The sequence below is a fragment of the Cynocephalus volans genome, chromosome 14 (genome assembly GCF_027409185.1).
Source record: "Cynocephalus volans isolate mCynVol1 chromosome 14, mCynVol1.pri, whole genome shotgun sequence".
NCBI lineage: Eukaryota > Metazoa > Chordata > Mammalia > Dermoptera > Cynocephalidae > Cynocephalus > Cynocephalus volans.
Window position 1 is genome coordinate 60,365,560 of NC_084473.1, and position 144,179 is coordinate 60,509,738.

Genomic DNA, 144,179 nt, shown 5'->3' on the forward strand with positions numbered 1-144,179 from the left:
CTGAAGGGCACAGCTGTGGTTTTTGCCAGCTCCTGTTCCGTACACTCAGCAGCTCCAGCATGGATGCAGCTGGGCTGGAACTGGTCAGAGTGGTTTTTCTTTCTCTCATCGTGGCTTCTCCCACCTTCATGAACTCCATAGGTCTCTCTTCCTCTTCCCCTGAGCTCTAGCAGCCTCAGCTGGGCTGTCATTGCTTTTTTATAGTTGTAAATTGGTTAATTTGTGGGAGAGAGTGATGCTGGGGACAGTCAATTCTGCCATCTTGACTGGAAGCCTCCTGTCTGTATCTTTGACCTCTTCTCTTGTCACTCCCCTCCTTTTACTCTCCACTTAGTCACATTCAATTTCAGTTTCTCAAATATGCACTATTCTCTATTGGTGCTGCGCCTCTGCACAAGCTAAGCTGCTCCCTCAGCTGGAAATCCTCTCTCACTGCCCCCACCTGTCCCCCGACCCCCACCCTTGGCCACCTCCCTCTTCTTTTAGGTCTCCGATTCACATCGCTCCCACCATGTGTGTCTTCTCGGACCTCCTACGTGCTCTCAAAGGATCTTTCCTTCTGTCATAGCACTTACCACACCATATTGTAATTGCTTATTTACCTGCTTCTAGATTTTCAGCATTGTGAGGGCAGGGACCATACCTATTTTATTCATCTTTATATCTCCAGTGCCTCTTACCTTGCTTAATATATTTTTATTGAATAAATGAATCCAATGTAGGTATTCAGTCTTAAATACACGCTTTGCTTTCCTAGTGGATAAACATGTTTGACTAGTCAGAAAATTAAGAGACATTTAGTATAACCACCACTTTCACAGTGAAAAGAAAGAATTCCTCTCTCTAGATGTCTTTATTTAGTGTTTTTTAGAAAAATCACCAATTTTAACAACACTGTAAATTGTGATACTCATGCAGAGAAAAAGATCAAATTAAAATCAGCTCTTGTCACCAGGCTTCCTTGTTTGAGGTTTCCCCAGGAGTCCCATAGGACAAGGAGAGAGAGAAAGGTTTATCACAAGTGTCAGCCAAGACTCTTACTACTTTCCTGCTCCACTCAAATGTGAAGTTCTTCTCTCTTATCCTGTAATCTCAAGGTTGTTAGAAAAGGAAAAATAGCTCTTCAACATGTGAAGGATGAAGAGTCCAGTTCTAATCTGATGAAATAGTCTCTGAATATTTAACTGCAGGCTGACAGTATGTAAGACATTCTCTTATTTTCCACAACCTCCTCAGGTTTTATGAAGGGTTAAACCTTTGTCAGCTGTAAGTATTTTATTCTCTTGCACAGATTTCCTTTCAAGTGAAGAGAATCCTTACTCTATTGCCAAAGTCCCCCTAGCTTTTAAGTGGCAGAATAAAACCAGATAAATAATTTCAGTCCCAGTTATACAGGCCCAAATCACATTACTAATTTAAGACACCAAAAAGAGAATTTCGGTGTCTTAAATTATCAGAGAATTTTGCTCTGAGCTGGTTTTCTAATCACGTTGATCATAACTCATTGCATTATCTGTACCCTGTTATCCATTCATTCTAGCATATATTAGCTACAGTACAGGTTGCAAGACTGCTGGTAATAGAATTGTTTTGTTTTGTTTTTTTCCATGGGAAAACAATCGGTCAAGAAAAAGGATCAAATTTTAGATTTATTTATTTATTTTTGGCAGCTGGCCAGTGCGGGGATCTGAATCCATAACCTTGGCGTTGTAAGACTGTGGTCTAACCAACTGACCTAACCAGCCAGCCCACATTTTAGATTTATTAACAAACTAATTACACTACCTCCAACTTCACTTCAAAGAGAACTGATGATCTGGAATTCCGTGAAAACACGGCATTATCTTGTTGGCACCCACGTAAGTTTAGTTTGCTTAGATACAACACCAGGAAACAAAAAGTAAATGCCAGCATTCCAGAACTGCTGTGTAAGCTGCAAATGAACCATGCAAACAGAAGCACAGGAGAGAGGACCTGAAGAGTCAATGTGTTCTTTTCAGCCTGGAAGATGTTGTTGTCACTGCATAAGGTTCCATTTTGTTTAATAATACCTTCTATCTAAATAAAGCCTTTTATCACCTTTCCATGTAAAGAGAAACTTATTTAAAGAAACAAAGTGACAAAATAGACTTTCTGGAAATGTTTTCACTCATTGAGGTGTGAACATTTTGTTTGTGTGCAAACCTTTAGTAAACGCTGGGTCCTGTGATTATGGATGCACTTAAAAATGAGACCAAGCCTATTTGGAAATCTAGAAGATTAATTGGGGTAATGAGCAACAATAATGACAAAGGTCAAATTAATGTAATGTTCTCAGAGTAAAAATGAACATTTCTGCATGTATGTCAATTCCTTTGCTCATGTCTTTCCTATTTTATAGTATGTTTCATTGGTAAGCAGGCTTAATTGATCATAATGAAGAAATGCATGGGGCCGGCCCGTGGCTCACTCGGTAGAGTGCGGTGCTGATAACACCAAGGCCACGGGTTCGGATCCTATAGATCCTATATAGGGATGGCCGGTTGGCTCACTGGCTGAGCGTGGTGCTGACAACACCAAGTCAAGGGTTAAGATCCCCTTACCGGTCATCTTTTTAAAAAAAAAAAAAAAAAAAAGAAATGCATGAAAAGATTAAGATCAACTTTCCATCTGAATTCCCATTTTTTTTTCACTTTGGTTTATTTAAAAAACAGAACCCAAAAATATATATATATACCCAAAAACCAAAAACAAAACAACTTTATACACAAAGTCAAACTGAAACCACAGATTATGGGAAGAGGTGAGAATTATGGGTAACAGAGAAAAGTCTGGGCCAGAGCCATACCACATTCTGAACACAGGAGCTGGGGGAAAGGTGCTGGCTTCTTTTGGCAAGTCTGGGGTGTCTGCAACACAGTGTTCTATTGGCAAATGCAGCCCAACACCGAGGACTTTCTAGCATGGATTCCATTCCTGTAATGGCCAAGGGAGTCCCGTCCCCCAGGTGTCTGCACCTGAGACCGAACAGGATTTGTGTCATCCCAGGGAAGGAGTTCTTAGCCCCAGCCAGACTCCACATCTGTTTCTTCAATTTATTGGCATTACAACAAAACATTTATCTAGATCAAAAAGATGTTCAAACTGGTGCCACATGTCAACATATAATTAAATTCCAATCCAAGCTAACAAGAACAGGTCCTTGGAGTTTGTTAGGGAATTTGATATGTTGGGTTATTGCTCTGTCCCCTGTCCCCCAACTATACTTTCAGAAGTGTTTCAGCTATGAATAATTTGGATTATATTTTCCATTAGCCATTGAGTGATTTAAAAGTTCCTTAGCCTGCAGATAACTTTACAATTCATTTAAGATGCTCTGACTTTGTTGTATTTCAAAGAGGCTACTGAGCTCCCCAAATGAACCAGGCTATAAATTTATGGGACCATCTGCTGTTACAAGTTCCATACATAAGACTAGTACCAAAAACCTAAGGAACTAAAATGAGGTAGAATAAGTAGTAATTCATTGATGTCAAAGGGTTGGATTATTTTGATCCCATAGAATAGCAGGTAATGAGATTCATGAGCACAGATAGAGCCAAGGAGTTCAACATAAAAGTAATAAAAGTACGTTACAATGGGCCGAGTCCGTCGCGCACTCGGGAGAGTACAGCGCTGGGAGCGCAGTGACGCTGCCACCACGGTTCGGATCCTATATAGGAATGGCCGGTGCGCTCACTGGCTGAGTGCCGGTCACGAAAAAGACAAAAAAAAAAAAAAAGTATGTTACAAAATTACAGGAAATGCTGGCTTCAATACAACTGGACTGTCTCTGAAGGGCTGATTGATATTTTCTAAGTATCCTCACTGACTTAGTCTCTAGTTTATCTACAATGAATGACTGACCATTGTTACCTACTCTCATAAAAAAACATCTAAGGACTGGTATCTGAAGCCAGACTGGATTAAAGCTGGGACTTGTGCCTTGTCTGAAGAATTCCTTGTATTTGTGAAATTCCACCCAGAAAACATTTTCAAAGGTCCTTTTGTATTTAAAGAGGAATTAAAACACTTTGGTAAATAAATATGGCCATATTTGAAGTCAGTAGCAATAATGAAACCATAAAAGCACCTCGAAACAAACACTTGATTGTTAACTCTCAAACTTTTAAAAGTCCTATAGCATATACTAAAGCAGTAAAACATTCTTTTAATGTTTCTCGGCCACATCCCAAGAGTAATACGTTTGACTTTCATTTCACCACATGACAAGTATCACTTCATAGTTACATTACATTACCTCTGCAACAAGATACCAACTTTGCATAGTACACTTGATTCAGGGATTCCTGCTATGGTTGAATTCTTTGAATAAAATCAATGAAAAATAGAATCAACATTTGCATTCATGCAGTATGACTAATATAGAAATGACACTAACAAACTCATTAGAATTTACACACTCAATTGAACACTTTCAAACTAGTCATCTTGAGAAGCTAGCTATACCTATTCCAAAATTGCAAGCAGCTGTCTGGTGCACATGGCTTGTGTGTGGTATATGCACACGTGTGTGTGGAGGAGGGGAAGAGAGAGAGAGAAAGAGAGAGAGGGAGAGAGGGCTCACTTGGGAGAGTGTGGTGCTGATAACATCAGGGTCAAAGTGTCGGATCCCTTTACCTGCCAGCCACTGGGGAAAAAAAGAGAGAGAGCACTCTTCAAGGAGTTGGTCCAATTCAAGTCCTGCCTCTCCGCCCATGGACTGCCCTTCATGATTCAAGATTTAGACAACTTAATGGGCATTTGGGGTTCAGATGACTATTAGTTCAACTCTGTAGTGAATTGAGAAAGATTTTTTGAATTCTGGACAATATAGTAATTTTAACATGCTAAGGAGACATTACCATCTCCATTTCAAATAACTGATTTTTCAAAGGTCGTTTGACAAAGAAGCCAATTGAAAGTGAAGAATATCCGAATACATTGCATTCCTGCAGAAGTGTGGTATGCAAAAAATTGTCCAAACTTCACAACAAATAGAAAAGTAAAATGAGAGCCTTGTCACTGAGTGAGCACTCATGTTTTCTGAATGATTTATGATTTATGTAATGATTACAGCCAACGGGCTGTAAGTAAAACTACTGGACAACTCTTGATTCTCTCTCCTTACTCTTGTCTTTCATTTACAAACTAGGCAGCTTGTAAGTTAAATAAAATCCAAAGTAGACCATCTCCTGTATTTGGGACCCACTATTCACATAAGTTAATATTTTTACTCTGCCGACACTTGTTATTCAAAAATAAAAACTATTAAAATGCAGTGTACTTACCTGTGCTTCAATAAACAAAACACGGGACTCTAACTGTGTCTTGGTGACTCAAGTTTACGATAATCAAAAGTATTGGGATAGACACAGGGGACCGAGGTTCTAATACCAGATCCGTCAATCAGTAATCAGTTCATCTGACTAGGCCTTGGTTTCCTCGCCTGTAACTTGATTGCCAAGATCCCCTCTAGTCTATATTCTATTATTTTTATTAATAGTTATACAGTAACATCACATAATACAACTTCAGGAACATCTAAGGTGGGTACTCTTAATTTCTCTTTTAATATTGGTTGCCTTCTGTGCCTTTCCCGTAAATAATAGGTTCTCAAAAACTTGACTTGTTACTTTTGGCTATAATTGATACTTCTTCACTTTAGGATAATCCTTTTTGTTTTCTTCTGGCACCATCCATGGATTTTCTTTTCTTGTCCTATTAACCCTCCAGTTAGTGCCAATATTTGTAGTATCTCCACCTTTTCCCTTTTTTTTTCAGGCAATGAGAACACATTTTCTGATCAATTAAGTAGCTTCTGTAACAGTCATTTTTTAGCCTATTTTTGTTAATGCTCCTATTCAGAGAGTGTCTTGGTAGCTTAAAAGGTTCAGAGTTTTCAGTTCTCTCCAATCATCCAAGAAGTAGTTTTTGAGCATCTACCATGTGCCAGGCCCAATGATACTTATTATCAACTTGCAAAAGAATTCCTTCAATGTATTCCGTCATTCAAATGGGGAAGCAGCAAAGCATGGTGGCTGTGTACACACAGATGGAGTGAAGCTTCCAAAATTCAAATTCTTAGTCCTCCAGTTACAAGCCATATGAACCTTGGGCAAGTTACATTGCTGTGGTTGGTTTCCATTATAAAACATAGGTTCCTACCTCATAGTGTTGTTTTGAGTTTTAAGTATTATCAGTATTATCCTTGGTATGGTGCGTTTGGAACAGTGTTTGACACACAGTGAGCACTCAAATGTAGCTGTGCGGAATGTATTGTAGGCTGTGACATAACTTTGACATACGTAGTTGGGTTTACAATCTAACGTCAATTTAAAGAACACAGCATTCTCCTCACATCCTCTAACACAATGTCTGGCCATGATACTTTATGACAATTACTAGGAAAACTCTTTTGATCTTATTTACTTCATTTTCAGTTGACAATTATCAAATACAAGCATATTTACTTCAGGGAAACTAGATATTAAAATCCGGACTTATAAAATAGGTTCAAGAATTCTGTTTTCCATAAGCATTTGAACATTTAAAAAAATTAAAAACGAAACACCACTTGTGCTCTGTCACTGCCAAAAAGGAGCTGAATCAAGAAAATATTAAGATGCAAAAAAAGTTAAGATTCAAGAAAACTGAGGACAATTTTTTTTTTTTTTTAAAGGCAGAAGCAAAGTAAAAAGGTGTATAGGGGTGAGGAGGAAGGAAAACTTGTCAGAATACTTTGGCTAAAGGAAGTTACTGCAGTTGAAAACAGAACTTCATTTCCTTAGAGGGGAGCCAAAGCAAAGAGAAAAATACGAGAGGTGTCCCAACTCTCTATTTTAAAGAAAGGAAGTTCACTGTTAATCAGGAGAAATATTTTTTGTTCCTAAGCTAGCATGGGATATACAGAGAATACTGATCATAATGCTTGAGAACTTTAATAGTAGTATCAAAAAAAAAAAAAAAAAAAAAAAAAAAGTGAAGACATCCTACCTTTGGTAAATATTTTGTCTAGTAGGAGCCTGAATCTAATCTCCAAGAATAAGCTCTTGATTCCACATCTCGCCCTTTCCCTAAACGGTTCTTCCCACAACCTTCATTTCAATAACCGGTGATTCCATCCTTCCAGTTGCTGAGACTGATGGAGCAGTCATCCTCGACTCTTGTTCCCCCTTTCACATCCCATAGCTCATCTGCCACAAATGCGGTCAGCTCTGCCTTAAAACATATCCAGAATCTGATGACTAATTTTCAGACTACCTCCACTGCCACCACCTTGACCCAAGCCAACAACTTTTCTCTCCAGGATTACTGCAGTAGTCTCCCTGCTCCCCTCTTCAGTCTATTTGAATCCTATTAAAATATGTCAGATCATGCCACTCCCCTGCTCAGTAGAAGCCAAGTCTCAGGAGGCCCTTCATAACCTAGTTTCGTCCCCGTTCCCCAACTTAACCTCTGCCATTTTACTTTTTGACCTTACCTACTAGTCTTCTCCTTTTCATACCACTTAGTCACTCAGCCTCTTTGTTATTATATAAATATTCCAGGCATGCTTCTATTTCTGGGCCCTTTCAAAGGCTGTTCCCTCTGCCTAAATACTCTTCTTCTAAGTAGCCACACCCTTTGGCTCCTTCAGATCTTTACTTAAATGCTACCTTCTCAGTGGGGCTTTCCCTGGCCCTATTTGATATTGCAAACCCTACCCCACCCAAGCACATGACATTTAAAAATATCTCCCTTTTCTGCTTTATTTGTCCCTTTAGCACTGTTCACTATCGACCATGCTGTATTTTTTTTACTTTTTCTTGCTCATTTCTATTGTCCCCTTTAGAATACAAACACCACAAAAGCAGGAATCTTTTTTTTTTTCTTTTTCCTGCTATATCATCCAATGTTTAGAATAGGGTTTGTTTGGTGCACAGTGGGTATTCAAATATCTGTGGTAAGAATGAGTAAATAGGTCTTGGAGAATCAAGTTGGCCAAATAGATGGTTCCCAGCGTCACACTCTCTAACAATTGACCAATTTACAACTATTAAAAAAGCAACAACTGCCAAGCCGGGGCCGCTAGAGCTCAGGGGAAGAGGAGAGACCTATGGACTTCTTGAAGGTGGGAGAAGCTGTGATGAGAAAGAAGGGACCACTCTGACTGTTTCGAGTCCTGGCCATCTTAAGGGTGGCCCTAGTGAGCACATGGAGCAAGAGCTGGCAAAAACCACAGCTGTGCTCTTTGTGTGAACTTGCTCAGAGACTGCAGGGGAGAAGAGGGCCTTAGTGGTCCACAGGCCAGCAAGACCACTGACAGTGTTCCCATGGACCCACACAGGAGGCAAGGGGCCACAGACTGAAAAAAGGAGCCACTCAGAGGCCAGTGAGTCATCGCAAGGGACTGGTGCATGGCCTGCCCCATGGGAATTGACTGGAGTACGGAGGTGGGGGGAGACAGGCCCACCAGGGGAACGTTGGGGCACAGCATAGACAGCTGATCTGCCCTCCAATCAGCATAGGCCCAATCAGTGGAGACTGGTCAGGAGTATAAATCTGCAGGGGGTGCAGTTTGCTGTAAAGACTCAGGCCCAGACCCGAGTTTCCACACAACCCAGGTGTACCGGACTTTACAAAACCTAGAAATGCTTAAAAGGTCAACAATTAAGACCTGAGTTGCACAAAAAGCCTTCCCCAGGGAATCAGCAGCAAAGCAGCAATTTAGCTCAACCACAGGGCTCAAGTGCTGGTTCCCACAGGAAGATCCTCCATTTTAGAAGTAAGCAAAGGACAGCAAATTAGTTCCAATGCAGAGTTTATGTGGTGAGGGTAGCTAATAATCCAACACAGAACTTAAAACACAAAACACCCAGATATCAGAGACAATTTTCTGATATTAACCAGCAAAGGTCTAACACCATCAAAGAACACCTATAAAACCTAAAAGAGCTGGAAGCCCCCTGGGCTCTCAAGCCATGGTGAGGGGAGCCCAAGGGCCTCAGCCATGTCCCCCCAATGTCTGCATCCAGCCCAGTAATGACCAGGCCACTGCCAGAAGCCCCCAGACTCTCAAGCCAGGGTGGCGGTGGTACATAGACCTCAGCCATGTCCCCCCCAACATCCACATCCAGCCCAGTGACAACTGAGCTGCCAGAAACCCCCCAGGATCCAGAGGGGGGAAACCTGTGGGCCTCAGCCACACCACCCACCCTCTGCAACCAGCAGCTAAGGAGCTGGCCTTGGGGCAGTGCTGTCTCCCTGTACCTGTTTCCCTACCCCCCACCCACCTGCCCCTCCCACTGCTCTGCAACATTTTTGAATGTAAAAAAATAAACTAAAAAAAAAAAAAAATTTAGCTCATCTTGTTCTGAAAAAAAAAATAAAATAATGTTTCTTCCTAAAAAAAAAAAGAATGAGAAGATAAAATTTGAGGGCAAGGCAGTAAAGTACACTTATGTAAGAGTAATTCTGAAAGTGGGGGTGTGAGATAGAATACTGCTTAGTTAATATTGTTCAGCTAATCTGATTTGCTACAGGGTTAATGCTTAGAGCATAAAGAGAAAGGAATGGATCACAAAACTATCAACCAGTAGGCTCTAAAATGGGATAGTGTAAGATGATCCATTGGAATGAGGGGCCAATGCGTTAGAATTATGTTTATCTTATAAATTTAAAGGAATAATGGATGTTCACTGGTGCCCTCACTCAGTCTGTGTCAGAAAGACACCACTCATTGTTGTTCTTTTTTAAATGCAACACATTTTATTAGAATAGTCAGTACTAACATCCAGCACAAAAATTTTGGAGGATAGAAAGTGCATTAATAAAAGCCAGACTTTATTAAAACAGAAAATATATTATTGATTCAAAATATTTTATACTCAAATGATAACCTGCAGTAACTTATGCTGGGCACCTACTGATAAGAGAAAAGAAGAGAGGAAAAGAATGCTTTCAGAAGAGCTCAACCTCCAGCTGATATCAGAGAAGTCAACAGAGGTAACTAAGACTGGCAGTCTTTCTTGCCTTTTGCATTAGTGCCTTCAGCTGGAACCACTTACAGGACAGAAGACATACATGCTTCAGCAAGATGTCCAGGTCAATTACTCTCCATCTCAGTTTCTCCCAGGTAAAAGATAATGTCTTCAATAGCATTTTCCTCTGCATATAGATTTAAGATCAGTTTGCACAGTGAGGCTGTGGGAATGATAACTTTGACAATATTGTTTTCAGATTGATTTTCCATTTTCTCCAGAGCAGAACTGAGTTTGTCCTTCTATTTCAAAAGTTCTGTTTTTATCAACCTCAGCTGCTTCTTGATCTAATCAGGTAACCATTTCTTCCAGTTTCTGGTGACCTTTTTCCAGGTCTTCCTCTATTCATTTCAAGGCATTGATTACTGCCTGAGCATGATCCATTTCTTCCTTCATCTGCCATCTCAGTTTGTCACTGACTGCTGAGATGAGAGAGGCCTGGTTGGTGTCCTTGCTGATTGTGCCACATCCACTGGGATTGACAGTGGTTACAGGGGGCTGGGAAGGACACTGGGAACTTGTTGTGGCAGGATATGGAACACCAAGTAGGTAAGGACAGCCTGGGTAACCACTGGGATTGGGAAGGTATCCAGCTGGGTATGCAGAGATTCCATTTGGCATGCCTGGCATGTAGGAAGGTGTTTCCATTCATGTAGATAAGGAAGATATATCTTCCCATTTGCATCAACATGCTTTCCTATTTTAACAGTCATTGAACTAGTAGGCTTAACAAAACAGATAGGGGGATTATATGGTTACATGTCCAGCAGCCACAAGCATATTGGAATATTATAAGTATTACCTCTATAAGGCAGAGGAATTGTTCCAGTGAGGTTCGTTAGTTCCCTGAACTGCCATCATTAAAAACTTGGACACCATTTTCTTGAGCTGGCTCTCCGCCATGATAGCTGACTGGTGATTCCTGTCCCCACAGGTGGCAGAGACCAATCCCGGGCTGCCCCAGGCCACCCTACACAATCGCATGAATGGCCTGCACCCAACTCATGCTTCTTGACGTATCCTTAGGGAAGAGTGGAGTGGAAGTATTCAAATGTTAGATGTAATTATATATTTACGTAATTATGAGTTATTCCTACCTTGCTTTACCTATACTAGAAGACTTTTATATTATACAATTACAACTTCAAGAGGACAACCTGGTCAAAGATTCCTCTGAATGTCCACCCTTCATGTTTTGCTTCATGACTTTGTTTTTTGCAGCTGGCTGGTACAGGGATGGAACCCTGGACCTTGGTGTTATCAGCACCACGCTCTAACCAACTAAGCTAACCCGCCAGCCCTGACTCTAATATTTTAGATGAAGGAAAATTTAAATCTCTATACAAATTAAGTAACATTTAAATATGAAGACTGCTTTGATAAAAGAGTTAAGCTATAAAGATTATATTTCTTAAGAGTAAATTTAAGAGACTTAAATAAAACTTTTCCTTCTTCTTGGCCATAATACCGACATTCCCTTAAATACAACTGAAAAAGTAAGAGTTTTCCATTAGGCACTGGCAAAATGACAAAACTAATACTCAAAATGCTTGAACTGAAAAACATCTAATGATTTAAATTGCCTGAGTTTTCAAAACTTGAGTTTGATAAACGAATTACGTTTTCCCAGCTGCTAGGAGGAAATTCAGGCACTTTGGGAAGAACATGAAACTTTTATGGTCATCAAGGCACTACTGAAATAGTCTATTATGCAACTTGCAAAGAGCCAACTCTCTAGGAGGACTTAACTTAGAGAAGGCCTCAATTATTTAACCACTAACAAAGTTCCTTTACTGATAAATAAAGGATGCTTTCTAAAGAGAACCAGAGACTTTAAAGTGTTACATTAAATACAAACTCCTCATCTATTTCAAATAATTATTTTTGGAGTGTTGGATAGATTTGTCCACAGTTTTTACTTCCAGTTTCCCATTCTCAATTACACAAAAACAAACTCACAGAGACAAATTCAAATATCTATTTTGAAAAGTATTTACTTAGTTTGAATAAATTAATTGCAAATAAAAATTAAGCTACAATATATAGCCTGAATAGAAATGACTAGAACAAATACAACACAGAACTTGATTTCCTTGCATTAGTCACAAAACTTGTGACAATCTAGAAAACTTCAAAATCAATTCTATTTCTTTGAAAAAGGGGTAACAGCAGTTACTGATACATCACAACTAAACTTATAATACACGTTTCCTGACATGCACTTCCTGAGTGAACCCAAATGATCATTTTTAAAAACAATGAAATTTTGACAGTTGAAGTAAAATAAAAATAGTTCATGGCTTTTAAGCAACTAGTTTTGTTTTTTTAAAACCAAAAGAAATTCAGAACAGTGTTGTAAAAGGATAAATTAAAGCTATGCTACCACATACAAAAATTTGCTACAGTCAATTATTTATTATACAACTTTTCAAATTAAAGAAAAACTAATCAAAACATTAAAAAATGATCTGTCTAATCTAAAAGTGTATTGAATTCTACAAGTATCAAAACAGGATTTGATGTAGTGCAACTGTCTATAGTTTTCTCGTGGTGCATTTTTTAAAAAAAGGGTCAGGTGGGGGAAGAGGAGAAAAAATTTTTTCTTGCTTTTCAAAGCAAAGCACTTACTGGAATTAGAGAATAAACAGACCATGCAAGTGTGTCCCTCCACTCTGCTGTCATTAGTGCTCATCTACCAATCAAACATTTACTTGAGTCTCACTGTGGCAACTCTCCTTACGAGTCAAGCCCACAGCTGAGGCTGGTCTGCTAGATTAAAAAAAGGGGGGCACTATTGTCATTAAACTCTTTATATCTCTAGATTTCCTAATGTCTAGATAAGGCCAAATATAGAATAATTAAGTAAGCACTTCTTTTTCTAAAAGCAAATCAAGTCACTCTCCTTTTTTGTTAATTTATGCTTTTTCTCATGGGAATGATTTTTTTCTAGAAACAGTGAACAGATGAGCCACAGTTTATATCCAAAAAATAAACTTGCCAAATGCTACTGATACTAAAAACAGATTAGTTACCATGGGAGAAAAATAGATAATCTAGATTAAATTGCATATTCAAAAGAGCATATAAAATGTTTTTTAGCATTAAGTATTTGTTATAGTACTACACTCAAGAGAAACATTAAGGAAAAAAATCTTTCCTGATTATCTTCAGTGTGGTTAAAAACAAACACCTGTTACACAATGGTAATTAATATGAATTTGGTTTTACAAAGTATTCTAATTTACCAAATTCCACATTTAGATGGGGGAGGGGAGGGACTCTCCTGTCTTTCTTCCTAACTTTCCAAATCCTTGAGCCATGTGCCCACTAAGCTACCATTCACACCAAGGGTGTGACACCATCGTTACCATGCTACTCTATCAAGAACATTCTAAGATATTTTCTATAATAAAGATAAATAGAAAAAAGGTTAATATACATGTTGCTGTATTTTACAATGTTTGCAACAAACTGTAAACTAACATAGTTTGAACCAACAGTACCCTCAGTTATACAAAACAATTTTTCAACACTGAGGATGGATGATTCAAAAACACTAAAATGAAGGCATCAAATTAGGCTATGTCTTTTTCTCCTCAAAATATATTTTCAAAACTCAGAATTCAGAAGTCTGGTACTTTCAGAAATTCCTTTGCTTGAGTTTCCCAGATTTTTGCTCAGAAATTGCTACTATTTATTATAAATGTTTTAAAAAATTCTTCATCTTAATGCAAATGATCAGAGCAGAAAACTGTGACGTGGACAACAGGTTGGAAAACCCAACTCACTTAGCTTATAAATTTATAACGCAGTCCTGGAGGACAACTGTCTGTTAGTCTAGAGGTCCTTGGAAAATAAGTCTGATGTAGCCTTGTTCACCAGCCAACTGATGTGCACAAAAGGGACAGGCTGCATGAAAAGTATGAGTACCGTGAGGCAGCGGGATCTGGGACCAATAAGCAGTTGTCTTTTCTGAACACACATGCCCACATGGGCTAAATGCATGGGTTGGAGGGCCGGCGTCCACATAAAATCCAGCTTCGCATCCAAGCCACAGAGGGACATAGGGACCAACAGACCTACACATAGGACATTCACGATCTTTTCCATCACGTTCTTCTTTGTTTCCCCAGTTATGATAGCCATGCACATGGCCACAGTTTAGATACACCCATGGTTGTTTTTCATCTACAACATCTTTCCTCTTCATACTAGGAAATGCTAGTGTGTTGAACCCTACAGGGCACTGAGGTCGTGCTGCATTGATCTCCTGTCTCAAAGCTTCTAAATGCTTCACTGTGGGAGTATGGGAAAGGCCTTCTGCGGTACGCCACAGCAATGTTGCACCACAGAGGTCAATTAACGAGCCATCTTGTAACTGATTGGTTTCAATTTCCACCTAGAGGAGACAAGAATCAAAAAACACATTCACCACTAAGTTTTGGATTTTTACATATAAGTTTTGGTCTTAAGAAATGAGATTTCACAGGATATCACTAAATATTCAAGGAACTCTGATGTCAATAATAAAATTTTTAATTTTAAAAATCAAGGATAAAGTATTGAACAGTAACGTATCTCTTTTTAGCCTCATAGTAAAGACATATTATGATTACAACACCTGGCAAATCAATAAATCTAACATTTTTAATTAGGTAAATATAGTCAAAGATATAAAGATAGAAGTAGAAAGGTCGGAGTGCTGTCTTATTTAGGAAAGCTTAGGTTTTAAAATATATTAACACAATATGACAAAATAAACTTTTATTTATTTATTTTGTTTGTTTTTGACCGGTAAGGGGATCGCAACCCTTGGCATGGTGTGGCCTGTACCACTCTCAGCCAGTGAGCGCACCGACCATTCCTATATAGGATACGAACCCGCAGCCTTGGCACTACCAGCGCCGCACTCTCCCGAGTGAGTGACGGGGCCGGCCCCAGAATAAACTTTTAGAATTTCCTAACTGAAACATTAAAATATTATCCTCTAGTGTAGTATTAGTAGTCAGTGTTTGCTAGTCAGACTTATTACTGTGTCAATGATAGATTTAAGAGTTTTCTGGAATACACATAATACATTCAGTCCAACTCATCCTGTGTGTTTACTGTAGCTAAATAAGAAGCTACAACTCAGTACTTACCATTTTTCCTCTCTGCTGAGCTGACCTGGTTTCACGCAGGCTGAATACATTTCCACACACTGATATTTCTCTCCATATTCCAGGCTTGGAGTCTTCTGTGAACCCATTGCGTGGATGCATCACAAGAACACCATTAGTGGTCAAGCCATCCATCTGCCCATCTGATGTCTTCCATTTGGCAGCCTTTTCCTAGTAGAAATAATAGTAGAGGGCTTCCATTTATTTGTAATTTGGAAATAGAAGCTGGTATAAAAGAATGCACCATTTAGAAAAAAAGCTTTTTACCCCAAGAAATATGTTTTTTGATGAGTCAAATCCTGCAGCATAAATCCGTGCTGTAAAGGGGGGATTCCGTTCACATATGATTCTACAGGCAAATCTTGATATAGTGCTTTGTACTGACTGTGTATCAGAATTACTTTGACTTCCAGGAACTGTGTCAGTTACTACAAAATCAATGGGACTTTCAGTCGACCGACCAATCTAAGGGAAAAAGAAACATCTATAAACCTATTCATCAAAGAACACAGTGGAAAATCCATTTAAGAAAGGCAACAAAAAGGTGAAAACATTAAGCCTCTGAAATTTCTAAAGCTCAGACTTATCATACTTAACTTTGAGGGCATCTATACCCTTGAAAACTGATCTGTCAGACTTTCTCTGATGTAGCAATTACTTAGAGCACAGAATTAAGTGGGAATTTATGACAATATATGAAACCCTCCGGGAATGAAGAGTTCAGGGTGGCTGAGATTTCTATATGGCTGCGGACTTTAATTTTAACCCTTTTAGATGGAAATATGTGTACTATGCACTTTCTATCTTCTTTAACAGAATATAGTGAACATATAAGTAAATCTCTATGACATTACACCATGAATATCCTTTATATTAAACTGAAATGCAGTGATGTCTTCAGGTGCTATAAAAGGTGTACAAGACACTGGTCCTTAGGGTAAGGGCTTTCATAACCTTGCTTTGAGGTCTTACATACACTTCACAGATTTTCCTGTTTGTTTTCTGTCTGGTTGTCAGACATGACTGTATATTAAGATAAACATTAGAATTTTTTCCTCTTTCTAATAGCTCTTACTAGCTTTAAAAATACAGATCTTATCATGTCACTCTCCCCCAACCCCATGAAAAACCTTAATGGTTCCTTACTGCCTATCTAAACTTCTTAGTTTCTTATTTCTGGAAAACAGTTGGAAACTGACTCAGGATTTGCCTCTCATCTACCAGTCCAGCCTAATTTCCTGCTATTTCTTTACACAAATAATGTATACCCAAGCTGCAAGTGGCTTATTCATCAATCTTCTACCACACTGTGTACTTCTTTGTCAACTCTTTTGCCAGAATACCTCTCTACTGGTTGCTGGCCAAACTCCTATTCAACCTGATAAAAAGGTCTAGATAAAAAGGCACTACTGTAAAGTCTTTTCGCTACCTTTCTTCAACCAAATCAGAAGTCTGCACTTCACATTTAGACTGCTAGTGTAGCACCCAGACATGCAATTAACTCCCTTATTTACAGTGCCAAGCAATGCATGGAATTGGAGTCTGAATATCTGATGGACTAAACAATAAATGTTCTTGTTCGGTACAGAAGATAGACAATACTAGAATGTTTATAAAACCAGTTCCTCATAGACTGGCTACTTTATCAGAGTAGTTTCTGATATATCTCAGGCTTTTTGATATAGAAATGTTTGGATTTTCCATAGGTATAATGCCTAAAGAAAGTGCATAATCAGTTTATGATACTGGGAAAAATTCTCTATGAAAAGGAGAAAACCCAAAATGTTGCAGCTTATTTAAGGATCTTCCTTAGATGGTAAAGACACTGTTACATAATTCAGGATGCCTGGTTTAATCCCAATTTTGCCCCCAACTATCTCTGTAATCTTTAATTTATGAGATTTCAGTTAACTTTATATACAAAAGATAAGGGGTAAACAAATATACTCAAGGTACTTTCTGAAGCTAAAATTCTAGCCTGTGATGAAATACTTACGTAGCACCTTGATTTTAAAAAGCTAAGTACCTTCATTTTAAATGCTTGTTGGTAAAATAAAATGTGGAAAATCATCTTAAAGTTTTGTGTTAGGTTTTTGTTAAGATACAAACCTTCACCTTTATTAATGATGTTACTTATTTATTTTTGATAAAAGGAAGACATAAACTAACAAATACCTATATTCTAATATTAATTGTGGAGACACTATTCTAAGAGAATTTCAGCATCTCACTTAAAAGGGTGGGAGGGGGAAACAACTTCAAAGAAGTATTTTGCTATTGATTAAAACTAAATACATTTCCAGGCCTTTTTCACCTTTATTTAACCTTATAAAATAAAGAAAAATGGAAAAGTCATTGCGACAATAATTACAAGAGCAACATTATCAGGCAATCTATGACCTACTTAAGTTTTGTTTTAAAAAAAACTCAAGGCTTTAGAAAGCCCAATGTTAAAGGAGAAGATATCAAGAATTTTGTTTACATCTGGGCTTGACTGTTCTATAATCAGTTTATAAATACATCAGCACTGGATTGGTACAAAGAATGAAAGAGGAAAAAAAAACTTTTAGTGACTAGTAGCTTTGATTAAATATGTACTAAGAAACCTGAGAAACAAGTTTGCCTTCACATATATGATATGAATAGTTAGCAAGTGCCTTACTTTTTGTTGCTTAGAAAGGAAGGTAGGAGGTAGTGATTAAAAAAAAGTCATAAATATGTGCAGAGTATTTCTATGTTTCTTTTTCTGGGTAAAAACAGCCAACATTTACTAAGTATTTACTAGGTACCTGGCACAGCTGAGTGCTTGACATTAACTCATTTAAGCCTCCTAACAAAGATGGAGACTCTATCATCTGCACTTTACAGAGGAGAAAACTTAGGGACAGAGCAGCTAAGTAATGTTTACCAAGAAGTCTGATTCCAGAGTCTATCCCTTAACCATGCTACCCTGGCTTCTATATCTGAGGTTTAGAAATCAATATATATTTTAATGAAATACATTATTAAAAAATCATCATCCTTAATCTGACTATAGCAAAAATCAACAACAACAGATTTTGAACCTTTTTGTTTAAGAAAAGAAAATTCACATGATATTAATACCTGAAACATATCAGTGTTGCTGTCATGAGTATATTCAACCACCACTGTCTGGGCCCGAGATAAAGTGTATGATATGCTATGCTGGTCCTTGTTGCTTATTGCCTAAGAATGAGAACGTTAATAGCAAAAATTAGTAGGCAGGTCAATCAAATCAGATAATCTTTTCATTAAAAAGAGATAAATCTATTTATCACATATATGACATATTTATGCATTTTCCCCCTGAAATTTAGGGTAGAAGTTAATAACTCTTGTATTATCCTCAGCTGTGACAATAGTTTCTCAGGTTGAGTGGAGTATAGAGGAATACTTTGAAGCAGTTAATAGAGTAAGAACATAATTTCATTTTGTCAAAACACTATAAAATCTGGGTCTCCCTGAGTTTAAATTATAAAGTAATAAAAACCAAATCCATGTAGAAACTGAAAACAATACTCAGTACTGCTCAGATAAGCAGAAAATACAAAATCTTGCAAGATAATAGGAATCTTGTTTTTAAAATCTTTCAGAGTTATAGTTTTCCAATAAGCAGAGTTCACTGGTTTTCTAACCATTTTGTGACTACAGATGACAAATGTTTGCCATATGCTGTGCTATATACAAAAAATTCATAGAATAGTTAAACATTAGCAAAGGAAATGGATATAATGCTTATGACTGTACTTCTGACTTATCCCAAACTAAAAACATTGCTAAAAAGAACTTTTCAGTTTTGTTTTCAGATGTTTTCTATGCATATGAGTGGGAGATAATATCAGAGGGGGGAAAAACCTAGTCAATGCTCAAAGGAAGTGGAAACAGGTTGCATAAAATGAAAAAACACACAGAGACATGAGAGTGATTATACACAGCAAAGAAGCTAAATTAAAAAAATGTTTCTTAATTAGAAGTTTGGCATTATAAAATTTTACTTGGTTTCAATTTGTAGCTAATCTGTAACAGATAAAGCCTTAAAACAACAGCTTGAAGATTAATTAAGATTGTCAAATTTTCAAATATACAAAGAGAATAAACAAATACCTGGGGACTGACTACCCAGTTTTATCAAAGCTAAACAATGCCACTTTTGTTTCTGACTTTTTCTGTGAAAGAAATTAAACTGTACAGATACAATCAAGGCTGCCCACATGTCCCCTACGTATTCCCTTTTCTCCACAGAGGTATCCAGCCTCAAGAATGCAGTGTATATTATTTACATGCACGTGTTAGCATTTTTTACTATACATTTATGTATTCGTAAACCTGTTTTACAGGTTTTAAAACTTACAATCTAACTCAGCATAAAGCAACTGACTTTTCAATATATAATTGTTCAGTATTTAGGAAACTAATTTGTAATGGCTAAATAGATTTAAAAATGCTAGTTTTTGTGTGCTTTGAGATTGTAATCTTTGTTTTTTAGCTATTAAAACTACTCTTAGATTGGGAATAAGAATAGATTGGGAATAAGAACCATGTCAAGTTGAGTTTGAGTTTCACTGGACTGGAAGGCAGGGTTTTTTAACCATGTATCCCACATGACTGCCAGACTAAACAATTAGTTTTCTTCATGATCTCACTAATACATTCCTCCAAAATTTAAAGAGGAAAGAGTCAATCTTGATCTCTAAGATTCTTGTTGCCTGGTAAAGATGAAAAGGAGGCAACAGTGAAAACATGAGGTGTATGACAGCAAAAATGGGAAGGAAGGTACAGAATAATGTATTATATGAAGGCAGGGATTAGAAATATCTTCCCTGAGAGTGGTACTCAACCAGAGGTAGTATTAGCTAAAGGGCATCTGAAAATATGTATGTACACTTTCTGGTTGTCACAATGATTTGAGGGCTCAAACGGCATTTAGCGAGTGGGGTACCAAGAATATTAAATGTCCTGAGATATGTGGGACAGTACTGCATAAGGAAAAATTGGCACAACCAAAATGTCAGGAGCACTATTGTGGGGAAATTCTGTAAGAAGCTTCTCAGATTGGATCAATAAGCTGCTCAGTTCCACCACCTGCTCTTAGCACATCCCTTTTCTGCAAAGGAGCAAAAAGAAACACCTAAAGAGAAACTATCCCTTTTCTACACTCACTGGCTCCCAAATAGTAATAGAGGAGTTCTAGTCAAGGCTTGAGGACTCTGTTTTATACATCAAACAAATAAAGCAAAGCCCAAAATCCAATTAACTTCAAGGACTAGAGCTGTGACCTAAAACAGGGCATCCATCATATGCCAATTTTACAGTTTCGTATTTGTTTATTTTAGAAAAATATACATTAGATGGTATAATACTAATGTACATCCTAGGGCTACTTAGCTAAAGATATGGTACTTCCAGAAGTCAAAGAACTCTGTAATTTTTCTTATTTGCTCATGACAGTATCAAATTCTGTCTGTGTTATAAAACTGGAAGTGCAGGAATTCACAGGAAATGTAAAGATCTGAAATTCCCCCTACTTGTCTATCACTCTAGGAAAAGCTCAAGTGTCCTGAAATGGTGGTCCAGCTTCTGGAGATTTTGGTAGGGAAAGGAAAAGGGATTAGACGTATTAAATAAGCTATGGGGCCAAGAAGTTATATTGTAGATGCAGTTGGCTATTTGCTTTCAAAGCTTTGATTCAATTACATAATTATTGAGATCTACTTTGTACAAGGCACTATGCTAAAAGCTATGAGTCATAAAACAAACCGAAAATAAATAAAAACAAGAGTATTCATAGAATCTTAGATAAAGACCCTTAGTTAAAAAATCTCATTATCCAAACATATTTCTAATACCTAAACACATACATATATATATTATACACCACATTCCTCACCCAGTCCAGGCAAGGCCCCTCTGGCAATAGAGTAGAAACTCCTTCTCAGGGCAGACAGCCCCACAATTCTAAACACTAGATAAAGCCCTGGCCCCACCTCCACCTCTTTTAATAAGGAAAGGGAATGTTTCCTTCTAATTTCCACCCACTAATCCTGGTTTGTCACACAAAAAAAGTTCAAATCAATCAGTATGGCAGCCCTTCAAATACCATGTCTCTCAAAGTGTCTTCTCCTATCCAAACAAAAAGAAATTTCTGAAATAGAAATGTGAGAGAAATGCTAGACAATATAAACAATACATAAAAGACTTTCAATTTCTCCAAGTTAACTTAGCTTTATTTTCTTACCTTTGCAGCCTGAGGAGTACAAGCAATATGCACAGTGCTGGGCTTCACCCCATTTGCCTTAGGTCTTTTAAACAGAGCAAACCTACTTTTCCTCCTTCCTCTATCACCATTTGGGAGAGACCCATTATACCTGATGGGGGGAAGAAGATTAGGTGATTTCTTGTAAGAACCACACAATAATAAAACAAATGTTTTACTTTGTCTTGCAGAATCAATCCCCAATTAATTACCTATTAGCACATTATAATGATCTCAAATTTCTTTTAGCAATTACTGATCTGACCAGCTTCCTGGGTGTGAAACAAAATGGCATTTTTTCCCACTACATTCCAAGTCACAGAGCAGTACCTTTTGGATTAAACATAGCTTTGAGTTATCTATATTTTTTCTTCCTTCTTTTATTGAAGATAATCAAGAGCTGACTGCAGATACTGGCATATCTGACTCCTTATGACTCATTCTATCTTTTTAAGGTGAATGTTTCCATGTGCCAATACAACCTTTGAAAGTACACTGTGTATTGTTTAAAACAGAATCTCCTATAATTGTGAACCAAACATTTTAAATAGCTGAACTTTCGAAATAAGGAATTTTTAGACTTGTTTGTTAAGGCTCAGTTACCTAAATGTACACATACACATTCATATTATGTGGGCAGAACCTGTTCAATCGTGATGTCTGCTAAGTAGTAGTTAAACATATTTTTGTTGTTCAGATCTTATGACCATTTCTCCATGGTAACAATATATATATGCCTTGAAGGTAAGCAAGTAAGCAAGGACTGAACCAATAGGAAGAAAGTTAAAAACAAAACAAAACAAAAATATTTGGTTGTTTACTAGGTACCAGGTACTACTGAGGTCTATCCTATACATCAACTCACTTTATCTTCATAAAAACTCTGCAAGATTGGCATCACTGTCTCCATTTTTACAGGTTAGAAAATGGGCTCAGAGGAATTAAGTTATTTTCTGAAGGTCACACAGAGAACACTGGCAACTGCAGAACTGAATCCAGGTGTGTTTGTCATGCCTTTTTTGGTCATTTTTAATTGCTGCATAGAGGCATAAGCAGTAGCTTAATAATCTTTCCTCATTCACTCCTGTATCACTCCCTGCGCCCTCCCCCCACCCTGACAAAATCTTTCGTTTGATCATCTCCTGTATATAGTTGGTCAATCATGGGGAATTGAGTCAGGGAATAGGGACGGTTTTGAGGTTGGAGGAGAATATGATTGTAAAATGTCCTGCAATAGTGGCTGACAAGGAAGAGTCATGTTTTAAAGCTGATAAGAGTTTACTCAATGACTGCCATATATAGAAATTATACTGACCCTTTATAAAAAATAAAACACTTTGTACTGGAGAAAGCCCTTGCTAATCTTGCTAGCTTCGCTATAAGTCCAAAGTAAAGCCCTTCAGCTAATACATTAATTTTGCTATCCTAGGCTGTGTGTTGTCACCAGCCCCACTCTGGGTTCCTTGCCTATTTGTCCTCTGAGTTGCATGATTCAATCCTCTTCTGGATCTATGCTCTCCATTCCCACATTGTGTTCCTGTAGTTCAAAGCTCTTTTCTAAGTAGCAGAAGCAGGACACTGACAACTTTGTCCAGTTTCACTTCTTCTAGAGTTTTGGGGAAAAGCATTATTTGCATTTACAACACCAAGTGCCAGATACTGAGACAATTACTATTGCTAATAATTAGCTAAGAAATATATAGGCTAAGATAGGCAGTTTAAAACCATATACTAAATTTTAACTCTATTCTTCAAATGACTTTCAAATTTCCTGATAGTAGAATTTAACTTAGAATAGTTTTCGGTAGTTAAAAGCTGTTTGTAATTAATACCACTAAAATCTATGTGATTTGAAGTTGTAATGTGGTAGTTACTATATTAAGCTTATGATCTCTTTTAAGTTCTATTTTTTGGGGGAAAAAAAATTAAGTCTCAATGGGCCTTATGTGATCTTATCTAACTGTTATTTTACAGAGGAGGAAACTAGGACCTAGAATAATTAAGTGACTTGCCCAAGGTCAGACAGCTAGCAGTACTGTAATAAGCACTGGAATCTAGGATTCCTGACTGCCAGTCAAGATCAGTAACTCCATATTATCTCCCCAGTTTCTCTTACTTTCTTATCTGAAACAACTAACACATTTTCACTTAAACAAGATCTTATACCAACCTGATTCTCAAACATATTGCAATGTCTAGAACTGCTTCTTAAACTGAAGGAGAGAAACAGCAGGGGGAAAGTAAATTTTGTAATTTCTAGTTTCTGAGATCTGTAGTTAACAGACGCTAACACCGTGTTTCCATTTTGACAATTGTGGCAAGTTTAGATTAAACAAATTGAAATAACAAAAACATCTATTTCTCAATCTTCAGATTGTGTTTCTGGAAGTTACATGGATGAGATTACAGTTGACCTTTGAACAACACTGGGGTTAGGGGCACCGCCCCACTGCACAGTTGAAAATCTGTGTATATCTTTTGACTGTTCAAAAGCTTAACTGCATATAGCATACTGTCAACTGGAAGCCTCACCAGTAACATAAACAGTCAGTTAACACACATTTTGTATATGTATTATCTAGTGTATTCTTACAATAAAGCAAGCTACAGAAAAGGGAATGTTTTTACGAAAATTGTAAAACCTCCAAAAAATTTTCCAACATATTTATTGAAAAAAATCTTCACATAAGTGGACCCGTGCACCTCAAACCTGTGCTGTTCAAGGGTAACCTGTACTTTTGAAGCAAACAAAAAGCTAGGTCCCGGGCTTCAGAGTCATCATTCTGTTACCACATGCCTACACAACTCCTTTCAATCAAGAGGTCCAGCACAGCGGGACCATAAGCACAAAGCAACAACTACCTCAGAGGGGCAAAAGAACAAATAAGTCCTAACCTACATGAAATGACCCAAAAGCAGGAGAAGGGGGTGGTAATTTTTGGTAAAGTCGGCTGAGGCAAATTTTCTAAAAGATGGGACAGGGAAGACAAATGGAATGACTATGTGACGTTAGACAAACACATTTCTCATTTCATCTTTAGGAAACTTTGTCCTTTCTAGGGGTGAGAGTGAGGCAAATTTCATACAGTGTTCGAGCATTTGTAAAAAGATAGCATAAATATGAGAATTAAAAGAGCTTCTTGATTTGGGAACATTACCCTCTAGTGTAGCTTTAAATTCTTTTTAGAAATAGGTAAGATGCAAATTCTAAAAAAAGTTCTTTTAACCTAGATGTCAAAGTTACTATATATTATTCAATTTTATGTCTCATCAGAATGGAGAAACCTTACCCTAAGACAATGAGTTCACCATATTTTACTGGTGCTTTGGATGGATGATTTTCTTGGTCAGGAGAAAACATGAGCTTGGCTGTTTTTCTCAAATCTTTGTTCACTGGTCAGGAGCCTTGGGACACCTTTTGCATTATTTCCTAGAGGAGAAAAGTTTTCATTAATAATGTGAGTAATGAATTTCAGTTTAAATAAAGATGTTATCTTCTAGCAGTTCTTTTGAGCACAATATTACGCAAAGCATCACACAGTATATAAAGTATGTGACATTTTCCCCCATAATGGTTATTTGGTGCAACTATTTAAATGGATTACAAACGAAGAGTTGGCATAAAAAGACTGAAAAGTGGAAAGAAGGCAGACCAGGTAGGGACCTCAGGATCCAAGGAACAATGCAAAAAAGATAATCAATAGATGCCAAAACTAAGATTACAGAGATGTTAGAATTACCTGACAAAGATTTAAAAGAAGCCATGAAAAAAGTGTTTCAATAAGCAATTACAAAACAATTGGGACAAGTGAAAAAAACAGAAAGTCTCAGCAAAGAAACAGAAGATATAAAGAAGAAGCGAATGGAGATTTTAGAATTAAAAAATACATTAACTGAAATAAAAAGCTCACTGGATGGGCTCAACATCAGAATAGAAAGGACAGAGTAAAGAATTAGTGGACTAGAAATTACCCAACCTGAATAACAGAGAGAAAATAGAAAACAAAACCCCCCCAAAACAGAGCCTCATGAACCTGTGAGACCAGCAAAATATCTAATATTTGTGTACTAGAACTCAAAAAGAGAGAAGAGAGTGGAGCTGAAAAAGTACTCAAAGAAACGATTAAAAACTTACCAAAATTGGGAAGAGAAATAAAACTGCAGATTCAAGAAGCTAAACAAACCCTACACAGGATAAACCTAAAGAAATCCATACCAAGACACATCACAATTAAGCTTCTGAAAACTACAGGCAAAGAAAATATCTTGAAAGCAGAGAGAAATAGCACTTTATCAATAGGGAAAAAATAATTAGCATGACAGTGGATTTCTCATCAGAAACCATGAAAGCCAGAAGATAGTGCTATTATATTTTTCAGGTGCTGACAAAAATGGAGGAGAAATCAAGACATTCTCAGAGGAAGGAAAATTAAGAGAATGTGTTGCCAGCAAACCTTCCATAAAAGAATGGCTACAGAAAATTCTCTGAACAGAAAAGAAATGATAAAAGAACCTTGGAATATCAGAAAAGAACAAATATCGTAGCAGAAATATGGTTAAATACAATAAGCTCTCCTTCTCATAAGTTTTCTAAATCAGATCTGATGATCAAAGTGAAAATGTTAACACTGACATGGTTCTAAATGTATTTAAAAGAAATATTTAAGACCATTATATTGTACTCCTAAACATTTATCCCAGAGAAATGAAGACGTATGTTCACATAAAAAACAAGACATAAATGTTTATAGCAGCTTTATTTGTAATAACCCAAAACCAAAAACTGACAGACCTGTTACAAAGGTTTCACAACAAAACTCTTACTAGCTAGCCCGTAAAAGTCTCCTGGTTTTATACCTCCACCAATAGGCTTCATAGGAAACTTATGAATGAAAAACATATACTTGTCTTTTCTATAGTACAGTGAAATATAGCCTGTATGGGGCACTTTTGGAGAGAAGGCAACACAGAATATTTGTAGCCAAAAGAATAAGAACAAAAGGAGAAGGGCTTAGCCATTCTAACCCCCTTCAATGCCTTGGAAATGAAACACATTTAGACCAGGAATTTGGAAAAGCACACTAACTTTTAATGTCAGTAAATTAAAAAATACTAAATTAATTTGTTTTAAAGAAATAAAACATGCTTAAGAACTATTTAAAAAAAAAATTCCTCCAAATACATTTAAAAAAACCCTCTAACCACCCCAGATAAATTTGCTTTTGCTGATGAGATTTTAAATCATCAGATTATTTAAAAGGTTACAGAAACGAACACATGTCACCATACCTGTGATACATTAGAGTTGTGTGGAACTGTTTTATTTAAGTAAAAAAAACTATACTGGCCAAATTCCCTATTCAAAAAGAAACTCATGCTAAACTAACTAAAACCTTCAATGTGAATATTTAAGATTTTAAAAAAATTAGCTCAGATTAACCAAAGAACAATTTTGATTCCATATAACAAGACCTTCTGATACACATGGAATCATACTTTAGTATATGAACATGTATTCATACCCTCTCTTTTCTCTCCTAAGAAGCATCCCATTTTAAAAAGTTATGCAGAAGCTTAACTAGAGGCTTTAACTGTGCTTTCCTTTTTCAGACAATTAACATACTGCCATTAAATATAAAAACATTGCTTCGACACATTTCTAATCAAGAATAGCAAGAATTAAAAGTTTAATGACATTAATTAATTTAAATTAATTTTAAATTAAATTAAATTTTAATACTATTACTTTGTTTTGGTTTGGATTCCTATTTAGAGTTACCTTCTATTTAAAGGACATGACAGTTTTCCATTTATAGTAGCAAAAAATTTCCTTTAAAAAATAAGCTTACTTATTTAAAGAAGTCAATTTAAATAGTATTAAATAGTATTAGTAAGCACATGGCTATGGCAAAAATCTGAAAGTGTTATGTGAATGCTCATATTTGGCTAACACTGGACTATCACATGGCTAGCAAGTATTAGTCTATGTTCTAGTTCTAGCTCTCTTTGAGCAAAACAATCTGTTTCTCCACCTCTCAATATGAAGGGACTAAGGTAAAATTAATAGAATTTTGGAGCTGGAAAAAATATAAGCCACCAACTGGCCCTGACATAAGAATTTATGAGTAACGTACATAGCACTATTGGTTTAGTTCTATTGTCTCTATAGCAAAAGAAACAATTTTTAGCTTAGACAAGGAACTAAAGAAAAGACTAGGGCTGGCATGCACCCTCCATTCTATACTTTCTAGAGCTGTTGGCCAATTAGCTCAGAAAAACAATTTATTTCCAATAATTATTGTTATTGTTACTCTGCTTAGAAGGTCTCTTAGAAGGCCTGATCTTGGGATGTTTTATCAGTGACATCAAAGTTTTGATCACAGGCTCATACTCAAACTTGGCTTCTATTTTATATTTAATAATCTGAAACCTAAAATAATACATTTCAGTATATTTATATGACCCAAGATAAACAGATTAAACTTAATTTAAAATTTAAATTTTAAATGGTCTATAGTCAAGATATAACTGGCATTACTGAACTACAAATAAAAGGTGCCATGACAGCTATTTCTCCTAGAGATTCCATTGCAATTCTAATACATGTTGATAGGTGATTGCTGTAAAGTTGTTGGAATCATTATGTGTGTTCTCAAGAAAGATCCATGATCTTCACGATGGTTTGGAATCCTTAACAAAGCCCAATAGTGCTTTCACACTCACTTTCCTTATATGTTCTCTTTATATTTTAAAATCTGAGTAAGATATAGAATTCTTCAAAATGAATTCCTAAGGCAGGCACTTGAGAACTTGAAATGCATATATATGTACACAAGGAATATCCTAATCCCTCAATTATTGGCCCTGCTCTTGGTCTTCAATTAAGTTAGCTGGTCTGACCTCATGTATTTAGCCCTATCACAATGTGAAATACCTCGAAGGGCAGGAAAAAGCACCATTAATTCCACCCGAGACTGGAAAAAATGTTAGAGAAAGTCTTGCTAAGATAATAAGGTTATTTTCTATAGTATCTATTACTTTGAAGCTCTGCTTGATCCTTGGAAATTAAGCATGTTGCTCTCATTGGCAGGAACTAACCTTCCCAGGTTAAAAACATTTTTAAAGAAATATATTTTGGAATAGTGTTATTTTCTGTGTGGGTTTGGGTAACATGAAAAATTAGCCATAAAATATATATTTCTTAGGAATAGTCTTATTAACTTGACTGATATAACATCTAATCATTTGTTCTTTAAAGGCCAGTGAACTACATAATTTTTTTTATATTGAGTCTTCCCAAAGGAAAGACTTTCTATAATATATAACTGTCAGTTTCACATAAGGAAGAAAAACTGGGAAATTGATCTTTGTCCCTCAACATAACACATTTTCCTTTATTATTTACATTGTTCACAGCCTTTTGCTTACTACCTACTAAACGCAAGTACAAAATTCCTGACCTGAAAAATAAAAGGAGGCAAGACTAATACTAAGCAAGGGACAAAACAAATCTTATGTAGATGTTTACACAATCTTTTGAATACTTCCATTTTGGCAGGCAAGTGGATAGGCATAAAAGGGTGCTGAGAAAAAAGAAAAATGTGTTAAAACATGAAAATGTTATAATGCTTCTTTATGGTGAAAAATATAATGTAGACTGCATATATTATCTCTGATGAAACAGATTTCCATCTACACTAGAGTTCTTCTGTGGCTGATTTCAAAAGGATGACTCAAATAGAAAGAACTGTTTTGGTATATTTGTGATGGAGACATTTTATGAAACCAATTCAGCTGATGATTGAATGGAAGTAAATTTTATAAGCAGTTTGTTAATAAAAGTGAGAATTTAGTCACCTTTTTCCTTTTTTCACCATCAGCAGGAGTAACTAGCAGCACTTCCACATAAAAGGAGAAACAACAGTGTCAGCAGTAGTAGTTAGAGGTTACCAATTTTTGTCAGTGTCTTTTAGCTTCTCAACACAGCTGTGGAGGAAGTGAGGTCCCTGTTCCCCTTCCCAAGATACAGGGCACCACCTGCACAAACTCCCAGCCTCCCCTCTTAGAGTAGCCAAATAACAGGCTGGTAGTCTATCACCTACAGGGATAATTTATTTTCATCTTGATGAGAAGGCAATTAACAACTTTCCCAAGACAAAATTTGTTCCTCTTAACTAGGGTTTCTCAACCTGGGCACTACTGACATTTTGACATTGTCGGGACCTGGTCTGTGTCCCATAGGAAGTTCTGCAGCATTCTTGGCTCTCACATCCCCTAGATGCCAGTAGGACACCCTAGTTGTGATAATCGAAAATGTCTCACCCACTATGTGAGAACTACTGCTCTAATCTCAATTTGGGGATAAGTGAATTTGCTTTTTGGAGGGAAATTTCCCCTATTTTTGGCATACAGCTTGGCACATGGTAAGATACTTAATGAATATTTGCTTACTAACATCATACCAATGCTGACATCTTAAAAGGTTATTTATCCTAAGCCTAGTGTGAGTAAAGGCAATGGCTCTGAAGGTAGCTGGAGCTTTAGTATTTTACTAGAATTGGTAAGAGTGGCTGAAAGTGCCAATGGGAGAACTATCATCTTGCCTTGATGGAAATTAATTATTCATGTTTCTGTGCTTTTAAAATATTTTAATATTGTGGCAACCTCTCTCAAATGATTGAAAGAATCAAACTAGTACTTGGGTGGCCACAGAAGTAGAGGTAAGGCCAGTGCTAGGTACCCTGATGTTAACAGAAAGACTAATATTTGGAGGCTAGATAAGTATCTTCTGGACCTGGGGGACCCACACCTACAAAAATTAAAAGCAGGCTTTGGAAAGCATGGGGGAATCCTTTTAAATCAAAAGGGATGTCAATCTGAATCAACCTTGGGTTAAGGTCTATTTTGCACTTGCACAGAATGTTAATTAATTAGTGAAATGTTTTCACATAAGATTATTTTATTTGACCCTCACAATAGCCCTGAGAATTGGGTAGGAAAGTCATATTAACTCCGTTTTCCAGGTAAGGGAACCCAGTGGGTCAGAAAGGCTAAGTGACTGGTTCAAGGCCAAACAGCTCTGGTAGAACTAGGACTGAAATCCACATATTAATTCGACATACATTAACTCATTTAATTCCTATCACAACTATATCAAGTACAATAATTTATTCCCATTTTATAAATGTGAAAACTGAGGCTCCAAGAGGTGAAGTAGTGCAGGTTTTCTGATACCACTAATCCACACTCCAGACAAGGTTGAGTGGCGCTAATTCCTAAATAAGAATAAGAGGCCCTATTATTGGACCATTTAGGAGTGAGACTAGAAAGTATACTCGTGTAAAATAAATCCTGAACAAGTTATATTTCAGCATAGATTAATAACAATTATGCAACCATGACTAGTGCTTTTTTGAGATTATTTGAACCTTTGTCACTTCCTCAGTGCTCATTTGTATTTGTCAACCCTGTTTCCTGCTAGTGACCAACAATAAAAACTTCAGAAAATGAAGTGGACTTTGCATGCTTTTTTAAAAATTGAGGAGAGGAGAAAGAAACCTAAGTGGGAAATCAGGGTATTGCACTAAGGCAAATTCCTTGTAGCATCAGGAAGAAAAACATATATTAGAAGTGAGTCCAGACAGCTTAGGGACATAAGGCTTCATGTGCTCCCTGAATGTGACAGCCAAGAAAAAACTGCAGGGCAGTAATTTAGATTGGGGAAGGAGGTTGTTTGAAAACAACCTCGCCACCCTACCCCCAAATAATCACTTAATTCCCCACACCTAGAAAATAAATGTATTTTAAAAGACACAACTAAGAACTCAAACTTTTTTTATTGTCCCTACCCGTTCTTGGCCTATATGCAAAATTTTAGATTACCAAAGTTCCTAAAATGATAATATGCCTCTTAGAAAGCAGGACTAGAAACTCCTCTAGGTTTAACCATTAAAAACTCAAATAAAAGTCTGTACAAAGCAGCAAATTCAGTGGGATTTAACAGTCATTTGGAACAAAAACATAAGATAGAAGTATATTCATTGGAAATTGATCATTTTTAAAGTCAGTATCCAACACTGGCAGTCCCTTTTCATAATTGCTAACACTGGATTCTGTCTCTCTGCCAAGCACTGTTCTAAGTACTTTACATGTACTTACTAACTGACTTAATCCCCAGAACAACCTTATGCGATAGGAATTATAACCTTAATTTTATAGGTAAGAAAACTAAGGTTACAACCCAAACTCTAGCATTCTGGAACTGATGAAATGATTGAGTTTTAAAGTAAATGGGGCTGGGGTGGAGAGAGGGGTGATGAACTATATTGGGAAACTAAATTAAACAACAAACAAAAAAATCCCTCAACTCCTTCCCTACCATATTACAGAGTGAGAGCCTGTATAACTGATGCTATTGCCCAAACAGGGGCAAACTTTAAGAATAGATTTCTATGATAATGACTAAGCATTTAAATTTTCTCAGTGATTCAATCAATTGTTTAAAGCTGAGTTTAAAATTTCCTTGGATAAAATTTAAACTTGGAAAAAATAAATATGATGGATTTTCCACATCCACCTTAAACCTATATTAACCTATGAAATAAAAAATGGGACACTAAGTGACAGTCATCATTTTATATCCAGGGTAAACAATATTAATCTTAATTAGGTTATGGACTCTTCCCAAAAAAGTATTGTTTAATGATTATTTGGGACAGTTCAATTAGTCCCAGAAATATAATAAGCTGGGTTTTCTCCAGTCTTTGTTTTTATTGAAACACTGACCAAGTTACATACATTTTTTAACAAAGGTGACAAGAGTCTCAAAGTATCTCTTCCAAGATATTTCTTAATTATACAGGGGAAAATAGTAACTTCACAGTGGGAGAAACCTGGCAGACACTATCTTAACTAACTGATCAAGGTTAACATTGCCTGTAATAAGACATTTTGATCTCACGTATCCTTGATCACTGAGAACTTACCACTTCTGTAGTATGTTGCCAAAAAAAGGCATAACCTTAATGTAATCACAAGAAAACACCAGACAAACCCGAACTAACATTTTACAAAATAACTGCGAGTACTCATTAAAATTGCCAAGGTCATGAAAGACAAGGAAAGACTGAGAAACTGTCACAGATTGGAGGAGACTATGAAGGTGCCATGACATGCAATATGGGATCATGTATTGGATCCTGGAACAGAAAAAGGACATTAGTAGAAAAACTGATGAACTTTGAATATGTTCTACAGTTAACAGTATTGTACCAATGTTAATTTCCTGGTTTTGATAAATATACCCTGGTTATATAAGTTGTTAACATTAGAGGAAGCTAAGTGAAGGGTGTATGTAAACTTGCTGCGTTCATTTTCCAAGTTTTTCTGTAAGGCTAACATTATTTCAAAATAAAAAATTAAAAGAGTTTATGAAAGGAAATAGAAATGGGGGCTGGGAGGAGGAAGAGTAATGAACAAGCAGCAGCCCTGGATAATTTTGATACATTTCATTTAAAAGCTTAAAAAATATATATATGAGGGGTCTTTGAAAAGTTTTTGGAAAGATTAGTATTATTTTTTAATTCTATCTTTCTATGAATGTTTTGAATACACTTGTAAATCTTGAAAAGCCAGAACGCCAAATATTTTCTTGCACTGTCACTAATTATTTCATTATGATAGAGTCTTCTTTATATTAGAAGAGACATTTGTGAAGGACTAAGCCATGACTGTACTTAGGGCCAACCCTGAGAACTTGTGTCCTCAACAGTCATGAGGATTATACCCAGAGCTCCTTCATGAATCCTCAAATTTAAAAACCAGCTCTGTAGCACACAATTTTTCTCATCCTATAAAATGATAATTCTTTCCACACCTCATTAGATTTGTCTTGAGGACTGAATGAGAACAAAGCTACACTGAGACTTGATGTTGGGCCATCTGCTTGGTTCACTCACTAAATGCACTATTCGTTTTCCTTTTATAAACCAATCTCAGCACAGGACTCAAACTTGTGTCTCTGCAAAATTACAAAAGACTTATTAAGTCACAGACTTTGGGGTACCTTAAAGTTATTCAAGCTGAGAGTTAAACCAGTGATTATAATGTAATGTTTAAAAAACCCCACATATGTTAACTATGCATTTAGTTAGGCATACAAAGTAGGTCTTAGGAGTTTCATCTTTCTCAGCCTCTAAACAAATGTTTATGATCTGCTATTTGTAGATAATTTTGATACCATGTAAGAAGTTCTAGCTTTATACCTCTCTTAATACATAAGAGACCCTGAAATATAACCAAAGACCTCAAAAAATCATTGCAATTAGTTTCAAGGCTGAATGCTATCTATACGTTTGATTCTTAACAGGGGAAAAAACAGCACATCTAAACAAATGAGTTAGACGTATTCCCTGTTCTTAAAGAGAAGTTAACTTTAAGTCTTTTACTTTCAAAATTCCATTATAAGTTCCCTTCGAACGTAATGGGAAAAGAAAAATGCAGTTGAAAATTCAAATTACAAATAAATCCTCAGTATTGTTTCTAACTGTAAAGTCAGCTACCAATAGAGAGAAATCATTAAAAGATAACAATTATTACTACTCTCAGTAATGAATAAGTTTCATCTTGTGGGAATTTCAATTTTTTCTTTGGTTTGTGAAAAGTTCTCAAAAGTAGCAGCTCATCTTTCTTTGACCAAATCATAATGTTTTTCCCATAAATTTTTATAGCAGTAATTTAGAGCCATTGTGTGTGGGAGGCTAAGAACATCTATTTTTTTTTAGCAGAGTGAATATTTTAAATCACTTGGTATGGTATTCCTATTTAACCCTTTTCATTAGGAAAATGATAAATATACATAGCTGGGATATTTCAACGAATTTCCTGTCTCTACTCTGATTACTGTTACATCATCACATTATAAATATCCCCAAATTAGATAAATTATGATCAATTTTTCCCTAATTTGCAACTTTTCTCTTATCACTGACTTATCCATTTTATACATATACAAGAGAATGAATACTTCCTCCTCACAAATAGATTAGAAAACTGGATCAAAAATGATCATACATTACTGGGCAGCAAGTCAGTATTCTAGCAATCAGATCAAGCTTTTCATGAATATTCTATAGAAAGAAAAAATTCAATCATACTTTTTCTTTTGGTGAAAACAAAATGCTTCAGAAAAGAGCACTGCTGGGAAACTTATAATGGTTCATTTTTTAGCAGAAAGAGTCCCCCTAATCAATCAGCAGACCTAACATTATTAAATCTCTTCCCACCTTATCAGAGAAAGAACAAAGAAAATATTCGGGTGGAAATACTACTTAAAATCTCTATAAAGCATGACTGTCAATATTTTTAAAAAGTTCTTTGTAATTTTTCCCTATCTCATCATAGTGTTTAAATACCAAATTGTAGTTATCTCAAAGACCCAGACTTATTTCTTGAAAGGATCTCGGGAGAAGATTTATGGCTGAAAAGCTAAGATTCTGAATAAGCTGTCAACAGCTAACCAAAGTATAATGACAGCACCATCATTCTGGCTACCAAATAATTTCCTTCAGAGAGCAACGTAATTCTCAAATTTGATAACTGAGAAGAAAACAGTGGACAACATTAAGTTCTAAGACGTACAAAACTAAGTACTGTAGCTTGGACTGTAAAAATATTAGAATGAACAACTTCAGTTTTCTTTTTTTTTTTTTTTTTTTTTCTTTTTTTTTAACAACTTCAGTTTTCTATTGATCAATAATCAACAGGCAATAAACACCTGTAGTTATATTTCTCAGACTTTCTTTAAGACTGATGGGAGATGAGATTAATCATGTAAATCCTCCCTAAGAACACAAAAGCCTTGGTTGTTTGAGATTTAGTCAACCTCTTCCCTAAGATGGAAGGAAATTTAATTCATACAATATACTTGTGAAAAAAATTAAATATAAATGATCTGATGAATTATGCTTCAAATCATTCCTTTTGCAAGCTTACTTTAACCTGAGGCACTGACAATGTAACACAAATTGAAGCCACAGAACCTACCTCTCTATTCCATTGCTATCACCACAACCACAAGCTAGACAGACAACCTTCTCATCAGAGGATAAAATCCAGATAGTATTAAAGCATCTGCCAGTTATACTTGGAATCACACACTGAATAGCTAGCTGTCTGCTCAGTGTTCTTTCACTTGAGCACCTCATAATGTGTGTGGGTGGGCCTGTGTAACGCAAAATAGGTAAACACTACACAATTCTACATTCTATTGGCTGCAGTGAGAATTCACTTCTCCCCCACCTCCTCCTAAGGAAGTCTGTGGCCCAAAAGGGAAGAAACGGAAGTAAGAGGAAGCAGAGAACAATTTTTTTTTTTTTGTCCTCTTTTGTGACCGCGCTCAGCCAGTGAGCGAACCGGCCATCCCTATATAGGATCCGAACCCGCGGCGGGAGCGCTGCTGCGCTCCCAGCGCCGCACTCTCCCGAGTGAGCCACGGGGTCGGCCCAGAGAACAATTTTTAACACAGACTTAATATCAAGTTATGGAATAAGGTACTTCAAAAGAAAGAATTCTATTTCTTAAAAGGCTGCTTGGATTAACCATATAAATGCTCTACAAATGCCAGAATTATAACTAACATACTGAACTACCTTTTCATGATAGTGAAATAGCCTATTTTAACAGATTTAGTACAATTCTCAAATTATTAAGAAACATTCCATTTAAGAATACAGAAGAATAAATACAATTCATATGTAAAGAAAGAGTGCCCTCTTAGTACTTAAATGAATCCAATTTTGGGGGTCTGGTTATAAAATATCATCCCAAGCATAAAAACAGGTGAATATTCAATCACATTTTCAGTTGATCATGCTTGTTTATTTCTAGCTTTATACTTTAAAATAAATTAGATTCATTTGGTGCTCACGAACATGGAGAAATGATAGCAGTACCTAAAGGTAAGCTGAGATTGGACAAGCTTCATCAAATAGCTACTGAGGGCACCCTCTTTACTAACTTTTGCTGCTCTCAGATTATCCCACTTCTAAATTCCACTCGAGGAGTTACTTCCTGCTATTCCAAATTTTCACATACCCCTTCACAGGAAAAGAAACGTTCTCTTATGGTGAATGGTTGTGCATGGAGATAGTCAATTCCTTCATACAGCCAAAGGTGAACCTACTTTGTGCTTAATTACACTTAAGATTTTTAAAAGAATGCTAAAATTAAGTCACAGGAGTAAATGCTGGTTCATATTTATTCAATAAATTGCACATACAAATCATCAATACTCTTCACCCATTCAGCTGAAGTTCAACTTGAGTCTAGGTGCCCGATATTCTCCTATTAAAGTTCTTTAGTAGCTCTCAAGTGTTCAATCTTACTGTAAAAAATAATAATCACTCTAACAGAGCCCCCAAACTGGTATTGAAACCCACTGTCCACAACCTCCTATGTAAATGGCTATTTAGACAATTTGAGACTTAATTCATTACACTATACCGAACAGTACATTTCTAGTGACTGGAAAGTAAGTGCTCTTGGTGACCTTAACTGGAATCGTTCAAAGTCCCACCTACAAATACATTGTATCTTTTTTTAAAGTCATATAAAAGTACTTCTGGTGGCCCTAGTTTATCTGCAAGGCCTCTTCACAATGTGTCCACAGGACAACAGCTCTCGCTCACATCGGGGATATTGTTTTTAAGAGAACATCACCACAATACCTTGACACTTAATGCCTGCCTTGCCACAAAATGAACCACCCTCTCTCTCTCTTATAGCTGAAAGTTTACTTGTGTTGCTTCCCAGCATTCCATAACTGTGTTCATTTACTGAAGAATGTCATCCCCCATTCTTCAGTAAATCTGTATAACGTTTCTTTTGCTTGTTGCGTTGGCCCACTTAGGTTGCAGTGAAGTAAATCTGCTCAGGTATCCTGCTTATGTCCAATATATGTCTAGTCCAGGAAACATACTTGCAAAGATGATCTAAGCATATTCTAAGATTTTGCAATCTGGTGATCCTGCCTTGTCATGTGATTCTAGGCTGATGAAATTGCTCAAGAAGCCGGACATGACAGGTTCAATTCGCATACCAAATAGAATGTAGTCGTGGTTGACTGTATGCCTTAAACTTGATTCCATAACAAAACTTGAGGACCTGCCATCTCTGAACTATCATATCAACTCTCTTAATTTTGGAAGGATATTTCTTGCTTAACCCTAGGACAATAGAAATAACAGCTCATATGATCTCATCATTACTACCTTAGTGATTAAAAATAGAGCATTAAGAGTATAAAAATTCCTTACGTATTTCAAGATCTGTGTTTATGTCAAATAATCTCCTGAGGAAATACATTTTTATTTAAAGACAAAACCTCCATATTTTCTAAGTGATCATGAAGAGCTATTTTTATAATGAACATGTGTTTTATTTATAATGATGTTTTGATTAATAACATCATGGAGGCCAGTCAAATACAAAAACAAAACATAACCAAAACTTTAAGTAGCTTTCTTGGCTGGTGAGAATCAAAGTTACCAAACTTTCGCAAATGGATCAGAATCTCAATCACCATTCCCCTACTCTTCTGTATCCCACTTGGCGTACCGGTATCTTAAACTTCCTTATCCTTCTCTACAGTGTCTGAACCTCAGGCAATTATCTCAGTTGAGCTCAGGGACCAATGATAAAACTTTCAGTACCCCGATACTTCAAAAAATCACTCCAGACAAAAAACAAAACCAAGTGCACGTACCTCACAATTTCTAGGCCTTTCAGATGTTTCTTTTCTTATAGTCCTTTTGTCTTTTTAGTTGCAGTTATAAGTTTTGGTTTCACCTTTGGACACAACTGACCTCTGGGAGCTTGATTCTTCTCTAATGACCTCTGAATACTTCCGAGGATGTAATCAAGGACTCATTCCGCATAGTCCCTTTACCTCTAGCCACACCCTGAGCAGGTGTGTAAATCATTTCTTCCTTTAGTTCTACATCAGTGGTGACGCTCAGGTCATGTTCCTCTAACTCACAACACAAATTCACATAGATGGCATTTGCTATTCTATAGTAAATCCTTACAGAATATCTACATGTGCTTAGTTTTTACTTGTCAAATCCATCTAACTCCAATCCTTTTGAGAAAACATACATTAGGCCTAAGATTTTTCAATAAGGCATAACTTTTCCTTGTTATGGGCAGGAAGAAGAAGAAAAAAACTGTTGGTGTTACAGAATCATATAATCAATCATATTTTAAAGGTGGAAAGAACCTTAAAGAATATATTTATTATTGTTCAATTTGTTCAATTTTCCTTTCAATTACCTCATTTTATAGATGAGAAAAAACTATATCCAGAAAGGGTAAGTTATTTGATGAAGGTCATAGGGCTAAGTAGTGGTGCTAGCTAACAGATCTTTCAACTCCTATGTTAAGAGTTTGTTTCATTAGTGTTGGAAGCTATACCACAAGCACTAAAGAACTCAGCAGCCAATCAACAAGTTACTCATATATTGTACTGTGTGGTATTACTACATGAGATGGCCAAGTATTCATGGTTAGCTCTATTTTTTGCTATATGTTGTTATAGTTTTACACCATAAAGAAAAAGCTTAAAATTAGACAAAAGTGTGATGACAGGCATACCATGGAGATTTGCTTGTTTTTGCTTATCAGATAGGGCATGCTTCCCTGAATTGGCTGTTGACACTCCCACTTTGTGGGCTTTGCTCATCTGGAAGTCTCCTTAAACAAACAAAAGAAATCTGGATATCAAAAGTACTGTCGCAGATAACAGTACTATGAATGGGAAAATCATATTGCAAATCATATTTCTGCTAAAGGACTTGTATCTAGATATACAAAGAACTCTCACAACTCAATAGTAAAAATATAAACAGCCTAATTAAAACTTGGTAAAGGATCCAAACATCTATTTCTCCAAAGAAGATATATAAATAGACAATAAGTTCAAAAGAAGTTGCTCACTATTAGCCATCAGGGAAATACAAATCAAAATCACAATGAGATACCAATTCACACCCATTAGAATGGCTATAATAAAAAAATCAGATAATGGTAAATATTGACAAGAATGTGGAAAAGTTGGAATTCCCAATCATTGCTAGTGGGAAAGTAAAATGGTAGCCACTTCAGAAAACAGCCTGTCAGTTCCTCAAGAGTAAACAAAGTTATTATATGACCCAGGAATCCAACTCCTAGGGATATCCCCCCAAAATTAAAACCAATGTCCATACAAAGACTGTGTATGAATGTTCATAGCAGCATCATTTATAATAGTCAAAAAGTGGAAACAACCCAAATGTCTATTAATTGATGAACTGATAAACAAATTGTGGTATATCTATACAATGGAATATTATTTGGCAATAAAAAGGAATAAAGTATTGATGCTGTACACATTACAAACATGGTTTATCCATGGAATCATAAAATTTGTGGTCTTTTGTGACTGACTGCTTTCACTTAGCAAAATATTTTCAAGGTTTATCCAAGTGAAAGCAGTCACAAAAGACCACAAATTTTATGATTCCATTTATGTGAAATGTCCAGAAAAGGAAAATCTAGAAACAGAAAGTAGATTAGTGGTTGCTTGGGGGGGTGTGAGGGGAGGGAGGCATACATTAGGGGATTAGGGAGTGATAGCTAAAAGGTATGGGGGTTTCTTTTGCAGGTGATGAAATGTTCTAAAATTGATTGTGATGATAGCAGCACAACTCTGACTATACTAAAAGCCACTGAAGCATACACTTTAAGTGGGTAAATTGTATGGTATGTAAATTATACCTCAATAAAGCTCCTACAATAAATAAGCAAGCAAACAAATAAAGCACTAGGACATAAAAAAAAACCTGCTACAGACTCCAGGATCACTGGATGCTGGCATACATAGAATTCAAACACTGATCTTATGTAACTTTAGAACTTACATAAATTTTTTAAAATTCTAGATGTTTTAACTCTGACTTCTTCTTGAACCAGAGAAACTGAGGGAAACTAATCATTTGAGCATTCTAATAAGATAGGTAAGTTTTCACAAACAGAGGTGAAGACTTTCCCAAATCAACTGCTTTTTGAAATCATGAAATTAAATTAGGTTTGGAATTTTAAATCTCATATTCTGTTTCAGTCTAGCTTTAATTGTAGACATGGATTTTTTCTTTGTTTGTTTATGTTTTTGCTGACATCTTACATCACCTTCAATGAACGCAACTGAGGAGTGTTTTCTCTGACATCATCCAATTCTCCAATTCTCTGACACCAACTGGGCATCCAACAATTCAATTCAGTTCCCTGGAGTTAGTGTCACATCCCACAAGTTAAAGGGCACAACCCTAGAAGACTCCCCTGACTTCAGATGCCAATCAAAAGTTTTAGGCCACCTGTACTTCTGACCCACCGGCTATACCCACAACCCCTTGGGTTCCATAATTTACTAGTATGGCTCACAGAACTCAAAAAAACACTTCACTTATGTTTCTGGTTTATTATAAAGAGTGCAACTCAGGAAAAGCCAAATGGAAGAGACACATAGGGCAAGGTACTTGGGAGTGTGGGGCAGTGGAGCTTCCATGACCTCTCTAGGCAGCCACCCTCTTAGTACTTTGATGTGTTCACCAATCCAAAAGCTCAATCTCTAGCCCCCTCCCCTTTTCCTTCCAGAGGTCAGTGAGTGAGGATGAAAGTTCCAACCCTCTAAAATCACTTGCTCCTTCTTGTGACCAGCCCCATCCCGAAGCTATCTAGGGACCCCACCCTAAGTCAGCTCGTTATAAACTCAGTTGTGATCAGAAAGGGGCTTGTTATGATTAACAAAAGGCATTCCTATCACTCAGGAAATTCCAAGGGTTTTAGGAGCTCTGTGCCAGGAACCTGGCATGGCAGAAAGACCAAATAGATTTTTATGTTATACCACAGCAACATATCAAATTAAGTTGAATATTTAAATAAACAGTTCAATATAAAACCATGGCCAATATAATTTCGCTTAATTCTTATGAGGGCAAAGACATACCAAACCAACAGACTTGGTATTTAGTTCAGTGCCTGTTATTTAATACAAAGACCTGATCTCTTAATTACCTAGCCTGCTCATCTACCCAGCTAATAGTACAATTTGGCTAAATAGCAAAAATCAATGTCCTCTAGTAACTAATATTTCTAGGTGACCAGATGATGATATCCCTCCACCAGAGAAGTATGAAGAGCCACCCTTCTCCTAATATTACAGATTAGTAATTTCCATTAAATGCTTATAATGATTTCTTCTATTAAAATAATTGTGGGCTTCCTTTGCAGTTTAATTAAATTAGATGTTGGAGCAGTTTTCAAACCAAGGGTTGTGGTCTCCCTACTTTTAATTCTGTACATCTAGAGTCACCTATAATGCAATTACTAACCCAACAAATATTATTGAGCATTCACTATAACGTCAGAAACTATGGGAGTATTCAAAGTCATGTAAAACGTATGGTTCCCTATTCCAACACTTGTTTACTTATGGTTATTAAAAAAGGTATAAATCAATCAGCCCAGAATGATTACAACCTAAATCCAAAAAGGACAGGTACCATATTAATGCAAGACTGCAAAACTTCAAAGAAAAGTGTTACCACTTAGGTGGAAGAGGATCCAGGGATAGCTTCATAGAAGGAGAGGTATTTGAATTGGATCTTGGGAGACAGACTAGATTTTGGTAAGTGGAGAAAAGACATTTCAGGTAGAAGAAACACTTGTATCAAGATAAAAAAGACAAGGAGAAAACAACAACAACAAAAAACTATATTGTGTGCTCAGGAAAGTGTAAGTCAGTAGGTTCCCTGGAGTGAAGGGTTTGGTTAGGAGACCAATAAAGAGTAAATATGTGGAAATCAAGGACCATGTCTTTGTAAGCTCAGTGACTATCTGCAAGCAGTGACTAAATGTTTAATAGCTGAATGAGATGTAGCTGGAAAGGTAAAAGGCCTTAACAATCAGGGTAAAGAGATTGAGCTTCACCCTGGAGTTAATCAACATCCTTTAAATGAAGTTTCAGAAAGGGGAAGGAAACATGTATATAGCAGGTACTAAAAATTTTACATGTTAAACTAATCTTTAAAACTGTCCTATGACAGATGAGGAAATTAGGCTAAATAATTTGCTCAAGGTCATTTAGAAACTAAGCAGCAAAAGCTGAGATCTCAATTTAAGTATATGTTCTTTCTACCATTCTAAACTGCATGAAAAAAAAAAAAAAATCAACCAACCAACCAACCAATTAAAATTTGATGTAATACATTATGTTTGTCCTGGACATTGTTCCCAACCAGGGCAACAATGTCCAGGACAAACATAATGTATTACATCAAATTTTAATTTTTAGTCTGTTACTGCATTATGGTAAATTTCTTTTTGCCAAATTTGGATGGAATTTAGGAAGTCTGACCCCAAATAAAGACTATGTAGCACACATAAAACTCACTTTTGGGATTCTTGGGAGTAAGATGGATTGCATAGATATTTTTCGAATACTAATATGTTAAAGAAATAAGGAACTGTATATAAAGTGGAGGATGCTTATTAAACTATGTAAAACTACACAGAATTGATCAGAAGGAATCTCTGCCTGATGTTGGATATGGTCTTCATATTTTTAGATATCAAGAACCAGGACAAAGTTAGTCAAGTATGAGTTTACTTACAGATAGGGATGGGGAGCGACGTGGGGTGGATTGGAACAAAACTAAATAAATTATCAATTATGATTTTTAATATTTGTACACCAAAATATAAAACCTCACTTGAAAAAATTCAGTTCTGTACAAACAAAAAGTAGGACAACAATTATTGATTCCTTTTTACATCTTGACAATAGAGAAAATCTTTTTACACTATACTCTGACAATGGATAGACTACCAAGACCAAAAAAAAAATTCCCTGAAAGCATATTAATTTGCAAAAGGCTGGGTTGTTACAATAATACTTTTGCTGATATTTATTAAATAACAAAACAATGGAGGATGAGGAATAAAACTCATCAAATTCCAAGCCATTAAGAGTTTATTTGAAAACTTTGAATCAAAGAGGCATGATTCTGTATAAAACTTGTTGGGCCACCATGCTTTAGTAGATCATTACATCACAGCAATGTTTTCTAAACAATGTTAAGTGAGTCAGTTTTTAACACTGATGAATATGGCTTGAACTAGAAGTGGATGTCTTCTGGGAACTTCTGTTTTGTTAAAAATACATTCATTTTGGCTGGTAAGTTAGCTCAGTTGGTCAGAGCATGGCACTGATAACACCAAGGTCCAGGGTTTGATCCCTGTACTGGCCAGCCACCCCCCCAAATATATATTTATATATATTCATTATATATTATATATATTCATTTAACGCTGTTTTAAGCTTTTCCCCAACCCTCTATTTCCAATGAGACCCTAACTGTGACAACTGCAATTGTGCTAACTGTAGTTCTTTTTCTTATTGTCATGGGATTACCGTACCTGAAATTGGAGCTAACAGGGAAAATCTAGCTTGGTGCCTCAGTTAACGCTTTAAAGTTGAAATTTAGCTCCCCTCTAACTACATTGTTAGGACTGACCACTAGACATAAACAAACAGCTTTTATGACATAGACATAAAATTGCTGATATCTGGATCTATAAGTTTGTTGGTTTTTTTGTTCCTTTTACTTTTCACCATGGAGTGGTTGGTCTATCACCATTACTGTGTTTATGAGTCAAATATCTATAAGGACAAACAGCAAAGCTTCCTGTTCATTCCAGCTAAATCAATTAGGTTATTCACACATTTATTGAACACTTGCCAAAGTCCCCCCTTTTTTGGTATCAATAAAATGCAATTTTATAATAAAGGTTTATTTTGTTTTGTAAAAAAGCCAGGGCTCTCAAATTCACAGTATTACTTTGCAACTCTTGCTTCTCTTGCCTTCAACATTGTGTGGGTGGAGGAAAGAAACCAAGACATTCAGAACAAAATGTGAAGTCAAGGGAAATTTTTAGACAGCAATAAATTGTGAAAATCACTTAAACTTACTGTCAGAACAATCTTTTGTAGAGAAACATAAATGGAGGCATTTAAATAAAACCCTGGCATTCAATGAAAAAACACTAGGTTCAGAATACCATAAATACTAATTGGGCTCTTTTTTCATATAACTCAATAAACTGCAATGAAAACCATATTCGAATAGGTTTTGTCTAATTGCTCTTAATACCTTTTTAAAAAGAAGACATTATTTGAAGACTTAAATTCTTAATCACTCATGAAATATATTATTCCCTTTTTGTGATTATGAAAATGTTCTTCAGTAAATATTTAGACTATTTATAAATTTTCCAAGACCAATCATTTAAAGTAACACTGTATCTTGGAAAGCCCACTTTAAATAAACCATCCTCTATTTGTAAAACACACTAAGACCTATAGAAACACCAAACAAACAAATACACTACTGATCCTAGAAGATACAGAATACAGTCTACAATTGCTAGTATTGCTGATCCACATATAATCACAGGAATTTCTTAAATGAGAGAAGAGTAAACTAGCACCTTCTAAGGCAATGTATGTACTATTACGTTTTCATGCAAATCACTGATTATCTCCTGAGTGAAGCAATGTAATTTTTGTTAGAATGATTCTCAACTCTATTATACATTACAAAGAATCATTTTGACAGCCGAAGTAAAAAGCTCCTCCTTTGCTGTGTCCCAATAAGCTCCATAACTTTTGATTTTTCAGTTTCAAATCACGTGCCTTTTATGTACACCATAGTCCAAATTCTTCCCAACTTTTTCCTAAATTTATAATGACACAGCTGTCTCTATATCACACATTTTTGACAAAAAAATTAAACTGAATATATAATAAATTCTCAGCAAACAACTGTTGTTAATGCTATCATTATTCACTTGTGAAAAATTCTGATTATTTCAAGACCTATTTGACATACCTTTTCCAATCGGGAAGTCTTTCTTTATCCCATAAAGTGGGTACAATCTTTTTTGAGCTCCCAAATTTCATCTGCAGTTCTTTTATGAACCTTATATTCAGTTTTGCTGAGCATTCCTCCAAGGGAGAAAGTGTTTTGCTTATTTTGTAGTACTTAGTACTGAAGAAATAAAGGAAAAGAAGATTTTTTAACCATTTGTCAAATTAGATCTTATAAAGTCTTCATTTTAATTTGGTAGATAAAGCATAAATATTTCTATGGTGTCAAGAAATTTAAAAGAAAAAAATAATATTTCCTAAAGACTGCAGAATTTTAAAGCCTTTTGGGGATAGATGTACTTATCATATATACATTAATAGAAGAAATAGGAGGAGCTATCTAAATGATTATATTAGAGACTGTAATGTACTATTTTCCACTTCATTTCATATTTTTGGTGTTAAAATGTAAGAGTAACCACACAATGGGCATCTTATTTTTCCTTTTCAGTGAGAATCAAGTTTTCATTTTCAGACTAAAATGTTAAAGAAATCGACACAACACATAAAGCATCTGTTAGTGCCCTTCATAATACCTTACCCCTTACTCTTATTCTCTGTCTCCCCGTGGCACTGACCGTCTCGGAGAGAATCTTAGTTTTCAGGGTTCTTTATGAACTTCTTGGTCCAAAAGCCAAGTCTGCTTAAGACATTAAAGAACTAGTTATCAGGGCTGGCCAGTTACTTAGTTGGTTGGAGCACAGTGTTACAAGACCAAGGTCAAGGGTTTGGATCCCCATACCTGCTAGCCGCCCCACCCCCCCAAAAAGAAATCAACAAGTATGATTACTACAGCTAATAGGAAAAATAAAATTATGGTATTCATTGTTTTAAAACAGTAATTTGGAGGTGAATTCATACAAACCCCAAATCAGCACTAAATTCTAAATAAGAAAAAAAAACAAAACTAACTGATTTTTCCTAGTTCAGTGCCAACCCATAAAATGGAAAAGGTACTATCAAGCATTATGGACATCTGTTTTCTGCTGCCCAGCAAACATTCACCCTTCCTCTGCTATAATGGTATTTTCATTTCCTTTTTGGAGAAAAACTCTCTTTTACTCTCAGTTTATGTGTATCCGGTGGAGTGACTACACCCTCAAACTAGATCGCTGGGCTCAGTCTCAAAAATAAGAGCTTTAGTCACAAGGCAATGAAGTGGGCCAGTTAGAGCCAAAGAGATGCAGTGAGACTGTTGCTGGGGCTACTAGGCAAAAGATGGTCACTCTTTCCAGCTACACATGACACTGTGAGGATTCAGGGGCCAAGGGAATTGAAGCTATCTTTTGCTCACGTAGGGCTGGATGATAAAGCTAACACCGAAGAAGCAGTGCTAAGAAATGTAAAGAAACCGAGTCTTGATGACATTATTAGAGCCTTGGGTGAAGCCATTCTTGAAGGCACATCTATCCTGGATCAATGCACACAAATCAATACATTTCCTTTTTTCCCCTTAAGCCTGTTTGAGTCGAGTTTTCTGTTACAATAGTCTTAACTGATATAACAACTACTTCAAGTGTATTTGTTTCCCCAAAAGTAAAACACATTAGGTTATAGAATTAAGTTCCAAAAGCAAGGTGAAAAAATACTTTCTCACAGATGGTTCTGGCTTTTCAAAATCAGCCCTCCTCTTAAGGCTCCCCTCCTCTCAGTTCAAAGGCTACAAGACTTTTTATCTTCTGCCTTTACATTGTTTTAATACAAAGGAAGTTTTTATGACACAAAAGAATAAAAAACTAACAATGGAAAAAAGAAAACAACTAGTAATAGGGGATGAGTTGGGGGAGAGCAAATTATCTATAGAAACTATAAATAGTAACCAGATGTGCTATTTATTTTTACTAAAGGCCTAAAAGAGTGTCGGAGACTAAAGCTTATAAAATTAAGCAGATTCAACTACATATAGAATCTAATACAAAAACATCAAAATACTAAAAATCAAAGTTCCTATTCAAAATACAGCTGATAAAAATTAAAATTCACAGAAAAACTCCTTGGGAAAAATTGAAATGTCTTGGACCTTTAAAACCAGGCAAATCACTACATAATTTCAATAGGTAACAGTTAATCATACTCATAAAAATTCTTGACTTTAAGCATGCTATGTGGTTATGACATGCCACTGAGCCCCCAAGTCATTCTGAAAATGTTTAGCAAAAGAAGGTTGAAAAAATAAGCAAATTACAACAACTATAGTCACTATTAGAGTAATGTAAAGCTAGTATTTCTACTTTCTAGGAATCTTGGTGACTTAACTGCTAATGAGAAAGGGAGAGAAATAAAAATACACGAAATAAAATGGAAGTAAGATATAGGTTCTTGTGCTTCTCAGATCATACTGAAGTGAGCTTTACCTGCATATTTTAGATCTTCTACATTTTAAGCACCATGTGTGAACACTAGAACGAATTACAATACTCTTATGACCACAATGAAACCATTTATATGGAGTCCGTATGCTACAGGATGAAATAAATTATTATTACTTGAGATGAAGTAGAATAGAGTGGGTTAAGGGAGTTGTGGAGACAGACTGTCTATGTCTGAGTCTTGGCACCATCATTTAATAGCTGTGAGACTTGGACCAACTTCACTAAGGCTCAATTTCCTTCCCTGTAAACCTAGGATAATAATAAATAACAATAATAAATAACACATATGCAGTGATTATCATATAAGTGTTAGCTATTTTTCAAAGAGCTTTACATATTAATTTTCTAACTCTTAATAATGTTCTTAGAAGATAAATAATATTGTCATTTCTGTTTTATAGAAGAGGAAACTGAGACCCAGATCAGTTCAGTAAATAGTCTAAGGTCACACAGCTAATAAGTGTAGGGCTGACACCTGGGACTGGAACCTGAAATGTCTTGGTTAAGAGCCTATACTTGCAATCATTGTACCTTACTACCTTTCAATATAATATGTGATACTTCAAAAAGTTCTTGGAAAAATGTAAATAAAATAATACAAATCTTTCTATGAACTTCTGAAGCACCCTCGTATTACCTACCTCACAAGATTGTTATGAGACATTAAACAATTGTCTAGCACATACTAGTAGCTCAATAAAGGTTTATTGTTAGAGTTCTTCTGACAGTCAATTTCTATTTACCTGGATATTTATATAACCAATTACTGAGAAATGATTACTTTAGTATGGAAATTACTGCATGCTAAAGAGAATTTTGGGGGCAGGAGAGGTCAATGCTGAAAACAAATTTCTACTAAGGGTAATAAATCACTTCAAAAACTTTTGAAGTCTGGTACTACTTACTGAGTTTGACCATGGGCATGGGAGTTTGAGATACTTTTGAGATATCCTTGGGTGCAGTTAACAACAAATGTAGTAAAAATATGGGTCTGGAACTAGGAGGAGAGATATGGGCTGGAAATATAAACCTGGAAATATTCAACCTACAGATTAATTACCTAGGTTAAGAGTATACAGTAAAAAGAGAGCCTCAGGCTAAACATTGAGGAATTCAAACATTTAGAAATCTAAAAGAGAAGCAGCAATTCCTGAAAGAGATAAAAGAGCAATAGCACCCAGCCATCAAAGTGCTATTGTGTGGTATATGGTGTCCTGAAAGTGAAGAACACTGTTTCAAAAAGTAGGAAGTGATCAAATGCTGCTCAGAGGTCAGGTAAGATGAAGACTGAAAAAATGTCAATGGATTTAGCAACATGGAGATGATGAGATGATAATATCTCCATAGCTATTCCAAAGGAATAATGGGATTTTACTTTTTTTTAGCATAATTATATATCTTTTTATCATGAAGAGCAAGCATTTGAAATATGATGATAATTACATTGGCTCTTCCTTCTCCCTACTGCCAGCCTTCATTAATGCCCATCCACCAAGGGCATTATTGTGAGGTGTTCCACAGTGAAACTATGATCTAATGGAATTTTCCCAACTGCAAATTAAGCACCATATTAGGCACTAGGAAGACAAGGAAAACTAAGACGTGGTCCCTGCCTTTAAGAAACTCATGTAAGACAATTTAATGTCAATATAATGTGGTAAAAGTAGTGTCTGGGCCTCCTGAAAGCAAAGAACACTCATCCCAGTTCAGGGGGTGGGGTCAGACTGCTTCCGTACAAACAATACCCACTCATTCATCTTCTGAGCAGCTCCTATATTTCCTAGATCCTGGGAACACAAGGACAATAAGCTTAGATCTCTATACCCATGTGGCTCACGGTTTAGTGGAGTGTGTCCAGATATGTTAAGAGGAATTCTAATACAATGTGATAAGTGCCATAACAGAGGCATTAACCAATTGGCAGTAAAAAGGCCTGAGATACTAACCTAAATCTGGAGATGGCTTTATACAACAATAATATTCAAAATGGGCTTTGAATAATACAAAGGCCTCAGCCAGAGATAGTTATTTGAAGCAAAAAATAACATATGCAAAGATCCAAAACTGTTTTGAGAACAGTAAGAATTTCATATGGCTTAAGCACAGTAATGAAGGGAAAATGAGGAAGAAGAGGCTAGAGGGGTAGAGGTTAGGGTAAACTATGTAAAGACTTGTAAGCCAGGATAGAATTTGCAACAGATCTTATAGGAATTCAGGAACCAGTGCAGGGAACTGACAATTATTTTTTTCAGATTCTCAACCTTGACAAACTGAAGTAATTCCATCTCCTGCACCAACCTGTCCTATCCCTAGTCTTTGTGCTTCAGTAAATGGCACCACTATTAACGAGGTAATTGTTCATACTAGCAACCTGCAAGTCCTTAATACCTCCTTCTCCCTCATCCTCCATATCCTATCCTTTCTATCCCCATGTCCTGTCATGTGACTTCTACAACATACTCAACTCTCCCACCTCAGGGTCTTTGCTCAAGCCGTACTCTCAGTCTGGAACAGTACCGTTCCTGCTCTTTACCTAGCTGGCTCCTTCTCATTCTTGAAATAGCTTAAGTGTTAATTCCTCAGAAAGCTTTCTCTAACCACATAACACAACACACAGTCCCCTCCTGTTACTGTCTCATAGCACCTTGTGCTGTATTGTATATTTACTTGTTTTCTATATATATGTCCCTCCCAACTGTGATTTTCATTTAGAAGGAACTGTCTCATTTTGTTCTTTCACCCTATACCCAATGCCTGCACAGGGCTTCTACAGAGTAAGCATTTAAGAAATATTGGTTATTTTAAAAAAAGAATTTTTAGGAAAATAACTCTGAAAGAAGTATGAAGGATGTGTGAGACTAGAGGAGACATGAGGAGACTAGAACCAGGGAGATCAGATAAAAACAGCCAGGTGAAAGAGGATAAAGAGCTGACTTAAGATGGTGGCAGTGAGGATAAAGAAAAGCAGTACGTACCTGAAAAACCAAGGCAGAAACGACAGGTTCATGATAGGCATGGGGAGAGTGAAATATTGATGGAGGCAGAATTGATATGGAAAGAAAAATAAAGAAGTTGTTTTGACTAGCGGTAAGTTTGAATAATTTGAGTCAATATGTCTAGAAGGTAGTTAAAATTACTGAGGGAGATCCCAGGCTGGGGTCTCTTTTCCCTCTCCTTTTTCTCTTTCTACCAAACCAACTTTTTCTCTTTCTACCAAACCAAGTCAGGATGCCAATAAAAATAATAAAAATAGCTTTCAATTTTTGAGTACTTACTTTCTTCTTGACATTGTGCTGAGGGCTTTATGTATTATCTCTATTATTTTCAACAACCTTACTCAGAAGGTATTCATAACCTTGAGTGGTTAAGTAAACTGAGTCAACTGCCCAAGGCAACAGAGCTGCTTAAATCAGTGGAGGAGGGATTTGAATCCAACTTTTCTTCTAATTAAAGCCTCTTTCCTCTAACTTGAATGACCACCTATATCAAGTTCATTCCGGAAAGGGAAAAATTGTAAAACTAAAGGAGCTCTCAGACTGAAAATCAGGGAGTGAGAGGTTTCAAAAAGAACAAGTTTAATGGTGATGTGAAAGTTGGAGAGAAAGTAGTGGAGTTAAGATTTAAAGACCCTCTAAGTCAGAAGGAGCCTTCCTTGGAAATTCCCTATAGTACGTTTGTAAGGAAAGTGTGGTCCATGACCCACAGCAGTAGCACACCTAGGAGCTTGTTAAAATGAAAAATCTCAAGCCCCACTCAGGCTTCTGAAACAGAATATTCATTTTTAATGTGATCCCCAGAGAATTTGGATAATATATTAATGTTTGAAAAGCAATGGTCTGACACCATTACATAGATGAAGACACTAACCAGGTTAAAAAACAGTTTGCAGAGCTGGAACTCGGGCCTCGCTTATCTCTCAGTCTAGCATTCCTTCTGCTCCATTATGTCCCATCCAGACAAACACAACACTCTGAACTTCAATAACCTGAGGTTTGTGCCATAGAACATTTAGAACTTAAAATGAGTTTAAATCAAATTATCACTAACCATTTTGATTTGTTTCCATTCCATCTGGAATTTTAAGTGCCCCCAGAATTTTCTTTAATCATTTGTTTTTAACATCACTACATGAAACATAAACATGCTAACCCTGACTACAAAGAATTCTTCTTAAATTCACACAGTAAGTTTCAACCTGAACACTCAATGTGAAGAGACAGTATAGACTCAAAGAAGAGAGAGCCTGTCTATAGGCAAATTCTTTAAAGTCATGGAATCTTGGAGCTGGAAGAGATTTTATATGGTTGAGATGACAAACAGATTTCATCTAGAATGCCAACTACATAGTTTCTGAAAGTGCTGTATCAAAAAGGAGTCTGAGGCTGGTTTGGGATCAGTCATTAGCTGTTTGGTTGGTTCCAAAGGGGGTTTAAGTGCTATACAGCTGCTGGCCTTGTAAAGATAAGAAACTAAGGCCCAGAAAAGTTTAATGAAATACATGAGGTTACAGAAATGGACCAGAATTCTAAGTCCCCTAACTTCTGGTATAATGGCTTTTATCCTGTATCATACTGCCTCCTCTCCTCTCTGACACATTTATTCAATAAAAAAATATAAAATACTTTTCATGTAATAGACAATAAAAATCAAACCAATTAAAATTTAAATGGGAATAAACAACTCGGAAGGTTTTATTAGGTACTACAGGATTTGCAATCCTATAATAAAGACATACATGTAAGTACATTCTAAGATTTAAATGAAGCCCACAACCTCTAGGTTGTATAATTGTGATGAATGAATGATCTCTGACTCAGACTATTTTTCTGACAATTTTACTTCATGGTGAGTTTTTCCACATGACAATTCTTCTTTAGAGTTTAGCTGTGATGACTCAGGGCACCTAGATGCTATGAAGGAGCTTTCAATTTAAGGGGTAGGAGGAAAATGAGGGGGACTACTGAAATCACTGGCAGCCTACTCAGTTCTGAAACCTAGCAAATCCTTTTGGAAGCCATTTTAAAGACAGCTTTAGGAGACAAATTCTGGCTGAAGCCTTAAAAGACTGGTCTTTAAGAATTGAATTATATGCAAATTAATCAACATGCCATTTCTAAAAGACACAACCAAGAAGCTTTAGCAAAATGTGATTTTCTTTTTGTTGAATAAATGTCAGTGATGAATTTTTTTTAAAAAAGTCTGGTATCACCGAAATCACAGATCTGCTCTATGTTTGACAGTTTAGGAACCCACCTCAAAATTCATCACAGTGAACTGATAGGACTAGTTTAGAAACTGAGTCATCCTATTTTAAATGAAAATTACAGTGAAGCAATAAGTACATTTAAAAAGCTTTCCCATACATGAAGTATGCCTACACTATTGTGGTTTCTAATCAGAAGCAGTCACTACTTTACAAAAGACATATTTAACACATTTTCTCATGAATGATAAACTTAACTAGTTTTGTAATTTAGATTTCTGGTCCTTTGATGGTAAATTTAAAGAATGGTAGTGAGAAACATTTAGAAGAAAAACCCATCATAACTGTAGTCTAAAATGAAAGAAAATAGCTTTTAATGCTGCCAGTACATGTAGTTCATTGAATATCGTGTAAACCCAGAGGAACATGAAGTACTGTGGATAATATCTGCCAAGAACCAGGAACACAACATTAAGGTTTTGAAGAAACAATAAAGCACCTCCAATTGTCTTCACTTATTGTTAAAAAATAAAATTAAACATAATTGTGCCTTCTAAAGATTAAGCCAAATAATATGCTGAGCAGTACAATGAGCAACTAGCAAAAAATCAGGGCCAATCACTTCATAATTCATTCTTGTGGAAGGAAGAAGTTATGAATTTCTTCACCATGTTATGGATCACCTTTTCATCTTGATTGTCAAAAGTAAGCTTAACAGAAGTCCAGGAACAGTTTTCCCCTAAGGTCATGTATGGTTAACTGTGATTATAGTGATGATGAAGTTTCAATTGTGACATTTTTTGAAAAGACAATAACGAACACCAAGAGCTGAAAATAGCTCGTGAAATTCAACTAGATTGTTAATTCTACTATCAAACTAAACTTTGCTAATTTAGGTTCTGGATGGACAAAAAATTAACTCATGAGGCTTCAAATCAATAACTCTATTACTATTTCCCACGTTATTGGGTTCAAAAAAAAAAAAATGGATCCTACAGGTCAAATAGTTATCTCTTAGTGCCTAGCTGATAGAACACACCATCTCCACCACAACATACATCAAAAAAGGGCAAGAAGAGTTTAAAAAGAAGATAAGTAGGTAAGGCACAAATAGGAGAGTGTTATACTTGCCTTCTCCTTGTTACTTAATTCATTCCAAGTCCATTTTATAAGTATTAAAATGGCAAACAAACAGAAAACACTGCGAAAAGCAATGGGCATGATTAGAGCTGGCAAAGGATGATAAATAAAGCCAGCCAGTGGCAGAGTACTGAAGAGATGAAAGTGAGAGAGGCAGTGATATGGAATTATGAGTATCTTGCAATGCACAAGCTGAGAATAATATGGAACCTGTTGCTGAAAAAAGTCTACAAAGCTTAAGTAACAGACTGAATTTTCAAATAATTCTTAATTATTGTTAATCATTATTATTATTTCCAAAATTAAGTATAGGTTTTATCATGGTCATAATATTTAAGTCAACATGAAATATAAGCTGTGCCTTTGGCAAAGCAACTTCTTTTCTTTAAATAGAAGTTGTATTATTATTTCTATTCTCTACTTAGTTTATAAATTTGAGTCTTAGCTCATTAGGTCATGGACACTTAAAGAGATCTTAGTTACAAGAATTATCTATGGTCACGTTTACTATTTTTTGAAAACCAATTTTTTTCTTTCCTTTTCTTTCTCCCTTCCCCCTCCTTCTCTTCTATCATAAGATATTTATTTATTACACAAAAATTGAAATGAAAAACAGATTCATCTGGTAATCCTACCACCAAATCAACAGACTAAAAGCTATTTCTAAAATAAGCCACACTTTAGCATGATCACTATCATAAAATTCCAAAGTCCTTTATAAAAAAACTACTGTCACTTTTATTTTACAGATGAATCAAAGACAGTTTTTCAAAAGACTTCCAGAGTTAATGAAAAGCCCAGGAATTAAACATAGGCTCCATGTTCCATGCTAATAGTTTAGTGTTTAAAATACCTTAAACAATCCAGTCTAGCAGCTCACTCCTGATAGTATTTTGGATATTTTTTGATAGTATGAATAAAAGGGTCTATCTATCTATACATACACCAAAGGGACAAAATCTCTGAGTCAATTAAAGAACTAGATTCTAACAATTTACTAAATGATGTTTAGAATAGAAAACTTTGTTGAAGTATTCCTTATACAGTTAAATTCTTAGTGGTGCCTCTGTAATTTACTATATAATAAAAGTTCACAAATTCTACTTAATGATATTAAATTCTAAATATTATTGGTTAAAAATACAAATTAAAATGTGCTCCCTTGCCATTACACATAATTAACTAGAAAAGGAATGGTTTTCTTAATTGAATATTTTCAGTAAAAATCATTGAAATAGGTTTAGTTTCTCAGGTTAGAAAAATTATCCCTATAAAGGATGAACTAGTATAATAATCATTCAAAACTAGTACTCTCTACATGTATATTGTCCTAAAAGTAGAAGATTTTTTAAAAAAATCCATATTTACTGATGGTTTTATGGAATTAAAACATTTAAATAAGGTCAAATTTTTCTATAATTTTAATAATAAAGATTAAAAAGCAGATCTTTATGGAAAATCAGCATGTTCTTAAAACATTACTGATGTGAAAAATGAAGCATGAATACAAGAAGACTTGAGAGCCACATTCACCTCTTAACAGTAAACGTGTTAGTCTTTCAGTTCCGCCAAGTGTATGCCGTAGTAACAAGAAAGTTTCACAATTTTACTACATTTTAAATGCCATCGCTTTAGTCTTGAATGCATGATATACATGAAACTTATCTGCCATGACTGTCTGGGGTATTTAAGTATTAAGAAATGCACATGGGGCTGGCTGGTTAGCTCAGTTGGTTAGAGCATGGTGCTGATTAACACCAAGGTCCAGGATTTGATCCGGACACTGGCCAGCTGCCAAAAAACCCCACAATGAACCTCCTCCCTGCCCTGCCACACACACAAGAAATGTACATGTTATGGTGTGTTTCAATATATCAGACAGAACTTAAATATCCAATCAAGTATTGTGCCTTCCATACTAGTCACTCGCAGATGTTATACCCTTACTCTAAATGATGCTACAACAGTCAAGAACATGATTAAAAATCCATTTTAGTTTACGGTGGAACTGATTTTCAGAAACAGTAATTGCCTTCTCAGAGTGGATCTGATTTTTAGAAGTTATTTCCTATTTTCTTTCTGTCAAAATCCTTTCTGAGTCATACCTGATAAATAAGATGAACTATCATGTGGCCAATAAGCCCTTTTTCCTTAAAAACGAGCAAATACAAAACAATGAGCTATTTTTGTGTGTGGCTCTTAAACTGGCTTAGAAGGCAATGAAAAAAAAAAATAAAAAGGAGTTCTAAAAATATTTGGAGGGCTGGCCCGTTAGCTCAGTTGGTTAGAGCGTAGTATCATAACATCAAGGTCAAGGGTTCAGATCCTAGTACTGGCCAAAAAAGAAAAAAGATAAAAATAAAAATATTTGGAGTAATGCTAGTGCTGTTGACTAAGTGCATGGCTTAGACGGTGACTACTCTAAAGCAGAAGACTTATTTTTAGGTAAGTGTATAAGATAAATATTTTTACTTTAAAGCAAGGATGGACACTGGCCCTATACAATCTAGTCTCCTCTACTCTTATTTTATCATTCTGACTTCATCTTCTGCTACTCTCTCTCGCTCTGATCCAGGTACTCTAATCTTCTTGTAGTTTCTTGCAGTCTAGGCACACTCCCACCTCAAGGCCAAGGCCTCTGTCTGGAATGTCTTGCGCCAAGATTACCCCCAAAGGCTTGCCCCCTTACCTCATTCAGATCTTAATGTACTTAAAAAATATTTATCACTTTCTCAATGAGATCTTTTCTAATGATTAAAACCGCATCCTCCTCCCAGCCCATACTTATATCCCCACATATATATTCCTCTTCCCCCTCCCTGCTTTATTTTCATGTGTCTGTGTAAAAACTTTATTGCAGAAATTTTCAAGCATATACAAAATTAGAGAGAATGTGTGAAATCGCACATTATATATATATACATATATATATATATATATCCAAATGGCATCTACCTATCTATTGTTTCATGTATATTCCTCTCCCTTCCAAACTATTTTAAAGCAAAAAATCCAGACATTATAATTTAATTAATTAATGTTATATATCTCTAAAAGGTAAGAACTTTAAAAGAAAAAAAAAACATTATCTACCCCCCCAAAATACATTATCTACCCAAAAAACCAGACAATTCCTTTTCGTTAAATATCCAGTGTCCAAATTTCCCCAATTTTTCACAAACACCTTTTTACAGTTTGTTCAAAGCAGGTTCTAACTTAGGTACATACACAGCATTTGGTGGATAAGCCTCTGAAATCTCTTCTAATTGTAAAGTTCCCTCTCTCTTTCTCATTCTTGCTATTTACTTTTTGAAGAAACCAGGTAATTTTTTCTTAAAACACAAAATATGTTTTACTTATTTATTGTCTGTGCTTGTTATGAAGGCAGAGATTTTACCCTGTGTAATATCAACACCTACAGCAGTGCCTGACATGTACAAAGCATCCGATAAATACTTACTGAATAACTATTTGGCATTCATGCCAAAAGTCCACTGCCCACCCAATAGCAGAAATTGCTAATCACAGCTCTTTTTCCTGTTAAGTCTAATCTAGGACTCTTGGTTTTCAAAACAAAGCACTCCAGACTCCAGGCAGCCACCACTGAGCAATCATATTTGGTACCCAAGGTGAAATCTATTTGCTATCCCTATTTTAGCCCCCTTTAAAAGTGTACTTCTATCTACAAAACAGATTTTAATGCACTTTGTATGTTGAAATTTAGCATGATAAATTACTGACTGTACTTCTTGTCAAGTATGTTTAAACATTTCTTAGCTTATTTTAGACAGTTTAGGGGAAAGAGCAAACTGTAGCCAAAAAATAATAGAAAAAGAAAATGCAGAAGATGGTGGGAAACTGGGGGTACTACATGGGGGTAATACATATTTTTAGAATTAGCAACATCCCAAGAGGTTCATTACAAAATAAAAATCAGCAACAAATTATTTGAAAAGAAAAAAAATTCCATGTGTACTGAATTAACTTTTTAAAAAACTACATGGATGGTCAAGCTTAACTGGGGATGATGACAGATGTCAGGATTTTCCTATTTATAGGCATTAACAACACATTCTATTTTTCGGTAAATGGTATTTTGAGGTATAAAAGTATTACAGGGGTGATACAAGAGTACTCTGTAGAACCCCATTTCTCTGAAATGAAGTTTACTGTGGCAAAAAAGAATCTAAAACATCTTGTACAGAATTCTGAAAAAATAATCATCGTCTTAGAATCATTTATAATTCATTTCTCTTAAATTACCTGATGAAAGTTCTTTTTCTGTAAGCTTATTTCTGAAAGTAGCTATGCTAATTGAAAGGCCCCAATCAGATGTTTGTTTTGACTATTTATTTGTATTAAAAAAGAAAAAAATCAGGAATTCACTGATATTCACTTAAGAAATCTTGTGCTTTCTCTTTATTACTTGTAAATTCATTCAGCAACAACAAAAAGTAGTTAGGAACTACTAAGTGTAATATGTTAGGCAATTACTTTCAACTTTTGAAGAAAAAAACAAGAAGTGATTTATTTAAGATTACATGAAAAAATCTAGTCGCACAACTTGAAGTCATATCCAAATCTTTCAGTGACCAATATTTCTTGTCTTGAGGTTCCCAAACATTAGTTGGGGAAAATTTTCTCTGGCAGAGGTCAAACTTAAAGAAAAATAACAACTCCCCCACTACCACACATGTAAAAAAATCTTCAACAACCCAAATGCCTTGTAAGAATGACTTCTATTTACTTTTCCTGTGTAACATACTTAGAGGGAATCTGGAAAGATGGCTGGAAATCTATAAACAGAAAGTGCTAAGTAGAATTTACTGTTTATAGACTTCAACTAGAATTTTGTCCCATGTACATAAACACTGCCAGGAATCTTTTAATATTGTACTCTCTAAAAACATCTTCATCAGGTTTCCTTCACTGTTTATTTTCTTCCTTCTTTCCATTTGGCTATTAAATCTGCTTTATCCCTCAGTTAAAAGACATAAGTGTAACTTTTGGAATAACATGATTTTTTCAAAGAAACTCCTAAAACCATTTCAGTGCCATTATATACGGTCAATAAGAAATTTTAATATATACAGTTAAAATATATATAACACAATAATTCATATAAGCCTTTCTGACAATAAATACTGTACTAGGATAGGGCTATATTGATGTACCATGGTAAACGTATGTATATATGTTAGGTAGTTTACAATTCTAACTCTTTTGGCTTAAAATCTTTATGAGTTACAGAAGCTTTTATCTGAAAACATTAGATGTTCACAAAACAGAACTACTATAGTCCTTATCACCTGTCCTACTGTACAACTACAATAATGCATATTCTGAAATGATCAGAACTCTTAAAATACAAGTAACATTCTGACAACTTGAAAGGAAGCTGAAACTAAGGCAAATGGAAACATCCTTAGGCTTCCCCTCTTAGGCTTCCCCTGGAAACTTGCCTCAGTGGCATTCAGCAGTATTAGTTAGTGCCAGTTTCCCACCTTGTTCTTTTCACTCATTTCCTTTAAGGGATCCCAAATTAAAAAAAGGAAACTTGCAAAGCCAGATTTTGCAGTCAACACTAACTTCTGCCTTTGGACTCCAGTGACTGAGAGAAAACACCATTAGTTGCTTCCTCAAAATACAAATGCTCCCGGTTAATCTGATTTGTAAATACTACTGAAAAAGTTCAGCTTAACCAACTGTAAGACTACTTAAATGCCAATTTTAAGGATAGCATAGATCACCTCCAAAATCTGCCACTAGGGCAAATTAAATTTCCAGCTTTTTCAAGTCAATAAATACTACTATTACATTACAGCACTTCCACCACGCTAATAAAAACCTAGGTGATAGTTTCCTTTTTAAAAGCTGTAGATTTATTAGATGAGGCATTATAACCACTTCACTACATGCAACTTTCCACACACTTAACTGTTCTGTTTTCCAATTGTTTTAAACTTAAGATCTCATTAACATGTTAAAAGTGTACAGGTTAGATGCCTGGGGGAAAAAAACAGCAAAATAATAAATGTCTCATTTCATTTTCTGATGCAAACACCAGAATGCAAAATCTGGGGGACAACTATACAATAAAAAATTAAATTCAAGAGAAATGAGGATAAGTGAAAGTATTCACTGCTATTACAGTTCTGATTATTAATCACCTCAGGAAAGAACTAGCAGAAATGACGTTTGACTTAAATTTTGGTACCTTCCAGTTTAGTACCAAATAAACAAAAAATACTAGAATAAATAAAATTGTCCTCAGAGTTAAGAATTTTACTCCAGAAGAGATTGCTGATGTGAATAAAACATAAGGAAATAAATATGCTGTATTTGTACAGTAAGGACAATGTTTTGAGAGATGTAAATCTGATCACTCTGAGAAAACATTTTCTCTGTTAGCTATAAAGAAATCACAATCTGTTACAGAACTGACGAATATCTTCTCCACAACTCAGAAATTTAAATTCACACCACTATGCAAACCGAATAATAAATTCATTTCTCAATTGTTAAGAGTAATACATATTCAATGCAGAAAACGACGATGCCATTTCTGAAACAAAAGATCACCTGTTATAAAAACAAAATAACATTTTGCAGGGTAAGAAAAAGTAAACAGCCTATGAACCAAAACAAATAGATGACCTTTTCATACACTTAAAGCTTCAGTTCATAAGCACAACCAGTACCTTGTGGATAAGGTGCTCAATAATATTTGTTAACATACTGTTTGCTGACTAAACGGTGGTAAGACTGTTGGAGCTGTTAAAACTAACACATATTTCCTTGTGTGCAGTGATTAAATTCTGTTAAATGTACACTAAAAAAAAAGTCTGCCCCCTTCCCCCATCACTGCTCTCTTGCCTTCTAAAAAAGAGACCTGTACGTATAAAAATAAAAGTAGACGGTAAGGTGAGTTTATGATTTACAGTATTTTCCTTGCTCGGAACATTTTTTAAGATGTCCTTTGAGGTTTTAAGATTCAAACACAATGTAAGAAGGATTACTGCTTGAACTACCTAACAATTACCCAGACTTCTTTTAGGCTTCAGGTAACCTGTAAGTAAAATGAGCATCTTTAACTTTTCCACAGGGCACTAGAGAACAAGTTATTACTCATTTATGCTTTCAGATCCTCAGACACCAGGCGCGGTAGAAGATCAAGCGTATCCATCAATTAGAGAGCTTTTCTGGACCTCAGTTTACCCACTTACGGAAACGGGCGTATTAACTTGCTTCGCCGGGGCCCCGGAGGTGAAATTAATTAGTGTCTTAAAAATACTCTGAGATCCAAAGATGAAAGGAAATGTGAGCGACACGCAGAGATGATGACAATAATCATAACAATAAAAAGAATGACTAACTTGGAAGTCTGCGTTATGTAAGGAATGTGCAAGAAGTTATCAGATTCGCACAAACAAAAGAAAAGCCCACCGCCACCTTTGTTTCTCTTTCATTTCCCTCTCCCTCCCCGCCACCCGCAGAGCTCCCCTCCCGCAGCAGGGGAGCGCGGCCCGGCAGGCGGCCGGGCGCGGGGCTCGGGGCGTCGAGTTGGCCGCCGCGCGCCCCGCTCCCAGGCGGTGGGGGAGGGCGCGCCGGGCCGCCTCCTGACAAAGGCGCTTCCTCCCGCGAGGGCGCGGGATGGAGGCGCCGCAAACTCGGCGCCCGGCCGCCTCCCGGCGCGGCGCGGGGGTGCGGGGGATCGCGGGCGGGCAGGCGGGGAGAGCTGGCGGAGTGGCCGCCGGAGGAAGCCACCGAGGAAGTTGCGCGCCCGCCTTCCCCACACCCCTAGCCTGCCTCGCCGCGATCCCTCCCGCGGCTTACCGCGGCCACACTCACCGGACAATTGCTGGTGGCTGGGATCCCAGCACGGCCCCCGAGACCCGGCGCGAGCGGGTGAAGTGTGTGCGCGCGGAGCGCGAGCAGACAGCCGGCGTGCCGCCGCCGCCTTCCTCGCCAGCCGGCCAAGCCCGGCGAGGGGAGGAAGTTGACCGAGGAGCCGAGCGCTGAGGGGCCGTGAGGCAGGGAGAGGCGCGGGGCCCGCTTTGTGGTACGCTCCCGGAGGGCTCAAGACAAATCCGATCGCGCCGCACGGCTGCTACTGCTGCTGCTGCTTCTGCTGCTGCTGCTGCTGCGGCTGGTGGAGGCGGCGGCGGCGCCCCCCGACGGTCCCTCCGCCTCACACCGCCTCTGGGTCACTGACACACACTCGGGGAGAGGGGAGGGGACTAGCGGGAGGGCGGGGTCTGATGGGAGGAGACGGGGTAGGGCCACAGCGGGAGGCGGTGCCGTGGCGCCGAGAGGGCTCTTGGGAATTGTAGTTCTCTGACTGAAGAAAAAAGAGGTACATTGTTGTCGAGTACCCTGCCGGGCTTCCTCTGCACTGCGCATACTCGGGGCAGAGGCCCGTGCTCCCCACCGTTACCATGGTCACCGACACACCAAGGGAGCGTGTTCAGTGCTGCTGTTGACTGAACAAGGCTCGTCTTGTGCTATAGTGTTGTTGGAGATCCGGCCCTTAGCCAGTCCTTCCTACTTCGCTCCACCCCAGCTCCTAGCTTCACCACTCACAAGTGCCCAGTGGAATCTGACTTCCTCTCTATGTTTCAATCTTCCCTGCTTCTTAGTTTTCGTCCACAAGTCCTAAATCACAAATACCCTTTTCCCTCGCTTCCCTGAACTGAATCCTTGTCTTAAATGCAAGGTTTTGTTTTTTTAAACCTAAGACATTTAAATGTAGTTGTTTTCAGTAATTTAGTTAGGTTATAAAACTGTTAAGAAAATCACTGCTCTCAGAATCCATAATTAATTTCTTTGCTCAGTTAGTTACATCTAACTTTTAAGACCAGCAAAGTTCAGGATTAAGTCTATTATATTTTACTTGATCAGTGTAAAGTAATCCAGACCTATTCATTTTAAAGGCCTAGAATTTTTAAGACATACAAATTTTGTAAAATATCTATAAGGTCAAAAGATAAGTGGAAAGTTGAAAATTGTTCATCGTATGTACATTGGCCAACTTTCATTTGGCAATAAGAGAAGTCTGAACCAAAGTATGAGTATGTTGTTAGGCTGGTCAGCTAAGTCTACACCCATACTGGGCACCTAGGTATGAATAGGTGGTAGTGAGGAGGATGGAGAAAGGCAGGGCACATTGCTCTCCAGAGGGCTAAAGGCAACCTGTCGCAAGCTCTTTTGTTTTCCTTCTCTGCCTACCTAGAACCCCACACCCTGGAAGAAAAAGATTCATGTTTAGACTTCAGGAAATAGGACTGGACACAGACTTCATGAATACGACCCCAAAAGCACGGGCAACCAAAGGAAAAATAAACAAATGGGATTATATCAAACTAAAAAGCTTCTGCACAGCAAAAGAAACAATTAACAGAGTTAAAAGACAACCAACAGAGTGGGAGAAAATATTTGCAAAATATACATCTGACAAAGGATTAATACGCAGAATATATAAGGAACTCAAACAACTTTACAAGAAAAAAACAAGCAACCCAATTAAAAAATGGGCAAAAGAGCTAAGTAGGCATTTCTCTAAGGAAGATATACAAATGGCCAGCAGACATATGAAAAAATGCTCAACATCACTCAGCATCTGGGAAATGCAAATCAAAACCACACTGAGATACCATCTCACCCCAGTTAGGATGGCTAAAATCCAAAAGACCCTGAACGATAAATGCTGGCGAGGTTGCGGAGAAAAAGGAACTCTCATCCATTGTTGGTGGGACTGCAAAATGGTGCAGCCTCTATGGAAAATGGTATGGAGGTTCCTCAAACAATTGCAGATAGATCTACCATACGACCCAGCTATCCCACTGCTGGGAATATACCCAGAGGAATGGAAATCATCAAGTCGAAGGTATACCTGTTCCCCAATGTTCATCGCAGCACTCTTTACAATAGCCAAGAGTTGGAACCAGCCCAAATGCCCATCATCGGATGAGTGGATACGGAAAATGTGGTACATCTACACAATGGAATACTACTCAGCTATAAAAACGAATGAAATACTGCCATTTGCAACAACATGGATGGACCTTGAGAGAATTATATTAAGTGAAACAAGTCAGGCACAGAAAGAGAAATACCACATGTTCTCACTTATTGGTGGGAGCTAAAAATTAATATATAAATTCACACACACACACACACACACACACACACACAAACGGGGGGGGGGAAGAAGATATAACTACCACAATTACTTGAAGTTGATAGACAAGCAAACAGAAAGGACATTGTTGGGGGGTAGGGGGGAGGGAGGAGGGAGGGAGGTTTTGGTGATGCGCCACAATAATCAGCCACAATGTATATCGACAAAATAAAATTTAAAAAAAAGAAAAAAAAAGATTCATGTTTAGGAATCAAACACACATTTAGAGCAAGAAAAGCCAAGGTTTTCAAGTAGAGAGCCTCAAGATCATTAATCCTTGTCTGTAAACCGCATAGTTATTCACTCACTCAGAAAACGCTTGGGGCCAAGCCCGTGGCGCACTCGGGAGAGTGCGGCGCTGGGAGCACGGCGACGCTCCCGCTGCGGGTTCAGATCCTATATAGGAGTGGCCGGTTCGCTCACTGGCTGAGCGCAGTCACAAAAAAAAAAAAGAAAAAAAGAAAACGCTTGAGTGTCTACTGTGTGCCAGGTACTTTGTTAGGCCCCAGAAACAGAGATGCAAGGATGTAGGAGGAACGTTCCCTGTTTTCGAAGAGCTTACTGTGAGGGCCGGCCCGTGGATCACTTGGGAGAGTGTGGTGCTGATAACAGCAAGGCCACGGGTTCGGAGTCCTATATAGGGATGGCCAGTTAGTTCACTTGGGAGAGCGCGGTGCTGACAACACCAAGGCAAGGGTTACGATCCCCTTACTGGTCATCTTTAAAAAAAAAACAACTCACTGTGCAAAGGAGGAGACAGGCAAATAGAGTCAGTGTGATAAGTACAAAATAGCAGTTGAATCTAGCCCAAAAAACCTTTTAAAAAAACACAAATAAAAAACAACAAAAAAACAAACCCCAAACCCCCAAAATGGAGCCTCGGTGATCTGTGAGATAATGCCAAGTGTTCTAATATTTGTGTAATTGGAGTTCCAGATAAGGGTCAGAGACAGTGACAGAAAAATCATTTGAAGTAATACAACTGAAAATATTTTCATATTTGATGAAAATTATAAACTCACAGATTTAAGAAGCTCCATGAGCCGTAAGTAGGGTAAATGCACACACCCACAAAACCACTGCAAAAGACATCATCATCAAATTGTTGAAAACCAATGATAAAAAGAAAATATTAAAAGCAGCCAGAGAAAAAAGGCACATTACTTGCAGAGGAAAAAAAGGCAAAAATTCAGTAAATTTCTAATCAGAAACTATGCAAGTCAGAAGACAATAAAAGTAATTTTTAAAGTGCTGAAAGAAAACAAAATTGTCACATAGAATCCTATATTTAGAGAAAATATCTTCCAAAAGTGGAGGCTAAAGAAAACAAAAGCTGAGAGAATGTCACCAGCAGAACTGCACTACAAGAAATTTTAAAGCAGCTTCTTCACCATAAGAAAAACAATACCACATGGAAACTTGGATTTATGCTAAGGAATGAAGAGTATCAGAAATGGTAAATACATAAGTAGATATAAAAGCCTTTCCCCCCTCACTCAAAAAGAATTTTAAAAAGGTATTTGACTTTTAAGCAAAAATAATAACACTATATTATGGGATTCATAACACGTATAGAAGTAAAATGTTTGACAATAGCTCAAATGATGGAAAGAAAAACTAGAATTTTATTGTATAGAAAGAACTTACATTATACATGAAGTGTTATACTATTATTTGAAGGTGAATTATGATAAGTTAGAAATACATATTTTAAACCTTAGAACAGCCATCAAAAAAAAAAAAAAAAAAAACAGATAAAGCTAACCGGTCAATAGTACAGCTAAAATAAAACTAAAAAACCAAAGTAACAAAACAAAACAAAAAAACTTGAATGAAGAAACAGAATTACAGGAGACATGTGTGTCACTAATAACCATGGAGCTGACATATCAGGTCTGGACATTCCACCTCCTGACTTCTTTTAAGTGAGACAAAAACAAACTATCTTGTTTAAAGGCATTGCTATTTTGTGTTCTGTGTTATGTACAGCTGAACCTAATAACAGCCACAAGCCCATAGTAGTTTCATGAAATAGAGTATGTTTCTCAGAATCAGATAGACCCACACATTGCCCGGGAATTTGGCCACACTGCCAAAAACTTCAACATAATTCTGGGGTTCATATATTTGTCACTAAAATTCCAGGGGTAGTTCATCTTTTGTATGATCATCATTTGCTATTAGTTCAATCAGTTTTTCTTGAAGGATAAAATAAATGTAAGGTGCTTATTAGCACAGTTCCTGGAATATAGTAAATGCTCAGTCAATATGGAGTACTTTGAAACTGAGCCACAATAATTAGATGATGCACCAGAATTTACACATATGCTGGGTTTTGTACTCAGAGTCAGGTGTAGAAAGTCAAAGTGACATTCAAAGGGATATGTCAAAACATCCCTTTTTGAAATTGTGACGTTACCTCCATCATACAGTTCTGTATAGGTCTTCAAAATCTGCTATCCTTTGAATTTAGAACAGTTCAGTCACAGAAAATGACTACAACTACATTTCCTTGACCACAGCAGCTTTCTTTTTCTTGCTTATCTACAGTTTCAAATTTTGTATATTCAGCTATATAGTCATTTTAGCAAAAAATGTGAATTCTGGGGGACTAAGTTAGGGCTTTTTTTTTTTTTTTTTTTTTTTGTGACCAGCTGCACCGCACTCAGACAGTGAGCGTACCGGCCATCCCTATAGAGGACCCGAACCCGCGGCGGGAGCGCTGCTGCGCTCCCAGCACCGCACTCTCCCGAGTGTGCCACGGGGTCGGCCCAGGGCTTTTTAATCTCTTAAATCCCAAAAGTTTTTGATCTGGGGCAGTTGCTCAGTAAATTTCAACAAGTTTCCTGCACCATCTGACTATATCAAAAGCAACTAAAACTGTTTTTACTATTCCCCAAACAAACATGAAAACAGTGTTTAGAATATGAACATAAGGAACAATCACAATATTGATACCTTTCTCTAAAACAATACATATAATTTGCTGGTAAATGATGCAGAGGAAATTGGACACACCAATCTTTTCTTATAACTTGAAAAACTGTTGCAGACTTGTTTTTGTCCTTTCATTGCAAATGTTTCTTCTGCTGCACATGAACATGTCTTTTCATGTTAAGTCCAAATTTCTCATAGTTTATAATGATAAATAATTATATCCTATTGGTTCATGTGTGCTAACAGGTTTTTTTTCCCTAAAAATTCCAGGTGGATATCCCTTTGGGACCAGGAAGATCCTAGACTGCATATGGGACTCTCACCAAGGTTCTTGCATTTGAGAGTGATAAAGTTATATGTATGGGTGTGTGTGTGTGTCCATTTTAATATTCAGATTATAAATACGTTATCTCTCAGAACTACTACCTTCCAACATTCCTCCCCCCAATAAAATTATTCTCCCCTAATTTCCTCAAAGTCTCCAAATAGCTCATAGTCAACATGAAACATGTTCCTGTTTTAAACCTGTGAATGGCACACAATTTGAAGGCCTGGGCTTTCACTCAAAAGATCTGTATGCCCCAAATGCTGGCTCTGACATTTTAGATATATTTGGAAAATGTCAAAGACAAGCTAGTTAAGATTTTAATGTTTCAATGAGTACGTTTGTACACCAAAGAATGCAATCCATGTATTCTCAGTGCAACCAACATGTACACAAGCAGTTATTTTGGAACTCTAAAAAATACTGCGAATTAAGAGAAGTGGAACCCCACGAAGAGAAGATTTAAATTGTGTTTCCATCCCTGAAAGTGATTTATTTGTTTATGAACTAATTACTTAAGTTTTTGTATCTCAAATTTCATGCATTAATTCTTTTATCAAATACTTATTGAACATATACTATGGTGCCAGTCTATGGATACAAAGATTAAACAATCATGGTCCCAAACCTCAAAAAGCTTATAATCAAGTGAATAGATAAGTACAATAAAATTTTATAGGTACTTTTCTAGAAATATGTTTAGGGAATAGTGGAATGTAGAAAAGAGAATTATCAATTTTACACAAGAAATGCAGTCAGAAAAACATTTCAAAGAAGGGGTGGCAGTTGAGCTGAACCCTGAAAAATGAGTAGACACTCACCAGGTGAATAAGGACATTTCAGCAGATCTTGCAATGTCAGAAAAGACAAGGAAGAATGAAATAGCTGGGCCCGTTTGGAGAACTGCACGCAGTTCAGTATGACCAGATCATAGGGTGTGATGTGGATAATGAGGTCAGAGAAATTTTCTGAGACCAGATAATAGAAGTCCTTGTATGCCATGCCATGCCATGCCAAGGAGTTTATCAATGAGGAACTGTTGAAAGATTTTAAACAGAGGAGAGATATAAAATCATACTTATGTTTGAGCAGAGTGACTAGCTAAGACAATATGCAATGATTCAGGTGAGAGATGAGGGACAAACCACATAGTTGTGGAGAATCAAAAGAAGGGGATGCTTAAGAGATAGAATGAACAGGACCTGTTTGCCAATTGGATGTGGGAGGTGAGGGAAAGAGAAGGGAAGGATAATTTGGAGGTTTCTGGGCATGTAACTAGGCATTATATATTGGAGTGTCTCAGTTATGTAGTCAATACTAGAAGAGAAGCAACTTTGTGAAGAAGGATAATGAATTTCATTTTGAACAGTTGAGCTTGAAGTGAGCATGGGGCATCCAGTTAACGATATCTTGTAGGCCTGAGATATTTAGGAGTCATCTGATTACTGAACCCAAGAGCATGAGTAATATCACACAGGGAGAGTGTGTAGAATAATAATGATGACAGTAGTTGACATCTATTGCATTATTAAGCCCTTACTTATGCAAAGCATCCTGCTACATGTTATCTCATTTAATCCTAGCCATGATTCTATGAGATAAGTACTGTGATGGTTAATTTTATGTCAACTTGACTGGGCCAGGAGTGCCCAGATATTTGGTCAAACATTCTGGGTGTGTCTGTGAAGGTATTTTTGGATGAGATTAACATTTGAATGGGTAACCCAAGTAAAGAAGGTTGCCTTCCCTAATGTGATTGGCCCTCATCCAATCAGATGAAGTTCTGAATAGAATGAAAAGGCTGACTCTTACGTGAGAATGGGGGAATTTCTTCCTGCCTGTGGAGCTGGGACATTGGTTTTTTCATGCCCTCAGAATCAAACTAAAATGTCTGCTTTTCCTGGGTCCTTAGCCTGCCAGCTTTTGAACTAGAACTCCACCATTGGCTCTCCTGGGTATTTTTCCAAAGCAGTATCTTTTGGGGTATTTCAATATTTACAGTGAAAGGAAATAAGACTTTAAAAAATATTATTGCATTAAATACTTTTATTTTCCTACTTAAGATTTAAAAAAATCTATATAATAAAAGATAGAGAGATAATTTTAAAAATTAGATCTGGGTCGAACTAATAAGTTATGTGCTGTGGAAAAACCAATGCTTTATGTATTAAGGGTTATTATTAAGTAATTATGATTCTAGATCTTTGGGGTATCCTATTGTTAATAACCGATTATAATGGGTACATTATTGAGGAATATATATGTCTGTAAGGTTGTATTCAGTCCAGTTTTTCAGATTAGCTTTCATGGGAAAAGGATGATACCTATGATTGATATATATGTCTGTATGTGTTTGTGTGTATATATATATATATATATATGTAAGAAATGGATCCTTTTTGAAAAACAAAATATTTTTGTGAAAATACAGATAGTAGATGAGTGTGCTTTTAAATAAATTAAGATATCTTCTAAATCTAAGAGTCGCTGAAATAAAATCAATAGACGTGACGATATTTTTGATTAAGTCTCCTTTGCTTTTCTCCACCACCTCTTTCCTGATTTCCATTGAACTGTTCAGGTTTTCCTTTTTTACCCCTTTCATCCTTTTGATAATGTGGTTCTCAATTAGTGGCATCACCAATCTTCTAGTAACTGGGGGCACTGTTATTGCCATTTCATAGGTAGGGGCCAGGATTATTTCATTAAGAAGAATTGTCTCACTCAAAATGCCAATTGCATTGAATGGTTTGGTGGTTATACATTCCACATCCACTGTTTGAGTGACTACCCTTGGACTTTTAACAGGTACTACTTACTTTAACAAAGTTTAAAGTTAATCAGCATTTTTAAATAACTCCTTAAAACAATACGAGGAATTCAGAAAGATTCTGATCACACCCTGCCTATTCCACCTTCCATATTACTGTTGTATTTAGTTCTATGTTGTTTTTAACTCCCTAAAAGTCATTTGTCATCATTTTACAGTTTTTTTGTTTTTACAGTCAATGCTTATTTGTACTTATGTGTCCACATCCTCTCTAACCTTTATTATTTTCTGTTGCTTTCATTTTAGCTCTTCTAGGGAGTGTGTAATATCTCATTGCAGTTTTAATTTACATTTTCATGATGATTAATGAAACTGAGCAACTTTTAATAAAAATATTGGCCATTTGGAAATCCTTTCTTTGAAAAGTCTATGTTAAAATCGTGCCCTTTAAGAAAATTCTATTGTCTTTTTTCTTATTGATTTGTAGGAGTTCTTTATGTATTCTAGTCACAAGTCTTTATTACGTATATAAAATAAATATTATATAAATACACATACATATAATATTTTCTCCTACCTGGACTAGTTTTTATGTTTCTCAACTTGGCATTCTTTTACCACAAAGGTAGTATAGATTCAGACCCTACACTCACCAATTATGTAACTTTGGGTTTAGATTTCTCCTAGAATTTTTTCTTTACCCAGAGCTCAGGGCAGACAACAAACAGGTTGCCACTTGTTCAGGCTGACAGACAAAACTTTTCTAGCTCCTTTTCACTGACTGCGCAGCTATTTGAAAGTCCTGCGGTTAGCAGAAGTCCTAGGGTGCAAGGGCACATCTCCTTTCTCTATGTAGGCATTAAAACCCTGGCCCCCAGCCCCTAAGGCCTGTGTAAGGCCTATATTAAGGTCTCTGGCTTTGAGTCCCACCCAACCTCCAAAATAGTTTTTTTCTGGCAACGGGGATTTCTACTTCTCTTTCTCTCAATCTCAGTTGTGGACTTCATTGTTGTTTTTGTTGTTATATTTACCCAGCATTTCTATGTACGTGTATCAGAAAAGGTGGCTCCGGGTAACTCAGTGTGCCATGATGGAGGGACCTATTTCTCATTCCTTTTAGAAAACTATTCCAGACACCTTTGCCATGACTACCTGTATAACTCTTTTTCTAAAACATTTTACCCATACTTTAAGAGCACATGTGACCTTCGAAAATGTTACTTCATTAGTGTTTAAGTAAAAATGAAATATCAGTTTCCATCTCTGGAGTGGTAGTATGACATTGTTAGGGAATACTGGGGAGCCAGGACAGGGTTGGAGAGGATTTAGGGCCACAATCATATTTAAATTGGGTAAATTAACGGAATGTAAACTCAGGATACTCAGTTTAATCCTCCCTATTTCATCCCTCCAGCTAGGTGGATGCTCCCATAACCCAATCCTTCCTTGTTAGTTTCTTGTAGTTCTCCAGTTAATTTAGAAACTAAAGCAGCAAGTTATTGCCTAAACTCCTCAGTTGTTTTTGTTGGTTTCTTTTAAAATCCCTTTGTAGACCTGAATACAGGCATCCTGGATTTTGCCAAAATTTCCTATTTCAGTTCTGCCTTTTTGAGGACTGATTCCTCAGAGCTAGTTCTTCCCAATTGGTACTGCTTTAATGTTTTCTCACATAATTTCCCCATGCAGTTTCACATACTGCCTTAATCATCCTGCGTCTCCTCCTGCTTCTCCTGCCTCCACAGTCACCTCTCAGAGATCAGTTTCTTTACAACTCCACCCCACTGTGTCACTACACCAAGTTTCCAGCCTCCCGACCTGAGTCACACACACCCCCTTCTAGTGTTACCAGCCTGGTCTCCTGCCCCCAGCCTTGTCTCTTCTCAGATAAAATCAGTATTGCATATTAGCAGAGATGCAGTTCTTTCCTTTTTGCTAGACTTAGTCAGCCTGGAGTTTTTCAATTTATGGGAGACTTTTTTTTTAAATGTGTATTTTAAAACGTTTTTATTATAGAAAATTAAAAAATCCACAGAGGAGAGAGAACAGTGTAATGAACCTCATGTACCTTCAACTCTTGGTCAATCTTGTTTTATCTCTACCTCTACCACACCCACTGGTTTATTTCGAAACAAATCCCAGATGCAATATAATTTCTTCTGCATTTCCAGTGTGACTCTTTAAAAGGAATATGCTTTCTTTTTAAAGTATAAGCACAATACCAGTATCACACCTAAAAATAAAAACCCCGAATATTTTCTTAATAAACTAGGTGTTGGGAAAATAGAATAATTTAATCAGGCCCCTTCACCTTAGGTCAGATTGGGAGTGGTACGGCACATTCTTTGTAAGCAAATTGTGTGTGTGTGTGAGGGGGGTGGGTGAAGTTAGTGCACACGTGCATTGTGGTTTGGCGGCGACTACCTCGGGTGGATGCCACTTCGCACAGCCATGCTTTCAAACCAGTACTTCCAAGGATCTGTTTGCCGGTTACCCAGCTCATAGACCTGCGGGTAAGGGGTCTGATGACCCAGCCTGGCGTATGAAGGGTTTGTGACCCAGTCTGGACAATGGGCTTGAGGGGTCTATTAGCACCAGACCCAGCCCTAGCTTGGCAATTGGCCGGTCGGCAGGATTCTGACATTAGCCTAGGTTTACACTCAGATATCCAGACAGTTTTTTAAAAATTGAGATCCAAATAAGGAATATGCATGCCACTGGTTGATGTGTCTCTTACCTTTCTCTCTTTAAAAAAAAAACAAAAACAACTTTGCATTATGGAAAATTTTAAACATATTTGAAGTAAACAAAATAATATATGTACTCTACACTTAGCTTCAACCGTGATCAATCGGTTACTCCTACATTATCTATACCTCCACCCACTCTCTAACTCAATTATTATTTATTAAGTTTTTTGAGGAAACATGTATGTGCATTGAAATATACAAAAAATCTTAGCTGTACAATTTTGACAAATGGATATGCCAATGTAACCCACACCCCTATCATGACACAAGACATTTTCATCTCCCCAGAAGGTTCCCTTGTGCCTCTTACCCCTCAGAGGCAACCAGTGTTTGACTTTTTTAAACCTTCGGTTAGTGCCTGTTCTTATGTATATTCTTACATAAGTCTTTTGTGGATATATATTTTCATTACTCTTGGATGAATTTCTAGGGAAGGAATTACTTGGTCAAAGGGTAAGTTTATGAGAAACTACCAAACTTTTCCTAGTTTTACCATTTTCCATTTCTACCAGCTGTGTATGAAATTGCCAACTGTTGCATATGTTTGCAACTGTCCCTAATTCTCTTTTAAACTGTAAGTCACCCTCCACTGTGTACGTGTCCATGCGTGCATGCACGCATGTGTGCAGGGGGTTGTTGGTAGTTTTTGAGTAATTCAGACCACTTTTCCGGTAGAATTTCTGGTATAGATTCTGTTGATTGCATTCATATATGTTTCATATATTCCTCTGTCCCCTGAATTTTCTGTGAACTGGTGTATTAGAGGTGTAATCAAATTCAAGTTCAATTTTGGCAAGACAGTTTCAAAGGTGATGTTTCAAAGGTCTCAACCTGGTTATGAATCTTAGAGAACAATTTATTAAGAGTCTGATTAATCAATTTATCAATATCAAATTTAAGTAAGAAATAATACAAAACCTTTCCTAAATTGGCTGACGGTGGAATTGGTTCTAGAAAGATGAATAAGAATTACAGGGGGAAGACATCCCAGGGGAGACGAAATCCTGATTCTCAACAGAAGACCCTCAGTCACCAGCGAAGGGCATGATTAACTTAGCATGTTGTCTTTACTGAGGAAAGGTAGATTTTAGAAAGGTTATCAGTCAGGATTGAAAGCAAAGCCATTTAAATTTAGTTAATTAGAACACCATCTAGGGAGGTTTCAAGATGGCGGCGGCTGCGGCGGCTGGCGCGGAGTAGCTGAGGTGGAAAAGGTGGCCACTGGGCCTCAGGCAGCCGGGAAACTTGTGGACCTTCCTCTGGCCATCTCTTAAGGGAGGACTGCTGCTGCTGGCCGGTCGTGGGGGCTCAACGCCACTTTGCCCCCGGCAGGAGAGGCTGCCTCATTTACAGGCAACAGCTTTGAAGTGTGGAGCAGGAAAAGAACTGATTCTTAGCTGCAAAAGTGAGTCTTGAAACAGGGAACACGGCGCCAGGGCTGCTGTGGATGCAGCCAGGATCCCGGAGACCGGGGCCGCGCTGAAGAAGGCGGCCAGCTGCCCTATTCAGGATTCGAGGTTTCAGGCCGGCATTAAAGAAGATTCCTGGGAGCGCCCGAGCGGCGCCGCGACTGAACAGCCCGAGGCGGCAGCGCCGAGAACACGGAAGGCAACAAACCAGAGACAGAGCGAGCGCCCGACCTGGCACAGCACTGTGAGTGATCCCTGGCACAGCTCTGTTCGGGGGGGTGGATGCCCACGCGGCTTCCGCCTGCACCACCAGGCCACTCATTGCCCCGGTGCTGCCTCCATTTTCCCAGGTGCGGGCAGCTCCGCCCTGCTCGGCCATCACTGAGCCCATTTGCTTGGCCTGGCGCGGGGCTTTCCGGACCCTGCGGGCCGATCTCCTCTCCCACTCCCTCCACGGTTCTCTGGCAGGGCTGTGGGTGTGGGGCGTCCCGACCAGTTTTGGGAGGGCTAGGAAGTACGGGCGGGCCGACTGTCACTCCACCACACCCTGGACTCCGCCCTGGTAAACTTCCTGTTACTGGGAGGCAGATACCATCTCTGCGACCACCAGTTTGGAAAAAAGCCTAACGAATTTCTGGTTGGGAATAGTGTGGTAGGAGAGTTCCCAGGTCCGCTTGAACCTGCCGGAGAGCAGGCTGCAGGCGGGCACTAGACTCGGTTTATACCGGGGGGATACAAAGGTGAACAAGACCCGAAAAAGATCTACACAGTGCTACAAAGGCACCTAGAGAGACCGGTCGTCTGTGCCTAGCAGAAACCTGGTAGACTTCCTGGGCGAGGCGGTGCTGAGCAGGGTCTTGAAGGCCCAGCTGATAGTCGAGGGGTGCAGAACACACGCCCCAGCCCAGCACAGTGTGCACAGAGGGGGGAGACGTGCGGCCAGGGAGGCGGAGACTCGACAGGAACCACACACCCGGTGGGGTCGCCACTGCACGATCTAACAGCCTGGGCCAGAGCACACGGAACGGGGAGAAGTCCTGTACAGAAAGTGAAAGCTCAACAGAGATCACACACCCTGTGGTACGTGATCCACCAGCCCAGCAGAGTACAAGCTGACCAGAAAGGTGGCTCCCCGGAGAAGCCCAAGACCCGAGGCAACCACACACACACACAAGACACTAGAGGCAAACTGAGCAGTCACGGCAGGAGCCATACCAAATTGGCAACCACAGCAACATCCTAGTTAGTCATTAGTCTTAAACCGGTGGACTGTGAAACCCCCTGCCACAATGAATAAACACCAAAAAAAAGACACCAGAAATACAAAAAATCAAGAAAGTACACCACCAAAAGTTAATAAATCTCATACTCTAGATCCTATAGAACAAGAAGCCCTTGAAATAACTGACAAGGAATTTCGAGTGATAATTCTAAGGAAACTGAATGAGATACAAGAAAACTCAGCTAGACATCATGATGAAATGAGGAAAAGTATACAGGATCTGAAAGAGGAAATATACAAGGAAATCAATTTCCTGAAAAAAAATGTAGCAGAACTTGCTGAACTGAAGAAATTATTCAGCGAAATAAAAAACACAACGGAGAGTTTAACCAGCAGGCTTGTCGAAGTTGAAGAGAGAACCTCTGAACTTGAAGATGGGCTGTTTGAAATAACACAAGCAGACAAAAAGAAAGAGAAAAGAATCAAGGACATGGAAGAAAATCTGAGAGAGATATCAGACAACCTCAAGCGCTCAAATATCCGAGTCATGGGTATTCCAGAAGGGGAGGAAAATGGAGATTCCATTGAAAACATATTCAACAAAATAGTGGCAGAAAACTTCCCAGGTATAGGAAAAATCACTGATCTTCAGATCCAGGAAGCTCAACGATCTCCAAACGTATTCAACCCAAAAAGGCCTTCTCCAAGACATGTCATAGTCAAATTGGCAAAACTCAGAGACAAAGAGAGAATCTTAAAAGCTGCAAGAGAGAAGCGTCAAATCACCTATAAGGGAGCCCCAATCAGGTTAACATCAGACTTTTCATCACAAACCCTAAAAGCTAGAAAGGAATGGGATGATATTTTCAAAATACTAAAAGACAAAGATTGCCAGCCAAGAATACTCTACCCTGCAAGGCTATCCTTCCGAAATGAGGGGCAAATAGTATATTTCTCAGACAAACAAAAACTGCGGGAGTTCACTACCACAAGACCACCCTTACAAGAAATCCTGAAGGGAGTACTGGGTTTGGTTCCTGAAAAATAACTACCACTGCCATAAAAACCCAAGAAAAATCAAAACCCGCTAGTACAATAAAAATGGCATTCATGAAGAGAAAACAAGCTAACAAAAACACTATCTACAACCTAAGGAACCAACAAACAAAGAAACCAAACAGTAAATCAGAAAGCAAGGAACAAAAGACACCTAAGACAACCAAACAACCAATAAAATGCTAGGAATAAATCAACACCTTTCAATAACAACTCTTAATGTTAAAGGCTTAAATTCCCCAATTAAAAGACACAGACTGGCTGACTGGATCAAAAAGCAGGACCCAACTATATGCTGCCTACAAGAGACCCACCTCACCCATAAAGATTCACACAGACTAAGAGTGAAAGGATGGAAAAAGATTTACCATGCAAACAGAAAAGAAAAACGAGCTGGAGTGGCTATTCTTATATCTGACAAAATAGACTTTAAACTAAAAACCATAAAAAGAGACAATGAGGGACACTACTTAATGATAAAAGGACTGATCCATCAAGAAGACATAACAATCATAAATATGTACGCACCCAATGTTGGAGCAGCCAGATTTATAAAACAAACTCTATTAGACCTAAAGAAGGAAATAGACACTAATACCATAATAGCAGGGGACCTGAACACTCCACTGTCAATATTAGACAGATCATCTAGGCAAAGAATCAGTAGAGAAACACAAGATCTAAACAAGACTCTAGACCAATTGGAATTGGCAGATATCTACAGAACATTCCACCCAACAACCTCAGAATATTCATTCTTCTCATCAGCACATGGATCATTCTCCAGGATAGATCACATATTAGGTCACAAATCAAGTCTCAATAAATTCAAAAAAATTGCAATTATCCCATGTATCTTCTCAGACCACAATGGATTAAAACTAGAAATTAATAACAAACAAAACTCTGGAAACTATACAAACACATGGAAATTAAACAGCATTCTACTTAATGACATATGGGTCCAAGAAGAAATCAAGCAGGAAATCAAAAAGTTTATTGAAACTAATGAAAACAATGATACATCATACCAAAACCTGTGGGATACTGCAAAAGCAGTATTGAGGGGAAAATTTATTGCATTAAATGCTCACTTCAGAAGAATGGAAAGATGGCAAGTGAACAACCTAACACTTCACCTTAAAGAACTAGAAAAACAAGAACAATCCAATCCTAAAGTTAGCAGACGGAAAGAAATCATTAAGATCAGAGCAGAACTGAATGAAATTGAAAACCAAAAAACAATTCAAAAGATCAACGAATCAAAAAGTTGGTTTTTTGAAAAGATAAATAAAATTGACAAACCATTAGCTTGGCTAACAAAAAAAAGAAGAGAGAAGACTCAAATAACAAAAATTAGAAATGAAAAAGGCGATATTACAACTGATTCATCTGAAATACAAGGAATCATTCGAGACTACTATAAACAACTATACGCCAACAAATTTGAAAATCTGGAGGAAATGGATAAATTTCTGGACACACACAAGCTCCCAAAACTGAACCGTGAAGACGTAGAAAATCTGAACAGACCAATAACAATAAAGGAGATTGAAGCTGTTATCAGAAGGCTCCCAACAAAGAAAAGCCCAGGACCAGACGGATTCACGGCAGAATTTTACCAAACATTCAAAGAGGAATTGACACCGATTCTTTACAAACTATTCCAAAAGATTGAAACGGACGCAAATCTCCCAAACTCATTCTATGAAGCAAACATCATCCTGATACCAAAACCAGGTAAAGATATAACCAAAAAAGAAAACTACAGGCCGATATCCTTGATGAATATAGATGCAAAAATCCTCACTAAAATACTAGCAAACAGAATACAGCAACACATACGAAAAATTATTCATCACGATCAAGTGGGATTCATCCCAGGGATGCAAGGTTGGTTCAACATACGCAAATCAATAAATGTGATACACCATATTAATAAACTCAAACACAAGGACCATATGATCATCTCTATAGACGCTGAAAAAGCATTTGATAAAGTTCAGCACTCATTCATGACAAAGACCCTCTATAAGTTAGGTATAGAGGGAAAGTATCTCAACATAATTAAAGCCATATATGCCAAACCCACTGCCAATATCATCTTGAATGGGGAAAAGCTGAAAGCTTTTCCTTTAAGAACAGGCACTAGACAAGGATGCCCACTCTCACCACTCCTATTCAACATAGTGTTGGAAGTACTAGCCAGAGCAATCAGAGAAGAGAAGGAAATAAAGGGCATCCAGATTGGAAAAGATGAAGTCAAACTGTCCCTGTTTGCAGATGACATGATCCTATATATCGAACAGCCTAAAACCTCTACAAAAAAACTGTTGGAATTGATAAATGATTTCAGCACAGTAGCAGGATACAAAATCAACACACAAAAATCAGTAGCATTTATTTTCTCCAATAGTGAACATGCAGAAGGAGAAATCAAGAAAGCCTGCCCATTTACAATAGCCACCAAAAAAATAAAATACTTAGGAATTGAGTTAACCAAGGAGGTGAAAAATCTCTATAATGAGAACTACAAACCACTGCTGAGAGAAATTAGAGAGGATACAAGAAGATGGAAAGATATTCCATGCTCTTGGATTGGAAGAATCAACATAGTGAAAATGTCCATACTACCCAAAGTGATATACAAATTCAATGCAATCCCCATCAAAATTCCAAAGACATTTTCCTCAGAAATGGAAAAAACTATTCAGACATTTATATGGAACAATAAAAGACCACGAATAGCCAAAGCAATGCTCAGCAAAAAAAATAAAGCTGGAGGCATAACACTACCTGACTTTAAGCTATACTACAAAGCTATAATAACCAAAACAGTATGGTACTGGCATAAAAACAGACACACTGACCAATGGAATAGAATAGAGAATCCAGAAATCAACCCACACACTTACTGCCATCTGATCTTTGACAAAGGCACCAAGCCTATTCACTGGGGAAGGGACTGCCTCTTCAGCAAGTGGTGCTGGGAAAACTGGATATCGATATGCAGGAGAATGAAACTAGATCCATACCTCTCACCGTATACTAAAATCAACTCAAAATGGATTAAGGATTTAAATATACACCCTGAGACAATAAAACTTCTTAAAGAAAACATAGGGGAAACACTTCAGGAAATAGGACTGGGCACAGACTTCATGAATACGACCCCAAAAGCACGGGCAACCAAAGGAAAAATAAACAAATGGGATTATATCAAACTAAAAAGCTTCTGCACAGCAAAAGAAACAATTAAAAGAGTTAAAAGACAACCAACAGAGTGGGAGAAAATATTTGCAAAATATACATCTGACAAAGGATTAATATCCAGAATATATAAGGAACTCAAACAACTTTACAAGAAGAAAACAAGCAACCCAATTAAAAAATGGGCAAAAGAGCTAAGTAGGCATTTCTCTAAGGAAGATATCCAAATGGCCAACAGACATATGAAAAGATGCTCAACATCACTCAGCATCCGGGAAATGCAAATCAAAACCACATTGAGATACCATCTAACCCCAGTTAGGATGGCTAAAATCCAAAAGACTATGAACGATAAATGCTGGCGAGGCTGCGGAGAAAAAGGAACTCTCATACATTGTTGGTGGGACTGCAAAATGGTGCAGCCTCTATGGAAAATGGTATGGAGGTTCCTTAAACAATTGCAAATAGATCTACCATACGACCCAGCCATCCCACTGCTGGGAATATACCCAGAGGAATGGAAATCATCAAGTCGAAGGTATACCTGTTCCCCAATGTTCATCGCAGCACTCTTTACAATAGCCAAGAGTTGGAACCAGCCCAAATGCCCATCATCAGATGAGTGGATACGGAAAATGTGGTACATCTACACAATGGAATACTACTCAGCTATAAAAACGAATGAAATACTGCCATTTGCAACAACATGGATGGACCTTGAGAGAATTATATTAAGTGAAACAAGTCAGGCACAGAAAGAGAAATACCACATGTTCTCACTTATTGGAGGGAGCTAAAAATTAATATATAAATTCACACACACACACATACACACACACACACACAAACCGGGGGGGGGGGGGAAGAAGATATAACAACAACAATTATTTGAAGTTGATACAACAAGCAAACAGAAAGGACATTGTTGGGGGGGAGGGGGGAGGGAGAAGGGAGGGAGGTTTTGGTGATGGGGAGCATTAATCAGCTACAATGTATATCGACAAAATAAAATTTAAAAAAAAAAAAAAAAAAAAAAAAAAAAAGAAATAATACAAAGTGTCTGTGATTTACATAATGAGATAGATTTTATGTCTCCTAAGGTCTTTATAAATTATAATCACATATTTTTGCTCTCTACTTAACTTACTAAACAAATGCTGGACTGAAGAACATTATCGGGGATACCAAAGGGGATGTATAAGATAAAGGCCACATTCTCCGAATATTAGCATAATAATTACCCTTTCCCACTTCTAAGCCTTACTTGGGTGGTGACAACAGAAAATACACCACTAGACTTTTGCTTTATTCTCACCCTTAAAATTGTCCTCTAGATTGGATACCCAACATAAGATGCTTCTTAGAATCAAGTCACAGATATATTCTAGTACTATCCTGGGATCCTTGACCACAACACATGTTTCCCTAAGCCTAGAGACTCTTATCTCCTTCCCAACCACAACCATTATTCCTGTAAAACTCTCTTATAATTCCCTCTCCTAAGATGTTCTCACCTTGAGAACTCATAACAGCACACCTCAACCCCTAACCTGGGTCTCCCTTTGTTTATTGGACATCTTGCTTGTACTCACTGGTTTCTCTCTGGATATAAGAATTTCAAAAACTCTATCTAGGCAATTAAAAAAAATCCCTTGATATACAGGGAAAAAAGTGCTGGAAATCCCACTAGTACATACTTTTAAAGAAAGCAACTTGGCTAATAAGACTGTCATCACTATGATAGACACCTACATTTTAGTTTCTGACTGACCAGACTTAACAATATTTAGAAAAATTGTGAGGAGTATCTCTCAGAAGTCTAGAATCCGAGAAAGCCTTGTCACTCAGAAGTTTTATTGATTGATCAGAATAAAAAGGAATTCAGTAAAAACCTTGCCCTGTTCATATAAAGTAGTAGGATTTACATGAAATAAGAAAATAAGCCTTTTTCTATCATAATCGTAGATTCAGCTAGTACTTTTGTTTATTCATTTTCTAAGTTTCATTGTTTAATTGGAATCATATACCACTTATAAGATTATTTTGCTATACTAAGCAATTTGTTGCTGTTCACTCCTCAACCATCACTATCTACCCTCATCTTTTACTCTCCATTTCCAAATTCCACCAGATTATTCAACTGGACGATTAGACTGGGATAGGGGTTGCAGACAATTAGGTGATACTTAATAATAAAGGCAGACCATGTCAAATTACTCTGAAGACAAATCCTCATGTAAAGCTTCAAGAGGTAACAAAGGGCCAGATTAGTGGTTCTGTGTAATGTTAAATTTTTAGAGTCATATCTGAGATTTGGTAATGGTCTTTAGCTGGCAGTCATTGCTGCCTCTCACCTTCCCCCTTTGAAAAACGTCTGCTGTGTCACAATCACTGAGCAAATGACTTCTGCGATGTTCTGATCCAGCCAAGAATAATCCCTCCCCCAAGCTCTCATCCACTCTGTGGGAAAGCTTTTTAATTTCCAGTTTCTAGCATACCAAACCGAAATCCTGCCTAACCAAGCCTCACAAGTATGTGGTTCAAGTGGTCCCTTAGATGGCTTAGATAACCAGAAATGTTCAGGGATCAGAAGAGAATTAGAGCAGAGGTGATCCACATGCCTGTTTAGAGCTTTATGTGTGATTCTTGACACAAACAAAAAGAAGAAATTGCCATTAGAATTCTACTGATGTTAGGATAAATAGTCATATTATGTCTTGATAAATAAGCCTAAAAAAGAAACAGTAAAAACCTTGTTCTGTGGTTATAGGGAAGTGAAATTGATACTAAATAAGAAAATAAGCCCTTTCATAACTTGAGGTTCAGTTAAACTTTTGTTTATTCAATTTCTAGATATCATGGTTCAATTAGAACCATGAATACATACCACTTATGAAATTATTTTGCTATCCTAAACAATCTGTTGCTATTCACTCCTCCGTAATAACTATCTACCCTCATTTTTCACTCTCCACTTCCAAATTCCAACTGATTATTCAACTGGAGGATTAGACTGGGCTAGTGGTTGAAGACAAGTAGGTGGTACTTAAACAAAAAGAAATGGAATACATAATGTAAATATTCGACAGTTTTATTCAATTATGAAATGAATTAGGTGTTAAGATTTATAAATAGGACTGCTGTGAGGTTTTACTGATAACATAGTGAATTGTGATATGGTTGGTCACATGTGAATAAAAGGCAAACACTTGTATGTGAGAGTAGAGGCAAACTGGTTTGCTTAGAAAAGAACTTCAAATCTATCTTTATAAATGGAACAGAGAAGTGGAGTCAAATCACATAGTACAAAAAAAAGCAAAAGAAAGAAAAAGATAGATTATCTCATAGCTCTATATAGTAAAAATACCAATTATCTTGAGATCATTTATCCAGCAATCAAGACAGGACCCACTAACTCACAAGTAAGAGTAAAACCTTTGAGCTGCTGAAAAAAAAAAAGGAAAAAGGAAAAAAGAAAAAAAGAAGGAAAAGAAAAGGTATAAAAAGATATACATTAAAGATCACAAACTTTATTAATAGAAAAATTTCTTATATTTTAAAGTCATTTAGATAAAAATGATCATTTCATTTCCCAGGCCACAGAAGATTAGAAGCAATAAAAACATTTTTCCAGTCATTATAAATCCTAACATTTATTGTGTATTAACTATGTGCGAGGGATAATTACATAAGTAGCTAATCCTGTGAGGCAGTATTATGATTCCACTCATTTTACAGGTGAGGAAACAAAGATGGAAAGAGGTTGATTAATTTGACCAAGATCACATAGTAGAAAGTGGTAGTGTCTAAATTTCTGAAGCCAATATGCAAATTATTATCACACACATCAGAAATAGTTCTCAAACTATTTTTTTCTGTCTAGACATTAAAGTTTATGAATTACAAAAGATAGGAATCCTTGATATAATTATTCATGAATATACACATACTCACAAGGGCTTGTGGAGGATTTGGCTGTCGGCCATGATTATGTGAATTTACATCATTTCTTAGTTATATATGGATATAAGACCAAGAAATCAAATACAAGCAGAGATGCTCCCTCATCTCCAGTGCCCTGACATAAATTGAGTTTTGGGCTTTTGGTGGCAGCCTTTAGATCCAATCTATATGGATATATCAAGATGCTTCAAAAAGTTTGTGGAAAGATTCATATTATCTTTTAATTCTATTTTTCCACAAACTTTCTGAAGTGCCTTCACATAGATGATCATAAGAGCTCTCCTGTACACATGTATGATGGTACAGGCATATGATCTCATCATTAAAAAATACCTTCAGAGTCAATAATAATGACAGTAATGTATACATTTCTGTGTGACTATATACATTAATCTCAGAGAATAGGTAAATTTAAAATCTTGATTTGGTATGCAAGAAGTATGTCACAACAGTCGCAAAAGATATGTAACGTAAGTACGACACAAAAGCAAGTATGTCTTAGAAGCCACTTATATTGTACCCAGAGCATAGATAGGCATTAGGATATTGAGGATATGCCACATTAAAAATGAAAGATGGCACTGTCCCCTGAGGTCTTGAACACATGAACCAATTAGAAGGCGTAAAGAGGAAAAGGAAAGGAAATGAAAAGATTGGTCTTTTCTGAGATGTCATGCAAGTAGAGATATGGTCTCCTTTAAACATTTTCTTTAATAAGCAGGAATATCTTGTTACTTTTAATGCCAAAATGCTTCTTTTCCTTTAAAGGGGAAGAAAACAGGACATTATGTTCTTTTAATGAGTCTACAATCTGACCTTCACCTAGGTGTGCAAAGTACTATTCTAGACCAATTATTCAATTGTTGCTTTGACAAGGCCTGTCACTGATTACATATTTAAATAATTTCTTACAAAATTTTATTATAGTAAATGTTTTTAGAAGGAGAAATATTTTCTTTCTTTCTCTCTTTCTCTCTTCTTTCTTTCTCTCTTCTTTCTTTCTTTCTTTCTTTCTTTCTTTCTTTCTTTCTTTCTTTCTTTCTTTCTTTCTTTCTTTCTCTCTCTCTCTCTCTCTCTCTCTCTCTCTCTCTCTCTCTCTTTCTTTCTTTCTTTCTAAATATATTCTTTTATATTGTTGAAATGCTGTCCCAGATGATGGACTTTTTCTAACTTATGTACTCATATTAATCAGTATATATGTGCTTATACGAAGCTTTAAACTGAAAGAAAGAACTTTCAGAGTATGTCTGGCATAATAAAACCTCATAAATAGATCTTTCCATGATGTTATAAAGCAGACCACGTTTTGCAAAATTTCTGAAGTCAATCGGAAAACCTATTCAAAATCAATTACTCTTTATTAATTAAGTACTCTAAGTTTCTGATGAGTGTGAAACCCACTTTTGGAAACCCTCTGATATTGCTAATACCATTTGGAACCAAAGTAAAAGTAAGATTTTCCTAAATGTCAGACCATTACCCTCTACAATGTCCAAGCATTTTGGTTTCGGTTTTTGGCTGCTGACAGGTATGGGGGACCTAAACCCTTGACTTTGGTGTTATAACACCATGCTCTAACCACCTGAGCTAAACAGCCATCCCTTGTGTTCAAACATCTGAAACAGAAATCAAAGTGAATGGTTTAACATGGTTTCAAAATGAAATGTTAAAATTGGAAATGTCTTTTAGCTACACATCTTCCATTTACCACGTAAATGCCAAGGAAGAAGAAAATGCTTTCCTTTCTCTCATACTTTACATCCATTTCTTTCATATTTTAAAATTCCCCGCAATTAGCAAAACGGCTTGACCAAAACTAATCCTTATGCCTAATTATGCTTTTGTCATTGACATAAAGCACCACTTTTGGGTGTACATATATGCAGGTCTAAATTACGTAATTAATCTCCTCCACAAAGTTTTCTTGCAATAAGTAAAATATTAACACTGTTCAGCAAAAATTGGAATTTTTCGTTTGTTTGAATGTTGCCTGTCTGTGATCATTAACCACTTGAAAAATTCTTACTATCTATTTTAAAATTATTAAAATTTGTCATTAGAAATACATCAAACTCCTAAGCAGGATGACATGGGACTTTAAAGGAACATGAAAGTCAACAAAGTAATGTGATATAGGTGAACTCATGATTTTCTTATATTTCTAGGAATACTCTTCAAGTTTCTCTACCCATAACATTCAATTGATTTCTTGCTTCCTCAGTTTTGCCCACTTAACATCCCTGGAATCTGTCTTCTTCTATCTATGCTCACTGCTACTGCAACTTGTCAATTCAACTATTATTCCTCTTTCTGGGATTATTGTCGCATCCTCCTAATGAGTCTGCCTCTCTTCCTTCAGTTTCATTCCCATCTAACATATTCTTCGCCTTGCCAGAATGATCTTTCTAAAAAGCAAATCCAATTATGTCACTTTCTGAATACAATTTTTGAATGCCTTCCCATTGCCTTCAGGAAGAATTCCAAACTTCTCAGCATAGTGTGACACGTTCTGCAGAATTTGGCTTCGCATCACCTCTTCAATCTCAGCACTTGCTGCTTTCCCTTATGCATTATTCATTCGCACGGGTATGATAAACCTCCCTGAACACACTCTCCTCAGGCCCACCACGTCTTTATACGTGCCATTCTCCTGGAGAACTCCTACTAGTCCTTTTGGACTCAGCTCCAGGGCCATCTGCTCCAGGAAATCTTCCCTGAAGGTGGGTGTGGTGGATGATACGCTGTGTTGCTTGGATTCCTCTATCTCCTCAGGATGGAAGCAGTCATTCCCCTAACTGCTGAGATTGCTGGTAACTGGTAGATATCAGCTACATTTCATTCTGGAGATTGCCCTAGGTTGAAGAGAGCTTATGGTCGTGCTTTCTTTCCTTTGGGCAGCCCATATGCCATGACTGGTTGATACAGAAGTATAACAGCCTGGTCCCATTGCCCCAGTTGGGGCAAGCTTGCAGTCCATCCTAGCTCCATAATTCCCCCATGGAAAGGCTGAAGGTTTTGTTACAACCGCATCACAGCCCAGCTTCTCCTTCTGCCCAGTTGTTTCTTTCACTTCACTCTACAGGTGCTGATCCTGAAAGCAAGGCTCCTGCACATGAATTTCCATCCAGGTCTGTTTCTCAGAGAAGTGCATAGCGACACTGGGCTAGGGCCCTCAACACCACTTGTTTGTTCTTATCCCACTATCTAATAGTTGTCTATTTACTCATGTGGCTATGTCTAAATATAGTAAGCAACTTGAAAATAAGGATTTCAATCTTGTCTTTTTATCCTTGTTTCTTTTTTATCCTGACTCATTAAATCTTTTTGTATAAACAAATGTGTAAATGAATGCACGAGAGACTGCCATCTTCAAAAGCCTTGGGGGCTTTCCTAAAATAAGTTCAGCCCTTCCTGAACCTTATTTCTTTTTGGAATAGCCCTAGAAAATCTGGATTGTCTCTCCTAGGATGTATTTTAGGTTTACTGCTTTTCACACTTCATGAAATTATGAGAAGAATGGATTTGGAGGTCTGGATTTAGAAACCTGGGTTGAATTCTCCCAACTCCATGTACTAGTTGTGTCACTTTGGGAAAATCATATAATCTTTCATGTCTCAGTTTAATCAACTGGAAAAGAGTACTGTCTCAGCCATAGATATGACCTGGTGGTAAATAAATGAGATAACGTCTGTGTGAAGTGATGGCATGTAGTAGAGGCTCAGTAAACTTCAGCTCCCTCTTCTCTTTTTTCCTTTTTAGATTGAGTTTAGTCTTCCATAATAATTTGCAAAAAAAAAAAAAATAGATTCTAGTAGTTTGGTCCTACTGAGATGGTCTCATTAACTCTCATTATCTTTTTTCTCCCCACATGGCAAAAATCCATCATTCACTGCTACTGTTCTTATTTTAGAAGGGAAAAAAGAGGCTCTGAAAGCATCTACTCAACAATGCAAGTCCCTGCTTGCTGCAAGTTGTTATTTATCATGAGGCATCAAATTTGCTAGAGGCAAGAGGTGTGGCTAGGTGTGTCTGAGAGTGAATCAAAGGTGAGTAAATGACATGAACGTAACACTACCTGGTGAGTTACAATGAAAGGTAGGAAGGGGTAACGATATTAACATAAAGCACCAATGAAAGATTAAAGGGTTGGTAGCAAGGTATCCCACGTTTGGGTACGTGATTCACCCTTATTTCCAGTTTTCTTCTCAGTACTTGGAAAATCACATTTCTTAGCTCCCTTGCAGTTGGGTAGACCATTTGATAAGCTCTGGTTAATTGGCCGAGGGTGGAAGTAATATATCACATAGAGGGAGAAGTATTTAAGAGCTGGTGATCAGTGCTTGGCTAGAAGCAGTCTGGAATACTAAAAGACATATGCCCTAGACAGTTTCCCAGACCTGGAACAGGTTCTGAAAAAAGTGAAGTAAAATTTTGTTGTGTTGAACTCTGAACTATGCATGTTACTTATTACCACTGCAAAACTTAGCCATTCTTGACTGATGCATTGGGGCTCAGGAGGATTCAGGATAATCTGAATAAATAAGACATCTCAGTAAAAACAGGAACTATAGCCAGTTGTCTCAGCAAATAGAACTGGAGAGTTAATATCCTTGTTGTTAATCTCTACTGCTCCACCACTAAAGTAACTTAGTTTCTCCTGTATCTGCTCCTTTCTGTGTCCATCTGCTTTTGCTCCCACTTCCAACGCTAGTTATTATTCTCTGTCTCTGCATCATTGTATTTCTACATCTCTGTATCGTTCATCCTGCAAAAAGATAGAACCCAATTAGTCCGATTTGGATACCCATCAGAAAGTGATTTTGGGGCCAGCCCGCACCTTGCTCGGTAGAGTGTGGTGCTGATAACACCAAGGCCCCGGGTTCAGATCCCATACAGGGATGGCTGCTGAGCTCACTTGGTGCTGACAATACCAAGTCAAGGGTTAAGATCCCCTTACCGGTCATCTTTAAAAAAAAAAAAAGTGATTTTGAACCAGACTATTTCATGGGCTACTGGGCAGCCTAAAATGGCCTTTTTTTGGGTCAGGTGCCCTCCCATGGTCCAATTAGCAATAACCATGGGGTTGGGTCATGAGATATGAAACATAGCCACTCTCGCTAATGGAAAAGTGTGGGGACTCTTCTTCCTGTCAAGAGTTGTGTGTTGGAGTCCTGTTAGACAGGGGCTGTCAATATGGTAGGCACCATGTTGGTCTGTCCAGTAAACTGGGATACAAACACTTCAGGTCAGTAAGAGAGAGGCTATTATTCTACTGCCATACTGCTAGGGCACAGAACTGGTTACACAAATGTCTTGGTCTTGACCTGGAAATTGATCAACAGCTTTTATATTGGGACCAAAATGTTTGTTGAGCTGACAAGTCTTCCTAGATGAGACAGGAAAACTGTACCCAATGACCCAGGGTCAAATGCAGATTTCTAATCTCTTAGCTACTTGTTGATCATGAACTATTTATTCATTCAACTTTGAGAAATTTTTGGTTGATAATATGCACGAGAGACAATAGTTGTCTTAGGGCAATGTAATAAACAGTGATTTTAAAATTGTTTTGATGTTAAAATATAAATTTTGACCTATTTCACTTCACCTTGGGCATTTGGTTAACTTATAAATGTGAAATAAATGCTTCCCTTATCACCATCCTACTGGCCATAATCTCTTATGAGTAACCTTCTTAATGTATGGTAGCTAGTGTTTGGAGTATATTTATTTACCTTCTTCTTAAAATGCTTATTTTCATTTTAAACTCCACTCCTTAACTCAGTTCTTTCTTGTTTAACCTTCCCCTGAGACACCTTTTTATCTTTCCCAAAGTGCCCCACTGCTGTCTCAAATGCCTTCAGCTCCTGAATCACTCTCCACCTAACTCCCAATCAAAACCTTCATTGCCTCTGTAGTGATGTCATTTAGGGGTTAAGAGGAAATGAGCCAATTAAACTACTATAAACAAAGCTACAGATTTCTGGTAGTTGTCTGACAAAAACGACAAATAATTTTGGTGGGGCGCAGATATATCTTCCTTCTGTTCTTTAAATTTTCATGGTTACATTGTTCCAGCTTCCTTTTGACACTACAAACAGAATAGAGGTCTCCAACACTGGGTCCTGGTCAGAGGTAATGATACAGAATCTGAATAGTGGATTTAATTTTTTTTTTGAGAAACCATTACTATATTTCATGTAACTTAAGATGCTGTCATTTATAAAACTCATCCCTATTTCTGGGATAAGTTGTGAAAAAGTGTGCCAAAAATTCTGTTGATGTACGGTATATGCATTGGTGCCCCGTGGGGAAAGAGCAGTGAGGGAGTGGAATGAGCACTGAGCTTTCATCGAGAAGGTTTGACTTCCAACCCTGCCCCTTATTAGCTGTGTATCCTTGGGTAAAGAATTTAACCTCTTTGAATATAAATGTTCTCATGTGAAAAGTGGAGATTATAATAGTCTCGGAGTTATTAGATGTTTTACATAAGATATTGTTTATGAAAGCTCCTGACACATAGCAGATGCTCAGTGGGTATTAGTTGAATTTGAATTTACCTCTTTTTAAGTACCTGTAGTGGATTGAATTATGTCCCCCCAAAAGTCATTGAAGTTTGAATTGTATCCTCTATGTTTTATGTATTAGAAACTTAGCCTCCACTGTGACTATTAAGAGGGTGGGAAATCCTATTACGGTAATTGAAAGGTGGAGCATTGAAGAGGTGATTGGATTGTAGGACCATGAAGTAGTGAATGGATTAAAAATGGTGGTTAAGGGTGTGATTCTGAGGGCTTTAAAAGAAGAGAAGAGTCTGTCTCTCTCTTTGCTCTCTCTGCTTCTATCGTCTTGCAATACAAGACGCTGGGTCACTGTCACCACCACCAGATGGACTTTGGACTTCCTAGCCTCAGAATCCATAAGCAATAAATTTTGTTTTTCTTTATAAATCAGCCAGTTCCAGGTATTTTGTTATAAGAAATGGAAATGAACTAATACAGTACCCTTTACATTTTAGGAAAGAGGTTCCTGTCCTATAAAGGGGATTGACAGAGGACTAGAAAGAACTTTCTGTGGGACAGAAAAGGATTCAGCCTTGTATGTCTGACCTGCTTTGCACGATTGTTGACTTGATAATACTTTGTTCTTCCTTCCTTCACTAAACCATTATATTTTAAGTTCCTAATTTTTGTCAGTCCTGGGGAATAAAAAGATGAATAAGACATGGTGATTTCCATGAATCACAGAGTCAAGTAGAGAAACAAAAGCATGTAAGCAAATAAGTGAGAAACATTAAACTATTTTTTAAAAATTTGCAAAACATTCCATTAAAGAAACAATTTTTTAAAAGGTAGATTACCCATACCTTCTATGATCTGCAAAATGTTGTAGAAGCACGGGTGATTTAAAATCAACTCTATCACACAAAAAATTATCTTCTTCAACTTTTCCCTCTTTTTGGAGTTAATTTGCACTTTGGCATCAGGACAAATTTGGTTTTTCTTCTGCTCACACTCTGCATCTGTTACCTTCTCTGTCAGGCAAGTATGGAAAGTTAACTGCCAGGAAAGAAACAATAAGCATGCATCTAGAATCTGAAACAAAATTGGTAGGTATAATTTTAGCTCTACCTGTTTTTATAGTGCTTTTGCATATGGAATATTTCCTCTGTAGAACTCTTCTTAGTTTTTCTGGTGAGGCAACAAAGCACAGTGGGGAAAATACAGGCTGAGGAATCAGAATAAATTTAAATTTTGGCTTTACTAGTTTTGGGGTAAGTCACTTAACCTCACTGAGTCTCAGTTTCCTCATTTGTAAAAATGAGTGATAATAATCCTTATGGGATTATAGTAAAGAAGATATATGCCTGTACATAGTAGACCTTTAATAAGTATAAGTTACTATTATTCAAACCCTAGAATACAAAAGAAAATTATTTCTCAGCTCTAGAATAATTGCACAAAATACTCAAATGGCTTAATGTAAATTAAGTGTATATTAGGGGCAGAATTTCATCTGATCATATTAAGCAGGAAAATATTTATTAAAATTGTTTTAATTTGGGACGTCTCCTAGGACAAAGTCATTACAAGCTGTAAATGTCCAGCAGGAGTGATAAACTCTGAAAACCAGACAGGCACACTTTGGAGCCTCATGGAATACAGAAGGCCAAAACCTGACCCATAATACATAAGTGGAGTCTGCAGTCCTCTGGGATGGGATTAGATATTGGGCCAAAATAGGAGATTTTATGTCTGACCAGAGGTATATGGTAGTTTTGATTTTAGAGCACAATGTCTGAACCCCTTTCTGTTCTGGGAAATTCACTTATTTGGTAGACGTAGGGCCCACTTCCCACGCTTCCCACTAAAGTGCAAAGCCAGCAACTCAGTTTCCATATTGCTGGCAACAGGGGAATGCCGTGTGATCTAGACCACTAAGGACTCTAAACTGGAGAAGCAAGGCCAAGAAACAATTCATTTTGGTGGAAGGGATGATGGCAGCAGCACCCAGTGTTCAGTGACATCAGTGTCCAAGGGGTTCCCAGTGTCATTTCTATGTCTTGTGCAGATAGGGGAGATGTCAGTGATTGTGGCCCAGCATACCCCAACCAGACATGTATGTTGGTCTGTTCTGATTGCTTGGCTTCTCTTGGTTCTGGCTCATTTCTTGAACCTGGTTCTTCAGGCTTCCCATCAATTCTTCAGTTCTGGGAGGTATCTACTAGTCTGCCAATAAATTCCTTATCTGCTGAAGACAAAGTCCATTTCAATCATTTGTATCCAATAATCTTGACTATGGCAGGGCAAATGGAAGAATCACAGTGTGCATGGGCAAATCTGAAGTCAGAGCTGTGAGGGACTTGACAAGGAGGCAAAGGAGGATATGTTGATTAGTAGATTTGTTGATGGTCCAGATGAATCTGTGTAGATAATGTTCATTTGTCACTGGGGCCCTGCCTCCATGAACCACATCTTGAAAATATACTCCTTAAATCCAGCTTTTCACAAAAATCAGATCTCAGCTGATGATGGAAGGCTGGTTCCAACAAAGGGTAAAACACTTCCTTAGGGGATAATCTAAGGCAGCTAACATACCCAGACCCACTGCTATGGCAAACAGTAATGCACCAATATAATAATTACAGGTTATTCCCACATTTGGATTCCCTTTCAAGGCCAGTTGATGGTGCAGGGTCAGGGCTAAAGGAGCAGCAAGTGGTTGTCATGTTTCTTCTGTGCTCCAAGTGGTTCTGGGATTCATTTGGAGCTGAAGGAGACTTCCTTCTTCTTGAGATAGAGAGTAAAAATCCTAACAGGGTTCACGAGGAGTCCTGGCTGACTCCCAGCTACCACTAATCAGAGATAACTCTCCAGCAGAGCAGGGTAGTAAAAGACATGGGCTCAGACGTGGTAACCCGAGTCATGTCTAAGACTACAGACAGGAAAAAACCCAGGAGGCCAGAATCTGGGAGGACTGAGAACTGGTAGGGAAAGTAATATGAGAAAGAGTGTACAAAGTGGTCTAGGACCAAGGCTGAGGGCAGTAGGGCTCCATGTGCTCAGTTGAATGTGTTGATGGCTGTTGAGGGGTTGGGCTTGATAGTGATTTTCCAGGCTTAGCCTACGAAATCTCAGGAAACTAACATTGCCTCTTCTTATTCACAGTGATATAATATTAATGATAATAATAAATCCATTTTTGTTTTCTGATACCATTCTGAGCCTCTGGTAGCCCCTTAAGAAGCAAAATTCACTGCAATCTAGTGAAATGAATCCAGACGACAGTTAGTCTTCTCAAAGAACTACATTTTAACCGCATGTCCTCACTCATAAGTGGGAGCTAAGAGAGAAAGAAGGAAAGAAAGAAAGACCACAGTAGTGTGTTGGACTTGCAGAGGGAGAGAGCAGACATGAGGATATGGAGTGGAGTGGGGGAAAGGTGAACGGGCAGGGTGGTCGGGGATAATTGGGTGGGAGACACAGGGTATAATCTCAATTTGTGGTATTGGGCATGCTGCCAGTATGGATCTGGCCATCACATCTTGGGCATGAGTGGTGACAATTAACTTTGTACCCCTTGAATATTCATAACCAATAAAAAAATTTTTTTATAAAATGGAACCAGAAAAAAACACAAAAACACAAAAACAAAAAAACTGCATTTTAAACAATATATTGAGTCAAGTCTGGCCTTCCCAACCCCATCGTGGGACAGGGAGAGGGAGAGGGTAGCCACTTGTAAAAGGAAGTTCGGTGTCCCCATATCACTTTATATCCTTGCCCCTTGACTAGGGACGGTGACATCATGAAGCTTCGAGGAGAGATAGGGCCTTAAGGAGAGAAGGGAAGGTTGGGAGCTAGGTGATCACATCTCCTATCAATGTCTGCTTATAAAACCTGTTCTCCTGGCACACTCTCACCAAAAGCATACTGACCAATGCTTAAAATGCGTGGTAGGATCAGTGAGTGGGCAGTCATGTTTGATGACAGTGGGGGTGAGATGATTCATCCTCGAAGTCAGGTGAAATGTCCTCTCACCTCCATGCCCATCGACATTTGAAGAGCACTTTCTGTATTCCGGACAGGATATTTTTAGAGTCTTAGCTGCCTCAAAGTAGAAAATAAAACTCAACAAGATTTTTAACATGTTTTTAATTTCTATGTCTCCTTGGCAGCTGTAATATTATACATAGTAAATATCTAGGGTAAACCAAGTAGTCACATGGAAAAATGATATTTCACACCTCTATTTTGGAATTATGTGCAAAATTTGCCACATCCCTTATGTTGAATATCACATAATTAAATTGATAATCACTCTAGTCAAACATAATGATCTGTAATTAAATTATTAGTCATTGTTCTGTTGCATTAAAATACCTGATTTCTCAACTCACGGATAAAATCTGTAGGAAAGGTTGCTGCTTCAACAAGTAGATATTTACCACTTGTTTATTCAAGGTTGTAAAATATGGATTAGCAATGGCTAAAAAAAGAGAAGATAATTAGAGAAATTATTAGGTCATCTGTTAAAAAACAACAAACATGAAAATTTATTTATTAATATTTATTTATTTATTTATTTTTTAAAGATGACTGGTAAGGGGATCTTAACCCTTGACTTGGTGTTGTCAGCAGAGCAAGCAGAGCTGGAATGTGCTGCCCGGTCCCCCTGTCTCTCATTCCTCTTCATTTTTCTCCCCTCTCCTCCTTGCTTATCATCTAGTTTTCATCACTCCTTCCCTCCTTCGTTCTCACTCCTTCTTGGCTTTCTGTCTTTTCTTTCCTCCCTCTTTATTTACAGTCTTCAAGCTTTATCTCTTTTTATTCTTCCCTGTGTCCTTCTTCCTCTGTCTCTCCGAGGCAATGCTGCATAGTGGTTTATTAAGAGCACAGCTCTGGAAGTAGATTAAGGTTTCCAATTCTAGCTCTGCCATTCACTAACTGAGTGACCTTGGGTAAGCTACTTAATCTCATCATGATGCCACTACCTGGGATCAATCAAGTTTCAATGAGGGAACCAGAACTTCTACTGTGGGAGGCGCTGGGAAGTGAAGGCCTGAAGAAGGTGCTGGAAGATCAGAGGGGCATCAATCCATCCGAGAAGGCAGGCATATCCTGCTGCTGAAATAAGACTGTGAATAGGGAGCTGCTGGGGAAATCTATGGGGAGCTGTTGCCTCAGAAGTTTCACATTCAGGGATCAGGTGACACTGTGTTTGATCACCGGGACCAGAGAAGGAGAGCAGAGAGCTGGAACCCGCTGGCACCTCTATGCCGCCCGTTACTGTATCCAACTACAATGATCTGCAGAGAGTAACGGTTGCTGCTTTACTTCTGCTTCCAAATCTCATGCACATTTCACTTTTGGCCAAATTAGATCCAGAATCATACAGGAAAGAGGATTCTGGAGAACCAAGGTCTAGCTTAACTAGCTTAAGGGAGTACAAATCACTATGTGAGTCAGATTCAAAATGCAGTTATTAGGAGTTCATAACTCATTGGAATGTTGTGAAAACTAAATGAGGTTTAATACATGTAAAGAAAGCATGTATCACAGTGTCTGGCACAGAGTAAGCACCCAATAAATGTTAATTGTCATTTCCTCTTTGTTTTCAATCCATTTCCTCTCATGTATACTCTTCTACTTAAACATCATTACCATATTTCTCACTGTCATTGCCACTGTGTCATCAAGGTTTGGGATAAACAGTAAATGACTGTGGGAAGTGTAACAATAAAATAGATATTATTTATTGAGTACTTGCTATGTGACATACACTGTACCTTTATATGCATCAACGCATATGACGCTTATAACAACCTTACGAACTAGGTGCCATCATCATTTACATTAAAAGGTGAGGAAATTGAAGAAGAGAGATTATTTACTTGCCCCAAATCACAAAGGATTTTGACAGTATCAGTCTACTCCAGGAGTAATTGTAAGCCCAACCATTTGAAATACAAGTATTCTGTTTCCATTAAGAGTGGGAATACCACCTGCAGGAAGATCATCTTCAGAAATACAGCACCTTCAAAACTGACAAAGGATCTGAGAGTTCCTCTTTTGTTGTCATTATTTCACACAAAATTTGGGCAGATCATAAATCTGTCCTCCACAGTTTAGTCAGAAAGAATTCGGTACAGAGCAGTGTTAGACAAAGTAGCCTTGATCAAGCCAACAGAAAGTTGAGGTATTTGGGAAGGAGATGGAAAAATTTGAAGAATAGTTAAAGTTAGCTCATAATTAGATATAATTTTACAACCTAAAACGTGAAAAACTTGCTCCAGATGGACTTCCTGGTCCCCCCCTTTAAAGCATGCCCTTGTGATTTTTACTGGAACACAAAGTTCCTTAAGTTATCTCCGCCAGTAAATCTCCTGCCCCTTCCCCAAGCTCAAGCTGTCTCCTAAAGGAGAAACTCCAAAATTGCAAATCCACAGATTGTACTCAATAGGTTTGTGCAGTCTTTTAAACACTTTTTAAAAATTTAATGTTTTCAGATGGGCTTATCATAGTTTCCACTCATCTCTCTTTATTATCTCTATCCCAGCCTTACTTTACTCATTGATGCTACCTGCCTCAACCTAGAGGCATTTGAGATTCCAAGTCCTACAAAGCAATAGCCTCTAGGAGGACAGACTTCAAAGGGGTTGGCTGGACCTGGATTTTCACATGGAAATCAACATGGGGCACAACCCTTCCCAGTTCTCCCATTTTCTACTTGTTTGACCTCTCCCCTCCCAGCCCAATCCTCAAAGTTCTTTTTTTTCTCAAAATTCTTTATGGATAAATTTACTGTGTGGCATTCTGACAATCCCTAGGTTTACCTTCTAAGAAGAAAGACTCCTAGTTAAAAAAAAAAAAAAAAAAAAAGAATAAAACAAAATAAAAAAAACCTGCAAAAATAAGAGGCAGGATCTGAATTGCTCAAAAACCCAAGTGGTACAACATACAATTTCACCTTTGTCAAATGTGACTTGCACTTTGTAAATGAAAAATCCTCAGACATAAAGGCTGACTAAGCACTGAGAGAGTGAAACAGAAAATTTAAGATTTGTTCATAAATAGGCACAGATGCAATCCCTGCAAATGAACTTGAAAAGGGGTTAATTTTGTACTTCTCAATTTGTAGGGCTTGAAGTTTTTAAGTTTTCTAATAGAGAAATATTTTATTTCCTATAGTTTGGAACACGTGCAGTATGAAAACTTAAAGATACTAGAATATGATAAATGATAATGTTTTATCTATGTTGACAAGCATTTTTGGCATGGAGGTGGTTATCTATCAAAGATAGTGCTGGTATTCATTGCTTTTATTAACTATTACTGAAACCTGGGAAATTAAAATGATAGTGACGTAAAATTATTTGGTTCAAAAGCTGGATTTGGTACTTTATTATAAAGATTGACAAAAAATTTGTGGCATATAATTTAAAACATGTGGGTGCAGTTGAGATAGATTTACTTAGAATTACTGGGTAGAATCTTCCTACTTTATGGAGATAAGGAGATAAATGGAATTATAGAGTCTAGCTTGCTAAAAAGACATAGAACCTTGTTCTTTATAAGAGGAGCCTCATAAGGATTCGGATTTGCAAATTTCTCCTGATGTGCCCAGTTTTCTGGTTTGTGTACCTCAATCTGGGCATGTGTCCCCTCCCTTCATATCATCTTCACCATTCTCTTATCCTCTTTGTAACACTTAAATCACTAAAAATGCTTTTGCTTGTATAGTTATTTAAATCAAATTATTACTTTAAATTAAATATAAATGTTATAATTTTGTTCTGTAACCCCTAGAAACTTCCTAATCTCTGCTCTCATAAGCAAAATATTTGTTTATAGAATAAGATGACTGTAACTAGAGTCTTTTTTTTTTTTTTTTTTTTTTTTGCAGCTGGCCTGTTCAGGGACTTGAACCCTTGACCTTGGTGTTATAAGGCTGTGCTTTAACCAACTGAGGAACTGGCCAGCCCCAGAGTCTTTGATTTTAAAAAAATGTTTACTTGTTGAAATAAAAGGATTCACCAAATGTATTGAATATTATTTATTTGGAAGACTATACCATTTAACACATAAAGTCTTCCAAATAAATAATACCATTTAACACATAATTACAATTTCAGAATATGTGCAGTCATGCATTTAACATAATTAAGTATATTAATACAAATCCCAATTCCTCATATACTAATGATGACTTCTAGAGCACATTATATCTTTCCCATTTTTATCCAAGTCGTAGTGCATAGAGGTCTGGTGTGTGTAATAGTGCGCTTTTAGAAAAGTGTGTTTTCCCAGTTTCAAGGATTCTTTTGAGTGCTCAGGAGAGTATATGTAGAATTATATATAGACCCTTAGACCCCTACAAATCAAAGTAGCCAAATGTGTCATACATATTGGAAGAAAAAGAGGTAAAATATTTGAATTAATCTCAATTGTCAAGTGGGGAATAGTTTTATAGAAAAGGGGTTTAAGTCACACAGTTAATATTAACAATGGCAGCAATAATAATGATCAGATTGATCTTGGAAAAATACTACTCTCTTTGGGCTAGAATTTTAGAATTAGTTGAGCTGTGCTAATAGAACTTCCTACAATGATGGAAATGCTCTATAATCTGCACTGTCAAATATGGTACCCTCTATCCCCATGTGATCACTGAGCACTTGAAATGTGGCTAGAGCAAACTGGATTTTTGGTTTTATTGATTTTAATTAATTTAAGGTTAAACTTAAATAGCCACATGAGGCAAGTGGCTACTAGATTGGAAAGTGCAGTTCCAAAGCATTATTAATAAAGCCTCTTTAAGAAATTTCTTTAACTCACTCATTTATTCATACAACATTTATGTATATATTTACATTCATTTATTAATTCTACAAATATTTATTGATTGCCTTCTTTGTTCCAGGCACTGAGAATATAATGGTGAGCAAAACTGACCAAGGCCCTACCGTCAGGGAACTCATAGAGTCTCATGGAATACATGGACGCCAATCAAATAATCACACAGCTGGTGGGAATTAGGAGAACTGAAGGTTGTAATATTATGCCCGTGTGGCTGATTTCTATGAGGAAATCCAGGCTTTACAACCTCTTTAAAGTCTTCTGATTTCCCCCAAGGAAATGAACTCTGACCTGGGATCTGAAAGATGTTTGGCTCTATAAAAGGGATGGATTTTTATCAGTTGACACTAAAAAGATCCAACAGGGTTGGTAGGAACAAATTTAGATAATTATCATACTGACTATATATGTAAACAAAATCACTGTTTCTCTTTAGAAAAAAGAAAAAGAATATCAGGAGCCTAGTGGCGTAGAAGCATGAAGGCTGCCAAAACTGAAAGTAGAGCAGTTGATCACAGCATATCCAGGGGGTTTCCAAGTCATTTTGACTCACAGTGAATAAGGTGGAGACCCCTTTAAGAGCTTCTTTCTCTTTTATTGAAATAGGGCATAGAAAACACACATGTACACTCGTGCACACACACACACGCACCTGGGTATCATTAAGAGGTAAGAGGTCAGGTGAATTGCATTTCCTTAAAGAAATATTTTGAGATGTTCTTGGAAAAATATATCCCTACTGTAGAATAGCTAGGTTTTTTTTTTTTTTTTAAAGCCAGTCCAATTTAGTAGTGGGGGGGGCTATATACTAGCAAGATTTCTGACACAGAGAAACAATGTCTCTTGCAAACAAGCCGTACAAAACAGTGATGATCTCTTCTATTTAGATATTTCCCTGAGTCCTAGGATGCTTATCTGGGTAATTGTTGATCTGAGGGTTCAGGAAACAAAACTGTCCAAAAGGATCATAAGTATGGACTGGAATCTAGTTTGCATGCAGGATTCCAATCTCTCTGGAAGTTCTAGCCAATATTCTATTTAACCATGAAATGACATACGATAATTTGAAAATAATTATGTACTCTCAAATGAGAAGCCACTAAAGTATGGCAGTACAGAATTAAAGTAGCACGTGACACTCTCTAATTTTACCTGCTGTAGTTTTAATTTGGAGTTGGTATCAGAGTGGCACTGCCTCCTCAAAACATCCTGATCCTAGTAAAATGTCCAGGCAGAATATCTAAGAGAGATACACTCTCTCATCCTCAAAAGAGTGCAAAATGTATATCTAGCAACTCCTCCAGTGCAATATTTCATGAGTCTACCCAGTTTTATAGAATGCTGCCAGGTACCTGAGCTCTGTCCTCCCTACTTTCCTCTCTTCTCCTGGTATGCCTGAGAGCATCTGAATTAAGTGACATACATATCTACATTAAAATTATATTGCCTTTAACAGAAGTCACTATATAATATATCTATGGAATAGTCTGGGGTTGGGGCATGCTCTACAAAGACACCGAGAACTCTTGTGTCAATTCAGTGTCAAATGCTTTCAGCTCACCCACAGATATTGACACCATGTCCTTCCCTAGGCTTATATGTAAAATCTCCACAAATGACAGGAGTGATAGGATGCTGCTCCACAATTCAAATCTGTAGGTTCCCCAAAGCTCTGAACTTTATTGATGGTGCTGAATTCAATTTCTTGTAAAACTCACGTGGATGTTTTCATCAGTATATGTGCTCAGTCCTTGCTCAGAGGTAGGCATTGCTATTAAGGGAATCCCTAGGTCTGTCTTACCCTATGCTAACGCTTTCCAGTCTATGGTTTTACATTAGAGAATTCTTGTTGCACAGGCTTGTGTGTGTGGAGGTGGGGGGGAGAATTCAGTTCATTTCACTGGTGGTCACTAATGGCCTCTCTGCCTAGTCAGTTCTCCAGGCCAAACCACTACTATATTATACATTCTGTAGCTTTTTATATGTAGTTTACTATATAAGCAAATAATCTTGTGGAATATTTTAACTTTTATAATGCAAAATTTCAAACATATCCTAAAGCAGACACTCCAGTGTAATGAAGCTCTGTTCACTTCCATCATTCAGCTTCCACATGATTACCTCATTTAATTTACACCCCCTCCTACTTGCCCCTTTCTGTATTATTTTGAGGCAAATTCATGAATAGTTTGCACCTGGATGGAGCAGTTAGTTACTAGAGAAGGCCACCTTATGCATAAGGCCTGTTTGATCCTTCTCTCCCCATTAGGAAGTAAGTGCTGTCCTTGAGACTCCCTAGGATTATATTTCTACTTTTTTTCTACCACCTACCATTTCTTACCTGGAGCTGTAAGTCTTTATATATCTTCTCTTTCCTATTAAACCGTAAGTTTCTTGAAGGCAAGATCTATAACTAATTCACCCAGCATTCGATAAATATTTGTAGAGTGAAAGAAGGAATGTATAAAGATGTGTTATAATGACTAAAATCCAAATTTAGATCAAGGTAGATCCACACCCAGCGCTGGGAATCAAAGAAGCATACATCTCTTTACTCTGTGATTTGATCTGCCTTCTATTTATAGATGTTAAGCACAAACTTTGAGTTTCTTCCAAATGCCAGTAAATCCTTCAGGCAAAATATGTTTATTTTGAATTGAATGAGGAAGGAGCTAAATATGGTGGAAGATATGTTTGTTATTTATAATCATGTAAGATAAAAGCAGTGGCTTTATGTAGCTATGTACTAAATAATATAAACTTGAAAATGGCAATCCACCTTTTGCATGAAATAGCAAAAGAAATTTGGAAAGGATAAGCTTCCATGTGAAAATGAACTTTGGAGTCAGGCAGACCTGGCTGCAAATACCAACCCTGCCACTTGTTTGCTATATGACCTCGAGCAAGTTACTTAGCTTCTCTAACCTTTACTTTCCTAATCTATAAAAATGGGAAGAATTTTTCCTTGCTCCACAGGATTGTGAAAGGTTAAATGAGATAGCATATGCGAGATCTCCTGGCACTGCCTGTCACGTAGTTGGTACACCTATGTGTTGGTAATGATACTAGCAATCACTTATTGATAGCTTACTATACACTGGCACTGGATTAAGTAGAATACAAGTATTATTTTCATTATTCCTCATGGTAACTTTGAGGATGATGCTAATATTTTCATTTTGCTGATGAGGAAACTGAGCTCTAGAAAATTAAGTAACTTGCTCAAGGTCACACATCTAGTAAGAGGTGGAGCCGGGATTTGAAGATTTGATCCTGGATCTTTCTGACTCTAAAGAGAAATTCTTTGTCACTACTGTGCTGCCTAACTTTTTCATTATAATTTCTTTGAAACTTTGCATAGAAAAGGACCTTTCTTAAAACTTTAAGGAAAATGTCTTTTCTTTCCATTACTTATTGCTGTTGTAATCATATATAAAGAACCTGAGAAATATGTAACTTTGAATAAGTGAAAGATTTTGAAAGTGAGAGAGTTAGTAATAGAAGGATGAACATCTGAAGATCATATTGATTTTTATTTTAAACACTTATAAGAATAGTGATCTGATAGAAAATTAATAAATTATTCATGGGATGCAGAATGTGCATAGACTTTTTGTAATTCGAATTTTTGTGATGTAGCAGAAAAATATTCCTAAAGGCACAACTTCCATAAGACACCTACAAAAATAGCAGCATTGGAATGTCTAAAATCTGGAAATTTTTCTGAAGATGATGTTAAGTGAAAAGGCTAATATTAGTAAAGTGTTTAGAACAGTGCCTGGCACATAATAAACATAAAATAGGTGTTTGTTGGATAACATGAAGGATGAGGCATACTCAGTATATTATGTCACTCAGAATCTGAGGCAGTGTCCAGTGTTTAATTAGAAGTTCTACATTTCCTAAATCTACTAGTTTCATTAGATATTCCAATACAAAAGTCTAGAAAAGCTTTCACCGAAACAGTCATGTTGACTATTGAAGGTTGTCGTTATTGTTCTCTTTGAATAAAAATATTTAAGGGATTTGTTCTAGAAAATGCAGTCTAGCCTGAAATGTGGTCTTTGAGGTTGGGCTGGCATGGCTAGTGTGGCTAGTTCGTACAAGCTTCCATGTTCCTAATACAGATTTGCCGTAGTAAAGAAAAATTGGAGTCAAGTGTCTGAAGAACAGGGTGTGATTTAGCTAAAATTGCCAATTTTGTTGCAGCATGTTTGGAAAAGTTGCCCCCGAACCGGCTGTCATGAATATTTCTTAAATTAAAATAATTCCCACGGAATCTTTTGAAAGTAAATAGTTGGTATCCAAGAATCTCCCAGAATAAGCCATTGTGAAGTTTCATGAGGACAAGGAGCTTTGCCTGTGGCTCTCGCCTCTGCAGGCTTGGGGCAGGCACAATAAATCTGTAGTGACTGTGGAATGAGGGGGAAATTATTTATGCCATAGTTCAGCCATACCAGGAACCTGGCTTTGTGCTTATTCTTACATTTAAAGCTTTCACTAAACAAGCTCCAAAACTCCTGAATGTTATGTGAAATATTCCTCAAATAAATTTTGGGTAGTAACCTTGATATGGCCCAAGTCCTATGTGGCAAATATAAACCTGCTCCAGTATTGTTGCATTCTAAACTCTCCATGGATTTGGACTCTGGCAGAGAAAAAGCAGATCCCAAGATGGTCTCGACTGGACAAATGTTAAATAGAACAATTGCTGCCTCCAGTTGCTCTTGACACAAGTATTTGGTGGGGTGGGGAGAAGGACAGGGTGTTTGCTATTCATTGACAGGCTTTTTTCTTTTTTATTTTGCAGGCTCTAGGAGCTAATGATAATCAGTTAATATTGCAGGGTCTTTAAGGCAAGACACATGGGTCAGGTTCCCTGTACCTGAACTTTCGATCATCTCAGATAAGGGGATTGAGGAAGGAGCAGTAGCCACCTGCTTTTAATAAAATTACTGCTCTGCCAATCTGCTTTGGCTTGGGTGTGGGGTGGGCAACTCCTCACCAACAGGTCCTCAGGGAAAGAGAGTCTTGGTGGGGGGCAGCGTGATAGATGAGCCATCAGGTTGAAACACGAGTCCAAATATGTTCATCCTTTGTCTCATCTTTAATGTAAGCAGTTGAGGAATTAAGTTGCTCCTTCCATGTTAGAGTGCCTCAGTTTCCCCAAGTTTAGCCATGGGCAGAGAGCACACTTATCCCTAGGGATTGCTGCTTGCAGCAGGAGATAATGCTCTTGCATGCATCACTAAGCACAGCATGAAATTAGTCCCCAGTGAGAGGAGGTGTGATCAATGACTGTCAGACGTTCAGGCTTTCTGTGTGACTCCAGCCAGGGGTAGGGATGTGGCTATGGAGAAGGCAGGGTTTAGGGAGACAAAGGAGTTTGAAGGCAACTGGGGCTCCAGCCTAACCAACCCCACCGTATACAATGCATGGAGGGGAGGATGAGTAGGAGGGGGAGGGGGAGGCAGCAGGCTAAAAGAGTGAGGGAGGGGGAGAGCTTTCCAAGCCGTATAATAGAGTTCTCATTAACTGGCCTGACCACTCACCAGCAGTGTGACCTTGGGCAAGTCACTTAACTTTTCTGGGCCTTACCTTCCTCATTTGTAAAATGGAGATAGTGAGAGTACCTATGTCATCACGTTGTTATGAAGTCCAAGTGAATACATGTAAAACATTTAGGTCTGCACCTAGCCAACAGTAGGTGCTCAATAAACTTTAGCTCTTGCTTTCATGACATTAGTTTCTCTACAGTTTGTACCGAGAGGGCTGTTTTGGAACACAGTGACTCCACTGGGTATCACTTCACAGTTTGAATAAAATGTATACCTGTGCAGGGAAAGCTTAGAGATTCTTAAGAAATGTCCTTAGGAAGGATTACACCTGCCACTAAGTGTGAATTATTTGGCTAATTAAGTTACAAATAATAATAATATTTATATATATATATATTTTTAAAAGATGACCAGTAAGGGGATCTTAACCCTTGACTTGGTGTTGTCAGCACCATGCTCTCCCAAGTGAGCCATGGGCCGGCCCTAAGAATTATTTTTAAAAAGACTTTTCTTCCATCTGTACTCACTTGACAGTATAATAGGACACTTAGTGTCTCACTCTCTAACCTGTTCAAAAAAAAAAGGCAATTAAAGAACTTCACAAAACATTAGGTTGCAAAAAAAAAAAAAAGAAAAAGAAAGAAAAGAAAAGAAATATGAGGCCTTGCCTATCTCAAGGGCAGTTTCTTTCTTCTTCAGGAATTCCTTCTCATTAGCTCTTACGTCAGTCTGCATCTAGGAGCTGAGAGAGAGAGTGCTGGCTTGAGGCAGAACTCTACACAAATCTGCAAAGGAATCTGAGAAGGAAAAAGATGCTATGAGCTTCCAAATAACTACATGGTCAAAAACTCACAGGACCTGAAATTTGACATGTGTTCAAGGCCAGCACATGCTTTTGAGAAACAGGGAGAGAAGTTTATCGTGAATGTGATACATTAACAGGTCCAGTAAGAGAAGGGGGACAATGATGTAAAAAATTTTTTTAAAAAGTTTTTTTTATTATTTAAATCCTAAGGCGGGGAGAGACTGGACAACGTTTTAGGTTAATCTTAGCTACCTCCTTATTAATATACTCGAAACACTTGATGCCATGTCATTTTAGATATAAGCCAGGAACAACCTGGAGGCATAATTATTATACCCAAAATATAAATCCCAGCAAATAAGTTTTTCTAGTGAGTTGGCTACAGTGTTGGTGAGGAAAAGAGTCCTTCGTATATTTCCACTGGTGTCTAGCTTCATAATATAACTTAGGGGAAGGACTAGTACTGGAGTTACTGGAAAATCATCGTTATATAGTGTTTCTTTTATAACTAGCCTATGATCAATAGGTCTCTGACAGAAATTAACTCTGAGGAAAACATTGTAGGAAACCTGGGTTTTCATCCAGGGCTTTGCAAGTTCATACTCCTGGTAGTGGCCTAAGGAGTAGAAGGAGCAAATTGAAGTGGGTTGTTACCAAACTATTTGCATTCAATCTTAGTTTTCCTCTTATTAAAAAGATAATATGTTTATAATATGTTTTCAGGACAAATAACTGTGGATGCTTCACAAATAGAAAAAATTAAGGTTATGAATCAAAATGCCATCATTCATAAGGAAGTTAAGAATTAAAAAGAGAAACAAATTTGAACTCGAGAATTTGAAAGTTTAGAGTCAGAACGTTGGAGTTTGGATTTTGCCTGTCAGCAATAGTGGGATCCTGAATAGGTAACTTCGTTTCCCTATGTAGGGACCTGAGCATATAACTTAATCTTTCTGGTATAGATTAGATATACCTTATATGAACATTTCAACCATGTCTTACACAGCACAAAATAAAGAGATTGCTGATTATTTGGTTTAGGTGATTAGCGAAGACAGCAGAAGACAAGTCTGAGATTTATTGTCCTTGACTTCCCTGACTTGATTACTTATGTGGCCTTAATTAGCCAGCTTATTACAGACTTCCTATCACTTTGTGCTCAGCAAATTTGACTGCATAGTTGTTTTCCTCCCAGGTGAAAATGAGCAATGTTTATATTACTAAGGTCTAAAAGAAGATTTTAAAATATGATTAAAAACTAGAGAGTGGAAAATTTTCATTTACTGATCCTTCGCTTTCTGCTTCCTTCTCTCTCCCAAAGGTTGGCTCCCCACTCTCTTGGGACACCAGCCTGGAGCCCAATGACCTTCAAACTTGAGGGAGCACCAGACTCACTGGAGGTTGGGCTCCATCCCCAGAGTTTCTGATTTAGCAGGTACTGGGGTGGGACCTGAGAATGTGCATTTCTAACAAGTCCCCATGATGCTGATGCTGCTGGTCCAGGGACCATAGAAGGAATCGGCCTCCTGTTGGTTTCTGAGTAGACCCCTTGGGGTCGTTCCTCCCGCAGCCCTCATCTCTGCCTTGGGCCATTGTTTGCGTCACTGCATGTCTCCACTTGGATCCAGGCCTGTCACTACTCTCCCTGGGTGGCCCCAGCTGGCAGCTAATGAGCAGGAAGCCTAACTTCCCCACACCTCCTCTTATATAAAACTTGTGGGTTTTGATGAAGGGATAGAGATAACAAGAGGGATTTACAAACAGGAGTGGATAATGTGAAACTGGAGCTAAATGATGGTACTAGTACACTATTGAGGTTGCTCCTTGACCTTTTTTTTCATTGTCACCTCCCCCTAAGCAGACTCTTTAGACATTTTTTTCCCTCTAATAGTAACCCCCTCAACCCGTGCACCTGCCTATGAAATTTAAACACCACAGGTACACTGTATACTTGTTTATTTACTGTGGCCTTTTGGAGGGCTACCAACCATTATAATTTCTAAGGTTTTTTCATCCACTGAGAGCCACTTTTGCCCCCTCGGGAGCAATATCAACCTCATTGAAAAAAGGATGTTCTAGTAGAGCAAGGTAAAATCATTAGAACAATTTCAATTTCTGTAGCTACACTTGGGTTCTTAATGTTTCTCCAGTGTTTTGTAGATTTCCCTTGTCTCCTCTCTCTCTCGACCAATTCTTCAATCTTATACTTATATCCTGTTCTTCCTTGCTACTTTTTTTTTAGGAAAACCCCTTCCCATTCTTTCCCCCTCAGGTCCAGAAGGTGGGAGAAGGAAAGAGAAACAATAAAGCCACCTAAGATCTAAAACTCTCTGCTTTCCTTCTTAGTTCCTTACCAACCGGCCTCAGGGGCAAAACTCTCTGCCAAAGGGGGAAATTCTATTAAAGTCAGAAGCAGATGCTTCCTTTTGTCTGACCTGCTAGTCTAGTGACACCACCACAGCATTTCCCAAGGCCTGAGTTATTCAACCAAAAATAGCCCCATGGGGACTTTAGTAGCACAGTCAATAGCAGACTCCAGCCCTCTGGGAAAGACCTCCTGTAAGGTTTCTTCACTGCTAAGATGTGCAGGGGTTTCTTGTTCACCCTTCAGGCTTTGGGTGAGTGAAGATGAAAACATATGTCTTCCACCTACCATTCACCCCCAGCACACACATCCCACAAACATATACACATGTGTGCTAGCACAAAGGAAAAGCAACAATTCACAGAGACTGAATAGTCTAAATTAAGGCCAAGAAACCTTTTTCTTTCTAAATACAACATATGATGGTGCATAAAAAGGTTCATGGAAAAATTCATATTATCTCAATTCTATTTCCCCATGAACTTTTTGAAGTAATCTGCCCAAATTTCTGTGCCCACAAGGGAGATAGACTTACGTGTTTATGCAGAACACTTTCGGTTCCTTTCTCCTGCTGCCAGATAATTCTCTTAACTCCTATGATGAGAAGCCCATTGGAACTTCTTGCCAAATAACAAAACCCTCTACCCCAATTAAAGCTTGGAAATTAAGGCTTTTTCTTTACTTGGGGCCATTATTTCTTTTACTGAGCTTTAAAGCAGAAGAGAGGGAATTTAGGCATTGCTATCCTCCTGCCCAGAGCAAACACCTGGAGAGATGATGTCAGGTGGTGGTGCTGGGAAAGTATTGTTCTACTAGTCACATTTTTTAAAAAATGGAAATCTGTTTTATTAGCATGAGCTGTGTATTTTTGCACTTCTTCTAAATGGAAAGGGAAGAAACATGACTTAATTCCCTGGATATAAGACTTTACATCTAGCCCGTGTGATGGGTTGGCAGCCAAGATTCAAAAAAGACAGATGGCAGATGCTTTGGTTGAAAACCATATCTCTGGCAGAATGGAAATGGTGGCTCAGTTATAATGGTGTCACCAGCCATATTCGTGACTCATACTTCCAGGCCTGGGAAAGATGTTAGAGGTACCCTAGTTGAGCCTGCTCATTCTGTACTGAGGAGTGAGATCCAAAGGGGTGACCTGGCTTGACCCGGGTCAGCCAGAGGCAAATGAAAAGAGCCAGCGCTCAAACCTAAAGTCCTCCGATTCTTTCTACCATGTCATGATACTTCCCTTGATTTCTTCCTCTTTCTTTGCTGTAAAGTCAGGATTTCAGTTTCTGCACAGATATTACTAAGATGTGTAAAGTTTCACAATAGAGAAATGTGAAAGGTCTGTCTGGATTTAGTCTCCAATTTTCTGAAGAATTGAAAGGAGCAGGGTGACCTTTGGGGCTTCTGAATGTATGTGGGGATGAGGAGAGATCACGGAAGAGGCCCAGAGGTTTAGCAGAGCTCCCCTACATTTTCAGGAGCATCACAGTGAGAACCCCAAAACATCTTCCTATGGCTGCCACCTGACCAATATGGAAACCAAGAAAGGAAACAAGGAAACTAAGGATGAGAGCAGGACAAAAGTTTCCCTTTCCTTCTTGAGTTCCTTTTCTAGCACGTGAAGTTGTAGAAGCAAGATTCAATGACATCAGCATCTTTCGTGAAAAGGAAGACAGAAGTGGAGGGTAGATGAGATGGGAATTAGCAGCCTGGGTGTGTCCGATGTAACGAGTGTAATGTGGGCATCCTGCAACTTAATTAGTGGAAGCATCATCTGAATATGGCCTCAGCTGCAGGGTTTGGGTCCAGATTCATTTGTAACTTGACCTAATTCAAATCAGAAAATAAATAGTAAGCTTTGATTATGTGCCAGATAAGCGTTGTGGGAAAAAGAAAGATATACGTGTCATAAATCATGATTTTAAGGGGTTTATTATTTAGAAGAGAGATGGCTGTATACAAACCACTAAGGTGCAAGACAGAATGTGACTGTGATATTAAAGAGGTAAAAACAGGGTTCTCTGGGAGCCTGGGGCTACAGCTGCAAATGAGCTCTTGTCCCATATCCTGTGTTTCTGGGCCACCATCAGAAGGTTTAGAGAAGGCAGAAGTGAAGGGACCATGCTAGGGTGTGGATGGAAGTTAATTAGGGGATTTGGTGATAAAGATGTTATCAGTTGACTGCAGAAGCAGCTACTTCTAACTGGTCATTTGTGATCATTGAGGTCAATTTTCGATTTTAGTTTATACATTTGCATCCCAAATTTTGGCGAGGTACCTCTTCCAATTCACCAATCTGTGCTCATAAATGACCAGTTGTTGTTCTTTTCACTCAGATAGTTAAGCAACTGAATGATTATGTGTGCAAATTCAGGGGTTTGGAGACAAACACAACTGTGTAAGTGGTTGCATAACCCCAAACTGGAAATGAAAAATTAATAGTGAAAATCATTACTAATGTTTTTCTTCTGAACTATCAAGAAATAAAATTAAGTATTTAGTTTCTGGAGCATGATAGATGGGGTAGAAAATATCCTCAGACAAGAGACATGGCAATTTTCTAAGTACAGAAATCCCCCCTTATCTGCAGTTTTTCTTCAGTTACCTGCAATCAGCTACAGGCAGGAAATATTAAATAGAATATTCCAGAAATAAATAATTCATAAATTTTAAATTCTGTGCCATTCTGAGTAGTGTGATGAAATCTCATGCCTGGGACATGAATCATCCCTTTGTCCAGTGTATCCACACTGTATATGCTATCCATCAGTTAGTCACTTAGTAGCTATCTGGGTTATCAGATAAAAAAATAGTGTATATAGGATTCGGTACTACCATGGTGTAAGGCATCCACTGGGGGTCTTGGAATGTATTCCCCATGGATAAAGGGATACTACTGTAGCTGATGCTTTGTTATTTGAGTCAGTAGCATCTATATTAAAAACAAAACAACAAAAAACCAGGGCCGGCCCGTGGCTCACTCGGTAGAGTGCGGTGCTGATAACACCAAGGCCACGGGTTCGGATCCTATATAGGGATGGCCAGTTTGCTCACTGGCTGAGCGTGGTGCTGACAACACCAAGCCAAGGGTTGAGATCCCCTTACCGGTCATCTTTAAAAAAAAAAAAAAAACAAACAAAAAAAAACAACAAAAAACCCCAAATCACAAGATCCTTGCTATGTTTTGAACATTTCCCCCAAAAAATGTGTTGGAAAGTTTATCCACAATGCAACAGTGTTGGGTCGTGGGGCCTAATGCAAGGTGTTTAGGTCATACGGGCTCTACCCTCATGAACGGATTAATGTCGATTATAAAAGGGTTGGAGGCTGCAAGTTTGCTCTCTCGCTCCTGAATGCTCTCTTGCCCTTCCTCCTTCTGCCATGGGGTGACACAAAAGAAGGCCCTTGCCAGATGCAGCCCCTTGATCTTGGATTTCCCAGCCTCCAGAACTGTGAGCCAAATAAATTTCTTCTTCTTCTTTTTTTTTTAAAAGATGTCCGGTAAGGGGATCTTAACCCTTGGCTTGGTGTTGTCAGCACCACGCTCAGCCAATGAGCGAACCAGCCATCCCTATATAGGATCCAAACCCGTGGCCTTGGTGTTATCAGCACCGCACTCTCCCGAGTGAGCCATCGGCTGGCCCTCAAATAAACTTCTATTATTTATAAGTTACCCAGTCTGTGGTATTCTGTCATAGCAGCACAAAATGGACTAAGACAATCCTGAATATTTCTTTGGCCATTTATTTCAGTACAAGTGGGTCTAGAAATAAAGTCTAAGCACATCCAGAATAATAAATTTGAAATTCTGTATGTCAGAAATGGCTAATAGATCACCAAAAAAACGATCCTCCTCTTTTCCGAGCAGCGTGGTTGCTGGGAGATGGCTTCCAAGGCCGAGGCTACATTTTTCTGCATGTCCTACCACCCAACTCCTCGCATCCAGGTGGTCATCAATAAAATGTTAGGGAAGGGATATGTGTCTTTTCCAGGCCCACATTTTTAAGACGTGAGTAGGGCTTCATCATTTTCTCTTTCTCACCTGATGACTAGATGCAGATGGTGGAAACAAAAAATGAAAACAGTGTAAGTTTTTTAATGATTCTGAGGAGGATGGCTGCCTACAAACCAGGAACACTTTCATTGAACTATTATGTGAGTGAGAAACAAAATTCTATTCTTTGGCAGATTGTATAGTTGTCTGCTGCCTGCAGAGCTACAGGGGTCTTCCGAGGTGAGCTTCCCTGGAGGAGGAGTATACTTCCTGTCCATCGATATTGGGCTTGGCCATCTGCCTTGCTTTGGCTAGTGGAACATGAGCAGAAGTGACATAGACTACTTTTTTTGCAGAAGTTTCAAGAGCTGTTGCACAACTCCACCATTATTTTTTTTCCTGTTCCAAGAACAGTATGTTACAGGTAGAAGCTACATCTTCAGCCTAGGAGCATTCAGCCTGGTTCCCAGATGAAGAAGACACACGGGACAGTTGTGCAGCTGACACGTAGCCAACATACACCATGAGTGAAAAATAAGCCTTTGATGTTGATATGGGGATTGCCTGTCATGAAAGAGTAACCTAGCAAAGTCTGACCAACATATTGTGCTAAACCACTGACACTTTGATAGTTGCCTAGCATGGCATTTGGTGTTACCCTAACTAATATACTCTGAAATTGGAAGAATTATGTGTGTGGCAAACTGGAAAATAGGGAACAGTGAACAAGAGATCATAAAACATTTTTGTTTTAAAGTATAGTTGAACACAAAATACTCCCATGGAATTAAATTTTTATTAAATATCAATTGATAAATCACAGCTTGGTGAAACTGCAAACCAATAAATTCATTTTCAAACACAAATTGGATATCAGATCTTTAAGCCAGTGGATCCCTGTTTGGCTGCATTGAGCTATCTGACTCCTCCTGCCAACCAAGAGTTCTTGGCAGACTGAAGAGGTGGGTTGAGGCCTGATGAGAGAGATGATCCTATAAAGACTCCTGTTTCCTGCAACCCCAGAACAGCCTGCCACTGCCCACCCCCTCTGTATTAGTCTGTTTCCATTGCTTATAACAAAATAGTTGGAACTAGGTAATTTATAAAGAAAATGAAATTTATTGTTTACAGTTTCTGAGGCTGGGAAGTACAAAGTCAATCTGATGGTGGCAACAGTGACCCAGGGGTCTCACATTGCAAGGTGGTGGAAGCAGAGAGAGCAGAGAGCAGAGACTCTCCTTTTTTTTTTAAATCCCTCAGAACCACACCCCTGAGCTTCATTTTTAATCCATTCACTACTGCATGGTCCTACAATCCAAACACCTCCTCAAGGCTCCACCCTTCAATTACCATCATAGGATTTCTCACTCTCTTAACGGTCACAGTGGGGGATAAGTTTCTAATACATAAAACTTGGGGGACAAAACTCAGGCTTCAGTGAGTTTTGGGGGGACATAATTCTATCCACTACACCCTCCTTCCTAGAATGTCAGGTGAGTGGGATCCCAGAAAGGTGCAGACAGGCTAGCAACAAAGGTACATTTCAACTTCTTGTTTTTGTATGAGACTGGGTCTTTCACATGGACCAGCTAGGAAAAAAGGGATAGGGTCATTCTGGAGCTCCAGGACCTTTAAAGATGTCATGCCTGGTGAGTGTCTGGACATGGGGCCTGGGAAGCGGTGGAAAGGAAAGTTTGTGATAGAGCCAAAGTGATACAACTGCCCAGAGGCCCTAACCAGCTCATACCTGGGCACCTTGAGCAGGTTATCCTTATCTCTCACCTGCTCAACAGGATGGTTATGAGTAAGAAATAAGTAATTTAAAAAAATAAAATGAGGGCCGACCCCATGGCTCACTCGAGTGTGGCGCTGGGAGCACAGTGGCGCTCCCACTGCAGGTTCGGATCCTATATAGGGATGGCTGGTGCGCTCACTGGCTGAGCGCGGTGCGGGCGACACCAAGCCAAGGGGTGTGATCCCCTTACCGGTCACAAAAAAAAAGTAAAAATAAAATAAAATAAAATAAAATGAATTTTGCCATAAGAAAAAATGAACATATGCTCCAGTAGGTTGAAAAAAGTCTTTCGTATTCTTTTTTTCTGAATCTCATCATGACCAGAGAATTTAGTTCTATGAACAGTAAGTTTATGAAAAATAGTAAAGGCATAAAAATGACTGTTCATAAACTAGAGAATGAAAAAGTCCTTGGTGATGTCTGACTGAGTTGCAGAAGGCATTGGTTTACAACCATTAGTTCTGCTGTTTCTGTGCTGTCTACCCCAGGAACGTGGGATGGGGAGTCTTGTCAGGCCCGCTGCTCTCTGTGCCACCCAGCTCTTTAAAATATCTGGTTGGCTCTGTCCCATCATAACTCTGGCTGTCTCTCACTTGAGTGATCCTGGTCATTTGTTCAACATATTCCAGCTGGCAGATGACTTCAATTTTTATCCTAGTGATAGTCTTTTGCTATTACTTAAGTTGGCAGCCTCTTGGTGAAGTTAATGGATATTTTCTAAACAAGAAAGGTGGATGGTGACAAGGACCTGGCTTCGCTCCTCACTGCACACTGTATTATATCACACGAAGCTGGTCCCCAGCAATGCTTCAGAATTACACCATCAGCCCCAAACCCAAAATGTTCTCGTGAGCAATTTCGATTTTATTATTCCAAAACTAGTTTTAATTTCTTCTTCATTTTATTAAGAAATTAAATGTGTGAAAATTAGGAGGTTGGTGGGCATTGAAACCTTGGCAGCAGAATGTAGTCTATGCATGGGAAGGGTTGAGGCCAAGACTCAGACGGTGTAATGCACAGGATTGTGAACTTCAGTGAATAAAACAGATATAAAGATAATTAGGCAATAACTGCCTGTTCCTTTCACTTGAAAGGTAGTCATAAAAAATCCATCCGGTTAGTACCAAAAATGTATTGAAATGTTTTAAAATACAGCAGCAAAAGATTTATTTTTTAAAAAATGCCATATCTTGTTGTTAGCAAAGTGCAAATATTGTGACTCAAACTTCATATTTTGTTGAAAGTGGTTTTACATTTGTATTACTATTATTTCTAACCTACTCTCTCTATTCTACCAGAAGAGCAAACTGGAGTTAGAGATGAAGAAAATGGCAGAATAGGAGGTCGTAAGAGTGATGGAATGCTCAGTAGGGACACAAGAAACTAAATATTGATCTTTGTTCTTTCAGTGAGGACTCTCATGTTTCTAAGGATGTCATTACAGCCATGGTGACATTGGTTCATCTGATCTGCTACTCAGCTGTGGTCCTTTCAGCACTGAAAGAACACTTTGTTCATGGACTTCAGTTGACGATCAGGGAGTTTTCCAAAGTAAGGGTTATAGTGAGAACAGTCCTTTCCGTGTGTTATATGAGATATTTGAGACATGTAGGACTCTGAGGCAATGAATAAAACTTGCTTTAAAAAAATGACACAACTTACACATTCAAATTAGTATTATCCTTCAAAGAGTCATATTGGAAAACATGTACTTATCCTAGGAAAGAAACCATTGCTCAAAACATTTGGCAACTCTATTTATTTATTTATTTATTTTTCAAAGAAAGTGTAATTTTATTAATATTATTTTTTACATTCTATGAAGCTGTTGTGGAGCAGTTGGAAGGGAGGGGGAGAGGGGAAAGGGGAGGGAAATGGGATGGAAGGAGGAGGAAAGAGGAGGGGTGGGATTGAGGTCTGTGGCACCCCCCTCATTCCCACAGGGGAGACCAGGGGAGCTTTGAGAGGTGGCTTGGTCATTGCCGGGCTGGGTGCAGATGTCAGGGGGATGTGGCGAACCCCCTACCATCCCAGCTCAGGAACCTCGGGCCCTTCTTGCTGCAGCTCGGTGGTCCGGTGGGGGTGCGGTGTGTGAGCCGCGGGGGAACTCTATTTTACAGCTGCCTTCAGAACCTAGGTTGGGGTCTGTAAGGCACTTAGGACTAAACACTTAGTGTTTTACCTCACTTTTTGGCCATGCCACAGAAGGTTGATTATTTATTTATTTTTGCCTCCCTAAACTCCAAATAACTTGGGATATTTTAAAAAATCAAATCTATTTCTTGACTCATTCATTGATTCTTTTCATTGAGTGTCCCTGTGTGGCAGGCTCTGTGCTAGGGGTTGAGGACTCAGTGATGCATAGACAGAAACGGTCCCTGCTTTGTTGAAGCAGACGGTGTAATAGGAGAGACAGACCAAAACCACCCCCATGGCAACATGCTAACAAACAAATTAATAGAATATTTGTGAGTGTGGATAAGTGGTATGAAGGAAACAGAAAACAGACGGGGCTAGAGAAATAACAAAAAGAAACAAGAAGAAACTGGTTTGTTAGAAGGGAAGGGTGACATTTAGGCACAAATTCAGCCTTAAAGGATATAGACTTGCCATCACTGGGAGTATTCAAAGGAATAAACTTTAATTTTGGAGGATAATTTTGAAGCCTGAGTGAGCTCGGCAGGTCCTGCTTTTCCCACAGCATATTTTCCTTCTGTAGGATATGGGGTTGTGACCCTAATCAGTTAGATGGCTTCAAAAGTGATACCTCAGTTACCACAATCTGTTGGGTGGTCTGTGATAGCCTGTAGGCTGTATCTCACTTGGCAGCCCAGACTAATTGGTAACAGCCTTTTAATTTTCTTTTGGTTCAAACACACACACACATACTTTATTTTCTCCTTAGTCAGTGGAATCATCTTGACTGTCTTATCTTCAAGGCCCCACAATCTTCAAACCTTCCTCTACCAAGGACCGAGGTCCTCAGAGCCACCTGGGACAAGTCTTGGAGGTCCCCATTATGGCAGAAGCGAGCACCACGTTGCATGTGTTATGTGTCCATTACTTGCAGGCCAAGGTGGGACAGCATCAGCACCGTGTTTAGCTTCTCAAACTCCTCTCCAGGACGATGCTATCTGTCCTGAGAAAGATTCTGAGGCTGTGCCCTGGCTTCATGGGAAACCATGCTGAGAACCACTAATGATGTCAGCACGAGCGTGGAATGGAGTCACGTACTGTCAGTTTGTTCATTACTGGTGATGTTAAGTTTGATCATTAGGTTAAGTTGGTGTCTGCCAGATTTCTCCATTGTATAGTTACCTTTCTCTCTTTATAATTAAGAAATACTCTGTGAGGTAATATTTTGAGGCCTTTTGAATTTCCGGTTCTTTAACATTTCACTGCCAAAGGATTTGCCTAAGTTCACAGCTAGTAAGTCACAGAACTGTGACTGTGACAGGACACTATTTCTCCAGCCCTCCCATGTACTTTCACTCTACCATGCTTGCCCTATTTGGTAGCACATGGACATTTCAGGAGAGATTTAAAGAAGTTGGGCTGCTAAGACAATCTAGGTGCTATTTAGACCTTTGTGGTTGATTAAGTGCATTGAATAATAAAAGTTTCATTAGAAACTCCTATTTTGTGGGAAATAATTAGATTTACCTTGATGTGGCTAAGGAATAAATGGTAATAAAGCCAGACAAAAGAATTATTGCTATTATTATTCAAAGGAAACAGACAGTGTGACTATGTCTCCTGCCCCCAAATATTCTTAAACAAGTTTGCATCCTGTTTCCTTTGCCCTTCGTTACTTTGAATGCCAGTGTAGATTTGTTGGACAGAAGACTCTGTTGGGCATGAATAATAGTACCTTTCTCTACAATCATTAATCATAACTCTAAATTAGGTGGCTTAATGTTCAATATCATTTTTTCAGCTATACTGTGGTGGCTTTTATGTGAATAAAATCCTCATTATTGAGTCTTTCTAAACATCAAGAGCTGTCCCAAAGACTTCCTGTGGCATGTCGTCTATGGGGTAATTGTATTAGGATAATAGGGTTGAAACATTCCATAATTTAATGAGTTTGTGGATTTCTTATTCCCAGAATTAAAAAAGAAGCTCTATAAATGTCAAATTCAGTAATTATCAAGCTGAACAGAATTTGGCTCTATTTAACCAACTGGCACACTCTCTGTAGATATAACAACATGATTTGATATTTATAAAGAGCTGATTCGCCCTGCCCCCATTCTTGGACACCAGAAATTTATTAAATATAAAGCCTTACATAATTTTGTAAAGAAACTCTCTTCTCTGGAACTTTCCTAGCCTCTAAATTAGATATTAAAGAAGAGATATTCTTTTGGTACAGGCCTTCAGCATTCCCTGAAATGGAGTGGCTAGTTTTGGCCACAAACTGGACTGAGTTTGGTGGAATTTAAAGCAGTAGCAGCAGCAAAGTCCCCACAGTGTTAGAGTCATAAACAATTGAATTCAGGGGAGGGAAATGAAACTAGGATCTAATCCATAAGTGACCTAAGACCTAGTAGATTCCTTCTGGAATTAGGTATACATACTTGGGTTGATTTGGATTTGGAACATGAAAGCATAATTCTTACCTTTAATTAAAATGTTTTTTTCCAGTAGTACTCTAGCCAAATGCTTAAAGAAATACAGAGCTGGACAATAATAACAGCTCACATTCATGTTGTAGGTATTTTACATGAATATCATTTAACCCTCATAAATAATCCTAGAAGGGATACAATTATTATTTTCTCTCTTTGAGAGGTGAAGAAACTGGGGCCTGAAGAAGTTAGGCAACATCCTGTAGGATAATCTGGCTGCAATCTCAAACAAACAGCATGACTGCAGAGTTTCAGATAAAGACCCAGACTCTGCTGCCTCTCCACGAATGGTTAGGGAGATTTATAGCACTTTTCATAGGAAATTGCTAAGTGCGTCACTTAAATGCAATGATAACTTCCCGCAGCAGTCCTTTGATGCAGCTAATAAACCAAGAGCTGGAGATTCATCAAATAGGAAAATGACTTGTGTAAGGCATGCCCTGCATAACTGGCCGGTCAGGGCATAAAGCAAAAAGGCTCTTTCCCTCCACTCCTGGGACTTCTTCACTAGCTAGTGCTCTTCTCAACTCCACTTCATGAAAACAAACAGTGTTCTTCCCAGTCAGAGTGTACTCATGCAATGCTTCTTCCCTATTTCTCCCTGGGGACCAACGTTCCTGGCAAAGAAACATGAAACCAGGATAACAACCATCGCAGAGATTATAAAATTGCTTCTTATCTGAAGTCATACTCTAGCCCTTCTTTAGTACTTTCATAAACCATCTCAAACTGATAGAATTATCTTTTTTGTGACTCATGGATGTATTTTACTTTTCGATTTTCATCCTCTTTACTTTCTGGGAAGGGAACAAATGGTGAAGAAGTTTAAGATTCACCCTATAGTGCTACAGTGAGATTTTATTTTACCTCAGTACTTGGACAGTGGACCTAAAAAATAAATATGTTCAGCTTAGTATTATGTATAAAAATACTTCTAAAAGTTTTACAAAAACATAATCCAAAGATAAAATTCATTCATCTAACAAATGTTTATTGTATTCTTTCTAGGTTTAAAGTACTGTAGTAGATGCTGTAGATACAAAAATAAAGCATCATTCCTGCCCTCAAGATGGTTATGCTCTTATGTGTAATATTGTGTGACCATTGTCTGGCCCAGGCTGAGACAGTCTTGGTTTACACCTGTTTTCCCAGTGTAATTATGAAGAGCCCCCCTCCCAAGTGCCCCTGTTTGGATAATAAATGATATATGCCCTAGTAAAAATATTTCCCATTAGATGATATTTTTGAAATACTTGTAATTCTTGGATATAAATAAAAAGTACAACCAGCGAAGGTTCAAAAAATATACCAACACTCTGTCATTTTGGAATCACTATTTCTGTCACTGAGTATCAGTTTAAGTAAGTTCATTGGGAAAGTGTGACCTTTGGTTTTACATTATTTTAAAAAATACAACTACTGTTCAATCTCTATAGGGAGGATGAAATAAACTGGCTAGAAATCTTAAAAAGATGAGAGAATACTACAATAAATGGAGATCACAGTATGTATCATACATTCAACTCCAATTTTGGTAGGAGCCAAAGTTGAGTAGGACACAGAGGCCCTTAGGGGCAAGGGAAATGTCAGACAGAGAAGCCAAAACAAAGGTGTCAAGAGTCTCTGATCTTAGAATTCAAGGTGGCATCCACCTTTTCTTCTCACACTCCTTGGTGTCTACCCCATTTCCAAAGGTACTGGACTCATTGGTTTTTAAAGCTACCTGTGATGTTTTTTTTGTGAAAGATTGGTGTCTGCAGAACTTCTAATCACACATCATTTTTTGTACTGTTGTCTGAATATGTATATGTATGTATTTTGATATTGAAGACAAGCTATTTTTAGTTTCCTTTGGGTTTGTTTGGAGAAACTCCCGAACTGTTGCTATGCTGCTATGGAAACTGTATCCATGTATACTGACATGTTTACAATTGTTTAAAACATTATAAACTTTCCAGGGCAAAGGCAAACAGCCTACTTCTATCAAAGTTGCTCCATGCTTTCTCTTTTTTATTAGTTATTTATTACTCTCAGACCCATGCTGGAATCGTTTCATCTGTGCCTGCATTAAGGGCTGTTATTTTTTGCTGACATGCATTATCATTTAATTGATTTCACATTCACAATTACAGTAGAGTTGAGAGCAGATGAAAATTTTTCCCTGAAATCAGAAATATTCCTTGGTCTTGTTAAGAATTGAAAATTGAGGGCTGGCCCGTGGCTCGCTCGGGAGAGTGTGGTGCTGATAACACCAAGGTCACGGGTTTGGATCCCTATATAGGGGTGGCCGGTTAGCTCACTTGGAAGAGCGTGGTGCTGACAACACCAAGTCAAGGGTTAAGATCCCCTTACCGGTCATCTTTAAAAAAAAAGAAAAGAAAAAAGGATTGAAAATTGAATACGTCCTAAGTTCCCAAATTAAAAATGGAAGTAATACCTCTTGATGGTAGGTTGACAATCTATCTAGAATTTCCAAGTGTAGGAGACTTTGACAGTAGTTTAAATGTAACTATTGTAATTATTATTCGTGTATACAAAATGAATTTAAGAACTATTCTAATTGCTAGGAAACATGCAAACCCAAAAAGGAATTTTCTGGCTTTTCCCAAGCATAGGGAAAGGTAGGTGGCTGAGTGTCTTTACAATTTTTGGAAAAAGAATCATAGCAAAGCCACATGAATTGAAGCAAATAAAAACCATGTTTGTTAGAGGACATCAGAAAAGTGGTTTTGCCAGGGTTGTTTTCTAGGAGCCAAAAAATATTTAAAGTGGAATCTATAATTGTGAATCATACAATGGTGGGTCCTGACTACATAAAAGGACACACACACTCTACTAGAGCACAACTTTCTATAGGATTTTAAACCCAGTGTACATTCTGCTTTAAAAACTCCTCTTTTCCAAAATCTGATACCTATTTGGGGTAAGTATACAGTAAAAGAAAATTTAAGCTGTCATGAAGTCTACTTTCCTCTCTCTTCTACTAAAATCTTATTTTTGTCTTCTTCCTGAAATGGTCATTTTAAGTCACACATAAAACAAAATAAATACCACGTACTAGTTCGATGGGAGTGGGAATGATTCACAGAGAACTGGTTGCAGCGATGACCTTGGCTTCGCTTGCCCCTGGACATCACAGCCCCTAGAGCCCGTGCTTCTCCCCAGGCCCCTTCCCAACATTGCACTCTCTTAGCTACAACTCATCAGCAGATATTCCATTCTAAGCCCTTCCTAGGACAAGGTTTATACATTATTTTCCTTTCCCTATGGAAAGGATTCCTCACTGCTTCTTAGAGCTTAGCAACAGCAAAGAAATGTGACCCCAAGGTCACATTTAGATTAGAACCCAGTAAAACCTGATGAGTTTGCTAGAGCAGGACTGTGAGGGAAACTCACAGTACACAATTGTGCCTTGCTGGTTTACCATGGCGGTGGGGTGGGGGTCGTAGGAGGTCCTAATGGGAAGTGAATCTGGCTTAGCAGCAGCTCATGTCAAGAGCTTGCAGGCATTAATTCTTCTAAGTTGGGAGCCTGGGCAGAGTGGGTGTCAGGTGGCTCTGGCAACTGGGTCCCTTCGGGGTTACCCTCAGGATCAGGATGAAAAGAAGGAAGCTGGGCAGGAACAGCAGTGTGGCTTTACACAGCATGCTCCCCAGGCGGCCACTAATTGGCTTACTTGGTTCAGATTCCTCTTAAGCAGCAGCTTTCCGTTTCTGTTCTGATGCCTCTGAGGGGATTTCCCAAATTAACCTTCTTTAAGCTTTCTTGAGGGATTGTTTTTGAGAGCTGGTGGGGGAATTTCCCCGCTTTGACCAAACTGTTGTCTGGAGAGATTTATTGCTGATCTTCATTTGGGGATTTTCTCACTGGCATTTGCTACTTCCTGTTTCCCAAGAGCCTCTGCTCTGTGGGAACTGAAGAGTTATCAAGAGAAGGGGACAAACAGCCTTTAGGAAAAAGGGAAGGGGATGTATTTAATACAGTGGTGCATGTCTTCCCCTCCTCTTGTTCTTTGCTATCGTGATATTGGACTTGAAGATCAGGCCCAGGGACCTTGCAGAGAGTTTCAGATTGATCACACTAACCATCCTCAGGAACTTGAGTTGTACAGCATAATCACAAATCACAATAATGATTGGTTCATTAGAATATCTCTGCTGTATTTGGGATGGATAGAAACTCCTGTGTTAGAAGAAACCACTACAGAGATCATTACTCCTTTTAATTATTGATAATGCACTACCTCTTTTACTTAATGATAATGCACTAGCACTTAATGAGTGCCTCCTATGCACTTAATGAGTGCCACACATGGTGCAGGGGCTTTGCATACTTTTGTCATTTGAGCCTGGCAACAACCTGGAGAAGGAGGCCTTATTAAGACCCATTTAACAGATGAGCAAACCAAGGCTCTGAGAATGTGCTCAGCCACATTTTCCTGGCTGATATTAAGCAGAGCTCCAATTCTATGGGATTCCAACACCTCTGTTCATACTTATTCATTTATAAATTTGTATCAAATTTGGGATTTGTTTCATGGGTCTTTTAGGTATTACTAACAGCACAGTAGTGGGAAGGGCTCTGAAGCAGCGGAACCCAAAAACCAGGGGTGAAAATATTTTAGGGAGAAGTCTTGATGATCCTTAGCTTATCTCTGTGAACCTGCCAGGCCCTGTTGCTGTATATGTACCATTTTTTAGTATCACCTGGGAAGAGCTGCTGACCTGGGAGGTGGGAGGAATCAGTATACAAGGGTACTTCAAAAAGTTTGTGGGAAAATAGAATTAAAGATAACATGAATTTTTCCATGAACAGTTTGAAGACCCTTCGTATGAAAGAAGTTTCAATCAAACCAATTCATTAGTTCCTTCCCTTAGAGAACACTTCAATCTGACCACTGCTACCACCCTGCTACTTCCTACCCTAGTTTTGTACATTTTATCAAGATTCTTAGAAATAAATCCCCTGGGTACAGGTCCCAGAATCTCTCTGGCCCTGCTTTGTGGAGGTTTGCATCCAGGGAAAATGATGTTCTGGAGCTGTCCTCCTTCCTTGATTGCTCTTATGTGAGATTAGTGTCTATACATGCATGGGTGCATATGTGGAGTGTTCTTGTGTGAGAGTCTCAGGGGGATAGATTATTAGCTGCAGTGACCCTTGCAAAGTTCCCCAAGAATTTTCAGTTCCACCAGAGATGTACTCAGCATGTGTGAGAGTGTTGGAGGTGGCATTGGGACTGATGCAGCAGGTCTGGGGTCCCAGGACAGGGAGCTGCAGCAGCCACAGAGGCGCTCCTTGCCACCACACACTTTGCTGCAGCTCTTCCTCTCAACCCTAGGAGGGCTCCTAACCATATCCTCTTCATCCAGATTGTTAACTCTGCTAGCCACCAACGGTTGAGAGTTTACTGGTTGCTAAGTGACTTACCTGCATTAACTCACTTGATTCACACCCATAAAGGTAGGCAGAATGATTCCCATTTTCTTTTTCTTTTTCTTTTTCTTTTTTTTTTATTGGTGAGGGAACCAGGGCTCTGGAGGGTTAATAACTGCCACAAAGCCATCTAACTAGTAAGTCAGGCAGCTGAGATTCAAGTATTAGTCTGTCTGACTCCTAGTTGTGGCTTTACTGGGGGTGGGGGCTGGAGAAGATTAAACCTTTTTAATTTTTCAGTCTATAGGAAAATATTTCATTGCCTCGAAGCAGTGAACATACTGGCTAGGCTGTCATTTCAAGTAATCTGGCGGCAGAAAGAACAAGATCCTAATCAGCACAATGCCCTTGCAGGGGAAGGAACATGGCATGGCCCAGAGGCCCCTGGATTGACCGAAAGTGACATTGGTAAAGGGAGGCTGCCCCACCATTGTGCTAAGGGAGACTTGGCTTCCTTATCTTCACTGTTGCCAGGGGACCTCCTCAGTTGGGTTCTGCAATTTCAGGGGGCTAAGTAAGAAATGCCAGGTTTAGAGGCTCTCATCTCATTCTGTTTGAGAAAAAAAAAAAGGTTATCCTAAATCCAGTACTTATGAGTCTTCTTAATTAAGCAGCCAAGAATCCATCTTTCAGTGTTCATTCCCAGACACTGGCACACATTATAATCAAAATCTCCTTTCCCTTCAAGGGTACAGTGTCACTGCCCTTCCCACTGTTCTCATGCAGAAGAGCAGGGGAAGGCAGCACCAGGGGCCAGCATGGCAGGCGGCGAGAGGGAGGCTGTGCTTCCCAGGCCCAGTGTGACGTGTGCCGCTCAGGTGTCACACCAAGCCCAGGCTGAAAGATGTGATGTGCAAGAACCTCAAGAAAAGATAGGTGTGTCTTGGTGACAAGAAAGGCATACCCATCAGGAGCCTCTCAAAGTTCTGATTCCGACCATCCTTATCCACCTCCATATATTAGTCAATTTCAAGATGTTGAATATTAAAACCAGACCAAACCAAACCAAAAATACCCCCAAAATATTTTTTCCCTTCAAATTGGAAATGACCTCATGGTTGTTGCTTCACGGCCTATGGAAAACAGTGTGATGGCACTCCTGGTACATGGGAGTTGGCAACAAACAGAATGACCCATCAGACCACAGGCAGATTAGGGGACTCTCCCAGCTTGTTGCTACCTGTGTACCCAGAACAGTCGGTACCTCAGCGGGCTCTGGCTTGGTGCGATGAGGGAGATCCATACTGCTAAAACAAGTTCACTGCATGAAATCTGAATTCTAGAACAATCTTGTGCTACCCTGATCCAAAATTTAGCATCATTTTCTTCCATTTCCATTTCTATGGATTAAAATATAAAATGGAGCCAAGTGTCCAGTGGCAAGTTAACGTATTATTTGAATTTGATGCAATTCTTGATCTCTTCATTTCGTGATTTTGCTTAAAAGACAAAACAGTCTGTTCTTTTAAAAGACAAAACATCTCATTTTTAAAAATAGATTTCTGCTCCCACCACTGGTGGCCATGGACAAAGATTCTCATTTCCCATTATCTTTTTGATCATAGAAGAGATGTGGTCTATGTGCTCATCCACACACTTGTTTCCTGCATCCATCAAATCCTTAGCTGTAGTTGCAGGTGCACTGGGCTGGCTGGTCCTGGGATGTCTCCACCTTGCAGATCACCAGGGCCTGAGCATGCAGCACTCCATGCACTGGTTGTCCCCTCACTAGCTGATGCTGCAGGGAGCACAAGGCCCTGTGTCCTCCTGATGTTCTGTCTTTCCAGAACCTTCTCCCTGAGGTCTGCCACCTCCTAGACACACCCCCATGCTGTGTCCACCTCTCCAGTGCCCAGATGGCCCCAGGAAGGTGAGCCCGCCCCTTCATAGCTATTTTCCGGGTCATTAAAGTCATTGGTGGTCCCAGAGCTAGTGCTCTGGATCATTCTGCTGTAATAAAACTGGAAAGTTGCTAGCATAGCAATGAGTTTTCCTCATAGTATTTTAATCTTATCTATAATTAAAATTCTGTAAATTAGTAGTTATTAGTAGTTTTTAAATGTCATTAGCAATAAATTCTTCTTCATAGTATTTTAAATATGATTTCAATATTTATTCTTGCAAAATGAAACTACTTCCATAGTTAGGTAAGGGATAATCTACGTCAGTGAAAAGATATAAGATAAAAAACATATTCCTTTTACTTAGAGATGATCTTCTCTGTGATTGTGGATGCAATATTCAATATTATCTCTTTTTGAGGATGTTTTCAAAACTTTTAAAATTAAATCAAATTTTTAAAAAATGAGTTTTAGAATGTTAGCAGCGATGTACATATTATGATATGGCTTAGACATAGTTTGAATGTGATCAAGAGCAGAATAGCAAAAAAAAAAAAAAAAAAAAAAAAAAAAAAATCCTGCTTTTCCTCCTCCTTCAAAAGAAAGAAAACCTTAGAAACAAACACCCGTGCATCTTTGGGTTTGAAGTTAGCTTTAGTTATTAGAACAAAACACCAACATTACAGTCAAAGTTAGTCACTGGAATTAGATCTGACTTCTAAGCCACTGTTCTCCCTCTCTCTGGATCTCCCCATACCCACCGTGCCCACACACCCACCCATACTCCCTTTCCCCTTGTGCGATTGGAAGTAAGGCGTCGCATGCTAGCAGCTGCAGGGTCCTCAGTGTACGTGGCATGGGATGCTGACTTTATGCTTCGTGACAGTCTCCTTCTGTGATAAATGGTAGCATTTTGAGAAGCATAGGCGTGAGAAACCCAAAACATATATCAATTTGAGAAGGCCCCTTTTTCATAAATCATCTTTTATTATACAGATGATCTTATCATCTCTGAAATGACCTTGTATGGAAAACAGGATTCATAGTTTGTTAAATGATTTCACAGTAAATAATTTTCTAGTAATTACATAGTATTTACTAGGCATTTATTACACGTTTGCCTGCTTGAACAAAAATAGGGCATTCATTTGACAATTATTAATTTTTCACATGAAAACATTTAAGAAAAATGGGGCTACAGCTCCATTTTTTTGAATCCCTTATTTTTAAGCAAAAACTTTCTAAAGGATTATCTATATTCCTGGCCTTTAATTTCTCCCTTCTCGTCACCTCTTAAACTCTCTCCAAATAGGTGTTTCTCCCATAAATGCTTTAACAAGACTGGTCTTTTCAAAGCCACCAATGACCCACTCTTTTCTGAGTCAGTTGGTCAGTTCTCAGGCCACATCTTAGGCGTGTGTCAGAAGCATCTGACACAGCTGATGACTCCCTTTTCTCTGAAACAGTTTCCTCTTTTGGCTTCCAGGACACACCCCCTCTTCATTTTCCTCCTCCTCACAGGGCATTTCTTCTCAGACTCCTCTTCTTACTGACCTTGTAATCTTAGAGGGCCCTGGGGCCCTAGTCCTTGTGCCTCTTTTCTTCCTCACTCACCCTCTTGGTGATCTCACCCAGTTTCATGGCCTTAAATATCATCTAGAAGCTGCAACACGTGTGTCTCTAGCGCCCACTTCTCTCCTGAACTGCATACCTTTCTCGAAAGGCCAACTTGACGTATCACTTAGCAAGTCCAAACCTGAACTCCTAGACTTCCTTTTGAAGCCTGCTCCACCCTCAGTCTCCACCCCCTCAGCTGATGGTGACTCTATCCAAAAACTTTATAGACTCCTCCTTGACTTCTCTCTCTTTTTTTCTTTTCTCATATCCAGATCTTGTTGGCTCCTTCTTCACAGTATACCCCAAATCCAACCACTTTTCACCACCTCCGCGGCTGCCACTCTGCTCGTAGCACATAATCTCTTGGATTATCACAGTCACTTCCTAACAAGTCTCCCTGCTTCTGCCCTTGCCGCACTCCCCTTGTCTAGCCTCAAGAATTCAGTCAGGGTGATACTCCTGATACTTCAAAAACTCCAAGTCAGTCATGTCACTCCTCTGCTCAAAAACTCACAATGGTGCCCTGTTTCATTCAGAGTAAATGTAAGTCCTTACAAAAGCCCACACAACCCAAATGAGCTGCTCCCATCACCTCTTTGGTTCCAACTCCTGCTAACCTCACTTTCCCTCATTCCACTCCAGCCATACCAGTCTCCTTCCTGCTCCTCAGACACCCCAGACATGTGTGTTCCCTTGGGATGCTTGGAAAGCCTGGGGTGCTTTCCCCCAGGGGCACGCGGCCCACTTCCTCCCCTTCCTCACATGTTCACTCAGTTCTCACCTCCTTGGTGAGGACTAACCTGCTGCCTGTTTAAAACTAGACTTGCCTTCCCTCTGCATACCCAGCACTCCTGATCCCTTACCCTGGTCTGATATTTCCTTTGCCCATAGCATATATCCCATCCAATGTCCCATTGAAATTACTTACTGGATTTCTAGTTTATTTTCTGTCTTCCACCTAGAATGCAGCCTCCACAAGCATGGGGATCTTTGCTTGTTTTGCTCACTGATGTATTCTAAGCACCAGATCAGTTCCTGCCACGTGGTAGGAAATCAATAATTATGTTTCAATGAATGACAGTTCAAAACTTCTGAGAAAGGAATGACAGAAATGAGAAAAGTATGTTAAAATTGTATATGTGTTGATTCAGGGATTTTAAAAGGGATTTTTTATCTGTTACTTCCTGAAGTGAGCATATGACTCGTAAACTCATATACTAAAAGCACCCACAACAGTTTGTTCACTTCAACTGTTGCTTTTGACGAAGTTGATAAGCATCTCTTCTTTCTATCCCTTCTTTTTTGGTAAGCCTCCTTTTAAATACTCAAATTACCTAGGTATTACTGCTCTGGAGGCATCCGAAAGGCATTTAGCTAAAAGATAGAATTGATCAGGTGTTATGGTCGGAACAACTACTCGATATTTATTTATTTATTTATTTAAAAGATGACCGGTAAGGGGATCTTAACCCTTGACTTGGTGTTGTCAGCACCACGCTCTCCCAAGTGAGCTAACCAGCCATCCCTATATAGGGATCTGAACCCGTGGCCTCGGTGTTATCAGCACCACACTCTCCCAAGTGAGCCACAGGCCGGACCATCAATATTTATCTTATGCTGTCTCTGAAGGATGACACTTATGACCCCATGTGGACAGCACTCATGGTGTTCATAGCCCTGTTAGGGGCTTGGATTCATGTGACCTGTTTTCTCAGATGAAGGTGGGTGGGATTTGACAGCAAGTACGCTTGTGGGTAAAAACTGTTGACTTCCATCAGTCTAGGTCTAATGGCCATTATAACTGTCACATGCTTATATTAATAATTCTTTTTCTTGAGACATTTCGAGAAGCACTTTTCTTCATGTTATGAGGTAGACAACATGTACTAATGACTTAGAATTTATGGGGCTGCTCCTAACCACCACTTCATGGCTGCATAGTAAATGAAAACATGGTTGATATAAAGGTTAAAAAGGGTCATTCATCTCACGGTCCTTTTCACTGGAAGGCCTAAAATGGTATAAGCTATTTTATTCTCCATTTTTCACCCATGCCTTTTATTCCTCCAGGGAAGCCTTAGGTTGATCTGCTGAAATAACTGTGCTATGGGTATGGTGGAATCAGCGTTATGATGAAATAATTGATTTAGGTTTTTAAAAAGCAATTGTTATTTATAATGGAGGTTCTGTTCCTTAAAGTAAATCTTTTTGAAGAAATCAAAATTCATCTCTCAACTTTTAACACTAGGGCTTGAAATTACTGTTGCATTTTTTGCATTAAAAACACTAGAGGAATATAATTATAGGAATATGATAATACTATAGGAAATTTAGAAAATTAAAAAAAAATTTTTCGTAACTTCATCTAATGTATGATCATTTGCAGATATTTCCTGTCAATTATTCCCTATATGAATGCTGATTATTCCTATAACTGAAACTAATACCACTGTCACTGGATGGTGAGTTCTTTGAGAATGAGGACCCTTTCCCCTCATTCTGTGTATACCCATAGTTTAGTACAGAGCCTAGTACAGGCAGGTACTTGAAAAACTGTTGTTAAAACAATGAATTAGTAAGTGGATTTTCTGAGGATCTAAAACCTAAGTACTACCAATGCTGGATTAATTGTTTTGTTGGTCCACAAGAAAAGGCCAAAGTCCCAACACTCAGCCACTCTGTAACTTCCATGGGAGGGGTGGGAGAAAGTCAAATGGTTGCTCTTCTGTTTTGCTAGAAAACAACAGCACCCATTCCTTTTACTTCTCCATTCTTTGTCTGCATGTTACTTGGGCTAGAATGGCTATAAATCTCTGAGATACAGACTGAATGCTAATAAATGGGGTGCTGATCCTAAAATAAAATTGTAAATCAGGTATGGAGTTTGATGTAAAAGCATGAGAGACAGATTTGTTGCTCATTTAGATTACAAATGTCATCAAAAATAGAAATCAAAAAGGTTAGGCAATTTCTAAATGCAATACTCTTTCTTAGAATAATTACTGTGTTACAACATCTGTGTACTTTGGTAGAATTTGAATAACATTTATTGCTCAGAATAATGTTCTATTCTTGTCACCAAATAATACTTGACGTACATGCTCTTGTACTCTCTAACTGCAGGAAGGGCGGTTCCCCCAATGGCTGGCACACCCTTGTCAGTGAAGCTTAGATTTGTTGGAACTTTTCAGGTACTAAAAAAATCCCTTTCTTTACTTCCCACTCATTCACAGGCATGAGACCTGAGCTTCATTATTTTTTATAAATCTAAACTCACTGAATCAGGCTTATGGCAGTCACCATTAAGGACAGACCACAGGAGCATGGAGAATATTATTTGAATCTTTTTTCCATAGGAAACTAGTTACGAAAAGGATAAGCCCATCAATCATAATTTGAAAGGCGAGTTACAAACCCTTTGATGGAGCCTTTACAAGCTATCATTGCAGCAGGCAGAACTGGAACCCTTTTTTTTGGTTGAGCAAGTTCACCTGGTCATTCTGGACATTTCCATTTTGATAGCTTAGCCAGTGGGAGAAGGTTCCTGGGCTTCTATAATAGCTTTTCAGCACTTCATGTTTCTAAGACAGTCTGAGTTTAAGGAATGTTAATCTGTCTCCATTTATATCACAACACCTACGGAATTACACAGAATTTTGTCGAAAATGACATGAACTGGTTGTCACAGTCTGGGAGATAGTTCCTCAGCATTGCCTTTATTCAAAGGCCACACATGACATAAGTAAATGAAACGGCTGTGCTTTACACATTGTTCTGTTACTTTAATGTATTTAAATTTTAATTATAGGGGGCTTCTAGTCAAGATGGTGGAAAAGACAGCCACCAGCATCACTCTCTCCCACAAATCAACAAATTTTCAACTATTGAAAAGGAACTGCATCCAAGCTGGGGCCTCTAGAGCTCAGGGGAAGAGGAGGAGAGACCGTAGAGTGCATGAAGGCGGGAGAAGCCAAGATGAGAGAAAGAAAGGACTGCTCCCACCATTTCCAATCCCTGCTGCTTCAAGGCTGGTCCTGGTGAGCACATGGAGCAAGAGCTGGCAAAAGAAGCAGCTGTGCCCTTTGGATGAAGTTGCTTGGAGGCAGCAGGGGAGAAGAGAGCCTTGGTGGGCCTCAGGCCAGCAGAACCACTAACTGGGTTCCCATGGACCCACTAGGAGCAAGGAGCCACAGCAACAGAAATAAGGAGTCACTCAGAGGCTTGTGAGTCATTGCAAGGGACTGGCACATGGCCTGTCCCATGGGAAGTGCAGGTGGTGGGGGAGACGGGCCCATTGGGGGAACACTGGAGCACAGCAAGGACAGCTGATCTGCACCCCAGTCAGCACAGGACCAGTCAGAGGAGACTGGTCAGGAATAAAGAACTGCAGGGGGTGCGGTTTGCTGAAAAGACTCAGGCCCAGACCAGAGTTTCCGCACAACCCAGGTGTACCAGACCTCACCTCATGGGATCCAGAAGTACCTATAAAGTCAACCATTAAAGCCTGAGCTGCACAAAAATCCTTCCTTAGGGAATCAGCAGCAAAGCAGCAATTTAGCTCAACCTTACAGGGCTCAAGTGCTGGTCCCCACAGGAAGTTCTCCCATTTTAGAAATAAGCAAAGGACAACAAATTAGTTCCAGTGCAGAGTTTAAGTAGTGGGAACAGCAAATAATCCAACACAGAACTGAAAGAAAAAACAACATACCACCTCGAGAGAATTATATTAAGTGAAACAAGTCAGGCACAGAAAGAGAAATACCACATGTTCTCACTTATTGGTGGGAGCTAAAAATTAATATATAAATTCACACACACACACACACACACACACACACACACACACACACACAAAACCGGGGGGGGGGGCGGGAAGAAGATATAACAACCACAATTACTTGAAGTTGATAGGACAAGCTAACAGAAAGGACATTGTTGGGGGGGAGGGGGGGAGGGAGAAGGGAGGGAGGTTTTGGTGATGGGGAGCAATAATCAGCCACAATGTATATCGACAAAATAAAATTTAAAAAAATAAATAAATAAAGCCCTCAGAACCATGAAAAAAAAAAAAAAAACAAGGCTAACAATATTTACATTCTGTTCTGTAACTATAACTAAGTCATCCATGCTTTGTTGATAGGTCATTCTAAAAGTTTAAAGTTAATAAAGTGTCTACGCTTTAAAAAAAAAAAAAAAAAAAAACTAGTAAAGGTCTCACTTCACCAAAGAACACCTACAAAACCTAGAAGGACTGGAAGCTCCCTGGGCCCCCAAACCATGGAGGGGAAGGGCCAGGGGCCTCAGCCATGCCCCCCCCCCCCGACATCCACACCCAGCCCAGTGATGACCACTTAGCCACTGCAGGAAACACCCTGGTCTCCCCAGCTGGGGTAATGGGAGGCTGAGGGCTTTGGCCACACCCCCTGACATCTATCTGCATTCAGCCCAGCAATGAACAAGCCGCCACTGGAAGCCCCCTGATCTCACCTGCAGAAATGAGGGGGGTGCCACGGGCCTCAACCATGGCCCACCTCCTTCCTCCTTCTCCCACCCTATTTCTTTCCCCCTTTCCCTTTCCCCTTCCCACACAACTGCTCTGCAACAACAACTTAGAATGTAAAAAGAGATGGAGTTGGGGATTGACCCTTCCTCCCACAAGTGGGCAAGCTGCTGCTGCCATGGGGCCTGCCTGGGGTCCTGAGGCTTGGTGCCGAGGACCAAGTCCTCCTCCTGCAACCAGGCAAGGAGCACACCAAAAACACCACTTCCATGTGGGTGGTTCATCATAGCCACCACTGCCGCAAAAGCTGCTAGACGCCACAACCACTGCGCAGATGGTCCACCAGCTACTGCAGTGCTTTGATAAAAGGAGAGTCACCAGCAGAGACCAAAGAAAAGAAGAGGATGTCTTTCTCCACAAAGCCCATTTCAAAGAAGCATCTGCTTTATGATAACAGTGGGGGACCTGAGCACACCTCTCTCAGCTCTGGACAGATCATCTAGGCAACAAATCAGCAGACTAACCGTTACTCTTCAGAAGGAGAGAAGAAATCTAGGGTTATCAGAGAGGGGAGGGGAGAGGGAGAGGGGGATGGGGAGAGATTGGACAAGGGGCATAAAGAATAAGTATGATTGATAACAATATATATACTAGTAATATTGATTTGATCAACGTGTCAACGTTGAACCCCCAAAATATGTACAATCAATTATGATTCAATAAAAAAAAATTTAATCATAGGAGTACAAGACATGAGTTGTATTATTAAACTCTCTCTTTATTTAAATGATTATTATTGTTTTTCTTTGAGTTAAAAAGAAACTCTTTTAACTGTGGTTGCCGTGCAGTGCATGTATTGTATATTTCTAAATAGCCGAAAGAATAGATTTTCAACATCCTCACCACAAAAAATAAGTTGGTATGGTGATGAATATGCTAATTAACTTGACTGAACCTTTCTACAATGTACACATAGATCAAAATATTACATTGTACTCCATAAATATACACAATTATTCATTAATTAAAGTTTTAAAAAAGAAACTTTTAGCGTGTATTCTGGTGTGCGTATTCTAGAAATGAATGATCAATGTGCAGAGACTGCTATTGGTTTCTTAAAATGTGTTCTCTTCTTCCATAGTAACAGAACCCCTGACTTTTAAACTGGGCATGTACCCATCTAGGAAAATAGAAGTGGCTATTTCTCAGTTTCTCTTGCATAGGACTAAGTGGAAGTATTATATGGCAACTTCTGGGATTTTCTGTAAATGACATTGGTGTGTGCCTCTAACCCCGTCTTTATTCCTTCCTCCATCCTGCTGCCTGCAACTGTGAACATGCCAGCAGGAGCTCTAGCTGCCATCTTGGGCCACGAAGACAAGGGCAACACTGCAGATGAGTGGGCAGAAATGTTATACCACCTTGGGTCCTCACTTCTGAGATGACAAAGAAAAGAAGGAACAACAGTCATGCCAGTAAGGGCAGCGGCCACGTGCAACCTATTTGCTGCACTAACTGTGCCTGATGCATGCCCAAGGACAAGGCCATGAAGAAATTTCTCATCCAAAACAGAGCAGAGGCCACAGCTGTCAGGGACATTTCTCAAGTGAGTGTCTTTGATGCCTATGTGCTTCCCAAAGCTGTTTATGAAGGTACATTAGTGCATGAGTTGTGCCATTCACAGCATGGTGGTCAGGAATTGATCCTGTGAAGCCTGGAAGTGCTGAACACCCCCACCATGATTTAGAACTGCTTGTTCTGCCCCACAACCTCCACTAAAGCCCATATGAGGAGCTCAGTCCCTAAGGACTGAAGAAAAACTGTCCTCTGGAAAAAAAAAATAGAAATTATACTTAAAGGAAAGAAATGTCATACCAGCTCACCTAACTTTGCAGCTTTATATGAAAGATAAACTATCTTGTTTAAATGACTGTGCTTTTTTGTCTGTGTTTCTCAAAATAAAAAATAATCCTAATGTACACAATCACCTATAATGGAAAATATTGAACTATTTAATCTGACATGAAGAAATAAACATACCATAGCAGACACCTGTTGGCTTATCTGCCCAACACCCTTTTGTAAAATTCAGTCACTCACTACTACCATCCACGTGGTTATAGTGAGAGTTTCCACACTCTAGAACATAACCCCATTTTGGTTGAAGGATAATCCTGACCCTGGCTGGGCCAATCCAAATCTTTCACCGGGAATTTGAATCTTATTTTATTGGGGAAAAAGATCAGTCTTTTTGAGCTATAAGACTATTGTAGCAAGTATCTGAGCCATTGGCAGCTGTATTTTCCACCATGTGTTGGGAGAAGTAGAAGAAGTCAGGTTGGGAAAAGTAAAAGAAACCAGGTTATAGCAAGTATCTGAGCCATTGGCAGCTGTATTTTCCACCACGTGTTTGGAGAAGTAGAAAAACAAATGAATCAGAATCAAAGAGAGAAGCAGAGATTTAGAGATGGAGGAGAGAGAAGATTTCTAGATTCCCCATAGTCGTCCAGTGCTGGTTGTCTGGGCACTGTTGCCCGCTTACTTAACATGCACTCTCTATTTCCTAAAGCTGACGTTATTCTGGATCCACCCATTCCTAGAGAGGGTTGCAGATCGGTCTAAGACAATATGTGCATGGCAATCCCCTGGCAGCCCTATTGATCCAGTGATGGGCATGGGTCCTAAATTGGCCCAATCGGATTGAAGATTTATATTCCGTGCCTAGGGGAGAAACGAGTCTTCTACTGAACAAGAAAACCCACAGTCCTGATTGCCATTGTCAGCTCTCTTGCCACCATGATGGTGACCATCCTCGGATAAGGGCAACACTGAAGATGGCATCAAAAAGAATTCTAAAAAGCCCTGGCCTTCGTGGCATTTCTGAGCCCAGCCTGGCACTGAATCAAATATATTAGATAACAAATGGCCTATTATCGAAGCCAGTGATAGGGGCTAAACATGTTTTCCAAAAGTCCACATACTGGAAACATGACCCACATTGTAACAGTGTTAAGAGGGTGGGAAACCCGATTATGACATTTGAAATGTGGAGCTTTTGAGAGGTGCTTGAATCATGAGGACGATGCCCTCGTGAATGGATTGATCCTTTCATGGAGTAATTAGTTATCATGAGCATGGTTCTCATGGCTTTGCAAGGAGAACGCGTGAGAAGTTTAGCTTGTTTACTCAAGGTTAGCCATTCTCTCTACCCTGTGTTGCCGTACAGAGTCACCACAACGAAGACCCTCATCAGTTGTGCCCCCTGGACCGCACACTTCCCCGCCTCCAAAACTGAAAGAAATAAATTTCATTTCTTCATAAATTACCCAGTTTCAGGTATTTTGTTATAAGCAACAGAAAACAGACTAATACAGCCAGGAGTCACCGAACTTTATCTTAAAGGGCAAGATAGTAAATATTTTAAGATCGCAGGCTTTAAGGTCTTTGTCACACCTAGTCAAGCCTGCTGTTCTGATTCTAAAGCAGTCCTAGACAATTCATATGTGAATGGTTATGAATGTGTTCCAGTAAACCGGGTGGCCAACTTTCAGGCTGTTGTTTGCCAACCCCTGTAATAAGCCAGTTTTAGTGAGAATTTTCTGTTACTTTTTGCCAAAACACCCATAATACGATACACAGGCTCTTGTTTATTTTGGGGTGCCAGCTGCATCTTGCCCTTGAAATCTGTGAGGAACCCCAGTGTCCAGAGCTGATGGCCAAAATATTTAACAAAGTGTATAGTATAAAACACCAACCAACCTTAAACATGTAGGGTAACCATGCTGGGGTGACTTGGCTGAACATCACTGCTGGGATCCCTCCAAGAAGTCCTCTTTGATACTTAAACTAGCCAGAGTTTACTTCTGTTATTTGTAAACAAAAGCATCCTCACCATTCTTTTTAGATTTTGTTTTTGGGTAATCCTTCAGTCTTTTTATTCATTTTTTGATTAAGATGCTGATCAGTTTCTATATCATTTCTTCTTTTTTGGTTCTTTTCTTTCTGGTTCAGTATTTCAGTGCCAGGAGTGTAATATGATTCTTTTAAAAATTAGGTAGATGAAAATTTTCCCTGATAGTAAGCTCTTTTTGAATTCTTGCAGGACTTATGATCGATGACACACTATCTAGCACTTGACACATGAGGTGTGACTATAACGTATCAGAAAGATTTTAGCACACATGCCACAGCTCAGACATCCAAAGCATGTTGCTAAATGCAGTTGCAACTGGAAGTTATATTCCAATAATGCTGCCATTTCTCAAAGTATCTTTGGAATTCCTCCAATCTCCTCACTTTATTTTAACGTCTGATATTGATGGAGATATATCATGTTGTCATCAGGCTTGGCTCTGAACGGATTCTTAACATTTGCAAAATAAAGATCCATCTTAATATCTGAAATCCCCCTTCCCTTCTTTCTCACATAATCATTAGGCACCTAGCTATGTGAGTCATTCTTCTAGATGGTGGTGGTGAGATAAAGTCCTTATCATCAATGTGTTCATAGTTTAATGAGGGAGAAAATAAATAACTTATAATGTAACCCAATTTTGCCCAGGCCTCACCAGTCCATACAAACAAATATGGTCCTCATAAGAGAAATAACCCAGATTTTGCAGGCTTTGCCTCACTTACACATGTAAGAACTTAGCCTCCTGCCAGGCTGTTTACATGTATCCCACACTGACCACTTACACTTTTCCATTTCAGCTCTCCGCTGTTGATAACTGCTGTTTTTAAGCCACAAGGATTCCAGGTGTCTGGTACCTCTTATTTTTGTTTTTTAGGTTTTTTTACTTTCAAAAGATTTATTTAATGATGGAGGAAAACAATACTACTTGTTATACTAGTTTAAAGCATTTCACATTGTTTTCTGAAAATTCGGAACATTTTTACAGGGGAGAAATCTCTGCAGTAGGCAGCCTGACCAATAGTTGGTGTCTCTAGAACCGCTCAGATAGAGAATTCTTACTGTTTTCCAACCTGACCTGCTCTGAACAGGAAGAGGCTAGTTTCACCTAGTAAACAAATGCGGAGCTAAAAGACAGGAAGAAAACGGGGCCAGCAGGGTGACTGAGGCCACATTTCCTTCTCAAACTCAGCCAGTCCCTCCCTCTGACTTTTTTTGGGTAGTTTTTAAAAGGACATAAATACTGTCCTCTGCTGTATATGGTGCCTCCTCAGCAGCAGTAAGCTCCACAGAGGCAGGAGCTATGTGCATTTTCTTCAGTGTTTTATTTACTCATTGGGACTAGAACAGTGCCAGACACTTACTAGCTGCTCAGTGCACATGTGAATGCTGAATGCACAAATGACGCAATAGGGTTAGTCCTGCAATCCGCCTTCCACTGCCACCAGCTGTCTCCCACGTAGAGATGGGAAGAGTGTCCTCCCCCCACTAGATGCTATCTTTTGTTTTCTGGGTTCTAGTGCAAGGGTATCTCGGCCCTTTCTCTTCCAAAGTACTTGATTATCACAGCCTTTTTCAAATTCTCCCTCAGCTCTTTTCTCTAAGAATTTAGACCTGGTTCTCAAGTCATTGCTGGAAAACAAATATACTTAAATCCAACTATGGCCTGGCTCAAACTTAATTTCTGAATTAATTACAATATAGAGTGATAAGGGCTACACGAGATGTACATACAGAGACATGCAAAGGAGCAAAGAAACTGAAGACAGCAGGAAATAAGAGGGAGGGAGACAGATGGTGTAGAAAAGATGATGGATACAACTCTGCCTGCTTCATATTTTTGCCTTTTACTGGCCCCCAAATTTTGTTTTAGTAACCCGATTGTAACTTCCTTCTCTTTCCAAGTACACTGTAGGTGCTAGGTAAATATTTGTTGACTGGTTGACAAAAAGAATTAAGACTTTAGTGGAGTCCCATTGCTTTTCCCCTAATATTTGCTTTTCTTTATTGATTGCTCTCTGGCCAAACTGGGCTATGAGATGATGGGTAATGAGAATTCAATAAACTCTCATTTGTTCAAATCGATACAATAGTCATCCCTTATCCATAAGGGATACAGTCCAAGACCCCCGGTGCATGACTGAAACTGTGGATACTACTGAACCCTATAGTATACTATGTTTTTTCCTATCCATACCAATGATAACGTTTAATTTATAAATTAGGCACAGTAAGAGATTAACAGCAATAACTAATAATAAAATAGAACAATTATAACAATATGCCAGCATCACTCTTCTTGAGCTTTGGGGCCATTATTAAGTAAAATAAGGGTTACTTGAACACAAGCACTGCAATACCATTATAGTCGATCTAATAACTGAGATAGCTTCTCAGTGACTACTGGGGCAGGTGGCATCTACAACATAGAAATGCTGGACAAAGGGATGCACCATCAGAACAGTGCATAACTTAAAACTTATGAATTATTTCTGGAATTTTCCATTTAATATCTTCAGACTGTGGTTGACCACAGGTAACCGAAACAGCAGAAAACGAATCTGTGGGTGAGGGGGAACTACCGTAATGACTTATGGACTGCACACAGTGTGCCAAGCATTGAGCTGGATGGAAAACCACAAAGACAAATAAGATGGTCCTAAAGAAGCATGCAGTGTAGCAACAGAGATAAACCTGTCAAATAACTATGTTGTAAGGGAGGAAGAGTTGCATGGTGTACCAGAAGATCACATAACTTTCTATGAGAACATGAGAAAACAAAGAGAAATCTAGTTTGTGGGCTCTAAGAGGGTTCCACGGAGGAGCTCTACGAAGAAGTAGGATTTTAACCAATGGGATGGGCAAGGGAACATGTAGGCAATGCGAACCCCATGAACAAATTTAATCTACAAAGGAACATATATCATAGATGCTTCCAGAACTTTCTCTCATCTTTTATCTGTTATGTATCAGTCTCTTAAAACATAACCAGTAGGTTAGTGGCAATGACATGTTGTTTAGAGTTTGTACTGACAGAGAGGGTTGCATTGAACAATGCTGCTGGCAGTATTTGAAAAGAAAGATTAAAGTACCATGCTGCATGTGAATCAGTCTGTCCAATTTTGTATGCAAAGCAGATGGCTGCTAAATGTTTGTTCCATCCCTGGTATTGTCTGCCTTATAAATGATAAAGAGGAGCCAAGATGGAGAATTCTATCACGTTAAAGGAATTTTTGCCTATAATTTGTTTATAACATATTCTTGACTAACAGGCAAGCTCCCTGCTCCCTGGGGCTATGCTGTAAGTGCACACACATTCCAGAGTGATTAACTTTTCCCCTGTTGCTGCTAAGAACTCTAAAAGCCATGGGAATCAATACATACAATAATTTATCACTGACAGATTAAAATTTTCTATTGATTTCTTCCGGAATGGGAATTTGTGCCCCCCTCCTCCCACCCAAGGAACTTTATTCTTTTAATATACAACTAGGCAATCAGTTGTAATTTCAAGTTTTGAAATGTTTTGGCAACAGTTTTTATGAAACACACAAGAAAAATAACAAGAGGTCCTGGATAGTTTCAAAGTCTTGCTGAGATGTGCAGAAGTGAATTTTGCTTGCTTGTCTGTGCCAACAGTACACCTCTGTCCCCTGTAGCAGATGCTCTGTCCCTTGCTATGAATCCAAGGACTGCTGTCAATTTTCAAGCTTTGGACCTTCTGGTGGGCTCCTTGTCTTTCTTTTCTTTCTGAAAACCATTGTCAAGTTGCAGTGCAGTCTTAGGCTGTACATCTTCAGAGACCAGCAGGCAGAGATGTTTGGAGGATCCACCTTTCATGAAGGCTTAAAACTGGTGCTTTTCAAACTTGAATGTTTATACAACTCTCCTGGGATCCCCATTAAAATACAGATCCTGATTCTGGGGTGGGGCCTGAGATGCTATATTTCCAACAGGCTCCTGGGGGTTACCTGTGGCAGGACTTTAAATTCATTCTTTTCCCTGATTTTAAACTCATTCTTTTCAAAGGTAGGAAGGACAGGTAGTGTGGCAAGGACAGTGTGCTGAGCATTCAAACGCCACTTGATGACATGAAGCCCTGACCAAATGTCCCACAAGCATCAGGAACAGAACCAAAAGGGAGGCTGAGCTCTTCACTGGGAAAGCTTATTCTTATTTACCTTATCTCTGAGGCAACATGGGGATGGGGTAGTAGAGGAAGAGAGAAATAATAGATCATTCATTCCTCTGTTCTGTACTTTTTAACCCCCTATTCCATACCAGGCATTTCAGGCACAGGAAGTATAAATTATAAAAAGAAAACTGATCTAGAAAAGTCTATTTTGGAAAGGCAGACACTGAAAGCATTCCTCTCAGCCGCTTTATTTTTGTCAGGGAACTATTACTTAAAGACACCCTACACATAAGGACTCCAGCCGTTCAGCATTTCCCAGCAGAACAACATTATCTGTCATTGTTCTTTGTGTTCAAAGATACTTCTGGCAATGATGTTACTATTCCTGTGTATGAGTCTGGCAGAAAGCCCTAAGATGTGACCTAATTTCCAAATCGCTTGTCCTTCTGGTGAGCTGTTATTAGTAAAACCTGCTGTAGTTTACTCCACCCTATAGACTCTACCCTCTCGACTTTGGGGAAATAGGAGAGCAAAGGAGATTTCCACCTGGATTAATTTGTGTGATTACACGACCTTTTTGGAATAATAGTGTCTGCCCATAATTTGAAGAGATGATGTGGAAATCAATGCACTCTTTTCTTTCTGAGAGAAGGGCTCTTAAATGCTCGGAAGTGGAAGATCATTAGATAATTTGTTGTTCGATCAAGAAGGGAATATCTTGGTATATTTACAGTCATACTGTCTAGGGGGAAAATGTTTATGTATGGACCTGTCTTATCATCTCTTCTATCCTGAGTAGATCTTGAAAGTCAAATTATAACATTGCACTGTGCTTAAAAGAGAAGGATGCTTCATAGAAAAGACATTTACCAAGCTCTTGAGGGACCGTTGCACACTGATTAAATGACAGATGGTGTTCAGCTTTCACAATGTAGGAGTGCTGAAAGAATCTGGGGTCACAGTGAAGCCATGGAAAACCATACAGTAAAATATGGTGCAAGTTGTTGTCGGCCTAGCATAAGAATAGTAGGTACCAGGGAAGTGATCCCAACCACTAACATGAGAAGGGAAACTGAAATGAAAAATGACAGTACAGTACTTCAACTTCTGCAAAGCAGACCTGCCCCAAATTTAGCTATGCAGTGTTGGGTAGGTCTCCAGTGTCTCTGGGCCTTGCTCTACTAGTGCAACAGAGGAGACAGAGGTTCTAGATGATCTTTAAGTTCCCTCCCTGCTCTGTAACTCTAGCTCACTGTGGCTTACTATGTGCAAATGCACCATGAAATAAACACTTCACTTTTTTTTTTTTTTTTTGGTTATCCCCATTTTATAGAAGAGGAAACTAAGCTTCGGAGAGCTTAAGAAGCCAGGCCAAGCTTACGTAGCTAATTGGAGACAGAGCTAGAATTCGAACCCAGGCAATCTGACACCGCAGATAATGCTTTTAAGCTTTACAACACATTGCCTTTATACTTCTAAAACTTTTCTGGGTAAAGAAAGAAGGAATGTTTGTTATTTTCTTAGACAATCAATTGGTGGGGGATCCCTTAAAAGATGTGTCGCATACCTTCTTTTACAATTCTTGACATACTGGAGTTTGATCCTGGAAAAGGAAGATGTTGTAACGAGTGTCATAATTTAATGTCCAAGAATTTAAGACATGAGATGAGCTGCACATATCTCCCTCCTACCTTACTCAGCTCACTTAGCTGCAAGTGCTGATATTTTTACTTCTCAGGTTCTGGCCTGTCCACCTGAGCCCACTCTGTCCAGGCCAGGCTGCTGAAAAGTCGCCACATAAGTGTTGACTAGTGACAGCTAGAATTCGTGTTCCTGTCTCCTAAGTTTGAGATCTTGGGATTCCGGAGAAGCGCTGGGCTGTAGACAGCGGCTTCCTCTCACCCTTTTCCTACAGTTTCCCACGCCCACATGATGGGGTTCCAGCAGTTTCCTGGTTTGCACAGACTAGAGTTCTGTATTAAACACGGCTATGACACTGTCCCTAGCTTTTGGAGGCAGTGTGGCAAGGGGAAGTGGTGGGATGCCAACTTGATTTTTGCATCTCTGCACCCCACCTAAAATATACTTACATTTTTCTTTAAACAGACTCACTCTTTAAATTTAAATACCTTATTTTTTTAAAAAAGAAAAACTTCAAGGAGTGCTATAGTTTTAAGTTTTATATTTAGGTCTATAATTCATTTTGAGTTAATTTTTAAATAGTGAGAGATATGGATTGAGGTATTTCATATTTGCATACCGATATCCAATTATTCCAGCACTATTTGTTGAAGACTCTTTTCTCTACCGAATTGTCTTCGCACCTTTGTCCCTCTCCTTGGGAGTGACATCAGGTTCTTTGTTCCTCTTAATTGATAGCTGGGGAACCAAAACATGAGGTACCACCCACCTGTCTTCAACTACTACTTCTTTCAGGAGTAGCTCTTGTGTCCTGTCCATTAGTTTGGAATCCAAGTTTGCTAATATCTTTGAACATTGTAATTTAGTCTCTTATTGACCTCTCTTCAGTTACTTCTGCTTAATAGTAAAATACTCCCTTTTCTTGAGGGTTTACAAGTACCCCAGCACTATCTCTTATAGCATGTCGTATTCTATCTTTCTACCAACCTGCCTTTGATGTTCCAAAAGTTACAACTTACAAAATAAGTTTGAAATTTTATAATGTGTTATGGTTTGAACGTCCTCCAAAACTCATACTGAAACTTACCTGCCAATGTAATGGGAGGTGGGTCCTTTAAGAGGTGATCAGGTCATGAGGGCTCCACCCTCATGAATGGATTAATGCTGTTATCTCAGGAGTGGGCTAGTTATCCTGCAATGGGTTCCTGATAAAAGGATGAAGTTTAACTCCTTCTTGCCCTCTGTCTTGTGTGCTCTCTTCTGCCTTCCGCCTTCCACAATGAGATGACCCTTGCCAGGTGTAGGCACTGTGCTCTTGGACTTCCTGGCCTCCAGAATTGTGAGCCAAAAAAATCTCTTTCTTTATAAATTACTCAGTCTTTGGTATTCTGTTATAGCAGCAGAAAACAGACTGAGGCATAAGGGATAGGATAGGGTAGAAAAAGACTTGAGTTTTGTGGAGGAGAAATGGGTGGGTATGCATAAGGCAACATCGCTAATTATCGGCGATATTGTCCCAGTTCTCTATTTAAGAGTTCCTGTGGCCAATGTGTTATTTCT

The 144,179-nt window shown here is 38.3% G+C and overlaps 1 protein-coding gene and 2 pseudogenes across 1 annotated transcript; 1 reads left to right on the plus strand and 2 right to left on the minus strand.

Annotated features, from left to right (window-relative positions):
• Window positions 1-9,815: 9,815 nt before the first annotated feature.
• Window positions 9,816-12,450, minus strand: LOC134363060 (tumor susceptibility gene 101 protein-like; annotated as a pseudogene).
• A 36-nt stretch (window positions 12,451-12,486) lies between these two features.
• Window positions 12,487-62,414, minus strand: PELI1 (pellino E3 ubiquitin protein ligase 1). The gene is made up of 7 exons (XM_063078596.1): window positions 62,059-62,414; window positions 24,764-24,903; window positions 21,456-21,585; window positions 18,305-18,406; window positions 15,467-15,664; window positions 15,182-15,370; window positions 12,487-14,439 (listed from the first exon to the last, which is right to left on the minus strand). Exons 2-7 carry the CDS (start codon window positions 24,832-24,834, stop codon window positions 13,873-13,875), a joined length of 1,257 nt encoding a protein of 418 aa, XP_062934666.1. The 5' UTR covers window positions 24,835-24,903; window positions 62,059-62,414; the 3' UTR covers window positions 12,487-13,872.
• Window positions 62,415-134,371: 71,957 nt separating this feature from the next.
• LOC134363364 (putative ribosomal protein eS26-like) lies at window positions 134,372-134,720 on the plus strand (annotated as a pseudogene).
• The last annotated feature ends 9,459 nt before the right edge of the window (window positions 134,721-144,179 follow it).

Bases quoted from the DNA above. Each gene is read 5' to 3' on its own strand.
- PELI1 (XM_063078596.1), bottom strand. From the start codon at position 24,834: ATGTTTTCTCCTGACCAAGAAAATCATCCATCCAAAGCACCAGTAAAA. The intron at 21,586-24,763 runs GTAAGGTTTCTC...TCCCCCCATCAG, and splicing joins GGTGAACTCATTGTCTTAGG to GTATAATGGGTCTCTCCCAA. The intron at 15,665-18,304 runs GTATTAATATCA...TTTTTCCCTTAG, and splicing joins GCAACACTGATATGTTTCAG to ATTGGTCGGTCGACTGAAAG.